This window comes from Apodemus sylvaticus, chromosome 5, assembly GCF_947179515.1.
Source record: "Apodemus sylvaticus chromosome 5, mApoSyl1.1, whole genome shotgun sequence".
NCBI classification, from domain to species: Eukaryota; Metazoa; Chordata; class Mammalia; order Rodentia; family Muridae; genus Apodemus; species Apodemus sylvaticus.
In genome coordinates this window covers 115,455,482-115,599,660 of record NC_067476.1, presented here as the reverse complement: position 1 = coordinate 115,599,660, position 144,179 = coordinate 115,455,482, and the positions used below count along the sequence as shown (strand labels likewise).

General features: G+C 44.2%; 2 protein-coding genes, 1 non-coding gene and 2 pseudogenes across 5 annotated transcripts in view; 1 reads left to right on the top strand and 4 right to left on the bottom strand.

The window, feature by feature from the left end:
• Chgb (chromogranin B) overlaps nucleotides 1–16,475 on the bottom strand; it is a 17,692-nt gene extending 1,217 nt beyond the window's left edge. The window contains exons 1-5 of the mRNA XM_052181692.1: nucleotides 16,361–16,475; nucleotides 11,108–11,747; nucleotides 7,413–7,488; nucleotides 6,885–6,978; nucleotides 1–1,518 (exon numbers count right to left, since the gene is read on the bottom strand). The exon at nucleotides 1–1,518 is cut by the window's left edge and continues 242 nt beyond it. Coding sequence (XP_052037652.1) covers nucleotides 1–1,518; nucleotides 6,885–6,978; nucleotides 7,413–7,488; nucleotides 11,108–11,747; nucleotides 16,361–16,475 — 2,443 coding nt within the window. The remainder of the gene's footprint in view (nucleotides 1,519–6,884; nucleotides 6,979–7,412; nucleotides 7,489–11,107; nucleotides 11,748–16,360) is intronic.
• Nucleotides 16,476–42,766: 26,291 nt separating this feature from the next.
• Shld1 (shieldin complex subunit 1) lies at nucleotides 42,767–104,729 on the bottom strand. 3 transcript variants are annotated; one of them, XM_052183703.1, is made up of 4 exons: nucleotides 104,663–104,698; nucleotides 102,780–102,976; nucleotides 98,200–98,381; nucleotides 42,767–43,637 (listed from the first exon to the last, which is right to left on the bottom strand). In XM_052183703.1, exons 2-4 carry the CDS (start codon nucleotides 102,788–102,790, stop codon nucleotides 43,195–43,197), a joined length of 636 nt encoding a protein of 211 aa, XP_052039663.1. In that variant the 5' UTR covers nucleotides 102,791–102,976; nucleotides 104,663–104,698; the 3' UTR covers nucleotides 42,767–43,194. The 3 variants fall into 3 exon arrangements, with proteins under 3 accessions (XP_052039663.1, XP_052039664.1, XP_052039667.1); XM_052183704.1 differs by lacking the exon at nucleotides 102,780–102,976 and having other exon boundaries at nucleotides 104,663–104,729; XM_052183707.1 differs by lacking the exons at nucleotides 102,780–102,976; nucleotides 104,663–104,698 and adding an exon at nucleotides 99,348–99,505.
• LOC127686493 (U6 spliceosomal RNA) lies at nucleotides 77,188–77,293 on the bottom strand. The gene has a single exon (XR_007978121.1). It is a non-coding gene; the product is annotated as a U6 spliceosomal RNA (small nuclear RNA).
• Nucleotides 104,730–111,782: 7,053 nt separating the features above from the next.
• LOC127684924 (high mobility group protein B2-like) lies at nucleotides 111,783–116,401 on the bottom strand (annotated as a pseudogene).
• A 148-nt stretch (nucleotides 116,402–116,549) lies between these two features.
• Nucleotides 116,550–119,885, top strand: LOC127684923 (ubiquitin-conjugating enzyme E2 S-like; annotated as a pseudogene).
• Nucleotides 119,886–144,179: the final 24,294 nt, after the last annotated feature.

The window sequence follows — 144,179 nt, the reverse complement described above, 5'->3', positions numbered from 1 at the left end:
TTTTCTCCCACCAGTCATAGTTGTACTCTGGGAAGAAATTCTTCTCAGTCAAGGTCACTCCGTTTCCGTCTTCACCTTCATCCTCAAGAAAATTGTCATCTGGGTTGCCTTTTTTCTCAAAGTCACTAGTCTTCCACTGGAGAGGGTCAAAGTACGGGTTGAACAGCGCCCCTAACCTCTTCCTCTTTTCAGCGGTGGGGTAGGGCTCATACTGTGTGTCTGGAAACCCCACTTCCTCCCGGCTTTCTTGTGGGTCTACCTGCTCTTCCTGCTGCCACCATCTCCCTGGGTCCCCTTCCTCGCCATAGTTGAGGTAGTTTTTCTCCTGTTCTTGCCATCTGCTTTGTGGAAACCTTTTTGCCGCATCTATCTGGCTTTCGTGAACAGGGTAGCGCCCTTCATCCAGGAGCCTTTTTTCTTCTCTGGTGTCAAGAGTGGCATAGGCTGCGGGCTCCCGGCCCCTGCCTCTGTGCTGCCGTCCCTTTGCCCCCTCGTAGCTCCTCTCTTTCTCGCTTTCTTCACCGTGTCTGTTTGCTGTGCTTTCCGGTTCAGGGTGGTTTGTCTTGTCCTCCCTGTCCTGGCTCTCCTCACTCCCAGGCCCTGGGGCTCCGTCCTCTTCACTTCCTCTGCCCCGGTACTGTGGTCCCCGAAGGCCCTGGGGAGCCTGGAAGCCCGGATAGCTTCTCAATTCTTCCCCATATTCAGGTTCTTCCTCCGAAGCCCTGTAGTGAGCTAGATGGTGACCCCCTTTCCCCCCTAAACCAGCTGTGGCCACATCTGCCTCCTCGGACTCCTCAGGAGCATGTCTCCTTTCCTCAGATAGAGGATGCCCTTCGTAAGAAGGCTTGTTGGGCCGGCTTCTCCCGTGGTGGTGTCTGGGTCTGCGCTTGGTTACTTCAGAGGCTGCGCCTTCCTCGCCTTCCTCGGATTCCTCCAGGCTCTGGTCGAGGTCGGTAAGCTCCTGGGGTTTCTCCTGCCCCCTTGCCTCCTCTCCACTCTCCTGGCTGCTTTGCTCCCTGCTGTGTGTCTTCTCCTCCAACCCCCAGGAGTGTGCATCTGCTCTGGCCGCCGACTCCTCTTTCTTAGCGGAAGCCTCACTTCTTTTGTTGGAGAGGGTGTTCGACTTCTCTCCAGAATCTTCAATGCGTTTCTTCTCCTCACCAGCGTCTTCCCTATGCGCCCCCTTTGGGTAAATCTTGCCTTCTTCTTCTTCTTCCTCCATCTCTTTTCCGCCCCTCTCTTCCGAATGGCGTATCTTTGCTTCTTTGGACTCTTGTTGGTTGGGGGAATGGAGGCTCTCCTGATCATCCGCTCTCTCCCTGCTGTGTCCTCCGCCTTCTGTCCGCTTCTCGTAGTCTACCTTCCTCTGGCCTTGCGAGTCTTCCACTGGAGCTCCTGTTTCCTCCCTACTGGAGGCCCAGCGGGCTGCTGAGGCATCAGATGGGTCTCTTAGCAACCGTACTTGAAACTTGGAATTCTCATTTTCACCTTTCTCTTCACCTTTGACCTCCTTTCCACCTATAATGAAAATGTAGGAGTAAGCACAACTGCAAAAATGTTTGAGGCTCAAGTACCAGCCTCGGTGGAAAAAATTAAGTAGCCAAAATAGGGAATATTAAGATTCAAAGGAGGATTCAAAATGCAATTATTTATCAGACTTTGTTAGCCAGGGTGGACCCTGTCTAGCAGGAAATGACGGCTTAACTTAGCTCAGATCCTGAGGACCCTGGAAAAGAGGACCGTAACAGAGGATGTATGGAATTCTTTGAAAAGCTGGTGCTATGGGAGCTCTTTGGCTGTGTGTAAGTCTAATGAGCTCTCTACATGTTTAAAAGTTTTAATAATACCTTCCCAGCATTTCTACTTGTGGCCAAACTGAAACCCATATGTAACTTTAGGAAAGGCTGGAATTTAGAACCAGAAGAACTCTTCCAATTCATCTGGTTCAGCCTCCTTGTTTTGCAGGTCTAAAAGACATGGAGACTCGAGTGCTATAATTGAAAACTGTCCTTTCCACATTTGAATAAGGTGGAAAGGTTAGCATTGCATAAATGAATGGCTCTAGCTATAATTTGGAAAAATTAAGTAGCCAAAATAGGGAATATTAAGATTCAAAGGATGATTCGAAATCCAATTATTTATCAGACTTGGTTAGCCAGGGTGGACCCTGTCTAGCAGGAAATGACAGCTTAACTTAGCTCAGTCATGGGCTGTGCATTTTATCCTACAATGGACTGTGAATTTCACACTGTTCCCACATCATTGTATCAAGTGGTGATGCCAGAGCCCCGTTGGTTGAGTACACTTAATGATGTTTGTATAGCAACAAGATAGCCCAATGATGCTCTTCTCAGAATCACTAAACAATGCCTGGCTGCACCTAGTGATAAGAATGGAAAGGGCCTCTCTCTCTCTCTCTCTCTCTCTCTCTCTCTCTCTCTCTCGTCACTCAAGCCCACCCAGTCCACGTGTTCTTTGGTGTTGAGAATTTTCAGTTCGCTGGGCTGCCTCTGTGTTTCCTGAGTCAGGAGCAGACGGCATAATTGTCATTTGCTGCTCTCGTCCATCTTTTCCCAATGACAATAAGTCCTTTACTACATGCCCCCCCCCCCATATACCCTATGAGAAGGGATGTGGAGATCTCGCTGTCTTTGTTGTTAGTTGAAGGGACTTAGGTTTCAACCTCTCTCACCAAGTTCAGATAGGAGACCAGAAGCCAAGGCCACCGAGCACTAAGGGTCAACACCAGCACCACCCACTGTGGGAGCCACCAGCCACTCATGGCTGCGGAACATTTAAGATGTGGCTTGAACAAACTGAGATTTGATAGACACACCAGATACCAAAGACCTCATACAAAAAAAAATTAGAATTGTTAAAATAACACTTTTATAGACAGGATAATAGTAAATATATTGAGTGGGTAAAATACATTAGATAAAATGAGATATACCATTGATATTAATTTCACTTGTATTTTTAACTTTTTAAATATGAACAGCACTGATGGGCCTATTTGTTTGTTTTTAGACAGGAGTTTATTACAAGTTAACAGGTGGGAAGCTTAAGAGAAAGCAAGCAAGCAGAGAGGAACAGATCTCACGAGTCATTTTGAACCGCTGTTTACAAAGGACGAAATTTACCTATTTTATAAAATATTCAAGACATCATAGCTGGCTTGTACCTCTCTATTAAACCACAGCTTGACGTGATTATAATGCTCCCATGTTTACAAGGCTGCAGGGCTGTCCCTGGACTTGTGTACACAGGCATTTGAGCACCCACTGTCTGTCACAGTCCCTGCAGCATGAAGAACCCATGATGATGCTAGGAGGATTATGCATTCTATGCCAGCGTGGGCTACGAAGTGAACCTAAGACTAGCCTGAGTGACAAACCAAAACCCCTATGGTATTACATGAAGCGCTGGGGCAGGGCTAATTAGTGGGGTCCATGCAAGCAAGGAGGCTTTGGTGGTGCCCTTGGCTCTCTGTGCCCCCTTTCCAAACTCCTATGGTGAAATACTATCTGATGCTATGATAGTCTGGGGCAGTAAAGCCTTGGAAGGTTCTTGGCCCCGACTGGAACCCTCACAATAAGAGCAAGGTCCTAATAAGGGGACACATGAGAGTCACAGCTTCTCTTCACACAGGAGGACACAGTGAGAAGAAGGCCATGCAGCCAGACACGGCCTCCTTTAACACATGAGGACATGGTAAGAACATGGCCAGACAGCCAAGATGTGGGACCTTACCGTACCTTGACTGTGTGTGCGAGCTACTCTAGCTGTGAGAAGTTAATGTGCATTGTTTCAGCCTGCGTGACTACGGTTTTGTCTGTAGCGCTCACAGCTGATTCAGCCGTGCAGATGCTGATGTCATTCTCAGAGTTTGCTGAAGGGCAGCAGAGGCCACATGCTCCTCTTCCTACCCGATTTAAGGTGTGAAATGTCTTAAGTGTGAAGAACAGAAGTATTTTTATTTTTATTTTTTATTTTCTGGGTTAAATGTGTACTGCCTATTGCAGCTCCAGACGCAAAGCTTTGCGTCTGGAGCTGCAATAGGCAGCTATTCCTAAATTTAGCTCTGAGCCCAGCAGGTGAGACTGGGGAGGGCTGACTAGCCTTTGAAGTCTTAGTCAATCTGCAACAGCAAAGTGTGACACTCACTCTTGCTCCCAGGTTAAATGGGGAGCATATCTCATCCATCCTGTCCCAAAGTTGACCAGATCAACCTTGGTTAACCCGGGCCAGAAAAATCTTGTACCTGGTTAAAAACTGGACTTCTATGAGCATCTTAAGGCACCCTCCCCAGCAAAAGAAACACTCAACCCAAAACAAACCAACCAAACAAAAACCAAAAACCTACAGTTCATCCCTTCTCCCTAAATATTTGCTCACTGAGTAAAGGGGATGAGGCTTGGGGTGGAATGAAGGCCAGGCAGAGCATTCCCTTCACTCAGCTTGGCATGCAAGTCTGCCTATCAGGTTAGGAGGCAGAGGACTAGGGCCAGGAGACAGAAAACTACAATAGTAGAGGAAGGGTGTGGCCCAGAACTGAGTTTCCATCGACCTCTGTCGGAGAGGCAACAACTAATTATCAGAGGTCACTGTAAACAATCACAATTTTAAGCAGGGTGTGGTGGTGCATACCTTTAATCCCAGCACTTGGGAGACAGGGGCAGGTGGTGGGTCTCTGTGAGGTCAAAGCCAACCTTCTGTTTACATAGTGAATTCCCGGCTGGCCAGAACTATATAAGTAAGATATAGTGAGATCATGTCTCAAAAATAAATATATGAATAAATAAATGGAAAGAAAGGTGATAGATAGATAGATAGATAGATAGATGATAGATAGATAGATAACTAGCTTGATATTTAATCCAGTGGTAAAATGCTTCAAAGCTGGACTTGTTCCTTGCTACCACCAAACAAAAACAAAAATTCAAAGTCTTGACTTTCCTTGAAAGTTTGCAAGGTCTGAATAACAAAGTCTGGTAACAGAGTGTGTGGTTCTTCCTCAGAGGATGAGAGTCAAGGAAGCACAAGCGCCTGAGAAAGCCTCCCCGACCCCTGCCAAGGTTGCTCTGCTGCTGCCGCTGCCCCTGCTGCCGCTGCTGCTGCTGCTGCTGCTGCCGCTGCCCCTGCTGCCGCTGCTACTTCCACTGAGACCAGGCCTCTTTTACCACACTGCTGACCCCGAGAAAAGGGCCCCCACTGTGCTGCTTCTCTTCCGCTCGCTCTTAGTCTCGCTTGCTCCTTCATAGTTTCGAGTCTAACCTGAGTGGGGCTTGAAACTGCAACCCTGAAGGAACACTTCCGTCTCTCAGGCCACTTCTGTCACTGTCTGTGCAGTGTCCTTGTTAGAGATCTGAGCCCGTTATTTTGATCTCTGGAGCAGAATCAATAGACAGATCCCAGGGAACAATTGGCAAGCTTGGAGACAAACAAAGCAAGGAATTCCGTAACTTTCCTCTGAGCAGTCATGGTTATCTTATATGACAGCCCCTTCCTTTTGCACCCCCCATCTGGTAAATGAAGACAGGGAAAAGGTGACAGCAAAATAGGTTGGCCCAGAGAAGTAGCATTTGCTTCCTGTGATGAGTCAGAACCCCCTACTTATTCAAGCAGAAGAGAAATTTGAGAAAGACAGAAGCATCTTGCCTGGAGGGGGATAGGGAAGTATACACTCACTGTTTAATTGGGCTCAGACCACCCCCATACCGGCCATAACTCTGAGGCAGATTGAGTTAACCCAGGTTACTCTGCCAATTGTCGATGCTTTATGCATGGACCCCATGTGTTGCAACCACAAGAGAGTTTGCCTTGTAATGAGAGATCTTTTTTTCTTTTAAAGATTTATTCATTTATTATATGTAAGTACACTGTAGCTGTCTTCAGACACTCCAGAAGAGGGCGTCAGATCTCATTAGAGATGGTTGTGAGCCACCATGTGGTTGCTGGGATTTGAACTCAGGACCTTTGGAAGAGCAGTCGGTGCCCTTAACCTCTGAGCCATCTCTCCAGCCCCCGAGAGATCTTTTTATTTTAATTATTCATTTTATGTATTGAGTACACCATCTCTGTCTTCAGACACACCCAGAAGAGGGCATCAGATATGATTACAGTTGTGAGCTACCACATGGTTGCTGGGATTTGAACTCAGGACCTTTGGAGGAACATTCAGTGCTCTTAACCACTGAACCATCTCTCCAGCCCCCATAGATGTTAAAGGTGAAAAGAAAGCACTCACTGTACCCAGCTTGCCTAAGAACTGCAGAGCAGTGGAAGGCATTCACAGGAGTGGGACTCGTTTGAATCGGCTTACCTTCCTAAGTGACAAGGACCATATGGATTCATTAAAACCTGGTAACAGCAGATACTGCTTACGTCACTGCTTAAACCGTTTCCAACAGCTCTTCAGTACAGAGAAAATACTCTGCTAGCCTCAGAGTTCTTCACCTTTGCTCTCCTCTCACCTCCCAATGCTTCCTCAGTCACCTCCTTATCAACCCCAAGCAAGCATTTTCTACACCTCTTTCCATCCAAATGAAAACAGGTTTTAATTTCAAAAAAAATATGAAATCAAGTAATTTAAGAGCTGATAGACAGCCCAAAGACCACACAGTCAATTTCAATTCCCTTTTCTGAATAATAATAATATAAAAAAATAAGCCTACAGAAAAAAAAGGGATCTTCCCCACCATTAGACAGCTACTAGGGGACCAGAAATCATATCACTGTCTCTCTTGGTACCAAACTAGTCAATCAACACTGTCTGTCAAATGATACATGATACCACAAGGACGCATGTGCAGGTAAGGCGGAGGCTGGAAGAAAAGGATTCACTGCAGGCACAAAGATCTGTCGGAGTATGGGACACTTACTCTTCCTCAGGACTTGCCGGCACTCTGGGGTGATCGTTGGAACACTGGACTTGGATAGGGCATTTGAGAGGACTTCAATAATACAGCGAGTCACCTGTGAGAAGACACGAAAGCAGGCTGGAACTCTGGTGTTGCTAAAACACAGCTTGACCAGGAGCTCCTGTCACTGGAAGCTTGAGCATCTGACTAAAACTGGTGCTCAGGGCAGGGACCCAGACTCACAGGACCCTGAAGAAGCCTCCCAGGCATTACACTACAGAATGAAATAAGGCATTGGGTGTTGATGACCATAAGAAGGGCAGTAGGGACCCACCTCTAAGCAGCTCAGAGGGACATTGCCTCTGTCCTCAGGAAGACTAAACCCCGCCCCCAGGATGGATGTGTATGCGTACTACAGGAGGGTCATCATTTGTCCCAGACTTTAAGGGACAAAACTTTGGCTTTTTGAGATATGAGGGGGGGGAGCTGTCAAAGGAAACGAGACAGTCTAGGGTGTACATGTAAGTCAAGAACAACATTTCAGCTTACCATTTCTTCATTGTGATCCCTGTTTTCCACTGGAGCTGAGCTGACAGCTTTGAAGGAGAAAATGAAAAATGTCTTGAGTTGGTTTTGTTGTTTGGTTTGTTTGTTTGTTTGTTTGTTTGTTTTTGAGGCTGAATGAACCAGACTTGCAAACTCGTCCTGCTTTCCTTCAGAGGGATGCAAAGTGAATACTTAGCAAGAATCCACAGTTGGGATGATGTCAATGACTATCATTTCCTAGTTGCTCATACACATGTGTGCACATGTACATCCACGTGTGCATACATAAAATACACTGATATTTCCCCCAGAAATGCCTTGAACATATTTGGAAACAAATGCTGTCTTAGAGCCGATGAAAATCAAATCAAGACCACAAATGAGGGACTTCTTCTTTTTTCGTGAGGGGGCTTCTTAGGTTTTGGCATTTTACCAAGTACTGTGCTGGTTACACAACCCTCCTATATTTGTGACAAGTGTGTTAAGCTGTGCACTCACAGTTTTCTACATTCTGTGCAATCATAAGGTTTTAGTCAAAGCAGAATCAGGTGCCCTCCGCAATCCTTTCCCTCTGTCTACATTGAGTGGCTACAGATCTTTGATCTCTCTACTAATTCCCAAGAAAATCTCCTTCCTTATACAAAAACACAGGTATCAAAGGTCACAGCACTCAGAAGGCAGAGGCAGGGGTGCGAGTGAATTCGAGGCCAGCTTGGTCTCCCTGACTGCCAGGGCTACATAGAGAGACCCTATCTCAAAAACAAACAAAAAACTCACCACCACCACCAACAACAACAACAACAAACAAACAAAAACAAAACACAAAAATAACAACAGCAACAACAAAACCCTCAACAATGACAACCACCAAATCCATGGATATTAGATCATTATTCACATAATACCTTTGCTTAAATGATCTGCATTCGATGGTACGGTTTTCTGCATTGTATACAATTGCATAAACACCACTAGAAGTATCAAATTCTCCAGCACACTGTTAAGGTTTGGATATCCAAGTTGGCATTTAATAACTGGTGTATGACAATATGTTTTAAAGGAAAAATTAATGCTCAAGATTTTATGAGACTCTGCCTGCCCAAAATCAGCATTAGGAGTGATGGTCAGGCAATAGCCTGGGTGACCAGCATTTACTGGTGCCTTATCTTCCTTCTCCCAAAGATTGCTACTTTTACCTTTCCCTTTCCCTTTGTTTAATCCTTTCTGCTAGAGAAGCTCAAAGCCTTTTCAAACACTCCCTTCTCTACAATCAATCATTATGCTGGAAAAAAAAAAAAACGTAAAGAAGAGCGATTGATTCCCTTGGTCCCCGGAATAGAAGACCTAACTTAGACAAAAGCAAAATTCTCAGACATCAGACACTAAAGCATCAAATGCAGTTTATTTATAGCCAGCACCTTAGCCTTTCTTCCAAACCAAGCTTGTTCAAACACCTACTCACGCCACCTAACCTATGCCTGGCTCTGGAGGCCCTGTTATTTTTTCTTTTCTTTAGTGCTGCAGACTGAGCCCAGGCCCTCACACAGAGCAGGTGATCACTCCCTGACTGAGCCCCAGCCTACGGCCAGTCTTTCATGTTCCAATGACTGCTATTTTGAGAACACACTCCCTTTGGTGCTTCTCTTTTTTTCCACCTCAAATCTGTGAAATTCTCTGGAAAGAATAACTATGGAAGAATTACTCCCCTCATAACTGAGAAGTCACCCTTTCCAAGTTCAACTTTCCAGACCTTTTGTAGCAATGCAGACCCACATATATAGTTCTGTCTGTTGTTTTCCCCAATATAAAGTGGGTACTTTAACCACCCATACTGCCAGACTATTAACCCTTGTCAGAGTTGATGGGCAAGAGATGGCTCACTGTCCTAGACAATTAGCAGTTTACAACTTACTAGTATGGAGCATCCCTGTTTCCCCAAGGGAGACTCCTTAGACTTTTCTTAATAGAAAGGAACTAGGGTTTGCTTATGCAGGTCCACTGTGTTCCTTGGTGAGACTGCTAAGTAACATATATTGCCAACAGAACCTGTGAGAGCAAAGAAATAACTAAAGATATATTGGGTACCCTAAACTGGTTTAACTTATTTCTGTAGCAAATAAGAAATACATTTAATGCTTATGGAAAAGTAAAAAAAAGTCAAATGACAAAAAAAACCCCAACAAATCTGAGGATATCTCCTATAGCATCAGCATAAGACTATGAACATTTGATTCACGTGAAAATTGCAGCATCAAAGTAGGTTAAGCTTGTTCTTCTGCTGGTAAGCCACGGCACCCCCAAATTCCACCAAGCCTTCAAGTCAAACAGGATCTGCATAGCAAAAACCCCTTATCTTTCATGTAATATGGATATGGATTTGGTTTACTAACATTAATTTTTAAGGTGCACAGTACTTACCACAGACAGCTGTGGATCGCCTTCTAGAAGCTCTAAATGGTAGAAAATGAGCTAGATGACTTCTTGGGGTCTCAACCATGATTTTGCTAAATAACAAACTACTGGAAGCCCCTCATTGCCAGATTTGGGAAGGAGGAAATGGGGAGGCAAATGCTAAGAGACATGGTGTGTTTCTGGGGTGATGAGCATGTCCTAAAAATTGGTAGCGGAGATGGTTATAGTCAAAGTGAGTAAGACACTTTGAAGCAGTAGACTGCGTGACGTGTGACTAATAGTCTAAAACAGAAGAGAGTGTCATAGCTCCATTTTTGTTACTATTAAATATGATCTTTTATTAGATTATTTCTTCATAAGAGGTATGAAGTGTTTGACCACCACCAAAAGTTTAATCAACCAGTTAAATAATTTACAAAAATGTTACTGTTTTGTAATCTAGAATACAATGTACAATATATTGTTTCCTGCTCAGCAATACCTTTCTGAAATAATTTGGACCTGAAAAATTCTAAGTTGTTCAGTTTGTTTTCTTTTATCAAATTAAGAATGTGTATCAGTTATTCATAAGAATGATTTTTTTAAATGAGAACATTATGAATGCAATAAAATAATCATTGACTTTCATTTTGTCAAACATTGGATGACAGATTCCTGTCAATCAAAGGCATAGATATATATATATATATGTATATATATTTCATAGAGACATATGGATATCTCAATTCTAGTTAGAAATCTCAGTTTCAGAACAAAACACTTTTCTGAGGATGGAGACTATTGAGTAAATTTAGAGTAGTTTTGAGACTCAGTAACACAATCATCTGCACACAATCGTCATATTAACTACTTCTGTTTTCATTCTTCAAAATTGACTGAAGCATTTATTTTACTACTTCAGAGATACTTTCATGGGTATAACACAGTGTTGTTATTTTTATTTCTAGAGCACAAAAGGAAAGAAATATCTAGCACAGCTTCCATTCATAAATTAAAAACTGATTGGCTTAAATGTGAATTACCTCTCTTTAAAAACGTAAATACACAGTTTAAATATGTTAATCCTGTAAACAGACACACGAAGACTTGCACACGTATATGACATGCTAAGGAAAATGCCTTATATGCACACGATCTAGTTCTAACTCAGTGCCTTTATAATAATAGAGGAAACTCTGCAGGGACCAACTACATGCATTCCCACCCTTCTACGGTCACGGGGCCGTGAAAAGTCACACGGAAAATCAGACTACCAAGGCTCTCTCTAGCTCTGTAGAGAGCCTGACATCTCTGCAGAGAACACAGATAGCCGCTTGGCTTCCCAGGGCTGCACAGCCCCTGCGGGGAAGGCAGGAAAAAGCTGGACAGCTCTAGCATCCTCCAACTCAAAAGCCAAGCAAGTCAAGGGATCCAGGGAAGAGAAGGGTGAAACCCAACGCCTCCAGCCCTGGGAGCTGTCCGGGGTGCTGAAATCCCACTCACCGGCCAGAGCTGCTGCGCCCAGGAGGCAGAGGAGCATGGCCCGCTGCATGGTGCCGCTCCCCAGCTGCGTGTAGGAGGAGCTCGGCGGGTGCGGGCTCCGCAGAGCAGCTGTGGCGCGGTGGGCGCAGGCCTGGCTCTTATGAAGGGCAGGCGGGGTGCAGCGCCCGGGGGCGAGCGGCGGGCGGGGGCGCCCCTCGCTCAGCCCTGACGTCACGGAGCAGGCCCGAGGCGAGGCGGCGCCAGCGGGCGGAAGCTCAGCCAGTGCGTGTGGCCTTGCGTAGGGTCCCAGCAGGCACAGGCAGGGACACGGGACGCCAGGTGCTGTGGATCTCAGGCAAGGAGGCACAAGGGTCCAGCTCGTATTGCCGCGCCTGCGCTCCAGCTCCTCCGCGCACACCTCCAAGCCTGCAGATGCCAGTTTGAAGCTGTAGAATACTTGGGATTCTGAAGTGTGTAAATGACCGGGTCGTTTTTTGTGTTTCCTCTGTCAAGTTGAAGAAGATCCTTGCTTGGAATAAATACATGGGCGGTTCCTTAGACCTTTTACGAGAGAGTAACGGCTGTAAACCTCAGTGTGCGGCCAGGAATGTGGAATCTTCTCTTGGTTCAGATGTTTGGTCTGTGTATCCGTCTTTCCATCTATGGCTCTGTCTTCTGTTTATGGGACCTCCTTCCCCATGTACTTATTCAGATGGACTTAAAAAAGCAGACAGGCCAAAAGGATGCACTGCAAAATTATCTCTCTCTTTTAACCTCAATTTCCAAGTTCAGTTTTCCCTGTAAGCACTTTTTGTGGCTTAGTTTGGAGCATACATAACTGGTGCAATTCCTTTCCCTCTCCCCATCCCCCTCCCTTCCGTCCCCACGTCCCTCCTCCCTTCTCCCTCCCCTTCCCTCTCCACCCCCTTCCTCTCCCCCTCTTTCTCTTGATTGGTCATTTACCCAGCTCTTCTGATAGACATTTATTTAGGCTGTCACCCTTTGGCCTCTGGTTACTCGTTTACAACAGGGGCATAGCTTTGGCAAGGTAAGGAACTCGTACACCCTTGAAAACCTGTTCACCTTTGCTTGTTTTTAAATAGAGATGGAAACACATTTTAAATTATGTGTGCAATGGAGATTATAACATCTTCCCAATTGTTTTTGACATGGATTCTGTTAGCCTATTAAGGAATTGGGAAAAAGCATCAGGCAAGCATCCTGCCCAGAAGAGAAACAATCTGCTCTGATAACAGATTTTGAGGACCAGTGAAACTTGACGTGAGATCTTTTTGGTCAGATGAAATTTCCAGTTCCTTTTCCTGAAAAGAGTGAGGCTCAAATTCTCTTTGCACATGCTGAGAACATAAATAGATGTCTCTCCCTGGAAGATATTTACCAAAACTGCAGCCGCAGAGTAAATGTTTTTAAGTTTTTATTTATGTTTTTCTGCATTGCTGCAGAGAACACAGAGCCACAGGCATGCCAGGAAAGCATTTTACCAGTCTTCTATCTCATCAACCCCAGTCTTAAAAATGTTAGTTCTGAGACAGCTGGTAAAATTTGAAAAGGCATATAGATTACATCCCTCTTTGGGAACTGCACACAGAGGCACACGTGCAGGCAAACCACCCTTCCACATAATGTAAATAAATCTTTTCAGTTTTTTTGAAAGAAAAAACTAAAATATGAAATCGAGAAAAGCCTGTTGGCAGAGAAGGACTGGGAACTCCAGCCCGTGGGCTACGTATAACAAGCAGAGGATGTGTGAGAACGCCAAAGAGGCCAGAGCTTGGCAAATGACCTGCGAAGGCCACTCGCCTTGTGGCCAAGTACTTTTTGACCAGCTGCTTACCGTTGTTCACGACCCTGTTGCCATTTTCAGGAGTGACTCCTTTACAGACGTATTTAATTATGTATTCATTGAGATAGGGTCTCACTGTGTAGACCAGGCTGGCCTGGACTCACAGAAATCCACCTGCCTCTGCCTCCTGAGTTCTAGTTCTGCTTTTAGCCATGCATCACACTTTGATGGGTCACCCTGTGTTTGTTCCCCCGACCCTCACCACTATGATCTGTGCTTATAACCGTGCTGGCATGTCTTTGCTGGTTTCTGGGAGAGTTCCTTGGATAGTCATTGTCTTTAGAAGTACATATTGAGGTTTCTAGTCTCAAAATCTGTGGGAAAGTAAGGAAAGAGAAAATAAAGGAATTATATACACACACACACACACACACACACGTTTGGTTTTTTTTTTTTTGAGACAGGATTTCACTGTGCAGCCCCTAGGTGTCCTGGAACTCTCTCTCTCTCTCTCTCTCTCTCTCTCTCTCTCTCTCTCTCTCTCTCTCTCTCTCTCTCTCTCTCTCTCTCTTCCCCTCTCTCTGTAGACCAATATGGCTACAAACTCACAGAGATCCTTCTGTCTCTGCCTTCTGAGTGCTGGAATCAAAGGCGTGCACCGTCACCACCACCACCACCACCACCACCACCACCACCCGGCTTGATTTTTTTTTTTTAATTTAAAGACAGGATTTTATTGTGTAACTCTGACTAGCCTGCGACTATGTAAACCAGGGTAACCTAAAACCCACAGAGATCCTCCTGCCTCTGCCTCCTGAGTACTGGTGTTAAAAGATGTGTACCACTATGCCTGGCTTAGTAAAGAAAAAAATTTATATATTTGTGTATACACACACACACACACACACACACACACACACACACACATATATATATATATATATATATATATATATATATATAATATTTGGGCAATTATGATGAACTGTATACTAAAATAGCACACATTTTGCATTCTGAAGTCTGAAATTCTTTCAAAAAACCAAAAAAACAAAAATGAATGCTTGAGGTTTAAAAGAAAACCGTGAACACTGGAAATAGGAGATTGCTTTGGGTGATGGCTCACCATAAGTTGAGGCCAGCCTGGACTGCATAGTGAATTCCAGGCTAGCATAAGCTAAAAAGAAAACAGCAAGAGAGTGGGGAAGGTGCAGTCTATGAGAGGTTCTCCCTCTATTGATGACATTACACAGGGTTAATGCTACTCTTTAAATATACCAAGAATTGGTAGTTATTTAAAGTTGCTCTCTCCTTGAAGTATTTACATTCTGGTTTTCCAATACTTCCCCCTCTCTTCTTTTAGAAAACCATGGGATTAAACAGTGTTAAAATCATCTTTTGGCTTCTTAGGTTGGCCTTGGGCTAAGTTGATTGCTCATTAAGACAACCTTTGTGACCTTCATGAAGGAAATTGAGGGCAAAGATGCAGCCCTGACCAGAGCCAGTCTCTACATCACTTAGATTTCTCTGTGCTGGGGCGAAGGATGTTGAGAACGAACTGCCAGGATGCCATTGTTATCTCAGAAGAAAGAAAAAGGATGAACACGGTGATGGTTTATATATGCTCAACCCAAGGAGTGGCACTGTTAGGAGGTGTGGCCTTGTTGAAGTAGGCGTGGCCTTGTTCGAGTAGGTGTGTCACTGTAGGTGTGGGCCTTAAGACCCTCACCCTAGCTGCCTGGAAGCCAGTATTCTGCTGGCAGCCTTCAGATAAAGATGTAGAACTCTCAGCTCCTCCTGCACCATGTCTCCCTAGATGCTGCTACATTACTGCCTTGATGATACTGGACTGAACCTCTGAACTGTAAGCCAGCCCCAACTAAATGATGTCCTTATAAGAGTTGCCTTGGCCATGGTGTCTGTTCACATCAGTAAAACCCTAACTAAGACAAACACTAAAGGGAACCATGGATTAGATTCTGAGGGAGGGTTATAAACACAGCTTTTAATGATATCGTGGCCCAGTATCCTGGGAATCCAGTTTTGAGATGGACCTTTCCAAACTCCCCTATAATTTCACCTTGAAAAATAAACCAGAGTTTGTATGTGTGCAGATGTATCTCTAGAGACTCCCAGGCCCTGATGCTCTGTTTCAGGTTTGTTTACTCACTGACCCGGGGCTCACTCTCTCCGCACTGCATCATTTCAGTGAGTCTTGTTATCTGATGGTAAAGGCCATCTTGGGTTTCTCTTTAAGCTGTCAGCCGTTCTCAGTCTTTATACTCCCATACAACATTTTCAATCCATTGTCAATTTTCACTTAAAAAACCCTGCAGGGATTTTAACCACATCATACCTATATATCAATATAGGAGCAGCTGGCATCTTGACAATATGGGAAAGGCTTAGCTGTTTGATTGTAGATAATATTCTGGATATAATCTTATCTCAAATAGCACAACAATATACCAGGGAAAGAACTCACGGGGAACAGTATTTCCCAGGCGTTCTCTCAAAGAACTAAGGAGGAACAAATGCAGCTCCAGAGACCAAGATTTAAGACAAAGCATGATTTTGCCCATGGCTTCTGAAAGGACTAGCATTGAAAATGAAACCAACAAAAGGAATTTGATACTGAAAATAATACACGAGGATTAGAAATACAGAGAGAACAGGTAATGAACTTGAGAAAACCCAGAGGTTGGCAATTGCAGGTAGCTCCTACCCTCCTGGGGATGGAAGGGTATATCCACCCTGCAGCCCAGAAACTGAGGCCACTTAGGAAGGCACGATCTGGGGTCTGGGGACGACAGGCTTCTGGGCAGCAGCTGGCAAAAGAGAAGCTGCCACTGCCAGAGATGCAATGATTTCCTTTCAAAGAGGGGGAAGGGAAGAAATAGTTAGCTTTTTCTTCCTTTCAAGGCTGGTAGTGCCTCTTAGCAACCGAAGCTACCTGGAAACCAGGGGAAAACAGGAAAATCATTTATGAGGGCCAGTCTTCCCCAGCAAGACAGGTCAGATCAGAGGAATATTGGAAAGCAATTAGACAAACAAATAGCAAATATATCAAACCATCTCGGAGTCTGGGCACTAACTTTGGGTTTTTGTTTCCCAAGTCACTAATCCAATTCATTTGTTTCTATGACTTGCTGACTGCATGTCAAGCACCGTGGCTTTAGTAAACCCTGTGCTCTATCCCAGTGTTAGTGGAGCGAGGCTGGAGCTTGATAGTGAGAGAGGCTGGCCTGCTGAGGGTCGGTGCATCCATGGAAACCGTTGTCCTGCTGGTGCAATTCCCTGTGTTGGTGGCCACCAGATGACTGCTGTTTATCTTTTGTGACTTTGACTTCATCAACCCTCTCCGCCCCATCCCCCAGAATCTGAACCATGTTTGCAAGAACTTTCCCTGGCTAAGTTTGATTCTAGTATCTGGGTTTTCTATCAGATAAGATTCCTGATGCATTTCTCAAATAATTAAAAAAATAACAAGCCAATAAAATCTCAGGAAATAAATGTTTTACTTTTTTTTAAATCCACCAAACTGTGGATAATGTAACACCATACAGCTTTCATGCACATATACATTAATAAAATGTATTTAATTAATAAAATACATTTCCCCAGAAAAGCCAGGAGGCTAAAACCAGACATTGTGCAGCACAGTAGGGCATGTTCCATAGTTGAGCTTTGATGCATAGGATGAGATTTGTCAGACAATTCACTTATTCTTTAATGCAGTTGAGAGAAAGTAACACACTGACAGTAGGCATGGTGGGGCCGGTGAGGTGTCGCAGTGGATAAAAGCCCTTTGCCACCAATCTGACAGCCTGCATCCAATCTCCAGGACCCACTTGGTGGAAAGAGAGAACAGACTCCCATTAAGTTGTCCTCTGGTGTGTATCATGTCCCTACCACAGCTGCCAAATAAATAAATGGACAGGGAAGAAGAAGAGGAGGAAGAGGAAGAAGAGGGGAGGGAGAAGGCAGGAGTGGAGAGATAACTGTGCTTTGAGCTTGATAAATTTGTCGAGACCTTCATGCTTTTGATAAATTACAACTTGTTGTTACTAACCATGCAGTTCATAACAGTAGTGAGTATGTAGAGGGATGTTTTTGCTTTTTATATATCCCTCCCATTATTATACACTCAGTAGGTAGAGTGACTTGGTATACTTTTTATATATGCTATAGTAAGGTTTTTAAATTTATGCTATAAAACTAAATGCATATTTAGCTCTCTAATACTCCATTTACAGATGAAGAAAATGAGATTAAAATTAAAGACACAAAATATCCTATCCACAACTGCATGGCATGATTCAAACTGCTGAGTTGTTGATGGCCATCTTAGTTCCAGGACATGTAGAAGCCAAAGCACATGTCCCTTAATTCTTATATTTACATAAAATTAAGACAAAGGTAATGCCCTCTTGTCCCATACAAGTCAAGAAGATAATAAACCTCATGAGAAGGACATTTATTTCCATTCAAATCATACTCAATTTTCTTAACTTTGGTAATTTTTCCCCCTAGAAATTCTAGCAGAAAGAACAGGTCAGTGTGGCCAAGTGAGAGGGCACTTCAGTTTTTTTTTTGACTTCAAGTTTCAAAGACTTTATACATCTGCACCTATGTGGAGATTTAGGTTAAAATAAGGCCGTTGAATGGTTCACGGTTAATGAGAGGCCCGGGACATTGCCTAACGAAGAAAAGGGAGCAGTTGGCAGAACTTAAGAGTGGGTGCTGTTACTCTTTCTCTTGGGCCCGTGGTGCCAGCAAGATGGGCAAGTGCCGTGGTCTCCGCACTGCCCAGAAGTTCTGCAGTCACCAACAGGACCAGAAGTGGCATGATAAACAGTACAAGAAAGCCCACTTGGGCACAGCCCTGAAGGCCAATCCGTTTGGGGGTGCCTCTCATGCAAAGGGAATTGTGCTGGAAAAAGTAGGAGTTGAAGCCAAACAGCCAAATTCTGCCATCAGGAAGTGTGTCAGGTGCAGCTCATTAAGAACAGCAAGAAGGGACTGGAGAGATGGCTCAGAGGTTAAGAGCACCGACTGCTCTTCCAAAGGTCCTGAGTTCAAATCCCAGCAACCACATGGTGGCTCACAACTATCCGTAATGAGATCAGATGCCCTCTTCTGGTGTATCTGAAGATAGCTACAGTGTACTTACATATAACAATAAATTAAAAATAAAAAAAAAAAAAAGAACAGCAAGAAGGCCGGGCGGTGGTGGCGCACGCCTTTAATCCCAGCACTTGGGAGGCAGAGGCAGGCAGATTTCTGAGTTCAAGGCCAGCCTGGTTTACAGAGTGAGGTCCAGGACAGCCAGGGCCACACAGAGAAACCCTGTCTTGAAAAACCAAAAAACAAAACAAAACAAAACAAAAGAAATGCTCATGTGTTGTATAAAGCAGATACAGCAAAGCAGAAAACAGTTTCAAAGACAGGATTAATGCAGATTGGGTGACTTTGGGGTTCTTCCTGGGCACAAAGTTGAAGAGAGCTGGCAGTAACTAGTTCCAGTTACTCTGCAGTAAGTGACAAGAGATGGCAAGATTAAAAGCTAAACTATACAGTGAGTTCCAGTGCAGCTTGGGCAATTGAATGAGACCTTGACTCAAACTAAAAGTAAAGAAAGATCTGGGGTACATTTCAATGGTTGAGCATTGCCTAGTGTGTGTCAGGCCCTAAATTCAATCCCCAGTCAGATTAAAGGGAAATCTGACTGGGTTTCTAATAGGAGAACATGTTTGTGGAACATACCTCCTCTAACACTCTAACTCCTCTACTGCTGACCAGTGGAAGGAGGAGACCTTTGTCCTGTTCTCTTGGGGGAATCTGTCCATCCATCTCCTATCCTAGTACCACATTCTATGTGTCCCTGGTGCCTGGGAATCACAGCCTCTTTACTCCATTTCTATGAAGAAGCACTGAATACAGAAGTCTTCCTAAGGAGTTTTGATATTCCATATTCTAAAACCACCATTTAAATATGCAGCATTCCCAGCACCTAACAGAATGGATGGCCATTAGATGCCCCAGCAGTCCCGCTCTGATGGTTTTGGAGTCTTCTTTTTCCTCTGCCCACTGAGTTCTGTTGGAGAGTCTCCGCTCTCATCCCAAGGAGCCATGAAATAAGTTGACTCTGCTCTGTAAGTATGAGATTTGATGATTGTGCTCTGTGAGATGGCTCCCTCTGTCCAGTGCTGAAACTAAAAGTATTTTTGGAGACTGTAAACCACAGCAAATCCAGGCAGCTCTCCCCTAACAAAACTGCATTCTGTAGATTTAATGTCCAGGGAAAACTTCACATGGGAGAGTTTCAGCTTTACACACCTATGAATATTTTATTTCCCAGTAATTCATAATGGCCCTTAAGGAGCCATTATCGTTAAGTAAATGTGCATAACCTAAGTTCTGTAATGATATAATTGCCCATGTTTTTGTTCTGGGTAACAAATATGCTGATGTAATTTTTACTAAAGGATTATCCCCGCCCCCTGTTTGTCCCTACCTGCCTTTCCTTTCTTTTATCTTTCCTCATAAACATAAAGTTAAAAAAATAACAATTTTATATTGCATTATAAATGTGATACCGTCTAAAACGGCACATCGCCAATGCACCTGCTCACCTCCACACAATCTATTTGAACTTTAGAAGACATACTATCTTATGAAGCATAAAAATATTAGAACATATACTGAATTTGGCCTTCTCTGTCTCTACTCCATTCCAGAAGCACAGTGGAAGCAAAATTCACAGACTTCACACGACAAAGCATCTTTGTGGGACAGGAAAGGTTGAATGGTGACCCAGCTCTTGATCTAAGTGGAAATATCAAGATTTATCAGACTCAAGTCTGTTCCAGCACGTGCCACCTTCCAGCCCAGAGGCAGAAAAAAAGTAAAGAATTTCAAGGCACCTGTCCTGGGTGGTTTTTATGTCAACTTGACCCCAAGCCAGAGTCACCTGAGAGGAGGAAATTTCAACTGAAAAAACTGCACGCCTTTAATCCCAGCACTTGGGAGGCAGAGGCAAGCAGATTTCGAGTTCCAGGCCAGCCTGGTCTACAGAGTGAGTTCCAGGACAGCCAGGGCTACACGGAGAAACTCTGTCTCAAACAAACAAACAAACAAACAAAAACTGTCTCCATAAGATTACATAAGATTAGCCAGGCGGTGGTGGTGCATGCCTGTAATCCTAGCACTCTGGGAGGCAGAGGCAGGCGGATTTCTGAGTTTGAGGCCAGCCTGGTCTACAAAGTGGATTCCAGGACAGCCAGGGCTATACAGAGAAACCCTGTCTCAAAAAAAAAAAAAAAAGATTACATAAGATTGGACTGTAAATAGGCCTGAGATCATTTTCTTAATTGGTGATTGATGGGAGAGGGCCCAGTCCATTGTTGTAGAAGATCTTTCATTCCCCTGATTTAATTGTCCTCCTGTCTGGTAACCTAGGCATAGTCCTGGAAGCATCTAGCCTCTGCTCAATCTCACCTAGACCTAGAATGTTTTCAGCCTCTGAGCTTTATTGTTGAATAAGCTCACCTTTTCTAGCTCTTTCTGAACTCAGGATGGCTGGCCAACTCAGCTCTTCTGGCTCAAAACTTCTCTCCATGCTGACTGATTCAAACTGGTTTCTTTCAGCTTCTGATGGAATTGCTCTGTTTGGCCTCATTCTACGACAATCTGCTCTAGTCTTCTGGCTCCTTCTCATTCTCTGGCTCATTCTGTCTTCACCTTTGTCTAGCCTGTTCTCTCTCTAACTTGTCCCAGAAAAACTGCGCCCTCTCCTTTTTTTTTTTTATCTCTTTGATGTCTTCTCTTACCTAGCCTCCCTTTTCTCTCTGTTCTCAGTGAGAGTTGGGAATAACCTATTTTATCAAATCTTTCTCTGATTCATCAATTTGTCTGCCTTTCAATTAGACATCACTTCCAACTTGGGTGCTTCCTTATACAAACTAACTTTACCTTCATTGTTTGGAATTAAAGGTGTGTATAGCTGGTCTATATTCTAGCCAAAGGAATTAAAGGTATGTGATAATAAAGGTGTCTCCTGTATTCCAGCCAGGGTACTTGGTTACGTTGCTGGATTAAAATCCCTCTACACATTGTTGTTAGTGGCACTTGTGGCCTGGTAGTCCTGGACTCTCTAAAAAAATCAGTCAGAGCAAGCTATGGGGAGCAAGCCAGTAAGCAGCCCCTCTCCATAGCCTTGGTATCAGCTTCTGCCTCCAGCTTCCTGTCCTGTTTGAGTTCCTGTCTGACTTCCTTTGATGATGAATAAAGATGTAGAAGCATAATCCAAATAAATCTTTTCCTCCTCAAATTGCTTTGACCATGGTGTTTCATGCTGTAGCAATGGTAATCATAGACTTTCAGGAAGTTCTTAGACTTCCTGAAACAGAAAGGCAATATTCCCCAAAAATTTGATTAAGGGTTTGCTTGAAATTCACTGTTTGACCATAATACATTGCAAGAGTTCTGCCTGTGGGAACAAGTAAGAAATGGATACACCTGAGTGTATGCCTTCTACATGAGGTGAACCACACTGCGCCATTTTGGGATTTGTCATCTTCTTGCCTTGAGGGAAAAAAGAATGTCATACAGTTGCTGAAATACTGAGTCATTTGCTGCCCCAAATTCCTCATTTTCATACCCCTTTCACAACTCTCTTTATTAAAGACACCAAGACAAGTTTGAGGGATGAGGAAGAAGTAACTCAAGAGACCATACTATGTCCTGCTTCTTTATTATACTGTTCTAATAGATGCCTATAAATGATCCAACTTACATCATCTACCAGTCTTCAAGACCTTAACACCACACACATACCAAATACAAAACTGAAAAGGGACTTTGCACAAGGTGTGTTATTATAAAGTGTCAGTAAGTGCTAGTAGGCACCAAAGTTAAACTGTTATGCCCAGAACTTGGGGTTCCCACAGACCACCAAAGACCACCAGGAGTTCAACTTGAATGCAAAAGTAAACCTCTCCATCCTCTCCAACACAGTGGGTGGGTATGGAAGGTACTAAGCTGGTGTCAGTCTTGCATTTTATACAGTTTAAGCTAGGTACAGGGCTTTCTAACTTGGTAGTCACATGATTGGTTCGTTTTTTAGAAAGCATAGCTTGCATGAAATTTTAGCTAACATCATAAACTTTGCTATATCTTGTGTCATTTGACCTGGACATAACATTGGGCAGTTCCTCTTATAAAGGGTGGTGTGGCTGTTACTTGGGAGGTACCTTGGTTCCTGGAACAAGATGTGGTTTTTCAGGCTACTAAGTTCAAACTGAGGACAGGCTGGACATAGGATGAAGTTTGAACACAAAGTTGAATTAGCTGGCTTGGTCCTTTAACAATCCTGGAGCTGTTCACAGCAACCTAGTTTCTAAGAAGTCCAAGGCAGAAGGCATTCATGAATATAACAGTGCAGGATCCAATAAGGGATATGGTGTGGTGAACTTTACGATATTCCTCACTTACAACCATTGAGCTATGAAACATTCAGTGAGGTAACTTTTCTGTAGGTCTCCCCCGAGACAATGACTTTCATAATTATATACTTAAGGTACAGGAAGCTGCTGAGAAGGACAACTCTGTAAGTCCTTTAGAATAGGTGGTGGTGTGTGTGTGTATGGGGGGTGCTGGGAAGCCTTTTAGAACTCCTGAGAGAATGATATTTTAATCTTTGTACCTTGACACCTTCTGGTCCGATCTCAGTGAAAAGTCTCTGGACAGGTAGTTTACATCTCATCAGGGCTAAGGAGATGTCATCTTGTCACATCACTTGGTTGCTTTTGCAGTTTTTATCTATCTACCAGGCACTTAAAGGCTCAGTTATGCCTGAGTTTCAAGGCCTCCTGCAGCCTCCATTAGAAGAGATGCAGAGAATTCAGCATCAGACCACATATGCCTAGCCTAGAGTCTGAGTCCTGGTGATCTATCTCCCCAGTCACTTCCACTGTCATCTAAGATTCCGTAGTGTATAGTTTGGGAAATCTCAGATACAATCCCATCAAGGCTGCATGATTTTGAATACAAAGCTGCATGATTTTGAATACAAAGCTTCACTCTGTGAAGCTTTAACCTCCTTATCTCTAAGAGAAGGATAATGAGGGGAGTCTCAGAAGCCACAATGAGGGAGCAAATGAACTTGCTTTTATAAGCCCCTACTCTGTTAATACATGGGAGAATTCAAGATATGGTGGGTTCATTGTCACTGAAATATCATATTTTGAGATGTAGTTTCATATGATAAATCTCAGCCTTTTAAATTCCAAAATTCAATGGGTGTTTAAAATGGTTTTTAAACTCTTGCAGAGTTGTAACACACTGCCACAAATCATCAGCACTCTATATAATGAATGGTGTCTGCCGAGGTCCAGCTCAGCATCCAGGTAATCAAGGAAGGCAGTGAGGTGGCATCAACAGGGGCCAAAACCTGATGACTTTTGGCAATTTAACTCCTGTTGATAGCATCAGAGGAATTAAGAAAAAAAGATTATTGCTTGGGCTCTTTTTGCTTTGACTTATGCATGGGCCTCTCGCTGTCTAGGCAAGAGGATGAGAGTGCCTTAACAACTCTTTGTGAGCCTAAGAGAAAAAGAAAGTTAGGCACACACACAGGTGCACCCATACTGAATGAAGCAGAAAAGGATTGCAATGCCACTGTATTGTTGTTCTTAGTTTTTATACCTTCTCAGGATAATTGATCACATAGTTTTAAAAGAATTTTTACATTTCATAAGTAAGTTTAAGTAAGTTTAGTTCATGTCGTGGGTCGATAAATCTTAAGAAGTTGCAGCAGAATTGTTTACATTTCTTTCCATTAAGACTAGAGATTAAAGACTATTAAGAGATTAAAGATTCGTTATTTTCTAGTTCCACAAGTTCATTATAAGTTTAAAGCAATAGTTTTTATGTTACAAGTTAGCAGTCTTGTCAAGAGATAAATCATCAGCCTTGTGTCCATCATTTATGTCTTTGCACCTACAATAAATCGCTCATTTCTGGTTTATTATCTTTATTTACCAGATAGTGGCCTCATTCCTAACCTAGACTGTAAATTTGTTCCAAGCCTGATTTCTTTTCCTAATGCAGTTAGCCCATGATACATGATGGTTTACAGAGAACTCTATTTGTAGCTTTTATTCTATAGGTGCCTTGAAATTATTTGTATCAATTTAGGAATTCTATAAAATCATTATCAGGAATTATGAAATAATCAATTCATCTACATAGCATTACAGCATGAAAATACATCTTCATAATGTTTCTGCAGGAAAACTGCCCAACAGAGTAGGTAAATACCCAGAAAATCATTAAGCTATGTAATACTGGCAGGGAATGCATTATTAGCATTGAGAAGCAATCCTGAGATAAAGTCTTTGGGGACGTTGCCTCCAGAGAACACCCATAGCAGCCATGGGAACAGTGGACCATCTCTAGAAAACTCGCTTGCTTGCTCACTTTGCCTTTCCTCAATGGCTTCTGACAGGCTTCCTCACTTGTCTCTCTGCTTCTGTCCTTGTCTCCTCACAGTCTATCCTCCACATAGCAGTCAGGCAGAATATACTAAAATAATTGATCAGTTTCCTCTAAGACAAGAAAACAATAACAACAGAAAAATAACCCAAAATAGCTTTAGGAAATCTCAAAATCTGGCAAGATGCACTAGACCCCTTTCTCCCCAAGTATATATAAGCTCGAAGATTGCTGAGACATGCTTTTAGACAAGCTGAGCAGACTAGAAGCTTATACAAACCAAGCTGCATAGAAAGGATATTCTCCAACCTATTTGGCTACCTGCAGGTTGTGTAGTATGTTCCAGGTTTCCAGCTTTTGTGAACTATCACTCATGCTGGGATGGGTTTTGATGATACAGCTATCACCAAAACAGATAAGTCACTTCTGTTCCTGTAAGTAACACCAATAAAATTCATTAACTCACCAATTTTGTACTTTTGATATCCTTACCTTCCTTCTGTTGTTGGTTCCTCAACTGGGGTATAAAAACATTTGTTTGTTTATGTCTCCCCAGGGATAGTGTCACACAAGGTTCTGTCACTCACTCCTGTGCTCAAATTACCCCAAGCCAAAGGCTGACAGTAGTTGCTAGCCCTTCGAGATTTGGTTTCTATCATCCTTCTCATTTCCCATCTCAGTACCCCATTCTTCACTGCCGTCTCCACCATTCCAGACAGTCTTCTGCCACGGGTCTTTTGCACTTAGTATATGCCCTCATGCAGAGCAAGAGGCATGTGGATAGTAGCAAGAAAAGTGAGAGGGTTGATTAAGAAAGGATATAGTTCCAAGGGAGGAAGTGGCCCTAAGGGATTTCAGCAGGCAACTGGCCCTCTCTGCAGAATCGAGACCTTTATGTTCCCTTAGTGCGGGACTCATCGGTAGCATGGGTGTCTCTGCACAGGCTTTGTTCCATGTAGTTGTACATATTTCACACTGCTCACTTAGCAACTTAAACATCCACCCAGAGATGTGAGCTTTAGTATTACAATGGACCAGACCACCTTCAGACTCTAGAGTGCCTCTGTGTCTCTGAGCCAGAGGTGGGTCTCAGTGGGTCTTGGGATGGGTCTAGCCTTCCTCATTCACTTTAAAATTGTTTAATTTAATTCATGATCGATAGTGGTGGTGGTAGTGGTGAAGGGTGTGTGTGTGTGTGTGTGTGTGTAGTCACCTGTGAGGGAACTTTTAGAGGTCAGAGGACAACTTTCAGGAGTTGATTTTCCTCTTTCTCTATGGATTCCAGGGCTCATACTCAGGTTCTCAGGCTGTGTGGTAAGTGCCTTTCCCTGCTAAGTCATTTCACTGATCCTGCCCATGTGTTTTTATTACGTGCTAAGTTTATGAGGCTTTGCATAAAGCCTTCTAAGCTTCACTTTTTGCTCTACTCCTCTGCCTCATCACCATATTATAATGATTTTTTGGGGCCTGGTGTTAATTGGGAGTCATCCCTACAAATAAAGTAAATATTAATAGTTTTTTACTTTATACAATGTAATATACTAGACCCTAAGAGTTCCATCTTTGGAGGCAAAAAAAAGTCCATAAATTGATTATTTAAAAAAATGACTTTTATGTAATGCTGTCAAATTCCTAGGTGTCTTAGTTAGGGTTTTACTGCTATAAACAGACACCATGACCAAGACAACTCCTATAAAGGACAATATTTAATTGGAGCTGGCTTAGAGGTTTAGAGGTTCAGTCCATTATCATCAAAGCGGGAGCATGCCAGCATCTAGGCAGACATGGGGCTGAAGGAGCTGAGAGTTCTACATCTTCATCTAAAGGCAGACAGGAGAAGACTGACTTCCAGGCAGCCTCCACAGTGACACACTTCCTCCAACAAGGCCACACCTACTCCAAAAAGGCCATACCTCTTAATAGCACCACTCCCTGGGCCAAACATATTCAAACCACCACACTATATAAAATAAATATTGGATTATTTAAAATTCCTCATTAACTTTTATTGGCATTTTCAATGTTTGGATGTTTTCTATAGGATATAGTTCTTCACAAATACAACCAGACAGAATATTTATTTAGAATTTTTAAAAATTAAAAACCTATAGCAATGAATAAAAGAATATCTGAGCTGGGCATGGTGGTGTACTCCTTTAATATTCGCACTTGGAAGGCAGAGACAGTCAGATCTCTGAGTTTGGGACTAGTATGGTCTATGTAGTGAGTTCCAGGGGACATCCAAGGCTATGTAGAAAGACCCTATCAAGAAAGAAAGAAACAAAGAAACAAAGAAACAAAGAAAAAAGCAAATGAACAAAGAAAGAACGAAAGAAACAAAGGGAGAGAGAGGAAGAAGAGGAGGAGAAAAGAAAAGGAAAGGAAAGGAAAGGAAAGGAAAGAAAAGTTAACAAAACTAAAAATAAAGAATTGCTGGCAAGAATTGGGAGGCAGAGGCAGGCAGATTTCTGAGTTCAAGGCCAGCCTGGGCTACAGAGTAAGTTCCAGGACAGCCAGGGCTACACAGAGAAACCCTGTCTCGGAAAAACCAAAAAAAAAAAAAAAAAAAAAAAGAATTGCTGGCTTCTTCTGTCCCTAAGGATAGACAAGGATGAATACCGACTGAAATTTTTGGAAAAAAAAAAAAAACCACAATGACATAAAAAGGTTAATCTGCTTTGAAACTGTGCCTGGAGGCAACCCTTGTTTTAGGAGAAAACATAATGGTCTCCAAGAAGCCACATGTTTTGAAGGAAGCTGAGTTACAGCACGCAGCAGCCATCTCCACAGGCTTCCCTGGATTTGCTCCAGTTTCTCTTACTTCCTTGTTCTCTGTTTCACTCACAGGCATCTTTATAGCTCTGTCTTGGCGGATAAGTCAGCTCTCCCAAGGAAAACTGCTTAGGGGAAGGTAGCAGTGCTGGCTGCCATGCTACCCAGAAAATCCCAGCTTTGTAAATTGGTCCGGTTTTGTTAACTTCTCTGAGGCCCCAGGAGCCTTGGTGAAGCAGTGGGGGCTGCAGCTCCCCATACCCCGGTCAATGCTTTCCAGGCAGACCACTTTGGGTAGAACGAGGTGAGACAGTTGTGTCCTCGGCCCTGAGAGGCTGGAAAGCACAAGTATGTAAGATGAACACCTGCACGCTCACAGTTTCCTTCAGTCTCAGATCTGCCCCTCTGCATTGCCTCGAGATTACAGACCTATGCTACCACACTTGGCTTCTATGGATGCTGGCAATCTAAACTCCACTTCTCCTACTTTTGCAGCACCCACTCCACTGACTGAGCCAACTCACCAGCCCTCTAATATGGTTTCTATTAAAAGGATAGCTTATCTTCAAAAATTGTGATGATTTAATACTCCAAATTATAAATAGATGTATGTGAGTTGTCCTGGCTAGTTTCATGTCAACTTGACACAAGCTAGAGTCATTTGAAAAGAGGAAATTCAATTGAGAAAATAACTCTATAAGATCTAGCCTTAGGGCATTTCTTAGTTGGTGATTGATGGGTGAGGGTCCAGCCCATTGTGGGTGGGGCCATCCCTGGGCTGGTGGTCTTAGGTTTTATAAGAAAACAGGATGAGCAAGCCATGAAGAACAAGCCAGGAAGCGGCCCTGCTCCACGGTCACTGCGCAAGCTCTTGTCTCCTTGTTCCTGTCCTGCTTGAGTAGTTCCAATCCTGACTTCCTTCAGTGATGGACTATAATGTGGTAGTGTAAGCCAAATAAATCTTTTCTTCCCCAACCTGCTTTTGGTCATGGTGTTTCATTAAAGCAATAGAAATCCTAATTTAGACATGGGTAGGCCCTTAAAATACCCTGATCAGATACTTCATATATGTTTCCAAAGTTTTATTATAAAAAATTCAAACAGAAAATATTTGAAAGAAATATCTGCATTCACATATATTAAAGTTTACCATTAATAGTTTACTCTGATTGACTCATGTCTGTCCATCTGGGATGGTTAGTGTTGTCAACCTGACAGAATTCAGAATCACCTAGGGAAATGGGACTCTGGACATACTTTTGGGGGGTTATCTTGCAAATGCCTGTCTTTAAAAAAAACAAGAAAGCAAACAAACCAGACTATTCATTAATATAAGATTACATGGAAAACCTCAGATGAGTCTTTAAAATCATCCAGAAAACATCAGGAGGATGTCCATGTTCCAGACTAACTGAAGAACTGTTTCTACATTAACCCACACCCCAGCCTCTCTTGGACATTGCCAAGTTGCCTACTCACAGCCAAAGCTCAGTTTAGGCAAATACTGCCCACAGCCTTAAAGGAAGCCCATCTCTTTCCCCTAGAGTAGAAATTCCATTAAGATGTAACTCAGTGGCAGAGTGACTGCTCAGGTGTTCAAGGCCCCGAGGTGGAGCCTAACACCACAGCAAACAAGCACCTGTGAGTTTCTTCCCATACAAGAGTCTTCATGTTCAGCAAACCATCAGCTGCAAGCACACTGACTGCAGACTGTAGTGTCTTCTGGTAGCCTGCTTTGCTCCGTGGAAGGAGTAAGAGTCGGCCAGTAAGCACTCCTTCAGCGTGTGGCCTGTAAGCACTGTTGAAAGGCTAACCCTGTAAGATGGCAGGCATTACTGAGCAATTTGTGTCAGTGAGAATTTTGGTTTTGGAAGTGGCAGAGCTGTGTTTCTGCCGATTGATTCTGGAGGCTTCCTGCTGGGGTTTGAATGTTCAGGGGAAAGAGAGGATAGCAGACACAGTGAATTCGGGGTCTCAGGTCCTGAGGGTGACTCTCCCCTTGTTCTCTGTTTCACTCACAGGCATCTTTATAGCTCTGTCTTGGCAGATAAGTCAGCTCTCCTTTGAGTCCTCAGATCCTGTGAATTCTAGTCTTGGTTCTAACTAGCAGCATCTGTCTATCAAAGGGCATCATCTAGTAGCTAAGGTCTGCTTTGTTCCTGAACACTGCAGTGTAGTGCTGAAAACAAGTGTCTCCCAGTCGCTGTCTTAACCAGACAAGTTCCCCTCTCACTGTATGTGAAGAATTCTGAGGCTTACTTTCTGCCCTGTTGACCAGGCTCTCCCAGTAGGATTCATCTCTACTTGGCCATTTATTTGGTAACATCATCTTTTTGGTTTCCAAACTCTCCATGAAGAAAAAGGGCTTTCATTTGAATTTGTTCCCTGGGGTCTGTTTCTGAGAGGAACATAAACTAGACTCACAGGCAGAGAAGAGCACCCTAGGGGTCTTCCCAGTTCATTGCAATCCTTCAAGGCAACCAGAAAGCAGAGATGTATATGCCAAACACCCCAACCCAGGAAATTCAAGGGCACCTTTCCCCCTCCCCTCCCTCCCCACAATCGCCTGATGTCATGGTGTCAGCTGGGGCCTCATGTTACTAAACCACACAACACTCTCTGCCTTATGGAATCTGAGAGCCATCAGCAATACCCCAAAGTACAGAGGCACAAATTCAAGTCAGCTCTGAACCCAGTCTGGTGGCTCTCAGCTCGGCATGCTTTCACAAGCCGCTCTCAGTGCTGACAGAGCCTCCAAGAAGAAATCTTAACACTCACTCTGAGGTCTGAGCAAAGCCAAGTAGACACACTGTGCTTGGTTCTCCTTTACGATTGGCCCAGGTGACACCAACATGCAGAAAGAAGCTTTTCTTTTTTTTTTTTAAAAAAAACTCTTCTTTAATGAGGAGCCTTTGCAAACTTGGCATGCAAAATAGTATTGCTGCTTGTCTGGGGATGGGATGCATTAGGGGAGAGAATAAAGGGATGCTTTAACGGGTAACGACTGTAGCCTATGCTAACCAAATCCAAGGACATATAATGTAGCTTATAATTGCACAGAGGAGGGCCAGAGTTAGGGACATCCTATCTGGACTGTCTCCAAAATGTGACTGGTGACTCCTCCTGTCCAATGTCCATACATTTTATACCAGGTTTTAGAAACTTGCCATCTGTCCTTCTGGTCAATTCCCTTAGCAACGCATTGTCCTTTTATTAAAGTCAGGCAGAGTTCATTTCTCCCCATGCAACCCAGAACCTTGACTGACAGAGAAATCAATAACCCATAATAGAGCCTCTTCTGGGCTCTTGTGGAGGGAGGATGTGGGTTGTGATGGGGTCCTCTGCTAAACTGTTTAGTTTATATTCCTGTTGTGAAGTTATGTGATTTTTACATGCTGTGCTGGCCAGCTGAGACTCTCAGCTAACAGAAATTTGCCATGCTTAACGGCGATGGGAGAGGATATGGGAAAACAGCCTTATGAAACCAGAAATTTGGTCCAGACCAAATCTCAGTGTCCTAAATTACTATGTGTGTGCACAAGGTGAAGGAAATGAATGTACCTGGAGAACATTGTTTTGCTGTCAAGGCCATGAAAGGCCGTGGTTCATATTATGTTCACTGGCGACTACGTCATGCTGCTGTGGATAACAGCGATCTAAATAGTTCTGTAACTCATTAACATAAATGGACTACGGGGCTTTGTAGACAGTGAGTCACTTTTCTCCATCCTTCTCATAAGCAAGGGAAAGGTCACACTGTAGCAAAATGCAGGGGGGAAAAGGTTAAAAAATTATGCGTCAGGAAATCTTTCTTGGTTGATGATAAATAAGCCAATGAATTTGGGATGTGGTTTCAAAGGAGCTCTTTTAGATGTAAAACTTTAAAGATTTATTTTGTTATGTATTTATGTGTGTTATGTGTGAATGCATGTGCATGTGAATATCTATGGAGGGCAGAGGGGGTGGAGATCCCTGACAGCTGGATTTACAGGTGGTTGGGTGTCACCAGATATGGGTGCTGGGACCTGAACCTCGGTCCTCTGAAAGAACAGCCAATGCTCTTTACCACCGAGCTACCTCTCTAGCCCTCAGTTCAGTATTAAAAGAAGAGACTACTGCAGTTTGAAAGATGATTCTGGAGTAGTTCAACCACATGTAGCCACAAATCTTTTTTTGGATCCTTATTCCAATAGTGAGAGAACTGAGGAAAATTCAACATGGACCAATGGATATCAAGGAATTGACTATTTCCTTGGGAATATTAGTGGTACTGTGGTTGAACAAAAGAATGAAGCTGGGTATGGTGGTACACACATGGAATCAGAGCACTCCAGGTAGGGCAATCGGAAGCTCAAGGATGTCTTCAGCTACATACCAAGTTTGAGGCTAGCCTGGGCTAGTATATTCCTATCCCCCATCTTCAAAAGCTTTATCCATAGGGTATAACTGCTGAACTTGTTTAGGCAATAGAGCAATGCCTGAGATTTGTTACAAGACACTCTAGTGCAGGGCTGTATTGTATTTTGGCTGCTGGAGCAGCTGCTTCCAGCCCCACATGAACCAGATATACTGAGCAGGCCAGTTATCCCACTGTTTGCAAAGCAGAGGTAGGAGAATCACCTTGAAAATCTGGGGCCAGCCTGGGCTTCATAGTAAGTTCTAGGTCAGCTGTGGCTATACAGAGACTGTTTTCAATAAACAAAACAAGCAAATAGGCTTGGGGGACCCCAATTTGTTAATAAAGATATTTAAAACATATACATTTGAAATGTCCATGTTTACATCTAAACATATATATATACACATAGACATATATGTATAGACAATATGTATAGACACATATGAATGCTACGAGTAAAATAGCATACAAGTGCTACCCAGAGCCCACAGCTCACATAGGAATTTTATGTAATGATTCAAGTTGAGCCTTTTGGTTTTACAAAAGAAGTTTTAGGTAAACAGGCTGTAATTTGCTGGAGTATGAGCTTGAGAAATTTGTATTATGTAACAAACTCTAGTTATGTAACAGAACTGCTTTAGGGCATGGATCCTGTGAGATGCCTGCCCCTTCTGTCTCCATAGCATTCAACCCAGGGCTGCAGAGTAAATGGTGTTTAATAAACGTGGGCTGATGGACTAAACTCAGGAAATGAATTGTTATGAAGAGCAGTTTAATTCTCCGTGCACTTACTCCACACTGCTCAATCAATTTGGAAACCAGGCTCCCAGATCCACCCTCTTTGGGGATTTGTCACAGCGTTTGAGCTTGAGGGGAATTTGGAAATGTACTAATGTCCTCACATGGTGGAGGCAGAGATAAGGGCTTGAGGGGTTACGGGACATCCTGGTTGCTACGGGCATGTTGTTTGTTAGCTCACACCTGCAGTATGACAGTTCTTAGTGGCTTTCAAAGGGCACAAACCTATCTCCTGCTTGTTCTCGGCTTTAAATGTCTGTGGTTTCAGCTAAGGATAGAAAGAAGTCATTGGAATGCTTCACCATGATGCTGAATGAAAGACATAATGATGGAGAAGGAACAGAATGGCTTTGGAGGTTCCTATCCAAACGGCATAGAAAGGCAGAGTAAGCGGCTTGGACCCAGCATGGTCTTAGAGTCATGCTTCATCTTGCTGACGTTCAGGAAAATGGGAGGCCTCTGTGGGGGTGACTTGCAAAGACCTTGTGTGTCTTGGTAGTGTCAAGGAGGGAGAAAGACTGAGAGATCTGTATCAGGGAGAACCTGAAGGGGTCTTAAACAGATAAAAATTCAAATCAGGTGGTGAACATTGGGAAGAAAAGGCAAACACAAGAGTTTGTGAGGTTTATCTTGTTTTGTTTTGAAAAAGTCCTTCCTATCCTTTATGGAAGGTCCTTTCAAGAGTGGCCTCCAATGAATCATGTCTCTGTACATCTTCTCTTGCATAGTCCTTTGTCATAATGTCTCTGAAATTGAACATGTACCTTACTTTGACCCATGAGGCATTGGTAAATATGCTGCAAGTAGAGTCTTAAAAATGCTTTGTGTAGTGGGAGTGGAAAATGCCCTTGGAATTTGCCAATTGTTCTCCACATGATGGTCTGGGCAAAAGCTGGCCCCAGTGGGTAGACTTGCATATAAGGTCGTCTCCAAGTGTCCAGCACAAACAGATCTGCCAGATGGACAAAACTACGGGAGTAGCCACCAAATAGCTGCTTAGCCAACTCTGTCAGAATTTGGGGACCTCCCCCCACTCCTTTTGAAATAGGATCTATGTAGCCTAGGTTGGTTTTGAGCTCTCTACCTTCTTGCTTCCGACTCCTGAGTGCTGCTATTGTTGGCGAGTACTACCTAACGCCTGGCTCTTCACTGCATGTATTTAGTATTATTATTACTTTACATGGACTAGTGTGGGTGGACTCCTGCTATGCCATGTGTAGGGACCATGGGGCCACTTCGGGGAGCAGGTTCCTTCCCCTCTTTCACCTTTATGTGGATTCCAAGGTTCAAACTCAGATAGGCAGACTTGTATGGCATGTACTTTACCTACTGAACCACCTCTCTGGCCATCTTCAGTGTTTTAACATGGAATTTAAATTTTGTTCTAAGTGCATATCATCTGCATCTGTGAGAAATAATAGATATCCTGCATACCCTGCATAGATATCTGCAGTCCTCACAGAACTTCCCTCATCAACTTCGTCCTCCAAAGCATACTATCGCAACTAGGATATTGTGATTTGTAGATGATGTGGTCAGATTTCTCCATTTGATTTGTACTCATTTGTGTACCTTCAGTTGGGTGCAGTTTTCTCATATGTAGGTTCTACATCTTGGGTAGAAGAGGCTGTGGAAGTTTTCAGTGTCACCCACACTTTCATGGTACCCCCGTAGTTTATAAAGAGTTTGGGCACCATTTGCATGCATATACACTGACCACTTATTGATGGAGGTCTCATGAAGCCTGGGACACAGCAATGATTCACTAACTTAAAGACTGGAAAACTTAGGCCCAATGATGCTCCTGCTCATGCATGACCAAATCTCAAACCCAGGCTTTCTTGTCTTTGCATTCCAAAGTCTTATCAGGTTATACCCACTTCCTGGGGTTAGACAATGGAAGCAGGAGGGAAGAGATGGTCAGAGAAAACTACGATTAAGTGAAGGGCTTGGTAGGTTGGCTGTGTACACAGGTATTGATTTGCTTCCTTATTTTAAGATACAGACCTGTAACTCCATGACAGAATATGAAACAGGAAAGAAAGTAGGCTGGGGGTGTTAGATGGGAGAGGGGGGCAGGCACTATAGCATCCTTGCAGTCAGGGATAATGACCTAAATGTTCCTTTAGAGCCTTGCAGCAGGCACTGAACATCTCATGGGAGGGGGATGGGACTTGAAGGCAACTCGAAGATTCTCACAATTTAATATGCAAGAATTACAGTCTCATGAGCTACTGTCATGTCATCTGACAGTAGGCTCCAAGGCTGAAGAAAAGCAGGGAGTGGGCAGGGATGCTAAGTCTTGTGTCTTCTGTGAATGCACCACCCACAGAGACAGCAGGGAGAAAGATTTGCTTGGAATGCTTTGAGGTTTCTTGGTAAAGTACTATCTGTGATGCACAGCTCCTGGGGAATTAAGGATAAAGAGAGAATGAGGCCGACACACTGCCTGCAAGCAGATGGGTCTGCCCTGGTCCACAAGCCTATCTCCTGAGAGAATGGCTTATACCAATGCGACCTTACTCACAAGGTTGAGTTCTCCCATGCATAGGGAAGGTGATTTCCCTCCGGGAGAAAGCAGGGTCATCGAGAGCTGAATGCTATAAGTGACTGAGGAGAACAGAAAACAATAAGCACACTGAACCCAGATGTGCACACTGAGCCCAGATGTGGCAGAAGAGACAGCCTGACATTTATTGGGGTTTACAGAAACCTTCAGCATGCTAATGAGGTTGCTCTGACCTGCTTTATTACACCTCTGCTGAAGTATTTTTAAAGCTTTATTTATTTAATTTTGTGAGTAGACCATTGCTCTCTTCAGACACACCAGAAGACGGCATCAGATCCCATCACAGATGGTTGTGAGCCACCATGTGGTTGCTAGGAACTGAACTCAGGACCTCTGGGAGAGCAATCAGTGCTCTTAACCACTGAGCCATCACTCCAGCTCCTCTGTTGAAGTATTTTAAGGTACTTAGGATTCTGACATTTTACATACAGACCCTTTTCAGACATCTCTGAAGCATGAGGACATGTTTGTACACCTCGTTCAGTAAGTAGAAATCCTGGAGCACTGTGTTTTCTGAACTGGACTGAATAGACTAGGCATGGTGATCCAAACAGGCAGCTCCCAGTCTTTGTTCTTTTGGTGAGGCAGGGAGACATTCAAACCACACGTTGCCTTACATGTCTTTGGTGTGATCAAGTTCATGATGCTGAGGTAGTGAATAAACTCAATGCCTCCTAGTGGTTCGGGGAAGAAAAGAAAGGTATAGAAAGGATGGTCTGGAAAGGTCTCTCTGAGAGAGGGTCCCTCCAAGGGGAAGTAGTTGCATGAAGGGCAATCCAGACCAGGGAGTTAAGTATGGGCTGGGGCCATCTTGTACCTGCTAGCTCCATGCGTCACTTTGCCCATCTTTGAAGCTGACATCTGGGAATACAACCACGCTATCTTAAACCATGCTGGCTAAGGAGGTGACACGTGACAGAGGCCACCACCAACTGCCTTTGTTTTTCACCCATTTGTTTAATTACAAAGGTGATGTACACTTTCCTATTAGAGTTCCTTCCTCTGATTTTTTTTCCTTTTACTGAAAATAGCTTTTTTCTCATGTAATACATCTTGGTTATGGTTTCCCCTTCCTCTGCTTCTCCCTGCTCCTCTCACCTCCCCTCCCATCCAGACCGACCTCCTTTCTGTCTCTCATTAGAACAAAAACAGGTTTCTAATGGATAATAATAATAGAATAAAACAAGATAAAACAAAAACTAGCATGTCAGAACTGAACAAAACACTCAAAAGGAAAAGAGCCCAAGAGAAGGCTCAAGAAACAGCGACCCACTCGTTCACACGCCCAGGAGGCCCATAAAACCACTAAACTGGGAGCCACCAATAGATATGCAAGGGATCTGGAGGGTAAAAAAGAGGAGAAAGTTAATATATAAGTAAAATAAAAATAAAAACAATAAGATACAATTTAAAAAGCCCTGGCACAACATTATGAGACAAGAAAGTTCCAAAGACACCATTTGAGTTTGTTTTCTGTTGGCTGTCTACTGCTGGGCATGGAGTTTGTTTCCCTAGTGAGACAGCCATAGAAGAAATTAAAATTTCAATTGTAAGTGGTTATCAGTTGGAGATTACTTCTGGGTTAGGAATGCAGAGAGTGTCTCTTCAGCTCTAGGGCCTGGTTTTCTTGGTGTCCCCGATGCCCTCTGGCGCTGAAGCTCTTTCTGCCCCCGTCTTTTACTATGTCCCTCAACTTTTATGTGTGTGACTATAACCTCATGGTTTTGCTGTCTTTATAACAAAGTTAGCTTAGAGCTGGATCACTTGACATGTAGCCTCTGTCACCTGCCAGTTCAGGATGCTCACCTCTGCTTCACAGCCAGGTCGCTGGCAGCAGGCTCCACCCACTCCAGCCTCACACTGTCTTCTTTGTGGCTTTAGCCTTTTTGCAGAAACAGGGAATGACTCTGGTTCCTAGCACCACTTTCCTTGGCAGACAACAGGTTCCTGCCCTTCTTGTACTGTGTCTCTTGGTGGGTCTGCGCCTGCCATACTTCCTGAAGAAAGCCTTGTGGGTTTTAGGAATGTTCACTGTGTTTTCAGGAGTAAGGCCATTGGGCATGAAGGGCAATCCAGACCAGGGAGTTAAGTATGGGCTGGGGCCATCTTGTACCTGCTAGCTCCATGGGTCACTGGACACAGAAAGAGAAAAGGGAGGAGGCTAGAAGTGGAAGGCCAGGCCTCAACTTTTATGTTGTCAGGACTGTTAGCCCTGCTCTCTGTTTTAGGAAGAGCTTCTCATGTCAGTTATCAAACATTAACCTATAGTGCCATCCATAATTTTCATAGTGCTGTTTTCTTATTTCAGTAGTTAACCCATAAGGAATTTATTTTTTGCATGCATTTTGAGGTGCAGATCTCACCCCTTATTAGATTCATTTTTAATTTTTCTACATTTAGTTATTGTATTTTATGTATGTGAGTATTGTCTGCATATATCTATATAGATATAGATATGCACCACACACATGACAGGTGCATGTGGAGGTCAGAAGACAGTATCAGAGCCCCTGGTGGTATCTGCAGTTACTAGCAGTTGTGACCCACAGTGTGGATACTGGGAACCAAATTCAGGTCCTCTGCAACAGTAAAAAGGATCATGAAATGTTATGTTTGTTTATTTGTTTGTTTGAGACAGGGTTTCTCTGTGTAGCCCCGACTGTCCTGGAACTAGCTCTGTAGACCAGGCTGGCTGCAAACTTCAGAGATGCACTTCTGCCTCTGCTGGAACTAAAGGTGTGCGTCATCACTGCCCAAAGAAATGCTATCTTTAACAAATTCTTAGTCTCCAAAAGTATTGCAACCTATACTTATTCACTTGTTGAATCCCCAAATCATTTCCTGTTGTCCTGGACTACAAGGCCAGCAAGCTACAGCTTGCTTGTGAAACTCATCTATACTCTGTCCTTTGGGGAATGTCCTGGGGCTACTCAGGACTTCCTCTATCTGGATGCTTCAAGTTCATTCCAGGGTAGTTTCACACTAACTCTGCATACACTTTTCCCTATTCTGGATGTTTGGTCTCTGCCATGCTTTTTTTTTAAACACTTATTTTATTTCATGTATGAGTCCACTGTCTTCAGACATACCATAAGAGGGCATCGGATCCCATTACAGATGTGAGCCACCATGTGGTTGCTGGGAATTGAACTCCAGACCTCTGGAAGAGCAGTCAGTGCTCAACCACTGAGCCATCTCTCCAGCCCCTCTGCCATGCTTTAAAATGTTTTATTGTCATCTATTAGCTGTATATGACAATGGGTTTCATTATGACACTTTCATACATTTATTACATACTGCATTTCGGTCATGTCCCAGCCTCCCTGTTACTGCCCCCATCCGTGCCTGTCCATCTTCCACTGATCCTGTCCTTTTCCTACTACCTCTTATCTACTTTCTCTCTTTGTAGCCCAGGTAGGGTTATTGGGGTTATTTACAGTAACTGTTGCTACAAACACATCAAAGAAGACATATACATCATTTTCCTAACATATTTTTGCTATTTTTCCATCTTGGTTGTATTTCTAATGATTTGCAAGAACTCTCTGTATTAAAACCCCCTCTATTTACATATTCTATGTATTTTTCTTTATTTTGATCTTGTTATAACTTTACAACTTTTCCCACCTGTTGGAACACGGTCAAAAGAATGACCCTCGGTGAACACTACTTTGGGGAATTGTAAGAGAAGCTCCAAGAAAAAAGGCAGAGGGCCTTTTATCGCAGGTGCATTTTGTTCCCTGGATTGACCTTGGATGTGAATTCGGTGACAAACATTTACATTCAATTTACAAGACATGCTTATTCTTGTCTGATGTCAGAACATTGCTATAGAGCCCAATCTGGTGAAAGGGTGTGCAGAGCACTGTCCTCAGTGTGTCCTGGAACTGGACACAGCCTTCTGCCTTGCTTTCGTGCCAGGCAATTGTGTTTAAACTGGTCTGTCTTGAGAAAGTTCTGGGAAATGGCTGCTCTATCAATATTTAGTAGGTGCCTACTAACGTTTATTTACATGTGTTTCTGAACTCAAACAACCTTCCTTGGATCATTGCTTTCTTTGTTACATTTCTGTATAAAAGTGCACTGACAATGAAGTAAGATTGCCTATAGTATTAGATTAGAGTCTGCCTCATTCTTTCGGGTCCAGATCACAGGGACAGCAAAAAGATCTGCATAGGCTGGCTCAAGTTGACACCACCTGAGGTTTATTTATTTTTTTTTAAATGATTGCATGTGTGTGTGTGTGTGTGTGTGTGTCTGTGTGTATGTGTGTCTGTGTGCCCATGCATACACACCAGTACAATTTCATAGGTCAGAGGACAACCCGTAGACTCAGCTCTCTCCTCCTGCTATGAGGCCATGGGGATGAAACCCAGGCAGATCATCACACTTGGGAGCAAGACCCTATTGAGCCATTCTTGCCAGACCATAATAAAGATGTATGCTTTTAGACAAGTTCATGAAATTTTTTTTCAGTGTTTAGGGTTTTACTTTTTTTGAGCAATTCTTAGAAAGATTTCTCCATTCTAAGACATCCCTCTTTCTCCATATGTGTATGTACACTTTTTCTATATATATATACACACATTGCATATATCTCTCTCACATTTTTTATAATTTAAAATTTCACCATGAAATCCATCCAGAGTATATTTTGATATAAGAAGTGAGATAGGGAACCCAGTCTTCTACTTCGACTCCCCCTCCCAAAGCAGGGAGTTCGTCATTCTGAAACCATGGCTGACAGCTCCATCTTCGGCTTATTATTATTTTTCCTTCCTACGCTGGCTATCAATCCAGCACTGTGTGCATGCCTGGGAACTGGTCTACATCCCTAGCCATGCCTAATTTGAACTGCCACCTTTATTACATATTCAATTTGCATATCTGCTTATACATATTTATGGCTCAACTTTTTCCTTCGATGTATCTATTTTTACATTGGAATTGCTTCAGTTACTAGGCAGAAAATGTTCTCCTATTTGAGCAGGCTACTCTTTTATATTGTCTGGCCATTTGTGTATGCTTTTCTTTTTAAAATAACTTTCACTGTAGCAAAGAGAGAAAACGGTAGCTTGAAACACGGATGTATTCTGTACTTTCTAGTCTACCCTGTAATTGCCCACAACCCCTGTCCTAGGATAGTCTATTCTACTGTATCTTAAACTTCAGCAATTGGGGAAGGGGAGGTGTCATCCCATATTTCTAACTTTTGATGGTGTCACCTACTCTATTATTAATTTTTATCAAATCGGCCTTTTACATTTAAGTACTTATATTAAGCTAACCCTACACAGCTATGTAAAAGCATGGATTAGATGTAGCTTTTGTGTTTCCCTAGCATACTGACTAGAATAGATTAGCAATGAAAGAAATTCTATCCATGTGTTTATCCAGTTTGTGTGCTATCAGCACCTTGAGAAAACTGGTCAGTGTCAACTGCTCTCATCAGTGCGACAAATGGAACCATCCACTTAGAAGGCTCAAGGTTTCACAGGTGGGCTCAGACTGTGAGAATTATTAAGACTGCATATAGGATATATGCACCTATGTGTGCAACTGTGATCCAATATAACATTCAAAAAACCTTTACAAGTTTAAAATGAATGGATGTTTTCTATACTGTTTTGAAATCGCTGATAATAGGATCGGTCACATATATCCTAAAAGAAATCATACAGGCCTGGGTATCACTGAGTGCAGGCTGAGCAGGTGCGGACTCCTGGCCCAGTCCTGAGCTGGGTCATCTGAAGAAACAAGCCTGGGTGCAGGGCAGGACCCTTAGATTCTGCTCAAAGATCTCATCTTCAGGATTTGATGTTTCTGGAACAAAGTGGCCCTCACCAGGGCTCTGCAGATCTGGAAAATGTCACTGCCAATATTGTAAGTCCCCCCCAGTGTTCATGAGATGATAAGATGTCGTGACTGTACCCTCAGTGTTGAAACAGGCAATAGACTGCCAAAGGCCTGAGCTGCAGTATCCTTATCTCTTAGTCTTTATTAAAGGTTCACAGAGATAAATGGAAAAATACCACCCTATCCCCACAGAGATCAAATTAACAGGCAGGATCACAGAGAATCAAATATCGTGTCCTGGACTGTCACAAACACTTACTCCTTTTTAAGCAGACACACGCCATACCCTGAGCTGTTCCGAAGCAACCCTGGCTTTCTCTCTCCACATCCGACTGCCAGGCTTCCTCCTGCCGAACGCCTTCGGCACTTATACCCATGATGCTTCGTCATTCTTTGATACTAAAATCTCTCTTCAAAATGGAACCCGCTACTTCCCAACATGAAGATTTGACATAGTTGTTTGTTTGTTTGTTTGTTTTGTCCTTTAAAAACAAGCAGAGAATAACCCAGATTCCCTCTGTTGATAGCCATGGAAATGAACTGTAAGCATTTCTGTGGCTGAATAATTTTCAGTGACACTCTTCAAGGATGAAAATAATAAAACCTGGAACCTTCTTCACATTTAACCTGCAGGTTTGGGTTGGACACTGCCCCAGTCTTGTGATTATTGAATGGACTGTTGAACGGGAGAGAGGGGGAAAACTGAAACCACATTTGGGAGCATCTCTCAAAGTATGATTCACATTTGATTTCCTACCATGTGAGACCCTCCCATAGGTGCCTTGACCTTTTGATGTGGGGTCTCCAGTGACCTTCCCGGGACCAGAAGCTTGCACACAGCCCTGCTTCTCTTTAGGCTTCTTTCCATTCAAGAATGGTCCCCAGGAGACTCTCCAGTGCACCAACTCTTAGTGTGCCGGCTGCCCCATTTGCATAATCCACTTTCTGAAAAGCTTTGGAGTCTTATGCCAATTAAACTTCACCCTGAGTTTCTCAAATTTAACTGCAGAATGTTGCCAGCTTTTGCTATTCCTCCAAAAGAGGGAAATAAGCCTTTCTCTTGATGTAATTTGCTTGAAGAACTCTATGAGGCTTCCAATTACTGTTCCTGGTGCCAGTTGACGTAATTCTCAAACTGAGGTACAGGATACAACCCGCAGAGTAGAGCATCTGCCAGTGTAAGCCTGAACTAGCTACTTAAAGGGCTCCCTGTCAGGCTAAGCACCTGCCCGGAGGGCAGTCACAGGTGACAGCAAAGCCCTGCTCCAGGCAAGCACTGGCACTGAACTCAGGGTACTGGAGACAGAAGCAGGGTGGGCTTGAGGGACAGCCCATTAGAGGATGCTGGCAGTGGACAGTGAAAAAGTAACAAGGACAGGAAAAAGCTGCCTGGTCAAGGGATTCCTTATTCCCACTAAGCACAAATGAGAAAAGTTACATATTAGGTTTGTGCTCCCGCATCCGTATCCTGAGTGGATGGTTCAGCCCTGTCTCCTCCCCTTCCATGGTGCAATCTAGTAGAGATGAAGAAGCCCTTTATGTGTGAATTTTAGCTTTGTAGATGGAATTCTGGCTTTGGAGAGGAGCCAAAGGTATGATTAAGATGTGACACACTGTTGGAAGAGTATTTAAATCTTTACATTGCTTTAGGCCAATCAATTGGTCCTCACCTACAACTCGGTAAAATTGTTACTCTTGATTCAGCACAGAAATGTATATCCTCCAAACACTCATCTCCCAGAATCCTGTTCTCTGAGGCTTGCTCTCCCAGGAACAGACTGAGTCAGGGATACAGATGTAAGAAGTTTATTAAGAAAAGGTCCTAGAGACACCAGTAGGTGAATGAATTCCTTCCCTGGGGGAAGGAATGAAGCCAAGCAGAGAAGTAATTTCCTGCCAAAGTCCCAGCTCTGACCAGGTCTCCAGGACAGCACTCAGGAGCACAGACTAAGGCAAGAAGCTGGGCTAGGACTCAACCCTCAATGAGTCAGTATCAGCCTTGGTACTAAGGTACCAAGGTAAGTAGGAGGTAGCACACCAAGATGCTTACTGGCTCCATCATCAGATTGCTGATGCTAGCCTCTACCCGCAAAGCTTATGGCTAATGGCTGGAAACAGAAAGATGCCAGAGAACCCCTCCCCTGCCATACATCCATAGACTCTAGGGACTAGGTGACAGCACTTCCTCTCCAGCACTGCCTGCTTTCACATACACCAGCTATGAGTCTTTCATTACAGTCTGCTCCAAGAGGAAACGAATGACCTCTCTTGACAGTCCTGGGGAAGGCTCTTCATTACCCATAGGGCTGCCTTCTTGCTTTAGCGGGTAGAAGCGGGTTTCCCTGGAATGCTGCTGTAAAATAGAACAGCCATCCCTGTGGAAGATGGCCCGGGCCATCTGGAAACTCCGGAGAGCATACCTTTGGCTCTCGTGTCCCTCGATCTCAGAGATTGTCTGAGACAGGCACTGACACACAGATGCAGAAAGTGGATCCCCAGAGCCTGGCGGTGGATGGGCAAATGCTTCATAGAATCTATCCAGGGATTTCCGAAGTCCATCCTCCTCTTCGTTGGGCTCCAATTGGCCTTTCGAGGACGGATCAAGCCAGAAGTTCTCAGAGTTCCAGGAGCCTTTTTGCTCAGTATTTAGAGAACTGCTATCTGCAAGACAAAACACATTCCAATACTCAACACAGGCAACCAAAGGTATCAGAAAGTGGGCTGGTGAGGTGGCTGGCTCAGTGGGTAAAAGTGTTTGCTACACAAACCTAAATGACCTGATGTAGATTCCATAACCAAAGACTGGATGTAGAAAGAGAGAACTGACTCCTGCAAGCTGTCTTCTTATTGTCACAGGCACACGTAGCATTTACTCCCTACAATACCATGCATACACATACAAGTAAAATCTTAAGACCAGAAATCAAACCAACAGTACAAATGCCTCTCTTCATCTCAATACACTTACTACTCCCAAGACACTGACTGTAAGCAGGATCTACTGATTCCAGAAGCACTTCCCATTGTCCTTGGGTTATGCTGCATGCTTGCTCTTATGAACAATATTGTCTTAATCGGGGTTTCATTGCTGTGAAGAAACACCATGACTATGGGAACTTTTATTAAGGACAATATTTAATTGGTCCTATTCCTATTCTAACCATCTAACCAATAATAAATTCCTATTCTAACCATCACAAATATCTAGCTTGCATGGATCAAGAAATCATTTGATTTTATCTTATATGTATGGATGCTTTGCCCGCATGTGCATCTCTGCACTATGTATGTAGTCTGTGGTGCCTAATGAGGCCAGAGAAGGATGTCAGATCCCTGGGACTGGATTGTGGTGGTTTGAATGAAAACGGTCCCCACATGCTCATAGGGAGTGTACTATTAGGAGGTGTGGCCTTGTTGGAAGAAATGTGTCACTAGGGGTGGGCTTTGGGATTTCAAGTGGCTAAGCCAGGCCCAGTCTTTCTTTGCTGCTGCCAGCCAGTCCAGATATAGAACTCTTAGCTACCTCTCCAACTCCTGCCTGTGTCCCATGATGTTTCCCATCATGATGATAATGGACTGAATCTCTGAACATGTAAGCCAGCCCCACTTAAATGTTTTCCTTCATAAGTCATGGCATCCCTTCAAAGCAATAAGAACTCTAACTATGACATGGAGTTGTAGACAGTTATCAGCTGCCACGTGGGTACTGAAGCTGAGGCCCCTGGAAAAGCAGCCGATGCTCTTAACATCGAATGCTCTTAACATTGACAAGGACGGCTGAGCTATCTTTTCAGCTTGGATCAGGAGTTCTTAGCCTGGGGTTCCTGAATATAAACTCATAGAGGCTGAAACAGGATCCTTTCAATACTACCTTCCACCTGAAGTTTAGCATTTTCTTCTGCAATGAATGTAATTCCTAAAGAACAGCGTTGGCCATAGTCTCTTTGGACAAGGGAGCTGCTGAAGACTGGACTCTTGGCCTCCAGTATGACTGTTTAATCTACCTAATTATGGCAGTTTATATCAACCTGAATATAGCAAAATACACAGCATTAGCATCACCAGCTATTAGGCCTGATGCTAGATATTGTTTATGCATTTATTTAAAAACATATTTCATTGCACCATTCATTTGTTCATTTAAGAAGCTTCTGGGTGAGCCAGGCGGTGGTGGTGCACGCCTGTAATCCCAGCACTTGGGAGGCAGAGGCAGACAGATTTCTAAGTTCAAGGCCAGCTTGGTCTACAGAGTGAGTTCCAGGACAGCCAGGGCTATACAGAGAAACCCTGTCTCGAAAAAAACAAATCCAAAAACCCAAAAAAACCAAGAGAAGAAGAAGAAGGAGAAGGAGGAGGAGGAGGAGGAGGAGGAGGAAGAGGAAGAGGAGGAAGAAGAAGAAGAAGCAGAAGCAGAAGCAGCAGCTGCTTCTGGGTGGCTAGATACGGAGCGAGGCAGATGCTCGTCTTTCTAGTCCAAATAGATGTCAGAGTAACACGTGGGGAGGACTTTCTAACTTGTATTTTCATAAGTCCACACAAACCAAGAAAAGGCTGATAACAGCAGGAAACAAAAAAGGAGACATGCCAACCCTCAGCAATGGGAGATTTAGAACTGGCTCTGTGAGACATAAAGTACATTAATGGGACAACCGGAGCACTGTGAATGAGGACTGTGGGCTAGATAGTCATAAGGCATGACTGCCAACTTCCTTATAGTGACAGCTTGATTGCATCTTGTAAGAGAATGTTTGTTTGAGGGATAATTGGGAGGAATGGGCATCAGGCTAGAATTTACTCTCAAACAATTCATGAGGGCTAGGGATGTCCCATAGTTGACATAATACTTGCTTAGCATGCCTAAAGCCCTATGTTCTGTCCTCCACTATCCTAGTCAGGTGGTACACCCCCCACTCTACCCCCCTATAATCCCAGCATTTAGAGGTAGAGGCAGGACGACCAGAAAGTCAAGTCATCCTCAGCTTAATAGTGAGTTCAAGGTCAGCCTAGAATATGAGAAATCCTGTCTTAAAAAAATCAAAACAACAACAACAAAATTTAAACCAACAACCCCTCCCAGCATGAATAATTCATCACAAAAGTTCTTTGTATTGTATTTGAAGGCATTGAACTTGAGACTGAGAAAAAACGTTTTAAAGCAAAACTCTAGAGAGAACTGTGAACACTTCCTACTTTAAACAACCAACCATATAAAAGCCCAGATAGGAGCAAGTAACTGTCTTGTAAATGGTGTTGCTATTAAAAACCAGAGAAGGGGGAGACGGGAGCTCACAGTGGTAGACTGAGGTGTCCCTTGTTGCTGTCCCCTACAGATAATCTGGCCCCTCACTGGGAAGACAGGAAGAGGCAGAGACCTGTTGGAGGGAACGATGGCAGAGCAAGGAGATTCCCAGAAGACACTGGGGTAGCTGAGAAATGCCTGATACCTCCCACCTGAGGTTTCACACCCAAGAGGAGCATGGAATGTCCTCTCAATCACTGCCAATGCTCCCAGACATACAGGGCGCACTTCATTTTATTACTTGTTACATGCATTGGTGTTTTGTTTGCATAGACTGTCTGTGTGCTTGGCTGTGCTCGGGGTGCATTCCCCTCAGAAGAGGGAATTGGATCCCCTGGGTCTGGAGTTGCAGAGAATTATGAACCAGCAGATTTTACTCCCAGGCAATGTACCATTCAAACTTTCCATTTCTCACCAGATTCTATCATTCACTGGGTCAGAGTCCTCACGGCCTAACTGTCTCTGGAAATGCTCTCGCAGACACAGCCAGAGGTGCCTCTTATTAAAGAAGTGTGCTTTATTACTGTGGTGGTTTGAATGAGAAATGCCCTCCATAGGCTCATATGTTTAAACCCTTGATCCCCAGTTGGTGGCGCCGTTTGGGGGAGATTATGGAACTTTTAGGGAATATAGCTTTGTTGGAAGATTGGTATGAGAATTATCATTTTTTTTAATCAAAGGTAGTTAGCCTAGCAAGGACTCAAGTTTACTGAGTCTGAACCTTCTCCCCTATGTATCTAGTAGCCAATCACAACAGATTGTAAGGTCAAGTGCCTGCCAGTGGGATGAGGGGCATTCTTTACCTATGTTGTGGGTGTCTCTGTGACCACCACACCCATCACAGTAATTATTTGTGGGAGGCAAGAAGGCAGTTCTGTTTAACACAACTCAGTAGCTGGTATTGGTTCAAACTTCAAGAGTCTGACCTCAACTAATTTGTTTCAGGCTTATTTAAGCACAGCATAATTTGGAAAAAAAAGTTTCCTGATGATAAGTAACTCAAACAAAGCTTAAGATGTGGCTACATTGAGTCAGACAGTGGTGGCACATGCCTTTAATCCCAGCATTTGGGAGGCAGAGGCAGGTGGATTTCTGAATTCGAGGCCAGCCTGATCTACAAAGTGAGTTCCTGGACAACCAGGGGTATACAGAGAAACCCTGTCTCAGAAAAAAAAAAAGGGTGGGGGGTACATCCAACGTCTTTGTAAATTACAAGTTTTATTATCCATAAAGATGGGTTCTGTAAAATGAGAAAACAAGCTCAAGATAAGGGCCTGGGGAGGATCTAGTGTAATCAAAGTGCCACACAGATGGCACAATGGCCACCAGGCAGCTAACCAGACCTGCTTCCAGACATTGGCACTGAAAACAGGTTGCATATCTTTCCCTTTGAAGAAACAACCCCAAGTTTTTAACATTCCTGGTTCCCTTAGTGCTTATCTGTGAGCGTAAGGACCTACATGCCTCCAGCACTTTGTCAGGGATAAGGAGGAGCTATGCTGCACCAGTGGGTTGCTAGGTTTGGGTACCATTTGTCAAGAAGAATCACCTTGCACAGATACTTTCACTTTGCATGTTTCTTTGTGCAGCACGGAGATTATGTATTCTTTGTTTCTAACAAAGTGCTTTGAGTTTATAGACTCCTCCACTTCCAGCTCTTACTCTCAGCTTCCTGCCCAGCCACTCTCCTGCTACCATGTGTCCCGCCATGATGACCTCATCCCTCTGGAACCATAGACTAAGATACACGCTCTGGCCTAAGTCGCTTTTGGTCATGGTGTTTTATCACAGCAACCAAAAAATACCTGATGCAAGTGCTCTCTTCCCTAAGCTTCTTCCAGATGTCAAGATACACTCTTCTCGAACACAACCTGATTTCTTCACATGCATGCAGGTATGCTTGGTTCTAACCCTAGCTTTTCTATATCTCTTTTCAGATATGACTTTCTCAGTGAGTTTTCAGTATCAGCCAGAATGGGTTATAGTTTGCAACACAATAAGTGTTACTGGACTCAGGGCTCACAGCCTGCACTCCAACAAGCCATGTTTAGTCACTCATCCTCAATAAGCCAGTTAAAGGCGCCAAATTAATCGTGAAAAGCAGAAAAGAGACTCAGTCAATGTAGCTCCCTCAAGTCTACCTCTGTGGCCCTGACAAAGGAGGAAGGGTTTAAATAAAAAGCAAGAAGTATGCAGAACTGAGAAGTCCATCCCTGCTATAGTCCCATCCATCACTGCCTATGCCCTGAGTTATGTTCAAGGTCGGTCTTCTTAATTTCTTCAGAAGACATGTTCCTAGACGTCAGCGATTTCTCAGCAGGAGATTCCTAGATAAATTTTTGGGCTTCATTCTTAAAACAGTCAGATAGGCAAAGAAGAGGTTACAAGTGTCCCTCTAAAATATATTCATTCCCGTTGGATGGGCTGTCACATAAGCAAGCACCGAAATTCAGGGGTATAAAACAGCAAAATGTTAGCTCTTGGGTCTGTGGGATGGGTCACATGAGGAGTATATACACATACAAGCAGATCTGTTCATCCAACCCTTACCCCGGGACCCAGTCTGATAGACCAGTTACCTTAACATAACTGGTTGTGATGCCGGTAAGTGCATGATGAAGCACATACCCAGGAGGCCTGTTACTTTAGTTTGTATTTTATTGACCAAGCCTGATGGACATGTGGGAAATATGTGCCTGTAGGGGGGTATTCTCATTTAATCCACCACACATTTACCTTCCTAAGAGGGGCTTTAAGAAGCTAGCAGAACTTACCATGTCTAACTATTTCAGAAGTAAAACTTTAATTCCTTCTATTCCTACACATTCCTATCGTTTCTAGGCAAGGACTATTAATAGGCTATTATAATACAGAGTAGGAATGTGATTTTGTTGTGCATACATAAGGTTTACTAACATGTATGCATGTATGTATTTATGTATATATGTATGTATGTATGTATGCATGCGTGCATGTATGTATGGTGCTCACAGACAGCTTTCTGCTGAAACTTGTTTGGTTGGGCTCTGTCTCACTGAACTCCAGACACTCATCCTTCTTTTCCCCTTTTCACAGAGAACAGCTCTTCTGCTCCTTAGCTGTTCTTCTGGAAAGTGCTGGGAGGGATAACCCCTGGCCACTCTGTCAGCGTCTCGAGTCTTTCTGATTTGTCCCTTTCTTCCTCCCATATAATAGCACCACCTGCACTGGAATTCTAAAGCAACTTATATCCTATTAATATTATTCAAATGAATCATAAAACATGAATAAGCCTGAGCCTCCTTCATACCTAGCAACCCTGCCACCCACGGTCTATGTTTTAGGATTTGCAACAGTTCCTTTAAAAATCAAAATCACAAAGAGGGTGTGTGGATACTGAGATATTGGATCCAAATTAACAAGAGGGATGGCCGGGCGGTGGTGGCGCACGCCTGTAATCCCAGCACTCTGGGAGGCAGAGGCAGGCGGATGTCTGAGTTGGAGGCCAGCCTGGTCTACAGAGTGAGTTCCAGGACAGCCAGGGCTACACAGAGAGACTCTGTCTCAAAAAAAACCAAATTAAAAAACAAAACCAAAAACCAAAAACAGGGAGGATGGCTGCCTCTGGGTCAGGAGCTTTTGAAGCTAGGCAGTCTCTGTGGTCCTTGTTTACATCTGAAAGCCAAAGCTGGATGAATCATGCAGAGGGAAATGGCGTCTGCTGCCACCCCTCATCTTAATGATGAGCAGATGCCCTGCTCAAAGGACAGAGCCCTGTGACAGGCCACTGCTGAGGAGGAAAGGAAGAGCCAGGAAAAGCCAAAGAGATACGGGCGGAGACAAAGCCCCACATGAGGGCCACAGCAACTGAACCCCACCAGTGCTCTGAACTGTAAATTATCTTTAAAAAGTTTGTGTTGATCTTAAGAAATTAAAATGTTCTAGGGCTGGAGCGATGTCTCAGTGTCCAGGAGTGCTTGCTGTATAAACCTGATGGCCTGGTTTTGATCCCATGGTAGAGGAGATAAACTGCTCCTGAAAGCTATCCACTGAACTTCACATTCATGTACATATGTGTAGCCATGAACACACGCACATACACACATTCACATGCATTTTCGTAACTTTGAAATGCGGTGGCACACTGAAACCCTGTCTCAGAAAAACCAAAAGGTTCTCTCAAATAGTTTTTAAACTTTCATGTCAGGGGCAGAAGGGATGCTCAGCAGTTAACAACACAGACTGTTCTTCTAGGGGGCCCTAGTTCAGCTCCCACATGGTCACTCACAACCACGGGTAACTCAGTTCTAGAAAATGTGAAGCCTTCTTCTGGCCTCTGCCAGTACTGCAAGCACATGCAACAGACAGACAGACAGACAGACAGACAGACAGACATGTAGACAGAACAACCATACACATAAAATAAATGAATCTTCAAACTTTCAGTTCGGTGGATTGCTCAAATCCCAGCTTGAGCAGTAAGGTGTCCTTGTGAGAAGAAAGAAAAGCAGGTGATTGGGATCCCAGATTTCTTCTTGTGGGAGATGCGTTCTCTCTCTCCTCTCTCTCTCTCTCTCTCTCTCTCTCTCTCTCTCTCTCTCTCTCTCTCTCTCTCTCTCTCTCTCTCTCTCGGTTTTTTGAGACAGGGTTTCTCTGTGTAGTCCTGGCTGCCCTGGAACTCATTCTGTGGACCAGGCTGGCCTCGAACTCAGAAATCCGCCTGCCTCTGCCTCCCAAGTGCTGAGATTAAAGGCGTGCACCACCGTGCTGGTATGCGCTGTGCTGGGGCTTGATCCTCGGCTTCTCAGATGCTAGGCCAGCACGCTACCTAATGAACTGCATCCGCAGCCTAATGAACTGCGTAGCCCTGACACTGCTACTCTGATTATGACTTTTCTTAAGCAGAATCGGGTTAAAGGTGAGCTGCTAATTAAGATGATGCCTGAGCTTTTACTTTCATTATAAAACAAATATAAGCATCTCAAAAGGATTTGTTTTATTTTTACTCATGTGTATATATGTGCGTCTGTGTGCAGGTATATGCGCATGCGTACAGGTGACTGTGGAAGCCAGAGGGCTTTAGATTCCCTAGAACTGAAGTTATAGGCAGTTTTGAGCCACCTAGTGTGGGTGCTAGGAATTCGATTTGGATTCTCGGAAGAAGCATTATGGGCTCTTAGCTCCTGCTTGAGAACCAGCAAGATTGCTGCAAAGCCTGACACACTGAGTTTGATCTCCAGGGTCCACACAGTGGAAGGAGAGAACAAACGCCCATGAGTCCTGAACTTCATAAGTGCGCCATGACATGCATGTGTGCACACAGCCACAATCAATATATTAAAAATGTCTAAGTCAGAAACAGCTGGCTCCCCTGAGATCTTCAAAAGAAGCAAGTCCCACTCTGCTTCCCAGGTCTGACTTCCCTTAGAGCCTTCAACATGCTGATTATAGTGCCAAGACCAACATCCTCAGACTAAAATTCATGTTGTCTGCCCAGTCTGACTGCTCATGGCTTTAATATATCTTCTAATAAACTGCTTACCCACAAAGACAGTCTGTCTCAGTGGAAGCCCTGGGGCTTGCATCCAAGACCTTTCACTCTCCACTTGAAGTTGATATTTTATACAGATGTTACCATTCTTTTATATATATATATATATACATACATACATACATACATACATACATACATACATACATACATTCTAGGGGGAAATGATACTTGAAGTACAGAGGATACAGTCAGACTGTGGGGAGACTGGTTCTGTGTCCCGAAGAACTGAAATCCAATCCTTAAAGAGGAATGGGGCCCTCCCACGTTTACCCAAATTACAATGTTGAATAACCAGACAAGACTCCTGTGTTGTACCCAGTTACAATGTTGACAGGAGCAAGACCTGTTCAAGAGAATGTGACATCACTGGTCTGTGATATACCATGTTTTTATACTCAGGAGGGGTTTTGCAAGATGCAAGGGCTCCTAACTGGATTTCTATCCACACTTATATGTCAGTATTTGGGGGGAAAGAGGCAGGAGACAGACATCCCACTGCATCAGAAATAGTACCTCAGGGGTTCTCCAGGCTTCTGGGGACTTTCTGCTCCAGCCAAACTGGATTTGTTCTTTGACACGAAAAAGAATTTCAAGGTCAGCCAGTTAATAAGATAGAGTTGGGGTTAAATACGGCTATTTTTTTTCAGCCTTATTTAGCACAGGATTAGGAGAAAGAGAGGCTCTCAGAAGAAAGTAAGACTGACCCAAAAGCATGGGAAAGGCTCCTCAGAGAAGAGCTGTAGACAGTAAGTCACATCCAAGTATGAGATAGGCTCTCCAGGGAGAGTATCAGGTCGCCTTTGTTTACCAATTATTTTTACAATCGTCATATATTGTAGTTTTGTGGGGTTTAAAGTTACAATCTATAAAGGATTACTAAGAAACTTAAACAGGGTCACAGAATGATTCCTGGAGGGCCCTTGACCAAGATCACAGTTGATGAACTGCCCAGAATGCAGGAAGGTAGAACTTCTCTAATGCAAGCAAAGTCAATAGCATTGCTTGGCATTTCCAGAAAATGTCCTGAGAAGGAATAAGGCCCTTTGCGTCACCATATACACTCAGGCCACAGGCCTGGGTCATCGCTACTTCAAATACAAACAGGTATTATCATCTCTGTGTTAGCACCTTGTAGGACATGGTAACTGTGTAGGAAGTCTTGCTTCTCAGCTGTAAGAGGCTCAACCAGACTCCCAGGGTGAGAGGCTCCTTGCCTTTCCCATGTCCCTAGGATTTCCCTGTCTTTCCATATTGCTTCAGATCTATAGGTACAACTTGAACTGTGAACAAATATGCTATAATGCATGTACAGAAGCGCTCAGGGTCCTTCTCAAAGTCAGCACCCAGTGACCAATGCTCTTATTTGTAAGACTCTGACACTGCTCAGAATTGTCAAAAATTGTCTTCAGTCCTAGATTCTTTTGGGTATCCTCACTAGTCACAGTTACAGCCCCACTAGTCACAGTTACAGCCCCACTAGTCACAGTTACAGCCCCACTAGTCACAGTTACAGCCCCAGGGAATGGCACTGCCCTTTTAGACATTATCATAAGGCATCAGTGCTGAGATCTGGTAAATACTGTAGATGATCAGGAAGGTAACATGGCCTGTGGTAAGAATAAGGATTCGCCACAGAAAGGACAAGACTGAATTATGCTTCACAAGCTAATTGAAAAAGCAATCCTCACAAAATCAGCTGTGTACAATGCCAGGCAACAGAATGGACAGATTTCTAAATGGTTACCTGGCAAGGTAGATTTTAGTTTTAGCCTTACAAAAGTTCGTTCATGGTCAAAGATCTGAAACTGGAATGTCTTTGTCCTGACAGTAGAAATGCTTATAAATCTAGGAGAGGAGCCATGTGACCTTGAGCAAATTATGCAACATCTATGATCTCAAGTTTCCACCTATAATGACAGCGTACAATCTAGACAACAAGGCTGCTCGAAGCACCGAGTGAGCTATTAACATAAAGCCTGAGACATACCAAGTGCTCAAGGAATAAAAGAGACCTTGTAATTATTGCTATAGCAACAACAGCAGAACCCACAGCAGATCTGTTACATCCGAAAAGCAGGGAGTTCGTCATTCAACATCTAGGACTTTAAAAGATAAATTGCACATGCCCATGTACGTCTCCTAGGCTGATAGAGGTTATGGTAAGGAAATGCATCCTTGTAGTTGCTGGCCCATGCTGGCAAGGGATGAGTCACAGGGAACATTACCCAGCTCCTGCAGAGGTCCCCAGAGCACCCACTGCAAAACAATCGTGATCCCAGTGTGGGTGGAAACAGCAGGTGCCTGAGTGTGTGGGAGAGTCACACACTGAAGCCCAGGCTGGCAGAGCCCTCCAGCTGTCCCCAAGCCACTTCCCCCACAAGACCCCAGGATGGCACTGGAGTGGGTGAGACTGAAACGGTGACGGGGAGGTATCCTCTGTTTCAACCCCAGCAGCAAACTCTGAACTCTGAATCTGTGCTCCCAAGAATGCATACGGGGTATGGTACAAGCAGACAGGAGTTCATTAGAGCCAGCAAGGAAGCAAGATACACTCTTTAGAAAGGGAGTGGGCTGGGAGGGAGGGGGCTCCGTGGATAAGAGTGCCCACGCTGTTGCAGTTGCTGAGGTCTGTTCCCTACACCCATGTTAGGCAGTCCATAGCAACCTGTAAATCCAGTTCCAGAGGGTCTGCCTCAGAAGGCAGGCAGACAGATGGACACAGACACACAGACAGTAAACACATACATAAATACATAAAAACATAAAGAGGAGAAAAGTGGGTGGAGCTGAGAGACAACTGCCATGTTGGCAGGTGTAAGAGTTAATACTGTCAACTTGACAGGGCCAAGGAGGCAAGTCTCGGGACATGCCGTGAGAGGTTATGAGAGGTTATCCTTATTTTTAAAAAGTTTTAAAGATTAAATTTTATGTGTATAAATGTTTGACTGTATGTATGTATGTATGGGTATGCCTGGTCACATATATACAGAGGTCAGAGGGGGGGCATCAAAGTCCCTAAAACTGGGACTAGAGGTGGCTGTGAGCCAAGTGTGGGTGCTGGGAACTGAACCTGAGTCCTCTGCAGGAGCAGTGGGCAGAGCCATCCCTCCAGCCCTGTGAAGGATTCCGTTGATTAGGAAGCAGCATTTCCTGGGTCAGGGCCCTATACTTTGTAAAAAAAAAAAAAAAAGCTGTCATCTTCCTCAGGACACATGGGAACATGGGAGAAGCTATTTAAAGCTCCCGCTTCCTTGACTTGTGGTGATGGGCTGTACCCCAGACACTTTCCTTCCTCCAGAGTATCATCACAGGAAGTAACCATGATGGTCGGGCTTGTTCGAGCTCCCAGTGGTCCCTTCCCCTCCCCCACGACAAAAACCCTCCAGTGCTGACAGAGGCCCTCTGATGAGTCAGAACTGTGCAGAGTTGACTCTCCTCAGCCCCTTCTCCCCCAACTCACCTGCGAATCTGAGGAAGCTTTGAGGCCTCCTTTCTGCACCACAGAAGCTTTGGGAAAGCCCCAGAATTAAAATTTACATAATTCAACCTAGGAAGAAGGCGTTGTGGGTAACAGCAGATGCAGGCCACAAGGGGACCTACAGGGAGCCTGGGACATATTTGTATTAAAAATGTTTGTGACACTTTTTTTTTTTTTAATGTTGTAGTTTGTTTTAATGAGGTTTTGTTTTGTTTTGGTTTTTGGTTTTTCGAGACAGGGTTTCTCTGTGTAACCCTGGCTGTCCTGGAACTCTGTAGACCAGGCTGGCCTCGAACTCAGAAATTCGCCTGCCTCTGCCTCTGCCTCCCAAGTGCTGGGATTAAAGGCTTGCGCCACCACCACCCAGCTTGTTTTAATGAGGTCTTACTGGTCTCACACTTACTGGCATCCTACCTCAGCCTAAAATAATAGGTGAGAGCCACTTTACTTTTACACCAGTATGGAGTGTGTGTGTGTGTGTGTGTGTGATGTCAAATGTCTTACTCTACCACTCTACACCTTTTTTTTTTTTTTTTTTTTTTTTTTTTTTAGGCAGAGTTGTTCACTGATTATGGAACTCACTGATTTTGCTGGGCTTGTGGGACAATGATCTCAAAGGAGCCCCTTGTCTATTGTCCTCCCCACCCTGAGTGGAGTGACAGTCACCACAGCACCCAGCGTCTTACACGGATGCTGTGGGTCTGAGCTCAGCCCCTCATGCTGGAAGGAGGGAATCAAGTCACTTTCAACACTGTCCTCTACACGTGCATTGTAGCACATGCGTGAGGATGCGCTTGTACTCAGTCAATAAAAATGAGAAAAAAGAAGCAAAAAGAGCAAAGAATGTATCTAATTACAGAAAAATTACAACAAACACCTCAGCAAATGGATAAAACAGAACTGGAAGGAGAATTTAAAAATAGAAATCAGAGCTGAAGATATTCCTACCAGCTCTTAGCTCTACTTTTAAAGGACGACTGTTCCCCTGCCAGCTCTCTCTCTCCCTCTGGTCACTGAATCCGTGTAACAGAGATTCAAATGTCTCTTGGGTATGGATAATATTTGAATATTGCCACATGCTGTTCTACTACATTTAAAAAGCTGGCTCTAGAGCTGGGTTACGGCCCACCCTCTCCAGACCCAAGCATGCTTGTTTAAAAGTTCCCTCCAAGATCTCTGTTCTGGGATGCATAGGCCGCCCAACTCTGACAGGGAGAAAGGCAGACAAGAGCCCAGAGAAGGAGCAAAGGATCCCTGGTGGGGGTTGGTGCTTCTTGTCTCTTCCTCCTCCTCCCCCTTTTCCCTCTCCTTTCCTCCCCCTCCTTTTCCTCTTCCTTTTACCACCACCTCCTCCTCCTCCAGGTTTTATTCAACCCTCTAAACATGCCCCCCCTTATATCTCCAGGACTTTTACTAGGGTATGAACTTTGTCTGTAAGACTATCGAGTAGCCGGGCAGTGGTGGCACACGCCTTTGATCCCAGCACTTGGGAGGCAGAGGCAGGCAGATTTCTGAGTTCGAGGCCAGCCTGGTCTACAGAGTGAGTTCCAGGACAGCCAAGACTACACAGAGAAACCCTGTCTCGAAAAAACCAAATCAAAACAAATAAACAAACAACCCCCCCAAAAAACCCAAAAAACAAAAAACAAAAACAAAAACAAAACAAAAAGACTATCGTGTAAACTTTCTGTGCCTCAGGATCTGTAAGTTCATTGGGTAAAGTTAAAATTTTTATAAAATTTGTAGGAAAAAAAGTTAACTTAAAACTTGAAACAAACCAGGTGGTGGAGGCACACGCCTTTGATCCCAGCACTTGGGAGGCAGAGGCAGGCAGATTTCTGAGTTTGAGGCCAGCCTGGTCTACAAAGTGAGTTCTAAGACAGCCAGGGCTATACAGAGAAACCCTGTCTTGGGGGGGGGGGGAGAAACAAAAAACAAAAAACAAAAAACAAAAACAACAACAACAAAAAAACCCATAAAAACAAAAAAACTTGAAACGAAGGGCTCATAGTTAAAAATCTTATAGGTTAACTTGGATTCAACTCTTGTTTGGGAAAACAGAGTTTATAAAAAGGGGGTGTGCATACCTGAGACAATAGTAATTAAGTGGCTTGTCACTGTCTTGGCTGATGACCTCATCAAGATGAAAGCAACCGTGTGACTGCTGGCCATCTTTACTATGCTTAAAAAGAGGACATACCATGTGATTTCACACCACCATCATAAAATGACCATGTGGCATAAACCATCAAACACCATAGTCCTTCTGAGCCCTCTGATTATCATTATATCTCCTTTTCAGACTAAGAAGGCAACAGCAGGCTCTTGGGATATTTTGGATTGGATGGATCTTTATACGATGATTTTTTTTTTTAATTTTTTTTTTTAATTTTTTTTTTTAATTTTTTTTTTTTTTTGTCCTGAGAGTAAAATTAACAGATGGGGATAAAACCACGAACAAGGTTTTTGAGAAGCAGAATTTGGAAACAGTATATGTCGATGAATAAGTTATTAAAATCGCATCCACATGCATTTACATGCAAGGATTTAAAAAAAACGAAAATGCAGATCTTTGCAGGTGGGGGAATATAGGCAACTTTCTCTTTTACTTTTGTAATGTACTTGGATATAATGCCTGAGCAACCAGGAAAATTTGGGAGCCAACCCTGAAGAGACTGTGTCAGTTAAAGATGGAAATAAAAATGTTTTGTGACTTTTCTTCATCAATCAAGGCAACATAAATGAGGCTTTGCTTACTGTGTTCACTAACTTTTTGCTCTTTTTGAAAAAGGCTGAGTTACTGAAAGAAGCAGAGAAATTAAAAAGTATATGTGTCTTTTAAGGAAGCCAAGGAAATAGTTATGTAAATATTTATGTAATTACAGAAATATTTAGTCAATCTATCTAGGTCAATGAGTGGTTTCCCAGCAGGAAAAATCATTACTGTCCTTTAAGATGCCAGTGTGAATAACAGGTCTTCTGGAGGTCAGCTTTATCTCAGAATAGTGTTTTGGATTGAACCAGAATGTTGTCCTTGAATGTCCTCAAAATGCAGAGTCTGCAAATGTTACTGGTTTGACTATGCAGAGATTCTTCGAGTAATTTTGCCAGTTCTAGTTTTCAATATAAGTAGCGGGTTGTGGCCAGATAAAGCTCTGACCTAAGAGAATGCACCAGCTCCGGACTCAGAGGACTAGGCCTGAGGAATCTATTTAAAAGGTCAAGGTAGTTAATCCCAGCACTTGGGAGGCAGAGGTAGGCAGAGTTCCAGGACAGCCAGGTCTACTGAGTGAGTTCCAAGGTAGCCAGGGCTACACAGAGAAAGCCTTGTCTCAAAAAAAAAAAAAAAAATCAAATCAAATCAAATAAACCAACCAACCAACCAACCAACAACAACAAAAGGGCAGGGCAGGAGGTGCTACCAAAGCGGAACCATGGGAGAAATCATCACAGGTCACCTCCAGGAAAGCAGAGACAGACTGGCTTATCTCATGATTAGAAAGTCACAGGGGTCAGGCTGGGGCATGGAAGGAACCCACAGAGAGCCTGATAGTTTGGAGTTGTGTCCCCAGGGTCCTTGTGTTGGAGGCTGCCACCTCCACACTGTTTAAAACAGAAATTCATTTAACCAGCCAGATTCCTGGTCACTCACTGGTGTCTCTGTGCCCATTAGGAGAACAGAGAGGAGCAGGAAATAGAGATCCTGTAGTTTAACAGCTTCACTTAAAAAAAAAAAAAGAACCCCTCCGCCTTCTTTCCCCAGTGCAAAAGTGTTCCTTCTTCCTTCTTCTGTGCATCAGACAAGAAGGCCTTTCTGGTGGGGACAGGAGGCGCCTTAGATGAGCCAGCAGTTCCACCTCCGGGATGCTTGCCTCTTGCCAGGTTTTGATGCCAAGTTGACAGTTACTAGCAGGGACTGTCACCCTTAGTTGGGTCTTCTGATTAAAAATATGCCTTAGGGAAGACCAGCAGAGGTTTAATTCCGTGGACGAGGATCTGGCCAGGGTTTTGGGTAGACTGAGACAGCAGAGATCAGTATTGCTGAAGAGGAAAGCCAGCAGAGGCTCAAGGAGCAGGGTGTGGCCCAGGATGAGAAGGGACAAAAGAGAGCTAGGAATATGGATGGAGAGGGAGGCGGGAGGCTAAGGAGTGAGGGTCACAGCTCTGAGCATCAGAAACTGACTGTTTCAGTCGAGGGGACACTGCAACTGGAAACACTGATGTGTTCCTAGCTTGTAGTGCAGCAAGACAGTGGCCTGAGCTGTCTGGCAGGAGGCTATAGAGCGGTAGTTCTCAACCTCCCCTTGAATACAGTTCCTCATGTTGTGGCCACTGTCAACCATAACATTTTTTCATTGTTACTTCAGAACTATAAATGTGCTACTGTAATGAATTGCAATGTAAATATCTGATACGCCACCTCTGTGAAAGGGTCATTTGGACCCCAAAGAGGTCCCAACCCAGAGGCTGAGAATCACTGCTATAGATGGGCTCTCCTTATCTAAGGTCTACTCAGGCTAGTAGAAATTGACTTGAAGATGCATGCCTAATCACTTATGTGTTGGCCAACTTTGTTAAGCTTTAGCTATTTAGATTGACTGAGTCATATAGGAAACTGTGGTATTCTGTAAGGGCTCACTCTAAAAGAATCAGAAAAGTAAAGTTCCCAGGCTCTCTGTGGATTGCATTTATTGTTTAAAGTTTTATTTTGGGGCTAAAGGATCTTCAATTCAAAAATTTAAGGCTAAATCTCAACAGGGATAAAACTGCAAAATTCTAGTCATAAAAAAAAAATCTACTAACAGTTTATAAACTGTTAAAGTTAATTAAGACAAGCAAGTTAATCGTCAGTCACCTTATACATGATCAGATTCTTTAATATGTTCAGAACCATGTGTGTAGTCATGAAAATTACAAATGTTAATTCATTTATCTTTCTGTATATGTTTTCAAGGTTAAGCCTAAAGCCAGTAATTAAAATCAAGTAAAAGTTTGTTTTGTTTGTAAATCAGATATACTTAATAGATTTGATGATAGCCCTCAAGCCCTTGGAAGAGATCTGTTGAATACAGAAATTGGGTATTTATTGAAAAAGGCTTCCTTTAATAGACAAAAACATCAGCTTCTGGCAGCAGCAGCTGCGGCTGCCTCCAGGAAGATGAACAAAAAAGACTCCACTTACTTCAAGTGTGGTAACACTGACCACTGGGCAACCAACTGCCCCATGCCTCGCCCATTACCAGGGCCCTGCCCAAAGTCTGGGCACTGTTGGGTGAGTGTCGTACTCTGCCTCACTAAGGTAGGTCAGTTCTCTCAAGTTCCTCCTCTGCAGAAGAAAAATCTCTTATGCCTTCTGGGTCTGGCAGCCAAAGGCTAGAGCTGCCCTGTGTGATGGCCAAAGACTGACAACCTCTGTCCTCATCAAAGCCACTGGGATCACCATGATGGAGCACGGCTGGCTGTCCAGGTAACGGGTGAGTCTCTGTATCATTTTAATTGATACAGAGGCCATTTGGCTTATACTTCCTGATCCAATTCTTCCTTCTTGGATCTCTATGATGGTGTTGCTAACAAACTGTAGCTTTAGGCGGTTAGCAGCAGCAAGCAGATCTCAGCCAGCCCCTCCCTGTGAGGCTGCAGCCGCCTGGTCAGTCCATTTCACCTGTAAAAATCAAGACTTGCCTTCCCTAAAGGCAGACTCACAGACAGGTTTACCATGCTGACAGGCGCTACATTGAAAAAGATAAACCCACAAAATAGGTTTCAGTGTAAAAACAAGCTCAAGCAGTGTTACCCACTGAACATTTGCTTTTTACCACTGTCGTTTAAAAGAACTTGCTTTTCAATGGCTGCTCACAGTAATTAACCAACTACGTTTCATGACGTGACGTGAACGTAACATGAGAACACAAGCGGCTTCATACAAGTATGGACAGAGACACAGATGTATTTCCAGGCCTCTGAATGGAGCAAAGGGCATCCATACTTTTAACCCTTTGGGGTCCTCAAGCTTTTGTCATGGCTCAAAGGTGTGAGTCTACTCCAGCTGTTTACAGACACTTGCTAACAGCTTTTCCTACCATGAGAATTCCATAGCAAATTACATATCATATGCTACATATCTAAAACTTTTATCTCTGTTTGTAAACTTCTAAAAATATGTATGTAAGCTTGAGGAGTCATGACTTAGATCCAAGTGCACAGGTTAAACAGACTCCAGATAAGTCCTCCTGTCAGTCAACAGCTTAGGTTTTCTTCCCTATTGTCTCGAGGGTGGACTCTTTCCTTCCCTTCAGCTCCTAACTTTACCTTCTGTCCCTAGTCTATATCTATCCCAGCAGATTTCCAGTCAGCTGACAGGCATCATTTAGAAATCAACTTTGGCATGCAAATCGCTCAAAAAAGGCCTGTAACACAGCAGCCACCAAGTGCAGAACCAGTGACCCCTGGACCTGCTAAAAGCTGATATAAACCAGTCCAACCTCTTTCTTTCTTTCTTTCTTTCTTTCTTTCTTTCTTTCTTTCTTTCTTTCTTTCTTTCTTTCTTTCTTTCTTTCTTTCTTCCTTCCTTCCTTCCTTCCTTCCTTCCTTCCTTCCTTCCTTCCTTCCTTCCTTCCTTCCTTCCTTCCTTTCTTTCTTTCTTTCTTTCTTTCTTTCTTTCTTTCTTTCTTTTTTGGTTTTTCGTGACAGGGTTTCTCTGTATAGCCCTGGCTGTCCTGGAACTCACTCTGTAGGTGACCAGGCTGGCCTTGAACTCAGAAATCTGCCTGCCTCTGCCTCCCAGGTGCTGTGATCACAGGCGTGTACCACCACTGCCCGGCGTCTTCTTCTTGCTGCTTGGCTGTAGAACTCTCAGCTGCCTCTCTAACACCATGGCTGGCTGCCTGCATGCTACCATGCTCCCCACAGCGATAATGGACTAAACCTCTGAACTATAAGCTGCTCCAATTAAATGCTTTCCTTTATAAGAGTTGCTGTGGCTGTGGTGTCTCTTCACAGTAATGGAAACTCTAAGACTAACTTAGTGGTGGGCCACTTGTTTGCAAGTACTCGGTCTTGGGTTCAACCCCCAAAACCACAAACAAACACTTGTTTGAAGACATGAGGCTTATAAGCCTTACAGCTAGGGTTTAAACTGAAAGGACATCAACAAAGATAACAATATTAGAGAATATAGGCAAGCTCACGGGTCATGTTCTAGCACAACACACAAAGTTCTGCTCGTAGACCTCAACTATATTCATGGCACTCAACACTGATATCACCTCTAGGAATTCAGACTTGCAGTTTCTAATCTTCAAAGTTCAAAAATAATAATTCACTTAATGATTTTTGGTTTGGGTCTAAAAGTGTTTTCAAATGTCTTGGAGGCAGCAGATAGGGGAGTGGGTGGGAGTGCTAAAACACTCATCATATCACACCAAGGCTGTGCTCAGTACAAATTATAATTACCACAGGTTTTTCTTTTCTCTTTTTTTGGAGGGGAGGGGTGCAGGGCAGGAAGTTAGTGCTAGCAATTAAACTCTAGGCCTTCAAAATGCTGAGAGGGTGGTACTTTACCAAGCTACAGCCCCACCCCCTGATTTTAGGTCTTTCTAATGGAGCTTCTTATCCTACATTCATCAGTTAGTTTGGTAAACAGTGCTGGATTCAAGAACAAGATCATTATTTAGATTCTTCTTGGAAAGATAACCACAATGTAGATGTTAGAGATGGGGAAAGCTTCTAAAGGTTTCTAGAGACTAACGCCTGCTGTGTATTCTGTTATCTGAAACACAACCCTACTATAGTTCACTCTTGAGTGTTCTCTCTGTCTCTATCTATCTGCCTACCGCCATTCATCCATCCTTACTATCCACGTCTTTATGACAAAACTACCAGACTAAAACATTAAACTGGGTTTAAATAAACTCATTGACTAAGGCTGTGTTCTGGTGTGAATGAGAAACATCTCCATAGTCTCAGGCATCTGAACCCTGGGTTCCCAGATGCTGGCGTTTTAGGGGAGGTTCTGACTAGAGGAGGTATATCATGGGCTTTGAGATTAAAAGCCTGGGGCTCTCTGCTTCCTGCTTGCCACTGACTGAGTCCTCAGCTTCTTGCTCCCACTGTCGTGTTTCACTTCCCTGGCATGACCAACATGGCATCCCTCAGGAACCACAAGCCAAGGTGAACCCTCTGTGGGTTGCTTTTGGTCATGGTGTTTTTTTATCACAGCCACAGAAAAGTAATCTAAGCAAGTGGTGAGGAACAGTAAGGGTGAGTTTGCATGCAAGGATGCAAATGCCAAGTACTCTGAAGGCGGCGGAACACAGCAACTATTTTAAAAGAAAAGTTTTGAACAGAGACCCTTACTAAGGCACAGAAAGAGAAAATATTTGATTAGACACGAGAAAAGTTATACATTATAAGTCTGCCAGTTGGGGAAGGTAAATGTTTGCTGAAGATTATACACATGGAAAAGACATGTCATCAAATCTAAAGTAATTTAAAAAACCCAATTTAATATAATACAGCTTTACTCAATTTTAATAAACCTACAGCCTCAACAACTTTGAGCCACAGTCCAATTTATCTCCATGGTGCGGAAGGAAAGGACAAGTGACTCTAGTATGACTTCCAGAGAGGCGACGCTGAGTCAATTATCCCCAAAGTAAACAGAAACAGACTCGGTTCAGAAAATGAGCCTGGCTGACAGGTTCATTTCCTCACGCTGGAGAAACCTCCTAGTAACCAAACATGCATCAAACTGTCACAGGGACGTGTGTCCATAAGAAGGGGCGGCAGGAGATAGATTTTAATGAATGACTGATGTTTACCTTTGCTGACATGGTAATTGCTTATAAGTTTTGAAAGAAGAGACTGAGTCTTATTCTGAAAGCAATGGCTCCCTATCCCTTCTGCATCACCCGCCGTCCACCATGTCAACCTACTGCTTTCACTTTCAGATCTTTGGCTCTATCTAACCCATGTTTTCAAGGCAGCACACCAGTTTTAGACATCACATGTTCATCCCCTACCCAGCAGGGAAGAACTTGAGCCTTGGGCAGAGGGGAAGTCTTCCCTCTCCTGTTCTCTATGTATGGTTATATCAATTAGATTAAAGCAATATTCAGTGCTTATATTATTGTAATTGTACAAAAACTAATCATTTGTACATACTTGTTTCTTTTCTGTATCTGTTTGCTGTGATTTTAGACTGGGTCTCACTATGTAGCCCCAGCTAACCTGGAACTCATTGTGGAGGCCTGGAACCCTCATAAATCTACATGCCTCTGCCTCCAAGTGCTGGGCTTAAGGGTGTTTGTGCCAGGTGGCTATGCTGTGCTTATAGCTAACTAAATTTTACCTCAATCCTGTAATGGCATCCAAGTTTTAATGGTTTCCAAGTTTTCTTTTTACTTTTTTTTTTGTATGTGAGTTGTAGCTGTCTTCAGACACACCATTAATTAATCTGTCTTCAGTCAGATCCCATTACAGATGGCTGTGAGCCACCATGTGGTTGCTGGGAATTGAACTCAGGACCTTTTGAAGAGCAGTCGGTGCTCTTAACTGCTGAGCCATCTCTCCAGCTAACCTATAATGGTGTCTTAATACAATTTCCTATGTTGGGTGCCCAGGACAAACCCTCACTTTCCCAGCCCTGCCTCACTCCAGGATCTTCTACCCCCGGTTCCCTCATGCTGGATTCTCTGCACCATTCTGGTTTTGGTGTTTTGTTTTTCAGATTTCTCCGTCTCCTAAGTTGTCTCTGCTTTTGCCTAGTTCATCCTGTCTCACTACTCTTGGTCACCATAGCTCTATATTTTCCAACAGAGGATTTCTTTGAATGGCCGAATCGGTATTTTGGGGGGAGGGTTATCAAAATGCTAAATGGAAGGTCTCATACAAATAAACTCATAAATAGACCCGACCCTCCCTCCCTTCTGGGCAGCCAGACTGGAAAAGTTCAGGGTCCTCTTTCTGGACAGCACTTAACCAGAGACACTACCCAGAGGCTGAGCACAGACATTGTGTTCCCAAGTAGTACTGGAGGGCTCAGGTAGAAGAAACAAGGGAGGGAGCAAAGCAGAGAACAGGTTACAGACAGAGGGACAGCAAAGAACTGTTCCTGAGGTAGGAACCAGTGAGTAAGGCGGGGAAGCAGCCTCTGTAAGCAGAGCGGGGACAGGGATGAGCAGGGGGAGCGAGGCACATCTAGATTATGGAAAGCAGGGTTTTCAAACCTTGTTAGAGACAAGGCAAAATCTTTTATACCATTTATCAAATGAATTTAAATTATTTTTTTACAATATCTTACATCACACATAGAAACCTCACCTCCAGGCCAGGCGGTGGCGGTGGTGGCGCACGCCTGTAATCACAGCACTTGGGAGGCAGAGGCAGGTGGATTTCTGAGTTCGAGGCCAGCCAGAGTGAGTTCCAGGACAGCCAGACTATACAGAGAAACCCAGTGTCGGGGAAAAAAAAAAAAAGAAAGAAAAAGAAAACTCACCTCCTATTCCTTCTGGTTACTCAGACAGAGTAACATTTTCTACAGTGTTCATTCAATCTTATGAAGAGCCTGAAGAAAACGATGCTTTATAAACACACTAGAAACTCCCTGAATAAGCTGTTAAATCTCCACAGGCACGCCTGCCTCAGCTACACACCAAAGAGGCAGTTCCCATTGCTGAGAGAAAAACAAACAAAGCAACTGAGGCAGAGGCAGGCTCAGCTCTGTGAATTTGAGGCCAGCCTGGTCTACACAACAAGCTCCAGACTGGCCAAGGCTATGTAGTAAGACTGTCTCAAAACCAAAACCAAACAACACCCCGCCCCCAAGCCAGCTCGATGTTGGATGAGGAGGGGGCTGGTAGCTCATTTAACCCTCACCTTCGCTTTAGCATATGGGATAAATGCAGAACCACACTGTGGGGTTGGGCCTCTGCTTGTCACAGAGGCCACAGAAGAGAAAAGTGAGTCCTGTGGTTTACCACCTAGGATGTGGGAACTACTTCATTTAGATAAGACGGAGGGGATCCAGAGCACCCTCCCTGAATGTCTGTAATTTCAAGCGTCTTCCAAGCGGCTCTAAGAGGCGTTTGTGCCCCTCCCCCACTGGCTACCCTGCTGAAAGTCCAGACCTGCCAGCCATGTTCCCTACCCAACCTTTCCTTCTTTCCTCTACCTGAGGCCTCTGGTGCTACTTGGGAACACAATGCCTGTGTGCAGCCTCTGGGTCACCATCCTCAACTCGGTGGGGCTAGTGGGTCCCCAGCAAACGCCACCCCCCACTCCCCCCTCCACCCCACCCCCGCCACAGTCAGTGCGCAAATTCTTCGAGTTATTTTGCTTGCATTTCTCTGGCTGACATTTCTTGGAAGCAGGGACCCTGTCCTGTTTCTAGGGGGTGTGGAAGAATGGACGAGGGCCCTTGTTTTTAATGCTAAAGGGTAACCCCAAAATAACCATCACACAAGCAGCAGCGAGGCCCTGGAGGGCTGGTAGTGGGGGAAGCAGATGTCTGGTTCCAGCTCGGTCCCTAGTCAGGGACTTTGGCTTCCGGCGCTGCCTCCTCTCACAAAAGGAACATGCATTCTCTTGCATGCACAAGAAGGGGGATTTGGGTTTCTAAGTTTGACAGTGAAAAGCAGGATGCTTGGGTCTGCAGTGTGTCTCCTCAGATTCACACGCTGAAATCCTACCCCAAGGCGACAGTGCAACAAGTGGAGCCTCTGGGAAGTGGTTAAGTCAGAGGGAGGAGTTTCCATGAGTGACATATTAGTGACTTTATAAAGGACAGCTTAGACAGCCCTTTCCACTACCTAAGGACACAGCTAGTAGGTGCCATCTATGAGCCAGGTACCAGGTCCTCGTCACACACCAACTCAGCTGGTCCCGACCTTGGACTTGCCAGCTCCAGAACTGTAAGCAACAGACTTCTTTTATTTACAAGCTATTTAATCTATGGTATTTTTGTTATGACCATCCGAACAGACTGAGGCATGCTGTGGATTCAGGCCGTTTAGAGCAGACTTCCGCCCACAGGGTTAGAAGAGGGAGTGAGGAAGAGAAAGCTACTAAAGACTGTCTAACAGTGAACTCTAGGGACTTTGCTTTTTGGTTTTTGGTTTTGTTAAGACACAGTTTCATATAGTCCAGGTTAGCCTTGGACATGCTATGTAGTCAAGCCTAGCCTTGAACTCCTGACCTTTCTTCTGTGATTACAGGCATGTCACTCCTGCTCTGATCTATGGTTTTGTTTTGTTTTTATCATCATCATCATCATCATCCTCATCCTCATCATCACTATCCCTACCATGCTCTGCCCTTGGGGCTAGCTCACCCCCTTGCCTTAGGACCTAGGCCTATTGTGCTGCCCAGGCAAGGACTGAACAGAGGCAACAACAGAACCATTGCCTAGTTCTTCAAAGTCAACAGTCAATCACGTGTCAGAAGTTCAGACACCCATAATACCCAGCCTTGGGTGCAGAATGAGACATGGAGTTAGAACTCTTGGGGTTCTCAAAGAGTCACAAGGCCTCTTTTTCTCTAGGCAAAAAGTTTCATCTAGAGACACTGTAACCCCACTGAGTAAATCTTAAATGGCCACTGAGCCGCTGGGACTGGCTTTATCTTGTGACGCAGCACAAAGGACCTGGAGTCAAGCACGGCTCTTCTTTAAATGACTGAGATGTCACATTTTTACACCGATTTTTAAAAATTTTCATTAAACTATGCAATACATATATCCAGTCATCACAGTCTTTACTGGTTCCCATGAACTGAACACATCTAGAACAGTTAGCTCAGAGGCAAGGAACTCCAGAACCCCAGGCCTTCATCCTGCACCCTCCATTTATGATCTTGTTGGCAGTTCCAGCCACTCTGATACCCATCACCTACATCTTTTTCAAAAGCACTCGTATTCTCATTTACTTGTGTGTATTTCTATGCCATGTGAGGGGGGGTGTTGGTAGAGGGAGGTGTCCACAGAGGCCAGAAGAGGTCATCACAGTCCCTGGAGCTGGAGTTACAGGTGGCTGTGAACCTCTTGATGTGGGTGCTTGGGAAGGACCTTGAGTCCTCTGCAAGAGTAGCACGTGCTCTTAACCCAGAGTGATCGCCCCAGACTGCTGTCTTTCTGACTTATAAACAGGAAGTCATACAGAATGTGCTCTTTGGGTTCTGGGTTCTTTCGCCTATCACTGGGTTGTGACAGTCATTCATATGTACTGTGACAACCTGGGCATTTTCAGGGATGAGCCTACCCTGCGAAGAACCACTACTAACGGTCCATTCCAGTTGTGGCAGCTTCCGGTGGTTTCCGGTTATTGTCAGCATTGGTCAGTGGATATGGGCGTGTTCCTTTCAGGGATGTACCTAGTAGTAGAAGTGCTATGCTCTACGGAACACACGTGCTCAGCTTCGGGGAAGATGCTGAGCACAGGAAGGCCTGGCTGCTCTCCTGCCTGCATCCTAACTATGCCAGAACTTGAGCAAATACAACCTTTCATCACATAGGATTGAAAACACCAGAGCATTTACCTTAAAAGTGTCACCCGGGAGGGCTAGTGAGAGACCTGGCTTCATTCTCTGGAGCCTGTGTGAAAGTAGGAGACCTGTGACCCCACAAACCTGTCCTGTGACCTCCACAAGCATGTCACGTGTCACACGTGTGTTTTCCCCGTGCGCCACGCCCCCACACCCACCTCATCTCCATACACACTAAACAATAAATTAATAAATAAATATCTTCAAGCCAGGCCTGGTGGCTCATGCCTGTCATCTCAGCTCATGGGAAGCTGAAGGAAAGAGACCACCAAGAGTCCAGGCCTAGCCTGGACGACTGAGCTTCAGGCCAGCCTGGGCTAGAGCAATATGTTACCTCAAAACAAACAACAACAAAAGTCAGCTTCACAGACTTCCTTAAGCTTGTTTCCTTCCTCCTGAAGAGAGGCCATTTATCAAGAAGGGCAGAAGAGATGATTCTGCAGTTAAAAGCAAATTATATTATGGAGGACACGCTTCTGAGTAAAACACAGCACAATTAAACACAATTAAAACACAAACACAATTAAATCAAAATCAATCAAATGATCCACGTAAACCCAAGCACTAACTGGTAAGCTAATGAAAGAAATTGGGCAGGGTGGTGCCTTTAATAGCGTCTGCTCCAAACGCTGCAGTCCCACTTAGGTGGCCAGGCAGACAAGAGGCAATTAGTTTCATAGATGCAGCAGAGTTAATCTTCCCGGTTCATCAGGACCATCTGCTCACTTTATTTTTCCAGATTTTCACTTTATATAATCCTCCTCAGTCCCTTCAAGCTAATTGCCTGCTGCTTTTATATTTGATCAGTATCTTTTCCTAATATGCTCAGTTTATGAGCCTCACAGGGCTCTGTTATCTTAAAGTGCATGTTCAATTTCCTTCCCAGAAGCTTTTTCCAGAATATTAGACCCAGGGAGGAAATGACAGATGAAAAGATTATTGGACCATGCAGGGCTTAAATAAATTGAGGTTTCAAGGCTATGTTGCTGCTTCCTGTTTCCAAAGGCAATTTTTTTCAGGTTATTAAACATCATTTGTGACCTTTAAAAAGAACTGCCAGTCATTAATAATACAATATGTCACAATAGTAATATAAAATGATGTCAATTCTCAATAAGACTTAAAGTCTATTTGCATATATTCAAAATTACTACATAGGCTTGATGGGGTCCAAATTATAACAGAATATATTTTGCTTAGTATCACAAGTTAAGAAACTACAAATAAAGCTAGGCATGGTGGTGCACGCCTTTAATCCCAGCACTTGGGAGACAGAGACAATTGAATCTCTGAGTTCCAGGCCAGCCTGGAGTGAGTTCTAGGATAGCTAGGGCTATACAGAGAAACCCTGTCTCAAAAAAAAATTTAAAAAAATTAAAAACTTAAAAAAAGAGCACCAACTTCAAAAGTTGTCCTTTGATCTTCACACATGTGTGACACACATGCATGACACACACAGACATATACACACAGACATATACACACAGACACAGATATATACACACACAATAAAGAAAATACTTTTAAAAAAAAAAGATTTATTTATTTAATGCATATGAGAACACCATTGCTGTCTTCAGACACATCAGAAGAGGGCATCAGATCCATCACAGATGGTTGTGAGCCACCATGTGGTTGCTGGGAATTGAACTCAGGACCTCTGGAAGAGCAGTTGGTGCTCTTAACCGCTAAACCATCTCTCCAGCCCAAGAAAAATACTTTTTTAAAAGACAAGAAATATCAATGAAAATACTTATGAATGACTTGTTATGTTCCATATGGTGGTCTAAGACCTGGAGATTCCATGATGGGCAACATGAAAATGGCCCTCTGGAAAGATCAAGAGCAGACATGTAGAAACTAACTGTGGGTGTTCGGGAGAGAAACAAAGAAAAGCCTGTGTACACAGGACATATGATATAGTGATTAAAAAATGTCGGGGTTCCACTGTTCATCGAGATCCTTCTCAGCTAGTGAAGGGTGCCTGCTGTGTGTGACCCTTCTTTACATTTGGGAAGACCACTGCACAGGTGACTTTAGGGCCCCATAAGAGAATGTAGAGGAGTCCGGTTGTCTGTTCACAAGTGGATGATCTAAGGTAGCAGTTCCCAGAAGGACCAGCAAGGTGAGGTCATAAAAAGTCATTCGGCTCTCATGGTTCCTGACCGGAGGCAGGGAAGAACTGCACACTAGGTGCGTGTCCCAGTCAAGGCTTCTATTCCTGCACAAACATCATGACCAAGAAGCAAGTTGGGGAGGAAAGGGTTTATTCAGCTTTGTACACTTCCACATTGTACACTTCCACATTGTACACTTCCACCTTGCTGTTCATAACCAAAGGAAGTCAGGATTGGAACTCAAGCAGATCAGAAAACAGGAGATGATGCAGAGGCCATGGTGGGATGTTCCTTACTGGCTTGCTTCCCCTGGCTTGCTCAGCCTGCTCTCTTATAGAACCCAAGACTACCATCCCAGAGATGGCACCACTCACAAGAGGCCCTCCCCCCTTGATCACTAATTGAGAAAATGCTCCACAGCTGGATCTCATGGAGGCACTTCCCCAACTGAAGTTCTTTTCTCTGTGATAACTCCAGCCTGTGTCAAGTTGGCACACAAAACCAGCCAGTACAGTGGGTTGGCTATTTCCAGCATTTCTCCAGACTAGAAAGGTAAGGAATTCTGGGAAAGGAAACAGCATGAAAGGTGAAGAGATGCAGAGGTCATATTGTGGAGTTCATGGTGCGGTGGGCAAGCAGCCCGTAGAACAGCAGAGTTGTAGAAGAAGAAACACAAGGTTCCCCAAACCAATCTGGCTGCTTGCTATCTGTGTAGACTGTTAAAGTGAAGTCACCTGAGAGAGTCTTGCTATCCTCTACAAACCCCGCCTCAGAGACAAGAAATAACTATACACAGGTAGCTGGGTAGTAGTCATGCTCAACTAACCACAATATCCAAGCAAGCTGCTAGAGACAGGAGGATAGAGGGTTCAGAGTGATCCTTAGCTACACAGAGTTCAAGGCCAGCCTCAGCTGCAGGAAATCCTCCATCCAAACAGACAGATTAGCAAGGGATGGTTAGCTCTGGTTAAGTTCCTAAGGAAATTCACAACATTAAGAAACATTAAAAGGGGCTGGAGAGATGGCTCAGCAGTTAAGAGCACTGCTCTTCCAGAGGTCGTGAGTTCAATTCCCAGCAACCACGGTGGCTCACAACCATCTGTAATGGGATCTGATTCACTCTTCTAGTGTGTGTCTGAAGAAAGCTACAGTTTATTCATATAAATAAAAATAAATAAATAATATTTTAAAAAGGAACTTTAAAAATAGCTATTCAACATAGAAAAGGAGAGCTGAGGCTGTAGATAAAACTGGGTAATTCTTCCTGTAGTAGCTCAACAATGAAGAGTTGAATTTTGTCACTAGCCACAAATAATAAAGGGCTGGACCACAGACCAACAAGAGAATCAAAAGGAATAACCTAGACAGCAAGAAAGCCGGGCGGTGGTGGCGCATGCCTGTAATCCCAGCACTCTGGGAGGCAGAGGCAGGCAGATTTCTGAGTTTGAGGCCAGCCTGGTCTACAGAGTGAGTTCCAGGACAGCCAGGGCTACACAGAGAAACCCTGTCTCAAAAAACCCAAATCCAAAAAAAAAAAAAAAAAAAAAAAAAAAACCCCAAATAAATAAATAGATAGATAGATAGCAAGAAAAAGTAACCTGCAGCCAGTTCACAGCCACAAACAGCATAGAAAATCCTCTTTGCTGCCGGTGGGCCTCTGGCCTCCTTCCCCACCCTCCTAGGTGTGCCCAGGCCACGAGTAGCCTTCCTTCCTCTAGTTCTGGGCTCGCTCTGGGGGCCTCTTCAAGTCCTAAGGGTGAAGAAAGCTTCCACTCAATAACAGCCAGTGCTCTCTATGCAAATTTCTGAAAGGCTAATTAGCAATTTGTTTAAGGTCTCCTGCAGCAGATAAGATCATGAAAACAGCACTCTGCTAAATGAAGACCGCTTGTGATGTAACAGCCCCATGGCATATCCCACTACTTGTTTTAAATGGCATCGTGCCATCTTAACCCAGGCAGTCCTTCAGCCCGGCCAATATGCCTATTAATATCAGAAATAACTTCCCCAGCAAGCTCTTCCTCCCCTTAAGGAGAAAGACAGGAAGGGAAAATGCTCCCGGGTCAGACCTATATCGGTCTCATTTGCACCATGGGCTGCCAAATATGCCAGCTCAACCTACACTGTAATGAGGAATCTAGTGATGAGCTCTTCGAAGCATCGTCAGGGGCCTTTGCCTCCGAGAGGGCGTGAGATAACAGTGCTGGCTGTACCAGTTGCCTGACCTCATGGCGCTCTCTCCTGAAGGCCCTCGTGCTGTGTCTCAGGCACAGCAGACAGCACTGCAGGGAATGGTCTATTTCTGCATTGATCAGTCACTAGCAAAGGCAGGTTACCATGACTACCAGACCACTCAGCCTTTCTGTGTAAGAGGGCAGCTGGCAGGTTACACTTGTCAGTCAGTGACGACCCTCACGAGCACTTTAACAGGAGCCAAGAAGAACAGGTGCATACTTTTCATTTGTTTCAAAGGAAATATGCCCTGTTTAGGTCAAAACAAGGAGGAAATTCAATGTATTTTCCAAGGCAATGATTTAGGCAAACCATCTTGTGATTTGCAAGGAAAGCTAAGGTCTCCAGTGACTACAGCGCCATCTACACAATCTACAAGAATCAAATCGCTGCAGATCTGGAAAAAAAAAAAAAAAAAAAAAAAAAAAACAATAGCAATGCAAGGATCTAGAAAGGCCAGCGAAATTTTAGGATCCCAAAATAAGCCAGAGAAAGCAAAGCTCAATGCCTATGGTTGAAAACTGGGTGTGTGCGGCTCAGGAGAGAGGCTCGGCGGTTATGAGGAGAGGCTCGGTGGTTATGAGGAGAGAGGCTCGGCGGTTATGAGTGCTTCCTGCTCGGCTCTGAGGCTGGAGGTCACACCCAGCACCATGTGGCAGCTCACAGAAAACTCACAGACATTTTGCTGCTACACTGTTCCTGAAAGTCTCCCTTTAAAATGCAACCTCGGCTAGGGTGGTGGCTCGTGCTTTAATCCCGGCATTGAGTGGCAGAGACAGGCTGATCTCTGTGAGTTCTGAGCCAGCCTGATCTACATAGTGAGTTCCAGGACAGCCAAGCTGTATAGTGAAACCCTGCCTAAAAAGAACAAGTGAGTAAACAAACAAACAAATAAAACAAAAGAGAGCTCTGTCTTCTGATGGCAAGGCGGGCATCCAGGAAGTCTGCTTTTCAGTCTGTCGCTCCATCCTGACTGTACCAGGCAGCGCAGGCTGGCGTGTGTGTGTGTGTGTGTGTGTGTGTGTGTGTCTCCTGGAGTCTTCAGTTATAGCTGGTGGAGAGGTCAGGAGATATTTATATCTTGCTCTGTCTACCACAAGCACTAGTTCTGAGATAGTTTCCCTAGACACTCCACTGTGTGTCCTTTAACAAACAGCTAGACAACATTCCCAGCCAAGGATGTCCCCTCACCATGTCTTCTCTGGAACGTGGTCAGAAATGACATGTGCTCATGAAAGCCGTGGCCCATTGAAATTATCTTGTCCACTTCTCCGTAGTCTTTGTTTTTTGTTTTGTTTTGTTTTGATTCCTTGAGTAATGACAAGGCCCGAGAGCCGTGTGATGGAAGGAATCTGGGGTCCCAAGGGGCTGCTTGGAGGGAAGCCCCTTGCTGACCTCACCACCTGCCTAGGAGGTTTACATGGTCAAGGAAAAACATTCTCTGCTTTAAAAGAAACAAAAAAACAAAAAAGTGGGATATGGTGTGCTAGAGAGATGGCTCAGTGGTTAAGAACACTTGTTGCTCTTCAGTAGGCCAGAGACCTGTTCCAAGCATCCATATAGGGCAGTTCACAATTGCTTGTAACTCTAGCTCCAGGGAAGGGGACACCCTCTTCTGGCCTCTGTGAATACTTTCATATACATCACACACACACACACACACACACACACACAAACACACACACACACAATGAAGTATGATATTTAGATTCTATTCCTAGAAAATGTATTGTCATGGTTACTGTTCCATTGCTGCAAAAAAGCACCATGACCAAGGTAGCTTATAGAAGAAAGTATTTCCCAGGGAGCTTGGGAACCCACAGCTTCAGAGGGTTAGTTCATGATCAACATGCAGGGAACATGGACAAGCATGGTACTGAAGAATTAGCTGAGAGTTCACATCTGATCACAAGTCGCAGACAGACTTAGTGTGAGATCAGACCGGCCTGGCATGGGCTTTTGAAACCTCAAAACCCACCCCACCCCCTCCAACAAGAACAACCCCCCAATCCCTTCCAACAGTTCTGCTGACTGGGGAGCAAGCACTTGAGCATAGGAGCCCATGGGGGCCATTCTCATCCAAACCACATATTTCTCAAGGAACGACGGATAAAACACGTCATCCAAAAAAGCTTGCAATCGACAGCTCAGAATCTACTAACAGGGCTGGGGAGACAGTTCAGTCAGTACTGGATTGCCTTGTAGTCATGAGGACCTGATTGTAATCCACTGAACTCATTCAAAGATGCTGGGCACAAGTACACACTTGTGATGCCAGTGCTGGGAAGTCGGAGACAGGAGGATTGCTGGGGCTCACTAGCCAGCCAGCCTAGCCTAAATAGTGAGCTCCAGGCCAATGAGACCCTGTCTCAGAGGACGCAGACGACATTTCTAAGAAGCTCAGTCCAAGGCTAATGTGTCCACATATTTGTGCACACAGGTATATACATACTCAGCCACATATATCAGTATACACATTCATTTTTTTAATCTACTATTTCTCTGAGTGTACATTCTAGAAAAAGACAAACTGTGGAAACAGTAAAAAGAAGTGGTTGCTAGAGGCTGAAGTTGAGGGAGAGGACAGGAAGGGTGAATAGGCAGAGGAAAGATTTTTGAGGCAATAAAGCTATTCTATGTGACCTGGCTGTGCTCTGACGTGAAATACCCCCTACAGGCCCCCTTGTCTAAATGCCTGGTCTTCCACTGGTAGCAAGGGCTGCCCAGGATGATTGTGGGTACTTAGGGTGAGACTTAGTTGGGAGAAACAGCTCGTAGGGGGAGTCAGTGGCTTGGAAGGTTGTCTTGCCCCTGGCTCTCCTCTCTCTGTCCCGCCCTGATTCTGTGTCCTGCTTTCTGAGAATCTAGCCAAGCCCATGGGTCCAAGAAATCATGACAGAAACTCCATAAATCATGAGTCACAATAAACCCTTCTTCTATTTTTTTAAAATGAATATTTGGTCACAGTAATGAGAAAGCTAATCAACATAACACAGTGGTCAGTAGAAATAACTTTACATGTGTCCAAGTCCAGAGGTTGTACCACACCTAGTGAATACACCTGTGACCTATGCACTGTGCTGACAGACACAACCATGTCACTGAAGTGGGGAGAACTGTGCATGTGTGAGAGTGTATAAGGGAAATCTCTGTGCTTCCAATTGTGTTATGAACTTAAAAATGCTCTTAAAAGGACGTGCTTTTATTTTTACATTTTATATTTGCCGAATAAGGAGAATAGACTAATAATAGGCTCATAAAAGCGGTTAGGCTGTTAGAAAAGTTCATTTCTGATTCCTTTATTTAAAACAGGACTTTCCATGATGGGAATGTTCTTCATGAGTCACCTAATATAGTGGTCATGCTTGAAATCCAGTCGCCATGACTTAGGACCCTGTATTTTAGAGTTACGTGGCCTTATATAACTGGTGGTACCATACTGGATAGACTGCTTCAGAACCTCATGGTTCTGCTCAGAATGGAAACTGCATGACCCAGTTCTATTTCTGAGACCTGGCATGCAGCATATCATCTACGTTTCCAATCTCTCAAATTCCGGAAAGAGGCACCATTTGGTACTTCAGCAACTTTTGGCCCAAATAAGCAAGTTTCCAGTGAACTCAGAGGAAATGTTCCTACTTGCACATGATTAGAAATCTCCCCGTGCAAACTGATGTTGGGGTAAGGTAAAATAATTATGCATATGGCTATTTAGATATGTATGCATTTCAGAGAAAATTTCTTTAAATGCCACCCTAATAACTTTACTGTTGACTGGCACCACAGAAAACATGCTCCTGACATGGAAACACACAGAAGGGCCGATGTCACTTTAACTACCAGGGGGTCATGGCAGGCAGTGGCAATACTGCGCTTGACAAAGGCCTCTGTGCTGACAACATCTGTACTGCAGAATGCTTATTGTTTTACCAGATGAGATATTTTTGAAATGAAAAGTTTAAAAAGTTAAAAAAATTAATACAGCACTAAAGTGAAGCAATAACTTTCACATTATTTAAGACATGGACTGTTTCATTACTTTGCACGTCATCCTTGCACAGGGCCATCCTAATCTTCCCTGTAGCACTCCAATTATAGTATATGTGCTGCCGAAGCCAACGCTGACTTAGTTAGGGAGTCAGCCTGATGACCTGGGATCAGTCCCTGAAACGCACACACGGTGGGCAGTGAGAAGAGACTTTCCTAAGCTGTCTTTAGAACACACAAACACATCATTATGTACGATAATGTCAAAAAATTAGATTGCAGGTTTTTGGTAAGAAGTCAAACTATGATAACACACAAATGTGAAAACTCGGGGCTGGAGAGATGGCTCAGCACTTAGGAGCACAGACTGCTCTTCCAGAGGACCTGTGTTTACAAAACCTGGATGGGGTGGCTTACAACTGTCTACATAACATCAGTTGTGGGGAATCCAGAGCCTCTTCTGGCCTCTGTGGGCATAGCAGCACACTTGGGAAAACATCCATGTACAGAAAAGTAAACATTAAAAAGAAGGATTTCAAGGCCAGCCAGGGGTATCTGAGACTCAAAAGCAAAACAAACCCAAAACAATCTCAAACCTTGAGGGGGCTGAGGAGGGAACTGAGGGGTGATGTTGGTGACAAGGAGGCTGGGAAGAGGCCTGTGTGACAAGAGCAGAGACCACTCACTGTGGGGGCTGAAGGTGGACTGGCGGGGTGGCAGAGAGCTCCGGGAGGAGAAAGCTGTTGCTTTTTCCTCAGTAAACTGAGGAGGAAGCAGAACCCTAGGAGGCAGCTAACATGACTTCCTAAACCGACCACAGCAAGCCTCAGAGTTGGACAGGAGGGGGCGCCAAAGCCCAGCGGGCGGCCCAGCCCACAGCCTGGGGCCTGGTCGGGTCAGCAGCTTAGAGAAAGAGAGGACATATCTACAGGTTGGTAGCAGTGGAGTCAGGCAGCTCCGCTTGCACGCCTCTGGCTAGCCAGGCTGCAGGACTCTGAGGTCCCCATGTTCTGTTGTTGCTGTTCGTGCCCTGGGAATGTCTCCTCTATGGTGCACTGTCAGTGCTGGTCTCCAGGGCTTGCACAATATGGCAGAAGTGATGCCCAGGTCCACACACTCATATTCTCTCCCTCTCTGTCTTATTTTGAGGACACTCTGATACCCAAGAAAGAAGTTTCTGGAGAAGAAGCAGCGATCTGAGCTTCTCAGAAGCAGGCTCTCCACCTCTGCCCAGGCTTCTGCCTCACCGCTGAGGCAGAAGCACCTGGCTAGGCTAAGCCCTACTGGGTTTCTGGCCTCCAAAACTGGGAAACGATTAACACACATCATTTTTTGTCCATTTGGTTTGGGGCAATTTCTTATTATTCTCCCTCATCCTCCACACTTGAGTACACTACAAAAATCTTCACCAAACCACACCTTACAGGCCAAATAACAATGCCAGTCATAGACTTCATACAGTTTTTAAAAACCTCGTGATTAGTATGTATACAATGCGTAGATCCATAATCAATTTTCTCAGCCGATGAAACTCAGATGGTGAAAGATTTTTCAAAAGACTATAAATAGCTATGACATCATCCAACCCCTCAGCGCTCTGCCAGGCTGACTTTACCCTTGCTGGGCTCTTTGTCCAAATTACCCCTGGAGATGGAAGGAAGACTAGGCTAAAGCTGACTGGAGTAAACGCTTCTCCTGTGGGAAGGTAGAGCCTGCAGGCTACGCCGCCAGACCAAAGGTGACAGAAGTCAACACCTGTGCTAAGGTGCAGCCGGCAGGTTACTGCCACATACGATTTCCCACGCTTCATTTTATAAACTTGCCCATGCTTTTCATTTTGCTATTAAAATTCTTTTCAAGTAAAAACATCTTCTATTGTGAATATTTTATAATCTGTTTTCATGGTTATTCATCTCCCATACAGGAAAGACTGACTTTAGGTTACCGTTCATCATCCCCAGGCGACAGCATGGGCCTGGCAGAAGTGCTCACTAGCATCTGCTTAATGAAGACACCAAGCTTGTACAGCGGCCTAGCCAAAGGACGCCTGTTGTGTGCCTATGCACAGCAAAAGCTGCCACGTCTGTAAACTCAACACGATCTATACTTACATGTGTTCACACGGACTCACCCCAACACCTTTGCTTTGTGGCTTTCCGGTGTTTTCATTAAGTTTGAGTTTTTAAAAAATATTTTAAGATAGGGCTTCTCTAAGTCGACCCTGCTGGCCTTGAATTTATACAGAGACCCACCTGCTTCCGCCTCCTGAGAACTGGGATTAAAGGCATGTGCCACCAAACCCAGCCTAAATTCTGACTTTAAAAAGTCACAGCGCCTGTGTAAATGCTTTACAAAGAGAGCATCGCTAGCTTCATCTACACAAATACTCACAAGCCCTCATCTCATGTTTGCTACTTTCTGTCATTTTCCAGGCATAACCACCAAGGTTTAAACAGAGCTTGTAGTTCCTGAGGCATCTGAGGTCAAGAAGGGTTCCCTGGATGATAACCATACTCCGGAGGTCAAAGTGATTACCAAGATGGACACTGTGGTTAAGCAAAACGGGGTTTGGAAAGAATCATCTTCAACATCGTCAGCTTCTTCTATAATAATCAGAATGTTTGCTTTAAAATTGGTGTGTATAGATTTTAAAATTGGAAGAAAATAATGGAGTTCCTGTCAGGGAGGAGCGCTGCTTAAGGAAGGAAAGCCTGGAGGGTCAAGTCAGGAACAAGGAGCGCAGGAACTGGCGCGCAGCCGCAGTTACGCAGGCGCACAGCTGTGCTCTGCAGCCAGGCTCAAAGGCTGCTCTGTCGCGCTTTGTCTGGGTCTCCGCACATAAAGTTTTGCCTCTGAACCCTCTGTTTCCTGATCTGTAAAATACTGACTTGGGGGTCTTATTTTGGAAGAGGAAGAAGATTACCTGAGACAATACATTGTCCTTAGGCTATCAAGCAAGTTTAAGGTCAGGCTTGGCTACGTAACACCTTTCCAGGACAGCCAGGGCTACACAGAGAAACCCTGTCTCGAAAAAACAAACAAACAAAAAAAGATACACATTCCCAGGGCTGGAGGGTGGGTGGCTCAGCGCTTATGAGCTTGCTGCTCCAGCTGAGGACCCGGGTTCAGTTTCCAGCGCCCACAGCACAAGCATCTCTAACTCCAGTTCCAGGAGGCCAGCGTCCACGTGCACTTACTTTCTCCTGTTACACAGAAAACTGGCATTTTAGTCACAGAAATCACTTGATAAGCAAAAGAAAATATACCAATTGGCTTTCTCGTCTTCTTAACATTTATCTATTTTGAGGTCTTAGGACAATGTTGTGAAGTGGATTTTCTTCTCCTATGTCAGTTTTGGAGATCAAACTCCAATTGTGACAAGCACCTTCGCCTGTCCGAGCCCTCTCCATGGTTCTTTCCTAATACCAGACAGATGTGTCCAGATTCTACAAGCATAGCACATCATCAGAGGCCTTTGTTGGTCATTGAATATGAATTGACTGTTGCCCAATCTCTAATACTGTTTATGAACTGGCCCCCTCCCCATCTCTAATCTGAAAATGAATCCTATCTCTAATTCTGCTTTTCTTTTCCTCATAACACATCTGATACACATCTTTGTTTAATTATCTATCTCCCTCTTCCATGAAGAATCTGAAAAGCTTCTGCTTGGAATGGTTTGAATTCTTATTTTATCCACTGTCTCGCCTGTGCCGTGTATAGAGCCTGAAGCCTCACTGATGCTCAATAGCATTTCTTAACAACTGGACGAACAACATATACTATACTGTAAGAAACCCAGTTATGGGCTGGAGAGATGGCTCAGCGGTTAAGAGCACCGACTGCTCTTCCAGAGGTCCTGAGTTCAAATCCCAGCAACCACATGGTGGCTCACAACCATCTATAATGGGATCTGATGCCCTCTTCTGGAATGTCTGAGAACAGCTACAGAGTACTCATTTATAAAATAAATGAATCTTAAAAAAAGAAAAAGAAATAGAAAAAGAAAAAGAAAAGAAACCCAGTCATCAGGGGGTCATCAGGGGTCAGGTACACGCCCCAATATAATATGAAAAGAACTCAGTACATTAGCAAGAAATACTATTCAGTGATAGTAATTCACACAGCAAAGCCAAAGCTCACTAGTGCAGTAGCCGGTTTTATAAAGCAGGACAGGGAGACCATGTTCCTGAGGATTTCAGATCTAACAAACATGACCCATAAAACTTTACAGAAAACCCTCACGGGTGGAAGGGAGGGACAACCTTGGTTGTCTTCCAGAGTCCATTCAACATTGACTGTTCAAAGACTTTAGACTCGCCTGTATGCATGGACTCTGAGCAACAGTTATTAATATTTTTTATATCCTCCGCCTTTGCTAACAAGCATCCAGCTCAAGAAGCAGCCCACTGTGCTAGCTCCCTCACAATCCCCGCAGGCGCTGGCCTGCAGACAGGTGCTCGCCAGCCAGCACCGAGGGAGGAAAGCAAGCCACAGAAGGCAGATTTTTATTTTGGGATTTTTTAATTTTAGATATGCAAATATCAATTCTTCCAGAAATAGTGATAGGTTTGTGAGGTTTGTGAGGAGAGTGATGTTTCCTTAGAAAATAAAAATATTACAACAATCTATATCGATCTTCAAATTAAAAAAAAAAGAGGTTAGATGTGCATTGCCTCACTTAATCCTCATAGCAACTATGTAAGTGCCAGTACCATTCTACAGATGAGAATAGTATGGATGAGAATTGTCTACCATGGGTCACAGGCAATGAGAGACATGAGAATTTAATGCAAGCTCTCAGACATAATCCATTTGCATTTATTCTCTTGTTATCAAATATTGAGATCTCAGCTCAGCAGCAGTACCCCCAATATCAGAGATAACAGCTTAGCATCAGTATCCTCAGTGTCAGAAATAACAGCTCAGCAATAGTACCCTCAGTATCAGAGATAACAGCTCAGCATCAGTACCCTCAGTGTCAGAGATAACAGCTCAGCATCAGTACCCTCAGTGTCAGAGATAACAGCTCAGCATCAGTACCCTCAGTGTCAGAGATAACAGCTCAGCATCAGTACCCTCAGTGTCAGAGATAACAGCTCAGCAACAGTACCCTCAGTGTCAGAGATAACAGCTCAGTATCAGTACCCTCAGTGTCAGAGATAACAGCTCAACAACAGTACCCCCAATATCAGAGATAACACCTTAGCATCGGTACCCTCAGTGTCAGAGATAACACCTCAGCAACAGTACCCTCAGTGTCAGAGATAACACCTTAGCAACAGTACCCTCAGTGTCAGAGATAACACCTTAGCATCAGTACCCTCAGTGTCAGAGATAACACCTCAGCAACAGTACCCTCAATATCAGAGTTAACACCTCAGCATCAGTACCCTCAATATCAGAGATAACAGCTCAGCATCAGTACCCTCAGTGTCAGAGATAACAGCTCAGCATCAGTACCCTCAATATCAGAGATAACAGCTCAGCATCAGTACCCTCAGTGTCAGAGATAACACCTCAGCATCAGTACCCTCAGTGTCAGAGATAACACCTTAGCATCAGTACCCTCAGTGTCAGAGATAACAGCTCAGCAACAGTACCCTCAGTGTCAGAGATAACAGCTTAGCATCAGTACCCTCAATATCAGAGATAACACCTCAGCATCAGTACCCTCAGTGTCAGAGATAACAGCATCAGTACAATCAGAAAGGATTGTTTGAAGGAGGAATTTACAGTGGCTTTTGTCCAGTTTGTGACAAGAAGCCTTGTAAAAAGTGTTCTAGTTAGTTTGTGTCAACTGGACACATGCCAGGATCGTCCGGGAAGAGGTAAATTCAATGAGATTCCATCAGATAGGCCTGTAGGCAAGCCTGTGAGACATTTTCTTGATTTATGATTATGTGGCAGTTCTTGTTTAGTGATTAATGTGGGATGGTCTCAACCATTATGTGCAGTGCCACCCCTTGGCAAGTAGTTCTGGAAGGTATAAGAAAGCGGGCTGAGCCTGGTCCACAGAGTGAGTTCCAGGACAGCCAGGGCTACACAGAGAAACCCTGTCTCGAAAACCCCAAAAAACAAAAAAGAAAGAAAGAAAGAAAGAAAGAAAGAAAGAAAGAAAGAAAGAAAGAAAGGAAGGAAGGAAGGAAGGAAGGAAGGAAGGAAGGAAGGAAGGAAGGAAGGAAGGAGGGAAGGAGGGAAGGAAGGAAGGAGAGAGGGAGGGAAAGAAGGAGAGAAGGAGGGAAAGAAGGAGAGAAGGAGGGAAAGAAGGAGGGAGGGAGGGAGAGAGGGAGGGGGAGGGAGAGAGGGAGGAAGGGAGAGAGAGGGGGAGGGAGAGAGAGAGGGAGGGGGAGGGAGGGAGGGAGGGAGGGAGGGAGGGAGGGAGGGAGGGAGGGGAAGCAGGCTGAGCAAGCCTGAGGAACAAGCCAGTGAGCAGCGCTCCTCCGTGGCCTCTGCTTCTGCCCTTGCCTTCAGCTCCTACCCTGACTCCCTCAGAGGTGCAGCGTGACCTGGAAGTTGTAACAAGCCCAGGAGATGAAACAACCCCTTTCCTCTAAAGGCTGTTTTCAGTCATGGTGCTTATCACAGCAACAGAGGCAGTAACTAGGACAGAGAGCACATGATTTCTATGTGGTTAGGTCAGGCCTCTACTCCCTTGTCCTGCTGAGATCACAGGAGGAACATACTCTGAGAAGAAGAACTATGAAGACCTCTGACCCTAAACTGTCACAGAGACCATGGCTGGGGCATTCCTCTAAGCTCTGATCTCTGTGTCCTTAATTAGAGAACAGGCCCTTTCCAGCTCTCTGCCTGCTTTGAGCTCAGTAAGTGTCTATCTAGGTTACATGTACAAATGAAATGATGCTGACTGAGCCCTGCTGAAGTGGCAGTGGCGGCTGGGGCAATCTTATCATGAAGTTGGAACTGCTTGGAATTGGATGTCCAGATTCAAAGTATAAGATGGTCTTAAGTGACATCTGCAGAGCCGGCCAAGCATTTGATGATAGCTAAAGGGTATGTGTCTGGTGCTCCAAAAGCACAAGTTGCACAGAACATCTGTATGTGCCTACTGCCAACCTCTCCTGACCCCCAGAGCACATCTGCAGTGACAGTGATGCAGCAGTTTAAGACTTAGAGTTGCCACAGATTTGCAGGCAAATGCCCTCATTCAGATGCACAGGCAAAATAATGCAAAATAATTCTGTAGCTCCCCAGAGGTCTTGCAGCTCCTTAGAACACCTATCTGCTAACGGCCATCCAGCCCAGTGTCACATCCTCCACCACAGCATCGGTTCCCTTAGTTACTCTACATCTAGGGCAGCCTCTTACTGAATAAGACTTTTTTGACAAAAGCACAGTTCAGACAAAAATAGGCAACAAACACACAAGCCACAAACAAACAACAAAACAAACAAAACCAAAACTAGACAGTGAGGCCTCAGTTGAACAGCACACTGTGAACAGTACAGTGTGAACTCTTTGGTGAGAAAGCCACCCTGAATACTGCAGACCCTCTCTCTACCCACCAGATGTCAGCAGGACACTCCAGGTTCTAATAATCCTAAGTACTGAGTCCTGCTGTGTCTGCTGGGAGGTGAGAGTGCCCCTAGTTGAGTTACCCTCACAGTCCACAAGGCTGTAGTAAATTGTAGGGTCACAGAGGAAACCATCTCTCTCAGCTGCTGAGGCTGCACTGGTCCATTCCCTGCAGCAGAACAGCAGTGCAGTCAGGGGCAAGTTGGACTCTGGTATTGGAGGCCATCGTAACCTTATGACCTCTATTTCTTACCTGATGCTGCTACTTGGCTATCTAGCTGTAGAACTGTGATATAAAGGAAAATAGGGAACTTAGCTGTGAGCTCAGGGTAAGTTCAATTCTAAGGATTTCCTTAATGACACCATATAGCTGGGATGCTCTCAGGAATGACTCTAAATTGTGGGTCTCAGGTTTCCTAATGCTGTGACCTTTAATACAGGTCCTCATGTTTTGGCAACCCCCAACCATAACACTATTACCTAACTGTAATTTTGCTACTGCTCTGAATGGTAATGTAGATGTCTGAAACACAGGACATCTGATATGTGACACCCAGGGCTGGAGAAACACAGGTTGAGAACTGCTGCACTAAAACTCCAGTTCATGTTCATTTCAAGGAACGGCGTGGGTTTCCTACTTACCTACAAACACGTACAACCAGATCCTTTCTATTTAGCTACATTACTCAGTAACTTTCAAAAGCTGTCACCACGTATAAATCACTTATAACTGCAATTTGGGGACGAGAAGACTGCCAATACTTCTCACCTCCTCCTCCTAGGGGAAGTTACTCTTGCACCCCCACCTCTGTGAGTATCACCGAGTGTGACACAGCTTTGTCCCTATCCCACAGCAACCACAAAACAAAACAAAACAAAACAAAACAAAACAAAACACACCCCTTAAGTTCCTGTGTGGGGTGTTAATTTGATGTTCTAAAACAAAATTCTCACCAAGATTAGCTTCTAACAAAACTGAATTCTAAATACACACACATGCGAGATATGTATGTGTTCATGTGGGTGTACATGAATGTGCATGTGGGTACGTGTACACATGTGCATGCGTGTAAAAGCCAGAGACCAGCACTGGATGTTTTCTTCCATTGTTCCCCAGCCTACTTTATCTTTATTATTTTTAGGTGTGTGTGTGTGTGTGTGTGTGTGTCTGTCTGTCTGTCTGTCTGTCTGTCTGTCTAGGGGCATGGGGCTGAGTGTACAGGTGCCCATGGGGCCAGAATGGGCATCCTATTTGGAGCTGGAGTTCCAGGTTCTGACTGAACAACAAGGGGCTCCTGGGAAGTCACTCCAGTTCTCTGCAAGGGCAGCAAGTGTTCTTAAATGCTAAGCCCCCTCTCCTGCCTCACAGCTTAGGCTTTGCGACACCGGCTCTAACCAAACGTGGAGCTAGACAATTCTGCTAAGCTAGCTGGCTAATGAGCACCCAGGGTCCACCTGTGAGCCCCACCTCAGCACTAGATGACAACCGTGTCCAACTACAGCTGGCTTTTATCTGGGTACTGGGGATCAGAGCCTGGGCTCTCTCACCTTGCAGGTGCCTTACTGAGTGAGCCATCTCCTAGGACTACCCCTCCCCCTCTTTGAGATAACTGATTCTATAGTCTAGGCAGACTGAGAACTCGTAGCAATCCTCCTGTTTTAGCCTTTCAAGTGCTTTTACAAAAAAAAAAAAGGATGTTTATAGTACATTTTTAAGATCTTTCGTTAGTTATTGGGCTTCATATTTTTTGGATAAAATCTGCTAAACTGGTAATACTTGACATAACAACAGAGCTTTCAGGTTTGACTATCAAAGGAAACATTAATTCACCGAATGCATCGTGTGCGAAACATGTATGAAGAGACCCAAGACTGTCAGTGACGATGAAAAACTGGGCAGCCAAACACCCATCCCATGTCACTCACCACATCAGCTAAATCACACACACACTGCAATGCTGTGCAGCCATGACAACAGGAGCCCTCTACATGCGCTAGTGTGACAAGGTGCCCTGAGGAGAACGTGGTGGTATCACGCGGCTCTTCCTGGCAGTACCCAGACCCAGGACCTCACGCGTGCTAGCTGGGCGCTCCCGCACTGAGCATATCCCAGCGCTAACCCCACACTTGAAAACCTGATGTGCTGTTCGTGCATCTGAACACTCAGGTACCTGTATATATTGTGTCTGTATGGATACACTTACAGGTGCAAGGAAGCAGCTAAAGGACTTACAAAGTCGTTTACAGACACGATGTGTAGGAGACGCTTTGTGTAAACCCTAATTATTTCAAACATTTCACACAGAACTTGCTATGTATATATAGACCAGTGGCTACTAGTGCTGGCATTATATGCACTGCCACCATATCTGGCCTTATGTTTGATTTTATATTTTGCTATAATATTTACTTTTATTTTTATTTTTTAAAAGAAAGAAGTAAAACTTTATTATTAAAAACTGCTGTGGGGGGCTGGAGAGATGGCTCAGCGGTTAAGAGCTCTGACTGCTCTTCCGAAGGTCCTGAGTTCAAATCCCAGCAACTACATGGTGGCTTACAACTATCCATAATGAGATCTGACGCTCTCTTCTGGAGTGTCTGAAGACGGCTACAGTGTACTTACATACAATAATAAATAAATCTTTGGGCCAGAGCGAGCAGGGCCGGAGCAAGCAGAGGTCCTGAGTTCAATTCCCAGCAATCCCATGATGGCTCACAACCATCTGTACAGCTACAGTGTACTCATATACATAAAATAAATAAATCTTAAAAAAAGATTAAAAAAAAAAACAAAACAAAGGGACTGTGGGACTAGAGCTGGCTCAGTGCTTAAGAGCACTGGCTGCTCGTGCAGAGGCCTAGGTTTGGTTTCCAGGACTCAGAGAATAGCTCACAACCATCTCTAACTCCAGCTATAGGGAATCCAATGCCCTTTTCTGCCCTCTGAGGGTACTAGGCATGCACATAGTGTATACTCATACATGCAGAAAAAATTCATATATACATATAAACACGTATACGCATATATGCATATACATGTATATACACACATATATGCATATGTATGTATGTATACACACACACACACACATATAATAAAATAAAATAAACCTAAAACACACGCACACACAAAGCTGCCAGGCGCAGTGGCTCCTACCTGTAATCCCAGTACTTGAGGGTGGGGCTGAAGCAGGGAGATGGCAGTGGATTTAGGGCCAGCTTGAACTATCTAGTGAGATCCCATCTAAACACAAACAGAACTGTTGAGATAGCCCAGTAGGTAAATAAAGCCTGGTGACCTGTGTTTGATCCCTGGGACCCACATGTTGGAAAGAGAGAAATGACTCCTATAACTCGTCTCTGATCTCTACATGCACACCTCGCCCCACACATTAAACAAACAAACCAACCATGAATTTGAAAAGCAAACAAGATAAACTAACTTGGGCTGGCACCATAACTCAGTGGCTCAGTGTTCACCTAGCATATGCAAGGCCTTGGGCTTGACTCCAAGCAAACACACACACACACACACACACACCAACAACAAACTTTGTAACTATCATGCATATGCCTAAATCAAGGCTGCCTCTCTCCCAAATCTAGCAGAAGTAATTCTATAATAGAAAGTCTCTAGATATGTTCTTATACAGCTTATTGTCTGAACTCATTTCTATGAACTCTTTATGAAGCATAAAGCCTCCCCTCTCTTTCTCTCTCCCTTCCAAGCACAAGTTCCTCCTCCCCCTTGTCCTCTTCCTCTTCCTCCTTTTTCTCCTCTTCCTCTTCTTTTCCTTTCTGTCTGTTGTTTTTGTGGTGCTAGGAATCAAAGACAGGGACCCAACACACATGCTAGGCAAGTGCTGTACTGCTGAGCTGCACCCCAGCAGCCATGGAAACATGAGGTCTGAAGCTTGGGCTACACCCCCTAAGGGAACTTGAAGGGGCATCCTTCCAACAAACACTGTTAAAATAATCCCTGGAGCCACAACTTGGGACAATCAGGAGCATCCTACAGAAACAACATGGAAGAACTGGAGTACAGAATATTTTCAGAAGTCAGGAATGTCTATTAGACTTCCAAATTTAATTTTAATGTTGTTGTTTTTCAAGACAGTGTTTCACTACGTAGGTTTGACTCTTCTGAACCAAATGTAATTAAACACAAAACAAAGCGACATCACTGTGCCAACTTAAAATCGTAATTCAATATAACCAATGCGGCCAAGAGTTGTTCACAGCCCAACACAGGAGGGTGCACAAAGCCAAGGCCAGGAAGAGGCTCCGTCCTGCAGAGCTCCAGGGCACAGTGGTGAGTGCCGTCCTGGCACCAGACCACCAGCCAACTAATCTTCTGCTTGATGAAATCATGACTAAATCAACACAAGGAAGAAAAAGGTAAAGGGGTAAAGACCAGTCATTTACTATTAAGTACAAACCTCAAGTCTTTAAAGACACCATGTCATCTTACTGGAGAGGGCAGAGACAAAGGCTGGCAGCCATCACGGCTACCACCTGTAATTTCCCTAGCCCTGGATTTCCCAGTTCAAACCCACTGGAGATACAGAAACAAAAACTCATACATAAGTAGGAAATATTGGTGTCTTAGCTGATCTGCACACCATAATTAGGCAAGATGGCTGAAGTCAACTTTCCTGTCACTGCAATGACGCAGTAATGCTGTATCCATGACCAGAAGCAAGTTCAGAGTACCTGGGATCCAGCATGGTGGCTCATGCCTATATCTTAGCACTCGGCAGACACAGGCAGAGGGATTACAGCAAATTCAAGGCCAGCTTCCACTACAAAGTAGAATGTTTAACTCATTCAAATTCAACGTCCACCCTCAGAAATCTGTGGTCAGCAGCCACAAGAGGGCAGTAGAGGCAAACACGGCACTTGATATTACCTTACTGTATAAAAACCAGACAGTAATTATAGCCAATCCACCCCAAACTAGTCTCCTAAAGCAGCTATGGCATTACTCATACATGACTTCTTCGACTTCGTATTCTATACCAGGATTAACTTAAATTATATAGTCACTTTCCGAATCTCTGTGAAAGCCGGGCTCGGTGGCAGAGGCAAGGGGGATCATGAGTTTGAAGCCATCTTGAGCTACGCAGAAAGATTTTATCTCAGAAACTAAAATTTTAGAAAAAGATGAGAAAGCAAGGTTTTGGAAACACCAACTTATACAACATGCTTGGAAGAAAATACCTGTCACTCAATGTTATCATTTTATTAGTAGGAAAAGACCCTAAGAGCTGGTATGGGATAGAGGCGGTTATGTTAGGGAAAACATCTGCAGGCAGATGAGAGTGACCAGCCACGCAACTGCTAGTCATGAAAACCTGGCAAACTGACTTTGATCCTTGGGTCTCACACAGAAGCGAGGACTTAGTTATTTGTGACGCAGTCTTAACAATGTATATCAGGCTGGCCTTGAGACCAGAGCTCTCTCTGCCTTTGACTCCCACGTGCTCACACATGGCTACCCCGAGGCTTCTCAGCAGACCAAAGGCTGGAAAGCACAGCTGCGGAGGCAGGAGTTGGGAAGGACAGCAACAAAGTCAAGAGCTTGTCCGTATTTGGCCACCTGACAGACAAAATAGTAGGGTGGTCACACCCTGGGGTGAACAAGATGACTGATGCTGGTAGAGAGGCTATATCCAGGCCTTGAAGGAAGAGGCATGTTTGTGTATATGTGAGTTTGTGTGTGTTTCTGCCTGTGTTTATGTATGTGTCTGATTGTGTGTGCCTGTCTGATTGTGTGTGTGTGTGTGTGTGTGTGTGTGTGTGTGTGTGTGTGTGTGTGTGACAAATACCAGAGGATAACCTTGGGTGCTGCTCTTGAGAAGCCATTTGTCTTAGAGTTTCTATGACTGAGAAGAGACATCAATGCCCTCAGACACCCCACCGCTCCCTTTTTCTTTTCCACTTTTGGGCTTTTTTCAAGACAGGGTTTCTCTGTGTAACAGAGAATTTGCTTTTGTAGACCAGGATGGCCTCAAACTCACAAGAGATCTGCCTGCCTCTAACTCTTGAGTGCTGGGATTAAAAGTGTGCACCACCATACCTGGCACCCACAGTAACTCTTAATAAGGAAAACACTTAATTAGGGCTGGCTCTCTTAGGAGCTAGAGGCAGGCAAATCTCTGTGAGTTCAATGCCAGTCTGGTCTATATTGTGAGTTTCAGGACAGCCAAAGCTACATAGTAAGATCTTGTATTAAAAGAAAAGAAAGAAAAAAAAAACAATTTTTAAAAATTATCTTTAGGGATATCCTTAAATCTATAACTTTATGTACGCTTATTAAGAAATATTTGCTGAATTAAGAAACAGTTCCTGGGGTGGAAAGATGGTTCAGTGATTAGCGCTCCTTGCAGAGCCAGGCAGCTCACAACCACCTGTAACTTCAGACCCAGGGGGGTCTGACAGCTCTGCAGGCACCTACACTCACATATCATACACATGCTTAGACAAGCTCACATAAAGATTGAAACAATTCCCCCAGGCATGGTGGCACAAATCTATAATCACATGGCTTGCAACTTTGAGATGCAGCTATCTCAAAGAAGCAGCCCAGCAAGGCATGAGTCCTTAACCCAAGCCCTAAGAAGACGTCTCTGTGTGTTCAAGGTCAGTCCTGTTTATACAGTCAGTTCCCAGACCGCCAGGGATATACAATGAGACCTTGTCTCAAATAAGTAAGTAAATTCTCTTAGGAACGTATACAGATCAGTACAGTCTACTCAGTAACATGATACATCTTCAAAGCTGTTCCATTTCCTACCCTGCTCTTCCTGTTTTGATATTTCCTTTTGTTTATACATTAATTACATTTATGTATGGAGTTGGCTCTCTCTTTACACTGTGTGGGCTCCTGGGATCAGACCAAACTGCAAGGACCTGACCTTGGAGGCTTTTCCCAAGCCCAGGCTGGCCTTGAACTCACCAAGCAGTTCAGGCTAGTCTCAAAACCTCCTCCTCCCCTTCCTCTTCCTCCCCTCCAGCCTCAGCTTCCCAGGGGCACACCTTGTGTTCACTGGAGTATACCACCATTCAAACCTCAAGTGTTCCCTTTTCAAGGGAAAAAGTGAGGGGGGGGGGTGCAGAGAGAGAAGTGTGGACTAGTGCCTCTTTGCAGGGCCTGTGTAAATGTGTACACTTTATCATTCACCCTCACAGGTAAGATCAAACATAGATTGAATATGTCAAAAAAATCACAAATTCATGAGAAAGGCACTCATGACCATTTTGTACCCTTAAATCCTTTTACAATTTTTTAAAATGTATTTATTTTATTTATATGAGTATGCTCTAGCTGTCTTCAGACACACCAGAAGAGGGCATCAGATCCCATCACAGATGGTTGTGAGCCACCATGGGGTTACTGGGAATTGAACTTAGGACCTCTGGAAGAGCAGTTGGTGATCTTAACTGCTGAACCATCTCTCCAGCCTCCTTAAATCTTAAAAAATAAAATAAATTATCATTTTATGTGTATGATTGTTTTGCCTACATACTATGCACCAAGTACATACAGTGCCCACGGAGGACAGAAGAGGGTGTGGGATCCCCTGGACCTGGAGTTAGAGTCAACTGCCAGCTGCCACGTGGATGCTGGGAATCAAACCCAACGCCTCAGACAAGCAACCAGTGCTCCTAACCACTGAGTCACCTCTCTAGCCCCTCTTTCTTTTAAATCTTACCAGGTTTCATTTATTCAGTCTATTAGCCTTAACTGACCACCTACTACACACCAGGTGCTACCCTGAGAATCTACTCACAGGTCAAGGCCTAAGTTAGCAGACAGCAGCTGTGGGGCACCAGGCAGTCAGGCACAGGGAAGTCAAAGTGAATACAAAAGCATCTACCCTTAAAGGCTGCACTCCAGGAAGCTGGACTCCAGCACGCCAGCAGCAGCAGTAGCTTTCCAAAGCTCCAGGGAGGACTCCGTCTGCACAGCTCAGTGGCGACATGTGTCTAAAATACAAAGGCCTTGGCTGGAACCCAGGCTCCACTTCAAAGGACAAAGCCAACAGACCATCCTAGGGGCAGGTGAGAAAATGTCTTCTATTCATTCCAGCAAACAGCTAGAATCCAAGTCTCTGTTTCTTTCCTGGTTCCCACCTAAGAGGGTGGCTCTGATGTCTTTTCCACTGTTGCTCTGCAGGTAGCTGACAGGGGCTTCTTCCACAACGTAGGGTTAGGAAGGGTAGTGTTGTGTGTGTGTGTGTCTGTCTGTCTGTCTGTCTGTGTCTCTGTCTGTGTGTCTGTGTATGTCTGTCTGTGTGCGTGTTTGAGTATTTGTGTGTGTGTCTGTGTGTCTGTGTATGTGTGTCTCTCTGTGTGTGAATATCTGTCTGTATGTGTTTGTGAGTCTGTGAGTGTGTATCTGTGTCTCAGGTGAGCCAGGAGGCATGGTTAGTCCTTGAGAGGTGTTGATATTGGGGTGCCATTGGCAGAAAGGAACTGGGAAGAGGTAACTGCAAGTGCTTTAGGCTTAGCACTTTACAGTCCTTAGAGACCGCATGTTTGTGTGCCTTTAAAGTCCTGCCTTTGAAGTCAACCTGACCCAAAGTTGAGTCTCGGCTTTCTAGCACTCTTTAGACCAAATCTGAACACCAGCTTCTCTACGGTTGTTTCCTCAGGGGTCACACAGAGGTCAGAACAGTATTTCCTTTTTGGGGGGTGGCTCTAAGAATCAAAAGGCACAACATGCTGGGGGTGCACAGTGCTACGGCTCTTACCCGGTACACTGGGAGCCCTGCGGTTGCTGTCTGGCAACAACAGCAGCACACACACATACATACACACCCACGCACACACACACAGAGACAACACAGATACACACACAGACATAGCACAGACATACAGACACACACAGACAGAGCAGACACACACACACACACATGTGTATAAATGCCTATGGCACAGCACCTACACAGTAGGTGGACCATAACTCATCCTCCCTTACTGTCCCTTGTGAGTTAGGTGCGGGTATCTGTTGGACCACACCAGTCAAGGCTTTTCCTTGCACTGTAGGAGGACACAGATGAACGAGTCCTGGATGTCAGCTCACTCAGAAGCCTGTGAGGACAGCTGTTCTAGGCGTTGACCACCACGCCCAGTTTTCACACGGGTGCCGTGTACCTGAGAGCCCAGGTCCCCATGCTTATTTAGCAAGTGCTACACCCACTGAGCCATCTCTACAGCCCCAAACCTAGAATTTTACAGTTATGCAACTCCCAGTCTGAAGTGCCAACTGTAAGAGTTTATAATTGTTTCACTATGAGAACAGAGTTTTATAGAATTACAAAGAGATACCCATGTGAATTATAAACAGGATAAAGCATATTTACCTATTCTTAAATATTACATTATCTGGATACCTTTGAAGACTGGGATGTTGACAGACTCAAAAAAAAAAAAAAACTCATAAGAGACATTAAAACACTGTTAAAGTTTACAGCCACCCGCCAACAGGGCCCTTTAATCATCAAAGAGTTATTGTGCTTAACTCTCAAGTCTGCTATCCACATTCCAGTTCCCAGCACTGTTCTCAGACAAAAGTTCTAGTCTGAGGAAAGCGCCAAGATTTCCTCCACCCATACTGCCATGCCTAAACAACTGCAGAGAGAACTCTGTTCTGGGTCAGAATGCTCTGTGGGTATCTGCAGGACAAAGGTTCTGTGGGCCCTGGGAAGGTAGGTGACAGGGCCTACTTTATCAAGCCACCCAGACCACGGAAGACCATGCCCTAAGGAACCTGTGACCTTGCCTTTGAGGTCTTTCGTGGAGACCATGCATTGCTCAATAAGGCTCTTTGATTCTGCTTATCTGTGCTTCTCCTCAGTCCTGGAGCCAGGCGGTGAGCAGCTAACAGGCACGAAGTTCAAGGCCATTGCCAAATCTGAAGCTGGCAGTGATGGATGGATCCTACTCAACAGCCCATGGGTCGGAGTTGATCAAGGAGGGAAATCATCCAAAGAGGGAGGGAATCAGGCAGCTCAGGCATTAAGAGTTGGCTCAGCTTAAAACAGGAGTCCAGGCTTATACAGTGGGTGGTCCCAGGGGCTGGGTCCAGCTGCCATGGACCTGCACAGCCTCGCACCACTGCTGTATTGGTTGTTTTGAACAAATAAGATGGCTACCAGATTACAGAGTCCTGAAAATGAGGCAAAAGAGCTGAGTGAGGGCTGCCAAAGAGGAAGCCCAGTCTCAGAGAGACTCACACGCGGGGATGGAAGTCGCCCCAGGAAGACCTCTTGGCAGCAGTGTGTCTTTGCCCTTATCTGCGGGGACAGGCGTGGGGAGGAGTCTCCTGACTATGCCCGCGTGAGGCGATGGTTGTTTATTTCAACAGTACTTCCTGAGAAGTGCCGGCCTGGTAACCTCAGGACAGACACACAGCTATAAGGCAGACAGGAGCCCAGCCTCTCCTGCCTTTGTGTACCAGACATGAAATGAAAGAAACTTCCAAGGTTTTCCTAACTTATTCCTTGGATCCTTATAACTCTTTAATTTCTTAGAAAGTGATCTAAAAACTCATTCCTCTTGACACTAGTAGCCTCCTCCGGGGCACGGGGAGTGATATGGGGTTAGACATGTCCCGTAAGGGTAGGAAGTACCCATCAGCTTGGTTCCTAAACATGAGCATAGGCCTCTGTGCCAGGGCAGACCTCATCCGGTGGGTAGATGGGATGGAGGCCGTGTGTCTGGGGAAGAATAATCAAGGGGCGAAGAAGTAAAAATGGCCAGCGTCTTGGCTCTGTGGGCCCCTGTGTCAGGTGGGTTTGAAGAAGCCTCAGCTTGGGATCGCTGTGCCCAATGGTCCATCTTCCACTGTAGGCAGGCTCAGGACACCTGGGACTCTGGGGAAATTGAAGATTTTATTCATGTACATGGCATAGATGATGAGTTCTTCCTTCTCCACCCCAAATGAAGACCCTGATGCACCACAGACAGTCTACCAGCTTGGGACTTAGCAGCAGACTCAGCGCATACAAGAGCTGTGGTCCGGGATCCAGGATGTGCACCTGACCTTGCTCTATGCGTGGATCATCGCGACCCCCATCAGCCACCGGCTTTGTAAACTGTGCCAACAGAGAAAGGGTGGGAGGAAGCTGGGATTACACCGCCAGCGGAAACACCGCTTGTAGCCTCTGAAATGCACGACACTTGAGTCCTCCAATAGAGCTGATGGTGAGCTCTCAGGACATTAATTCATGTTAATGGAAGGTGCAGATTTCCTGGAACTATATACAAACCCGTCCAAACAGTGGTTTTGCACATAGATGGTTCTGGTGCTACGTCTCGGAGATCTTTATATAAGGAGGCTTTGCTTAAAACTTAAAATGCTATTAGCTTTACTTTTCCAATGGCTGCTCAGAGATGCCCAGCGCCAACCATCTAGGTTTGAAAGCAGAAAGCTTTACCATTAACCAAGGTCATGACGGCTCGACAGGTTGTAAAATCTGAAGTTGGGGAGAGGTGCCAGTCCCCATTCCAAGACAGTCCCTTAAAGTCACAGGCTAGCCTGTGCTGTGACTGAGACCTTGTCTCAAGTGAACAAACAAACAAAAGAGAACAGAAACGCTGAAGCCAGTCTTCTCCCCCCGCAGATAAGCCTCCTGCACTCTGCATCTCATGCATCTGGGCTTTGGTGCATGCTGCTGGCTTACCTGCTGCAGTTGCACATCACTGTCTGGAGGCTGCCCCACTCCATCACTCAACACTCCACTGTTTGCCAACTCATGCCTGGATTTCATGGAGATGGTGACAAAGGGCTAATGTGATTGAATTCTACTATATCTTTCTTAATTTTCTGGTGTTGGGATTGAACTTGGGACCTTGAGCATGCCAGGCAAGCTGTACAGTTGAGCCCTCAGCCCATGACTGGACTCTCATAGTCAGCTCCTGGTTCCTATCTAACTTAATAACTAAGGAGGCCACCGTCAGGCCTCCGTGCAGAGGCCCCGGCACACTCTGCTGTCTCTTCATAGCTGACTATATTTGGAGCCAAGCGCAAGCCACATGAGCACTGCCAAGGCTCCTGAGTGCATACTGGAGTTACAGAACACTGCAGAGCGACCCCAAATGACCTTCCAGTTGGAAGAGTCCTCAGAAGATGAACTTCCTAACAATACAGAACAGGAGACACAAAATCTAACATCCAGTTGGCTTGGGAAGAGGAGGTGTTAAGAGTCTGGGCTTGAACAGCAGTTGTGGGGATGGATACCCCTGGAAGTCAAAGTAAAGGCAAGCCTGGATCCGAGCACACAGCTGGTCCAGAACCGTCAGAACAAGAGGAAACTGTTGGCAGGAATCTGCTGATAGGCTATGGGGAGAAAATCCACAGCTCCAACCTCTTACAAACATGCGTTGATAGGAGAGTAAATGGACTCAACATAGAAATAAAAAACAAAAATCAAACCAACAACAACAAAAACAGTTCTTGCATGGACAGTACAGGTGGCTAGGTGTGGGAGCATGTGCCTGTATTGCCAGCACTGGGAAGGCAGAGTGAAGGGGACCAGGAGTTCAAGCCTAGCCTCATCCCACAGAAAGCTCAAGGCTAGCCCAAGTGAGTCTCCTTGGAGCCAGGGGTGGTGGCACAACACCTCTAATCCCAGTACTCTGATGGAAGAGGCAAGTAGATGGGGCTCTGAGTTCAAGGTTCGTCTGGGCCAGCCTGGGTCTACAAAGCAAGCTCTAGGCTAGCAAGGGGCACATTTACATTTGAATCCAGGTTTGTGAATTATAGACTGGATAATTAATGGGAAAGAGACTGGCGTTCTGCTTGCTAATTATCATTAGCCTTAAGCTATCAACTGCAATCCGTCAGGAAATTTTACAGAAAGGTTCTTCTGTAAATCCAGAGCACAGGACTGGGAAGGTGGCTCAAACCTGATGAGCTGAACTGAATCCCTGAGACTCACACAGTGGAAGGCGAGAGCTACTGATTCCTACAAGTTGTCCTTACCTACACACACACACACACACACAAACCATGGAGTGTACACACTCATACCCTGCATCCGTCCAGAGCCTCCTTCCCAAGAGAAGCACTTTAACCTCCCCATTCCCCAGCACACAGTAGGGCACACTGCTGTTTTCTGAAGTCTTAAAAGAACAAAATAGACTTCCATTCTTTTTATCAAATTGAGTGTCCTCCTATGGTGAGTGTCCTATGGACAGACATCAAAAACCGGACGACAAAACCTGCCTCCCTTCCCGCTCCCCTTTGTCTAGACACACTGTGTTTGGATCACCCCAAACTCTGAGCTCCGTGAGAGAAAGACCTGGGCGTTCACCCCCTCATCCCCAGTTCTGGAGCACCATCCTGATACTCAGGGAGGCTTTGAAATCCTTCCCCACAGCTTGGCTGGGTGAACTGCTTTCCTATGTAAGGTAACTTACATAATAACAACGACCACATGCCTGTGTCCCTACTAGTTGTTTTCTTAAAGTCGGCTGATTCACACAGTGTTTGTTACCTGGATCAGAAGTCAAGGAAGAAGGGAGAGGATGGGCTTCCAGAGAACTCAGAGAGCTGCTGGCGCCTCCCTGGCTGGCTCTCTGGGATGCTTCATAACCTCCAGGGTCACACACTGGGAGATCCAAGGTACAGCTCTCTCCGGACAGGCTGCTGGGTGTGGCTGCATGGGATTCCATAGGCCTATGAGGGGAGGAAAAACAGCTCCACGTCACCGGGTCTGTGCAGTAGGAGCTACCCAACGCACAGCACCAGGAGGCCAAGAGAACAGTTATTCTCTTCCCCTAAGTCATAGTTTCTCTTCTCTTCTCCTTTGAGCCAGTGTTTGGGTACCAAGTTCCCTTCACTGTGACACAGATATACTCCCACTTGAGAAAAATCAATCCTAATTTCATCTAGGAGCCAGGCATAATGACAAACACCTGTAATCTCAGTACTCAACAGGCTGACTGACTGAGGAGGATTCCAAGTTTGAGGCCAGCCTGGGCTACAGAGCAAGACTATCTCAAGACAAACAAACAAACAATAACAACCACAGTAACATATATTAGAAATATTAATTTCAAGCTGAGCGGTGGTGGGTGCACACCTTTAATCCCAGCACTTGGGAGGCAGAGGCAGGAGGATTTCTGAGTTTTAAGGCCAGCCTGGTCTACAGAGTGAGTTCCAGGACAGCCAAGGCTATACAGAGAAACCCTGTCTCAAAAAACCAAATCCAAAAAAAAAAAAAAAAAAAAAAAAAAAACCCAAAAAGAAATATAATTTCACTGGAAAAAGGGGCTGTTGTTAGAAAACCAGGAAGTACAGGAAGGGCACTCTTCTCCTATGAGGCATGGTGTAGAACTAGAATCAATGCTAATGGGAATGTCTGGGGTTTGGTTTTAGGGGGGTTGGGAGCAGACTACCTGGGAGTTTTTTTGTTATTGTTTCTTCCTTTTTTTCCCCCTTGAGACGGAATCTCACACTGCAGCCCAGCCTTTCTTAGCACTCGCTATGCAGGCCTGCAAACAGTCCTCGGGCCTCAGCCTCCCAAGGGCTAGGACGGTGGGTCTGAACTACACCACCTGAAAGGAAAATGTCTAGGCTACAGCAGAGGTGAACAAGTTTGAGATAATGAAAGCTGGACCAAGATTTTATAAAATGACATACTATACATGCCGGAGATACCGAGGCAAGCTGGGAGCAAGGACACACCCCAGGTTATCTGGTTATCCATCTGGCAGTGACAGGCAGGTGACATTCGTGCCCTCGGTGGCCTGGGACAGAGAGGTGAATATTCACCATAGGTCCTTCGTGGAGCTCAGAGTCTGGGGAGATCCAAGCAGAATCCCACTGTGTTGACTCTGAATTTAGACAAGTTAGACCAGAAGGGCAGGTGGGCTCTAGGAAGCCATTACCCCACCCCAGGGCTGCTGCTGGGAAGGCATAGCTAGGGCTAAAGGAAAGCATGGACGGGGAGAGTGGAGAGCCAGGTTAGTGGGAGAGGAGGGAGCGACAGGAACAAGGTTCTTGTATGAAGAGGCAGGGGTGAAATATGTTACTTTGTATGCTAATGCAAAAAAATAAGGAAAATACTAACAGCCACAGGCCTTGTGGTACAGATATATAACCAAAACTACTTAGGATTCTGAAGCAGGACAGCCAGTCTGGACCCTTAGAGGAGCCCCTGCCTCAGAATAATAAAATAAAATAAAATAAAATAAAATAAAATAAAATAAAATAAAATAAAATAAAACCAAGGACTGAGAGGAAGAAGAGGAAGAACCACGTTAGACCCACAATCATCACAGAGCACTGGGAATTTAAAATGAACAACAAAGATCACTTCTGCTAGGTATAGCTGCTCATGTCTGTAATCCCAGCATTCAGGAGACAGAGGACTGCTGCCAGTTTGAGTCAGCCTCTACTATAATCTGAGACCCTATCTGAAAAATCAGACAGAGAGACAAACTACCAACAACAAAGGATAATTTGAACACTGACTAACAAGCTGTTGGTCTTAGTTAGATGGCCTTGGAGCCTCCTACTCTGTTGTCATCTCTGGAAAGGACAGGAAGGGCCGGCCTGGCTTCTGTCAGCATCTTGCATACAGAAAGTCTCCAGGTGAGCTCTGAAGTCCTCCAAGGTGGCTTGCTCGATGAAGCACTGGAAAAGTTCGTGTTTAAAACTAGGAATTAGGACTGGAGAGATGGCTCAGTAGCAAGATCACTGGCCATATTTCCAGAGGACCTGGGTTCAATTCCCAGCACCCACATGGCGGCTTACAACTGAAACCATTTGTAACCCCAGTTCCAGGGGATCCAACACCTTCTTCTGCACTCTAAGGTCACTGCATGGACATGGTACACAGACACACATGAAGCACTCATGAAAACAAACTCAAACATGCATGTGCAATAAAAATAAAAATTAAAAAAAATTACAAAAACAAAACCAGCCAACCAACAAACAAGAAAACCCTGGCGTTTCCCTTCCTGGGTCTTGAATCTGTGGGGTACTGGATTTTACTGGAGAAGTCCCTTGCAGTACACCCACTGCTGCCCACGGGTCTCCTGAGTTGCTGACAGCAATCAGTTTTCTGATAGCCAGTACCCAATGCCACAAGCCACCTTGTACCATCCAGAGGTGTAGATGCACAGTTGCGCTTACACACTTGGTAGCTGGAAAGCAGGTAGGCTGACAGGACTGGAGCCTGCTCAATACTGGCCGCAGGCAGTCCCATGAGCGACAGACCCTCACTCCCTGCAGCAGTCTAGGTAACAGAGAATGCCTCTATGTCATAGGCCAAGGTCCTGTGAATCAAGAGTAAGGGGGAGATTGGGAACACAGATAAGGACGAAAAGGAGATCAGAACTTAATAAGTAGATGGATAGAGAGAGGAGTTAAGGAGGAAGCCAGCTAGAAGAGACAGTTTGGATGCCATGGCTGTGTCATCAATGGACTCAGAGAAGATGAGGAATGGATTTGGAAGAAAGCATTATTTCAAGTCAAGGAATACTATACAGCTGTTAAAAATGATAGAACACATGGAAAAGAATAAAAGGACTTGAAAGATCTCAAAGACATATGTTTAACGAATGAGGCAATTTCAGAATAATATGAGCAGTGTAATAAGGCTAGTTCCCATTTGTCAACAGTAGAATAGATTTGACCCCTACACCAAGTGCTTCACCTGCAATATCCCTGAGCGTGGAGCAGAGAATCCCATCATTACACTTTAAAAGCTGCTCCCAATGAATGAGCTCAGCTTGAAGCCCCTCGATCTCCAGTGTCTGGGCAGCCTCAGTGCTGTATAGCCTTGATCAGGCAAAGACAGCAAGTGAAGAAGACAAATCAACACTGACCCTGGCCAGGTCACCTTGTGGGAGGACACCCAGTCACACGCTGCAGACACTTGCTCAGGCAGAGGATCAGCCAAGAGATCAGCTGAGCACTTCTAAAAGGAGTGGGAAGATAAGGTTTCCAGACAAACCAGAACACTCCGTCTCTAACAGCTAAGCAAGCTCGAAGCTTCTGCAGGGGCCTCTGCGTGGCACCTCTGGCCTCTGCTTCCATTATGTAACCCTGCACAGGAGGCCTGTGGAAGCGAGTGAAGAGGTCAGAGATGAGCCTTCTGCTTGCCTTCAAAGGAGCCTTGGAAGAACATCAAACTGAGTGTCATTAATGAAAAGAATTCCCGATGTGATATTCTCGGTTTGCATTTTGAATCACTTAAATGCCCAAAATTCCAAGCTGGGCACTGTGCCAAAAGGAAACAAAAAGTCGTGCTGAAAAGGAGAATCCTTTGCACCATAAAATAAGCAGCAGCAATGTCCTCCTAAACACAGTGTCTGAGAGTCAGCAAATGTGCACAGGAGAAAACAATGAGACAGAGGGAACTGGGGGATTGAACCTTTGTCCTCAGGCAGACCAACTAAGGGTCTTCCTCTCCACGAAACTACACTGCTAGGCCTGCATAATGAACTCACATAGTTTCTCTTCTGAAAGCAAAAGTAAGAAGGACAAGGGGAAAGGGCAGCCAAAAAATATCCAGTCACCTCACAAGAAACACACAGTCCTGTATCTATCGCAGACACACATACAGAACATATAGCAGTGTGCACGAAGGAGACGGCCCCAGAGGCTGGAGGTATAGCTTGGTTACACTCAGCGGGCTTGTGCACCTTCCCACAGCCCCTCCCCCCAAACACACCAAAAAGACTGACTCTATGTCAGGACTAGATGGAACTAAGTCTCCCCCCAAATTCAAATCTGTTTTATTTTAAAAACATGTTATTCATTCTTGTTGGTTTGGTTTGCTTTAGACAGAGTCCCATGTAGCTCAGGCTGACCTTGAACTTGCTGTGTAGCTGGGTGAGAAACTGAACTTCTGACCCTCCTATTTTCAGCTCCCACTGAGTTGGGGTTATGAGTGTGTGCCTGGTTTATATAGCACTGGGGAGCAAATTCAGGGCTTCGTTGATGACAGACGAGTGCTCTACTAATTCTACTGGACACATCCTCAGCACTCAGTCATTCTAACCCCTGCCATGCCATCTGTGTATCCCAGCACATTCCTGATAGAGTAAAGGGTAAACCCACCACAGACACATGCAGAGTCTTGACAAATATCGTTTCTTGATTACTCAACAAGCTAGGAAAAGTCTTCTTCAACCACATAAAGAGTGGTTTTGAAAACCCATTGTACAGATGCTCAGTGAGGCCAGCTAAATGCTTTCATCTTGAACTCGGGAGCAAAATGGGAATGTCTCCACTTTCCATGGCCAGTCAGTGTTGTGCTAGAAGTGTTAGATAGCACAGTTAGACAAGAAAAGGAAACAAAAGGTATTCAGATTGGAAAGAGAGCTGTAAAATTATCCCCCTTAGCAGGACGCAGGGGCAGGGGATGTAGCTTGGTGGTAAAGTGCTTGCCTAGCATGTACCAGGCTCTGGGTTCAATCCTCAGGGCAAAAATCAAACAAAAATCAGATATGATCTTGTATAGAAAACCTCATGGAAGCCACAAAATGCATTTAAAACTAAACAACTTACACATGTTTGCAAGACATAAGACCATCGCATACACAGGTCACTTGTATCTTTAGACAAGTGATACGACCGCAAAAGAAAAAGTAAGAATCCATTTCCTTCATAAAGGCACAGAAAAAAAAAACAGGGCTGCATTAAACACGCACAAGATGTTAAATATGCACTAAAGAAATGGAAGGCATTCCGTGTTCATGGGTCAGAAGCCAGTATCTTAAGATGATGCTATTCACAGGGGTGGTGGCACATTCGTTTAGTTCTAGCAGATGCGAGCCTATCTCTGTAGATTTGGAGCCCAGTGAACTACACAGTGAGCTCCTGGCCAGCCAAGGCTACATAGTGAGACTCTGTCCTAAAATAAAACGAAATAAAATATGTTACTAGTGTCCAAACTGATCTACAAAACAAAACAAATAGTGCAAGCCAGATGTGATAGATAGCACATTCTTAAGATCCAGCGTTTAGGAACACACAAGCAGGAGGACCTTGAGTTTGGGGCCTGCCTGGACTGTGTAGAGACACTGTCTCAAAAGCCAAACAAGCAAACAAAATCTCTATAGGGATGAAGACAATAATCCTGACACAAAGACATATAAGTGAAAGAAAAGCAAGCCCCAAAGTAAAATCCCATCTGTCGGGCAGTTGGTGGAGTACTTCAGAAAAGTTAGGAAGGTCTTTATCAACATAAAAATAAGAATATACAGTTAAGCACTGTTAGTCATTAATGGAATGCGATTGTATCAAATCCCCAACACAAGCTTTGCAAATCCCTAGCCCAAGAAGCCAGTCACATACTTTTTTGATTCCGTTTATATACAATGCAAATTAGACAACCATAGAGACAGACAGCACTCTCATAGCCCAGGGCTTGGGCAGGGGCAAGTGGTGGGCGGAGCGAAGCTCTCGGATCCAGGACTATGCTCCTCAGAACACTTTTTATTTGACATGATGAGAACAGTCCAAGGTTATTACAAGTGCACAATTCCGCTACAAAACAGACTGTAGTTTACACTTTTGGTTTTATGGAAACGCCAAGTTACTAATACTGATGTTTAAAATTATAATAGACCCCTGGTATACCACGCTAATCCCAGCAGAGGCAGGGGGATATATCTGTAAATTCGAGGCCAGTTTGATCGAAATAGTGAATTCCAAGACAAACATGGCTATTTAAAGAGACCCTATCTCAATAAATAAATAAATAAATAAATAACTTAAAATATTAAAATAGATAATTAACTGGATCTCTACTAATTCCAGAGCCCCGTAGAGAGCGCAGTGGGCGGAGCTTGGAGCGGAGGGGCGGGGCAGGTGCCAGGGAAACCCGTGGAATAAACTTTCCGCTCCTCCCCTCCCTCCACGCTGCCCGGCTCCCTTCCCACTGCCCTCCTGGAAGGAAGAAAAATCGCAGAGGTTCCTCAGAACCCCGAGTCACTCACCCGCTGTCCGCACGAGCCCGGAACCGGAAGCGTCGGCTCCATCTTTGTTATGGAAAAAGCGAAGTTTAAAAGGAAGTTGTAGGTCTTTGCGGAGGTCAGAAAAGGGCAAAGCAAGTCGGCTGCGGCCATCTTAACTGAGGGCATTTGCCTGTGCCTCTGCCCGCACGAAGGCCATTTGGTATATTTAGTTGCTGTAAGTGCTCTTGTCGGACTCCAGAAAACCCTGGGAAACTGTTAACATGCCAAATCTCTTAAGAAGGACATAAGACGAAAACTGGCCTTGGCAGTACACTCTGAACCCAAGGCCTGGGGAGGACTTTGAGTGAGGCAGGACGATCAAGAGCTTTAGGCTAACAAAATTCTCTCAAACAGCATTAAAAATATTTTAATATTGTTATATGGATACTATTTGGGCTAAAAATTCAGGACTACACAAAAGGACAAAAGAGGAACCGACTGTTGAAAGACAAAATTCGAGGGGCTGGGGATATGGCGTAGCATGTGAATTGGTGTCTGGATAGGTGAGGTCCCAAATATCCGCCCCTCTCAAGAAAGGACACAGTCAGAACAAACTCAGCCTAAAGGTAGAGGAGAGTTCTAGAGCAGCATGGGCCTGCTTATGGGGAGACATGACTGAAAGAAATGGAAACGGAATGAAAAGCCCAAGTTCTAGATTATTGTCTTTATAGGTTTAAACAAAGGAGATTATATTGACCAGAACTATGGAGAAAACAAGCTTGTTTCCACGTTCACTTAAGTGGCACTTAGCACAAAAGATTCCATCCCTGTTTGGTGCTGTCCACTGGGCCTACTACTGTGAAAAAAAAAAAAAAGCTGGTCTAAAACAATTCTATTTAAACAGACTGAGGACTGTTTTCCTCCCACCATAGTCTTGAAGGGGTCCTGTATAGTCATGGGCCCTTCTAGATACTTACCTTTGGATGAGATCCCACACATTAGGAGTCCAGCAAGTTAGAGGAATGTTTTAAAAAATAGTTCTTGAGGGGTTGGACAGATGGTTTAACAGTTAAGAGCATGCTTCCAGAGGTCCTGGGTTGAGTTCACAGCATTTACATGACAGCTAACAACCTTTTCTAAATCTAATTTCAGAAAATCCAGTGTCCTTTTCTAACCACCAAAGGCACTAGGTATACACGGTACAAAACACTCATACACATAAAGTTTAAAATGTAATTTTAAAAATATTTAGCTAGGCAGTAGTGGCACACGCCTGTAATCCCAGCACTCTGGGAGGCAGAGACAGATTTCTGAGTTCAAGGCCAGCCTAGTCTACAGAGTGAGTTCCAGGACAGCCAGGGCGATACAGAGAAACCCTGTCTCGAAAAAAAAAAAAAAAAACCAAATCCAAAAATTCAAACAAATAAATAAATAAATAAAAATAAAAATTTAAACATAGTGCTTGAGCCAGTTGTGGTGATAAATGTCTTTCCATTGCTAACGTACCTGAAGCAGGCTGTTCTGTGAATTCAAGATCATTCTAGTCTAATTATCTGTTTCAGGCCAGCCAGATGTAGAGATAGTGAGACAGTCTATCTCAAAACAACAACAACAACAACAACAACAACAAAAAGCAAATATTGCTTGAGGTCTGGCCATTCAAAGACTACATACTGTGAAAATGAATACACAGGTGTCTTAGGGTTTTCATTGCTGTGAAGAGACACCATGACCAAGGCAACTCTTCTATGAGACAACATTTAATTGGGGCAGGCTTACAGTGTCAGAGGTTCAGTCATGGTAGTTTGCAGGCAGTCATGGTGCTGGAGAAGGAGCTGAGAGTTCTACATCTTGATCTAAAGGCTGCCAGAAAAAGAGTAACTTCCACGCAGCTAGGAGGAGGGCTTAAAAGTCCACCCCAACAGTAACCCACACCTAACAATGTTCTTCCCTGGGCCAAGCATATTCAAATCACCACAACACGTAAAGACCGTCGATCTCCAGCACTTCACCTACATATGATTATCTGTTTCTTTTAAATACCCCATGCTTGTTCTTTCTCACCCTGAGTTTTTCTTCACCACAGCTTCATTCCTTAGGAACATTCTTTTCTACTTTCTGGTCCTTGTAAGCTTTTCTACTTTCTGGTCCTCTCTCAGCTTTAGAGAGTTCTCCCTCCAGGAACCTTCCCTGACTTGTTAAATAGAAGTTGGCTATTCCTCCCAGGAGAACTCGATTTATACTTATCTCTTTAAATCCTTTTGCTTTTCCTTCTTTTCCCACAGAATAGTAGCTGTCTGAAGAGCAAGGACCAGGTCTATATTTTGCATACTTCCATCCAGATCCCAGTTCAGTGACCCAGGTTGAAGTGCTCCCATAGTCAGGAATGGGTGAGTCCCTCCCCGAAGTATCTCTCATTCACCACCCACACCTGACTCAACAATTACACCCAAACATGGCTTTACTACCTGTTATCAGTGAAGCAAAACTTGGAGCCTTTGCCTTTTGCCGTTATCTCATTTGTTTGGTAAACAATTTATGTGTCTACCTCTCACATGCTTTGGTGTAGTTTTTCCATGATGAAGGTTGTTTTTCCCATGGAGCTTCCTGGAGCAAAGTTCTGAGATCTCAGTAACTTTGCTTAGCCTGTGTCTGTGTCTGACCATTCTCTTTCATCACTTTCTGAGCACGAGAAATTAAAACTGACTGAAACAGCCTTCAAAGCAGAATCTTAAGTTGGGTACAGTGCATGGCCAAGCTCTGAAGTAGGAGAATGACTTGAGTCTGCCCCGGAACATCCCATCTCCAAACAGAAAAGGGAAAACAACAAATCTTAATCAGCAAAACACAGCACGACTCATTAAGCATGGTGGTGTGTGCCTATAATGCCAAGTTTAGAAGGTTGAAGCAGGAGGATTGTGAGTTCCAGGACAGTCTGGGCCACATCGTGAGAGTTATGTAGTTGTAAGACAAGATACCATGTGGGTGCTGGGAATCAAATTTAGGCACCCAGTGCTCTTAAAAGTCAAACCACCTCTCTAGCCCTGATTCTCTGTTCTTTTACCATCGATTATATAAAGGCTACGTAAACTGACTTACATCACAATTTTGTATTTATATAACTTACAGTTTTCTTTTTCTTTCTTTCTTTCTTTTTTTTTTTTTTTAAGATTTTATTATATGTCATGAGTACACTGTAGCTGTCTTCAGACACACCAGAAGAGGGCATCGGATCCCATTATAGATGGTTGTGAGCCACCATGTAGTTTCTGGGAATTGAACTCAGGACCTCTGGAAGAATAGTCAGTGCTCTTAGCCACTGAGCCATCTCCCCAGACCTTAAAGTTTTATTTTTTAACTGTTTTTAATTTATTATGTGTATGTAAGTATGGGTTTGTACACTTGAGTGTATGTTCTTCTATATACCTTCTACCTGAGGTCAGAAGACAGCATCAGGTGCTCTGGAACTGGAGTGACAGGCAGTTAGTTATGAGCTGTCTGATGTGGGGAAGGGGACTGAGGTTCTCCAATACAGCAATACATGGTCTTGACCATTGAATCATCTCTCCAGCTTCTATATTTGTATTTTATGAATAAATTTCTGTGTAAGATAAGCCATCTGCTTCAGCCGTCTTTCAGCAAGAGGAAAAGAATCATTTAGTTGAAAGACCAAAATAGCTATTTTCAAAACAGGTTGAGGGCCTTTGAAATTATTTTATCTCTGTGTCATTTTGAACCTTGACCTACCAACTACTGCCATTTGGGAAATTATCCTTATGAAAGAGGAAAGAAAACATCACAAAAGTTCAAGGGTTAAGTAATAATGAATCTGAAAACATATTATTACTGTTTCAATGATACTATAAAGATACAATTAGATATTTAGTTGGCACTTAAGCTTCTATCAAAGAGACTATGAAGTTCCCAACTAGACCCATAGATCTACAAGCATAGTTCAAGTGCAATTTCCCAGTGACTTCTCAGTACCTAGTATCTAAGTCCCTCAGTCAGCAGCACTTCAGTATTTACAAATAACAGAAGGTCAGACTGTAAAAATGAAAAATATTGGGTTGGAGAGATGGCTCAGTGGTTAAGAGCACTGACTGCTCTTCCAAAGGTCCTGAGTTCAATTCCCAGCAACCACATGGTGGCTCACAAACATCTGTAAAAGGATCTGATGCTATAGCTGTACTTATATACAGTGTACTCATATAAATAAAATAAATCTTTAAAAAAAAAAAGAAAAGCATTACTAACACAAGGCTACTCAAGCAATAAGCACTCTGAAAACATCGCACAATGGCAGAATCTACAGTTCATTTCCTGGCTCTCAGGGTTGTGAAAAAAAGAGTAAATAGCAAGCCTGCTGCAGATTCTGATGGTCAATAACTGATTGTCAACTTGACAGGATGTAGAATCATCACGGAGACAAGCCTCGGGGTGTATCTGGGAGGAATTTCTCTCCTGATTAGTTGAGGTGGGAAGACCCATCGTAACTGTGGCATTCCATGGGCCGGAGTCATAGGCTGAACATAGACACTGAGCTAGCAGCCATCACTCTCTGCTTCCTGCTTAGATGCATCCTGTACCTGCTGCCACACTTTCCCAACTGTGCTGAACTGAATTCTTGGAAACTGTCAGTCAAAATAAAGCTTTCCTCCTTAATTTGGGTCTTGTCAAATATGTTGCCACAGAAACAAAAGGTAATTGATACAATGCTAGAGGCAGACATATCTAATCCATGGCCTAGAGCCACCTTCAATTATATATCCCTGGCTGTCTTGGACCTCACTGAGTTGACCAGACTAGGCTCTCCTCGAACTCAAAGAGATCTGCCTGCCTCTGTAACCTGCGTGCTGAGATTAAAGCTATGTCCCATTACGCTCAGCTCATTTTTTATGTCTATAGATAATTTCATTTTGTGTATATGCAACATTTGCCTTATCTGTTCTTCCGCTGGTGGATATCTAGGCTGCCTCTTTAAAGCAGGGTCTTTAGGGGTAGCTCAGCCTGATCAGGAAGTTACTGCATACCCTAGGCTTCTTTGAAACTTTGGATTCTGCAACCTCATCCTCCCAAGTACTGGGATCAAAGGCTCTTGGCACCCATAACAAATGCCTTTTGAGTAATGTACTCAAGATAGACCTCGCTGTATAGACTAAGCTAGTACACAGAGAACCAGAGAGGCCTTGCCAAGAACATCTGACTTCAGCTGCCCTTATCAGTAAGGTTTGAGCCCTGTGTGATTTTGCCATCATTGCCTTTAACACTGATCTCAGAGATGAGAAAAGATAGCACTCCACGATGGTCAATGCCCAGGCTCATCTACTCCAAAATGACTGGCCACAAATGTTTAACAACCCCCTTCCTATTGTACCTCCTCCTTCTCTTCCTCCTCTTCCTTTCCCCTCTCCTTCTCTCTCCTTCCCTCTGTCCTTTTACTCTCCTCCTTTGCCACCCCCTCTCTCCCCTCTTATAGCTTCCCTTCTGGTGCTGTGAGGGTATCTGTGCAGGGTGCACAATGGCCTCACTGTGCCCTTCTTATCCTTAGCTAAAGGTAGCATATCTGGGAACCCTAAGGAGGACAGAGTAATGAGTTACAAAATGTATCATGTGTTCAGAGTTCTCTTGAGTTGTGTCCTTTTTTGTTTTCTAATCCTGGTACCCGGGAGCTCTTTGGAATTACTGTATAAAACCTGACAGGGAGGGAGGGGGATGAAAACTTGATGACGTAGGCCTTGAACTTGCAACCCTCCCCCCTTCAGCCTCGTAAACAGCTGGGATTCTAGGCCAATGCCACCAGGCTCTGTTCTCAATTGTTTTCTTTAATTAAAACTTCCCTGTAGTTTATTTTTGAGTCGGACATGGTGGTTTGTGCCTATAGTTTCAGAATTTAGGAGGTGGGGCCGGGACAAAGAGTTCAGTGCGATCTCCAGTGACATCGTGAGTGGGCTTGAGGCCAGCCTGGGCTACATAAGACCCTGACTCAAAAAATTAAATATAAGAGCTCGGTATAGTAACTGAATCATCTTTCTGTGACTGAGACAAAACAGATCGTCAGCTTAAAGGAGGAAAGGTTCATTTTGGCTGCTGATTTCAGAGGCTCCAGTTTACAGCTACTTGGTTCTGTGGCTTCTGGGCCACCTGGTCATGACATAGCTAAGGAGGTCTGTTCACTTAGTAGGAGCAAAGGGACAGGGCTAGCTTCCCCTCAAATGCAAATCTACAATGACTGAACCTCCTTCTTCTAGGTCTGAAGGCCCCACCTTCTTCTAAAGGTGACCAAGTCTTTAGCATACAGGTCTTCAGTGACATTCAAAAGCTAAACTACAAATGAGATGTAATAGTGCACCCTTCCTGCAATCCCAACACTCATGAGAGTAAGGAGAGTGAGACCAGCCTGGGCTACACAGCAAGAATCCGTCCCAGGAATAAAATAAGCAGTCAAGCCAAACAAGAGATCTCAACTATAACACTTTGATTCTTCAGAGGGTACTAACATTCCTTGAAGTTTATATATTTTATTTGTTTAAGTTGAGCCTCCTGTATATCAGAATGGCCTTCAATTATCTCTGTGGCCAAGATCAACCCTGAATTTCTGATTCTCCTACTTCTACTTCCTAAGCACTGGGATTGTATGTTTGTATCACTGTACCTAGGCAACTTTATTTTCATTTTGCAAGTATCTTATTACAAATTTAAATTTTTTTACTGGTAATACAAGTTCCCATGAAGTTTTTTTGCTACCATAAAAAATTAAAGAAACCATTAAATATTTAAAATCATTCAACATCAAAAGCTTTAAATCTAACTGTACATCGTATCCCCTGAAAAAGCCACAAAGTCTTTTTCAAAAGTATTTTCTCTGCCAAGTATCTCATCAGCTATACAAAAATCTGTTCAGCTTTTATACTGAAGCTAATGTCAAACTGCACTTGAATTTCACATTCTTAACAAAATAGTTGCCTAAGCACATACATTTTAGGGCAGCCATTATTCTACATCTTCCTCCTCTTCCTCCTTCCCCTCCCCCTTCCTCGTCCTCCTCGTCCTCGTCCTCCTCCTCCTCCTCGTCCTCCTCCTCGTCCTCCTCCTCCTCCTCCTCCTCCTCCTCCTCCTCCTCCTCTTCCTCCTCTTCTTCTTCTTCTTCTTCTTCTTCTTCTTCTTCTTCTTCTTCTTCTTCTTCTTCTTCTTCTTCTTCTTCTTCTTCTTCTTCTTCTTCTTCTGGTTCATTCATCTTCTTTGAACCTGTTGGTCTATCAGAACCCTTCTTTCCTGCTTCACCTTTGCCCTTGGTGTGGTATACAGAAATATCCTTTTCATAGTTCTCCTTTAGTTTAGCTGCTTTCTACTCATTTAGCTGTTTATCAGACAACATTTCACCCAATTTCTTTGCAGTATCTCCAATAGACAGGACTGGTGTTTACTGTTGATTTTTGGGCAATGTTAAGAGCAAATCAGGAAGAAGGCAGATGCTGGTAGGTTTTGGAGCTATAGAATCTTCTTTCTTTCCTTTCTTATCACCTTTGGGAGGAATATAGTTCTCCCCTTCCTTGTCATAACACGCTTTGTTGCTCTTGGCCAAATCTTTACACTTGGACTTTTCCATTACACACATGGTCTTCCATCTCTCAGAGCATTTCTTCAAGCATTCAGCGAAGGTGACCAAGGAGTCAGTGTGCTCCTTGTGCTCCTCCTGGCAGGTCTACACAAAGAAGAAGACACACAGAATGTTTTGCCCCACAGCTTGCCAGGATCTCCCCTGTAGATGGCAAGGGGTCTACCTTGCCTGACCTCTTTCCTCAGTGCTCAACAGAGATGCTTCCTCCCTCAAGTTCCAGCAAGAACTGGTTTATCACTACTAGCACAATCCCCAGCCTCTTGTTTTGCCATACCTAGGCAGCTTAATGAAGACTTCTCACAATATAAAATGCTGGAGCGATGACTCAGAGGGTAAAGGCAAGCCTAATGATCTGAGTTCAATCTCTGGGACCCACATGGTGGAGTATCTCAGTCAGTGTTCCATTGCTGTGAAAAGATACCATGACCAAGGCAACTCTGCTCAGAATAAAAGGAAGCATTTAGCTGAGGCTTGCTTACAGTTGCAATGGTTCAGTCTATTGTCATCTTGACAGGGAGAATGTTGGGCAGACATGATCCTGGAGAAGTAACTGAGAATTCAGCATTCAGATCCACAGGCAGCAGAACAGAGAGCCTCTGGGCTTGGAGTAAGGTTTCTGAAACCTCAAAGCCTACCCCAAGTGACAGACTTCCTCTAACAAGGCCACGCCTCCTAATCCTTTTCGAACAGTGCTGCTCCCTGGTGCTAAGCTTTCAAATACATGAGTCTATGGCAGCACTTCTTATTCAAACCACCGCCCAGAGGGGAAGGTGGGCTGTGTCAAAGTGAAACCATTTGGTCCTTGAAAACTGCCAAGAAATAGCCACTCATGGAGTAAATGTCTTTGCTGTAAATATGTCCTCACCAATTGCCCACACTCAACAGAGTTTGTGATGGCCCAGGTCCTGTTCATATCCCTGATATCACACATACAGTAAAAACCACCATAATTCAGAACATACAGTAGATTCGAATGAGCTGTGGAGTCTCAGTCAGCTTTCCTTGGCAGCACAGAACCCGCACTGCAGAGGAATGGCTGTGTCCACAACCAAAGCTGCTTTGAACCCACCGGGGCTTTCTAATGAGATCTAAGGCCAACCTTTGCCATGTCATCTTTGGCCAATTCATTGGTGTTCTTGAGATTGCTCCAGGGCAACCTTACCTTTTTCTGAGAGCTTCCAGTTTCCCTTATTTGCTAATAACTTACTAATCTCGACCAGTAGATCAGAGACTTTGGTGGATCTCACTGGCACTGACTACTGTGATGGCAGTTATCTGCTGGTTCATCTGGGGCTCGGTGTCTATATTTGTTTTTCTGTTTGTCTTTGTTTTTCTGTTTTGTAAGACAGGGTTTCACTGTATAGACCATGCTGGTCTCGAGCTCACAGATCCACCTGCCTCTGAGCTAGTAAAATTCCTTCCCACTGGGGAGAGACATAAACAGTGTCTCTCTTTCCTCTTCCTCTTCCTCTTCCTCTTCCTCTTCCTCCTCCTCCTCCTAAGGTCCCAAGGCAAACTGAGGTATGACTCCACCCAAGTTGATCTGGATGAGTTTATTAGGCTTATCACAGAGCAATGGTGAGTGGAGCATAGGTAATCTAACCTTAAAGTAGGAATGATGCCTTCCCCATGGGTTCATAGTTGGCACTTCTTCTCATTTTTCCCCACCCGTGTACTCTAACCTCTCCCAGAGCCCCTGAGGCCACATGCAAGTAGGGAAGAATTGCATTGAACTGCTTAGGAGGGAGGCATGATCTTTGATGAGCAGGCCCAGATGGACTCCTGTCGATGGTGGCAGTTCGGGTCAGAAAATAGTCCTCCAGGGTGCTGAGGTTAAAAGCAAGTGCCACCAGGCCTGGCTATCATTGGTTTTTGAGACAGGTCTTTGAGTAGCCCAAGATGGTCCTGCACTCACTGTGTAGCTGAAGCTATAGTGAGCTGCTCCCTGGCCTTCCCAGAGTGGAAGAGTCCTGAAGGCAGTGACTGTTCCCCATCTTCTCCCTGTAGTAGCACAATTGTGTTGCAGTCATGATAGTTTATAAATAACATACTCAGCCCGGCAGTGGTGGTACAGACCTTTAATCCCAGCACTTGGGAGGCAGAGGCAGGCAGATTTCTGAGTTCAAGGCCAGCCTGGTCTACAGAATTGAGTTCCAGGGCAGCCAGGACTACACAGAGAAACCCTGTCTCGAAAAACCAAAATAAATAGATAGATAGATAGATAGATAGATAGATAGATAGATAGATAGATAGATAAACAAACAAACAACATACTATCAAACCAAGCTCTCAGGTTACAAGTTTAAGAACTTGAATGGGTAAGCTATATGCATATGAAAATGGGTGTCTGGAGATCAGATGCAATGGGTTCGTGGAGCTAAAGTTATAGACAATTATAAGATGCCTGATGTGGATGCTGGGAACTGAATTTAGGTCCTCTAAAAGATCACTACATACTTTTAACCTCTAAGCCATCTCTCCAAACCCCCAGAAATTGTATTTGTAATAAACTTCCAGAGGCTACTGATTATTGACAAATTGGTTTTAAGAACCATTTTAAGAACTTTTTAAAATTAATTTATGTGGTCTGGAGAGATGGCTCAGCGGTTAAGAGCACTAATGCTCTTCCAAAGGTCTCGAGTTCAAATCCCAGCAACCAGATGGTGGCTCACAACCATCTGCCATGAGATTTGATGCCCTCTTCTGGAGTGTCTGAAGACAGCTACAGTATAATAAATAAATAAATCTTTAAAAAAATAAATTTATGTGCATTAGTGTTTCATGTGTCTGTGTAAGGGTGTCATATTCCCCTGGAACTGGAGTTACAGACAGTTGTGAGCTGCCATGTAGGTGTTAGGAATTGACCCTGGGGCCCCAGGAAGAGTGACTGGTGCTCTTAATCACTGAGGCATCTCTCCAGGCTCCCATTTTTAAGAACTTTTTTTTTGTTTGTTTGTTTTGTTTTTTTGGAGTTTTTGGTTTTTTTTTTTTTTGTTTTTGTTTTTGTTTTTGTTTTTGTTTTTGTTTTGAGACAGGGTTTCTCTGTATAGCCCTGGCTGTCCTGGAACTCACTCTGTAGACCAGGCTGGCCTCAAACTCAGAAATCTGCCTGCCTCTGCCTCCCAGAGTGCTGGGATTACAGGCGTGGGCCATCATTGCCCAGCAAGAACTTTTAAGTATAGAGTTTTCTAAGTATTTTTCTTAGCTTATTTTAATTTACTTTTATCTATTTATTTTTGCTTTCTGAGACAGGGTTTCTGGAACTCTCTATGTAGACACTAATTTTCTTAGTTTATGTGGACAGCTGCTTTCCCTTCCTTAAAAGTGGCTCTTAAACATTAGCATATGAGCCCCTGGAGAGCTGATTAAATTATAGATCTTTAGGCAAGGATAGTGTGCAGTGCCTGTTATCTCTGCTGTTGGGAGGTGGAAGCATGGCAGTCAGTAGTTCAAAGCCAACCTTGGCTACACAACAAGTTCAAGGCCAACCTGGTGTTCTGTTTGATGCTTTGTCAACTTGACAAACTCAGGTCAGCTGGGAAGAGGAAACCTCAAAGTGAGAAAATGCCTCCATCACCTCTGCTCTTTAGAGAAAATTTCCTGGCATTTCCTTGATTAATGGGCTGTGGGAAGGACAGCCCACTAAGGCTACCCACCCCCGGGATGGTGGTCCTTGGTTATTTTTTAAAAAGGCAAACTAGGAGAGCCAAGGAGCCAGAAGCAGCACTCCTCTATGGCCTCCAATTCAGATCACATGCCAGGTTCCAGCCTTGAGTTCCTGGCCCACCTTCCCTCAGTGATGGAGTGTGACCCGAGAGCTGTAAGCTAAAATGAACCCTTTCCACCTCAACTTACTTTTAATCATGTGCTTATCACAGCAATAGAGAGCAAACCAGAACACTGAAGAACACTGAGCTATGTGAGGTCCCATCTCCAAACCAAGCCACCACCAACTAAACCACACCCAGACATAAAGTAACTCTCACCCCCTTATCTCTGGCTCTCACCCCCAGAGGCTCTGATTCCGTGGTTAGAGAATATGTTTGTAACAAACTCCCAGAGACACTGATGTGGCCTGATTGACCATACTTTGGGAATCGCCACCTAAGCGCAGGCTCATGTGGCCTTACCGCTGTTGACATTAAGCCACCTTTCATCATGGAGCAAGTCTGGGATCTGTGGGTTAGGCAGTGGTATCACTCTGCTCACTAGATGCCAGAGGGAACAAAAACCTTTCAGATCCTCCCGGGTATCTTCTGGGAAATGAAGCTCCCTAATTTAGAACCACCTCTGTGACACAAGCGCATAATGCTAATTGTCTTTACCCTCCCCATTCCATCAAAGCAGGACCCTGTTTCCATATCCCAAGTGTCAAGTATAGGCCTACCAGATACCTGTACAGAGAATGAGAGGTGTAACTGAGTTGAAGACCTTTGATGATTTCCCCTGATCTCTTTCTTATCATTTTTTTTGGTTTGTTTGTTTGTTTGTTTTTGTCTCTCCACTATAAAGCACTAGACGTTTTTCACCTATTATCTTTTGTAGAGCTGGGTTTGTGGAAAAATATTGTGTAAATTTGGTTTTATCATGGAATATCTTGGTTTCTCCATCTATGGTGATTGAGAGTTTTGCTGGATATAGACCCTTGAGGACATGGGCACAGGGAAAAAGCTCCTGAACAGAACACCAATAGCTTATGCTCTAAGATCAAGAATTGACAAATGGGACCTCATAAAATTACAAAGTTTCTGTAAGGCAAAGGACACTGTCAAGTAGACAAAATGGCAACCAACAAATTGGGAAAAGATCTTCACCAAATGTACATCCGACAGAGGGCTAATATCCAATATATACAAAGCACTCAAGCACTCCAGAGAGCCAAATATCCCTATTAAAAATGGGGTACAGAGTTAAACAAAGAATTTTCACCTGAAGAACTTCGAATGGCTGAGAAGTACTTTAAAAAATGTTCAGCATCACTAGTCATTAGGGAAATGCAAATCAAAACAACCTTGAGATTTTACCTTACACCAGTCAGAATGGCTAAAGTTAAAAACTCAGGAGACAGCAGGTGTTGGTGAGGATGTGGAGAAAAAGGACTACTCCTCCACTGCTGGTGGGAATGCAAGATGGTACAACCACTCTGGAAATCAGTCTGCCGGTTCCTCAGAAAACTCAGCATAACACTTCCGGAGGACCCTGCAATACCACTCCTGGGCATATACCCAGAAGATTCCCTGGCATGCAGTAAGGACACATGCTCCACTATGATCATAGCAGCTCTTTTTTATAATAGCCAGAAGCTGGAAAAAACCCAGATGCCCCTCAAAGGAGGAATGGATACAGAAAATGTGGTATATTTACACAATGGAATACTATTCAGCTATTAAAAACACTGAATTCATGAAATTTTTAGGCAAATGGTTGTTGGATCTGGAAAATACCATCCTAAGTGAGGTAACCCAATCACAAAAGAACACACATGGAATGCAGTCACTGATAAGTGGATATTAGCTCAGAAGCTCTGAATACCCAAGACACAATTCACATATCAAATGACTCCCAAGAAGGAAGGAGAGTTCCCTGGTCCTGGAAAAGCTTAATCCAGCATTGTAGGGGAGTACTAGGACAGAGAAGTAGGAGGGGGTAGATCAGAGAACGGGCAGAGGGAAGAGGGCTTATGGGACTTTTGGGGAGGGAGGAACTGAGAAAGGGAAAATTATTTGGAATGCAAACAAAGAATATAGGAAATAAAAATAATAATAAAAAATAAATAAAGTTGACCTAGTTAAAAAAAAAAAAAAGCACTAGACAGAATCTTCCTGCTGCAACCAACTATAACCAAGAAAGACGGGGGCTGGTTCCCGGAGGGGAATTACATCAATGATACCATACAGGGAAAAGAAAAGTGTCTTACTTTTCCAGGAGCATGGAGTGATATTAGATTCCCCACCCAAGCCACACCCATGCCACCCTACCCAGGAGAAGAAGAGCAGATGGGTCCAGCATCTGCCTCTACCAGTGCTTATTGGCCCCTGGCATGGCCACACCTGGGACAGTCTGTGGAGATTGAGTGGTAGTGCATCTCAGTGAGCTAGTGTGAGTCCCTGAGCTTACGGCCCACCCAGGCTGCAGAACCATGCAGACAGTGCCCCTACTTCCAGGCTTCTCTGAGCCTCTACAGTGACACGGCCGAGCCTTTAGCCACAATACTCCTTAGGCAACACAACCAAAATACTGCAAGGTGTCAATTTCAGAGCCTGGGAAATTATGGAAAGAAGATAGGTTTGGCCAAGGTGCTGATGCCTCCTCATCAATAGCATCATGCTGACAGTTGGCTCCCCCAAGCCGTGCATCCTAGAGACCCAATAGCAAAGTCCAGGAGCTAAGGATTTGAGGACGCCTGCAGACAGGAAGTCAGAAAGTTTGCAGGATTGCCTGACAATCCATTATCCCTGCTTATGTTCATTTGACTGCCTTGAACTCCTACTGCCACTTAGCTCTAAATCTAGAGTGACTGATGAGGCTTCACTGTCTATCTAAGGTAACTGAAGAATAAACTGCCGCCTTTTAGATTGTTGTCCTAGACCAAACTTAAGTATGTTGCAATTTGTACCAACCAGGCCCTCAGGCCAGGTTTTATGGATGGCCATCTGGTAGGTGATGTCTTGCTCACTGACCTGTGGTGATTAGTAGTCATTATACTCTCAGGGCTGTGAGAAGGAGATTCTTAAAAGTTTTAGCACAGTAAGACTTTCCAGCTCACTGACAGTGTGGGTGTATTTTTACGATGTTTTCCTGGATTAGTTGTTTCTTTGAAAGAATGGGATAAAATCTGACAGACCTTGCCAGTGCAGCCAAGCGGGTATAAACTTTTGGACATTTTGTGGCCAGAGTACAAGTTAGTGTGGCATGGAGCTAGGCTGGAGGACCTCACTTGGGCCACAGCAGCCAGCTGTTGGAACCCCATCCCTGACGGAGCTCAGAGAAGTGCAGAAACTCCAACTAAAGAATCTACCTCTTTATACCATACATCTGGTGTACAAGAGGAGGTGATACTGATTTTGAAGCCACTTGGTGACATTAAGGTCTTCCCCAAAGAGGAGGTCCTCACTGACCTGCAGGTCACCATCTAGGGCCCTGAGGGGAATCCCTAGACCAGAGGTCTGTTCAGCACGAAGCTCCTACTAGGCAAGGATTTCCCTCCTCCCCACCCAAGGCCCATTTCCTGACTAAGACTTTCCACCCAGGTGTGGGTGCCAGTGGTAAGATCTGTGCCAACCTGTTCAAGAGGGACTGGACAGCTGAGCTGGGCATCTGACATGTGCTGCCCACTGAGTGCCCACTGATGCACCCTAAGCCAGAGCCTGCCCTCAAGGATGAGGGCTCCTGCTTTTGGAGAATTCTGAAGACTGTGCTGCCTGTGTCCTATCTGCTTACAGATCCATCTGGTGCGCAAGTAGCATCAGCAGGGCTGAAGCTACTGGGACCTCACCGTGGTGCTGTAGCCCCCTACACTGAGCCTATGACCCCAGGGGTCTAGGAGGGGCCAAAGATCCCATGATGAAAAAGCATTCAGGATAGCAAGGTAAGTTAGCAGCCAAGAAAATGTTGGACAGGATGCCAGCACTGAGGAGACTGTAGTGGGCTCCTCTTCTTTTTCCTTCCTTCCTATCTTCCTTTCTTCCCTCCTTCTTAACTTCCTTCCTTCCATCCCCCATTCCGCACCCACACACTTTGTGTCTAAGCTATTTAATTTATGGCTGGGTTGGGAGCAGAGACGCATCTAAACCTGGATTTGTTTTTCTAAGTAAATCTGGAAAAGAAAATAAATCAAGAGGCTGACAGAGCTAGCTTGTAAGACAGAGGAAAGCAGTGAGGGAAGAGAGCTTCAGCATGGAGGCAGCTGAGAATGCTCTGATCAGCCTGTCTCTCCCCGCAGAGGGGCTTTCTCTGCTCTCGCTCATGTGGTCCTTATGACCCCGCCCCTCCTGCAGATACCACCCAGTGTCTCATCTGTCTGATACAAGACTTTAGGCAAAAAGGAACTGAAAAGCTCCGCTTGGGTCAGCCAGTTCTGAGGACAGGCAAGGCTTGTGTATCCCGGAGGAGGAAGAAACAAGGAAACATTGCACTGACTATGATAGTTCCCCCAGTGGCAGATCTGAATCAGGGATTCGAGTGTTTGTTTGATAGAATTTAGAATCGGTATGGAAACAAGTCTCTGAGCATCTGTCTGGAGAGAGCATCTAAATCAGGGTACCTGAGGTGAGAAGATGCATTCTGTGGGCTGGAGTCTCAGACAGAATAAAATGGAGAAGATGAGCGAAGCACAAGCTTGTATCCCTTTCTGTCCAGATACAATGTGACCCGCTCTCTGCCGTGATGGACCGCATCCTTCAACTGTGATGGATCGCATCCATCAACTGTGAGCCAAAGTAAATCTTCCCTGGGAAAGTCGCCTTTGTCAGGTGTTTTTACCACAACAGTGAGACAAACAGCTAAGACAACAGGATCCAGCCTTACCTTCCTCCTTCCCCTTGAATACTGGTTGGGACTCTTTTTGTGCCAAGTCTCACACAAAAGGCAAAGAAGCCTACGGGATCTCTCTGTCCGTGCTGGCCATCCTCCAAGTAGCAAATGGATCCCAAGGGCAAATAGAAAGAAGGCTTTTCTTGAATCTTGAATAGAAGGAAGCAACAATGTAAGGACCCACAGTCGCCAGCAACTGCAAATGCAAGGAGATGGACATTCAGAACCTCCGGAGCATGGCGGCTTTGCCGACACACTGGCTTCAGCCCAACAGGAATGATGTTGAACTTCAGGTCTCCAAGTGTATTGGAATATAAGGCAAGCAGTTCCTGACTCAAAACACTCCAGTTAAAGTGTCTGACTGGCAGCCAGCATGTTATAACTGCTTCGGGTGTGAGGGAGACTTCACGCATGTGTATCCAGAGTGGGATGCTCTAAGAGATACTGATGTATTTACCTTCCTTCCACAGCTGTGTTTTGGCCGACTTGATGTTTCTTTTTGAGTCTGGAGTATGAAGTGTGAGTATATTTGTCAGTACCAGAAATTCACATTCGTGCAACCTAGGAGTTAGGACAGTAAAGCATCATTTTGAAGAGCTGAAGAAAAGTCTCGAGTATTCAGAAGCACCCGTGAACTTACCCAGCATCTCCATCATCTTTCATGCACACGTGCACAGCAAATAAGGAACCTTGGAAAGTTATTTGTACTTGTCCGTTCTAGTTCACATGAAGGAATGATGCCCACACACATACAGATAAATAGTTGTTCAAGAAAGAAACTACTTAGCACAAGCTAGACCTTCATTGGGTTTTCAAGCATAAGCTGTTAACTCACGATGAAGCTTCCCAGCTGAATTTGTAATTTTCCTTGGCTGCCTTTAGTGGAAAGATGATATTCAACAACAATCATGAGATTCTTCAAAAGCATATCATATGAACCATGACACGTGGTATGATTTATACGAGCAACTGTAGAGGCTAAAAAGATGACTCAGGGTTAGGAGCACTGGCTACTCTTCCAAAGGACCTGGGTTCGATTACCAGTACCATCATGGTGCCTCACAATTGTCTGTAATTCTAGTCCAGGGGATCCATTGGCCTCTTCTGTCCTCCCTGTATAATGCAGGCATGTGGCACACAGACATACATTTAGGCAAGCAATCATACAGTTAAAAATAATAGTAACTATGTAATAACATTACCAATTATTTGACTTAATTTTCTAGATGATGTTGATGGACAGTTGGTTTTTATGTACTACACGTTACTGGAAATTATTTCTAAGCAATCTAGAAGTAAATCTTATTTTAAGTATTCCACAAGAAGGGCTGGAGCGATGGCTCAAGGGTTAAGAGCACTAATTGCTCTTCTGGAGGTCCTCAGTTCAAAGCCCAGCAACCACATGATGACTCACAACCATCTGTAATGAGATCTGAAGCACTCTTCGGTATCTGAAGACAGCTACAGTATACTTACATATAATAAATAAATAAATCTTTAAAAAAAGCATTCCACAAGAATCTTATTATTAGGGCTGGAGTTAAGCTTAGCAGTTAAGAGTACTAACTGCTCTTCCAGAGGACCTGGGTTCAATTCCCAGCACATGTATGGGATTTCACAACTGCCTGTAACTCTAGGATCCAACACCCTCACACACTGTAGGCAAAAGACAATGCACGTAAAATAAAAATAAGTTTAAAAATAGTGTTATTATTAGAAATCTTGTAATAAGCTGGGCATGGTGGCACACATCTTTAACACTAACACTCAGAAGGCAGAAGTAGGTAGATTGTTTTAAGTTTGAAGTCAGTCTGGTCTACACAGTGAGTTCAAGGACAGCCGGAGCTATGTATAGACCCTGTCCCAAAAACAAACAAAACAAACAAGCAAAAACAAGAAAACGCATTATAATAAGTATGTTTTAAGTGAAAGAAAAGGAGATCTTTTTTGCATTCTTTTCTTTCTTTCTTTCTTTTGAGAATTATTTATTTATTTTATGTATGTGAGTACACTGTAGCAGTCTGCAGACACACCAGAAGAGGGCACCAGATCCCATTACAGATGGTTGTGAGCCACCATGTGGTTGCTAGGAATTGAACTCAGGGCCTCTGGAAGGGTAGTTGGTGCTCTTAACCACTGAGCCATCTCTCTAGCCCCTTATTTACATTCCTAACAGCAGTTTGAAAGATTAATTCATTCCATTAAATATTTTTATTAATTATTTGAGAAACTTACACAATGTATTTTGAAATATATAGATATACAAAGGAGCTTTTAAATACCTCTAAACATCAAGAAAAATAAAAATGGGACAGGGAACTAAACAGAAACTTCTTAAAATATGAATTACAAATGGCTGAGAAACTTGTTTCGGTATGTTCAACACCTTTAGCAATTAGGGAAATGCAAAGTAAACCTGCTGTGGGATTTCCCCAGTCAGAACAGATAAAAAAAAAAAAGGTGACAAGGGCTGGGGAGAAAGTGGAGAAAGAGGACCGCTTTTTTCACTGTTGATGGGAGTGGAAACTGGTGCGACCACTATGGAAATTGACGTGGGGGTTCCTCAGAAAGGTATAAGTGGATCTAGCCATGATCCAGTCAAACCACTCTAGGGCACATACCCAAAGGACTCTATATCCTACTACAGAGAAACTTGTTCATTCGTGTTTATAGATGCTCTATTCAGAACAGCCAGGAAATGGAAACAGCGTAGATATCCATCAACTGATGAATGGATACTGAAAATGTGGAGCATTTGCACAATACGCTATTATTTCACCGTTAAGAAGTACAAAATTTGTAGGTATACAGAGGGAGCTAGAAACAATACTACTGTCTGTAGTTCCAGTTCCCTAGAAGTCAAAAATGTCAGGTCTTTTCTCTAACCCAAAGGTAGAGTGGAGATGCCCAAGTGTGTGACCTCGCCTGTCTAGCCGGAAGTTGGTTTGTTTGGAGTCAAGCCAGTTCCTCCTTGCTCAGGCTTTCTCACTTTATCTTGCCTGGAGGGTTCAAGGGTAGCTGGCGGCACAAAGCTGCCATCTTTGCATTTTCAGCTTTTGGTTTTGTTATTTATTGTCTTTTGAGACAGTCTCACATTGTAGCCCAGGCTGATCTTGAGTACACTATATAATACTTCAGGCTAGCTTTGAACTTGTGACAATTCTCCTTCTCTAGCTCCCAATTTGTGAGACTGCAGGCAGGAGCCATGACGCTTGGCTCTTCCTCCCTCTCATGCTCTCCTGTGTAACATTGCTTTGATCCCACCAAGAGAATCTAGATTCATCTGTGAGTCTTTCACTCCCTTATCACCCCTGCCAAGACTCTTGTCACACAGAGGACATAAGTTCCAGAGGTGTGGGTGTGGTGTGTGTGTGAGGGCCGACTTCTGCCTGCCCTATCATTATTGGGATCATTTTCTTGACTCATTCACAGGTGGAGTAAAGGAACACCTTACATCATCCGAGGGAGACTCTGAGTCTGCTGATCGTTTTGCAGGAGGCACAAGCAGAGGAAGAGTGTTTGAGCAATTTACCAGCAGTACTTGGTCTTTTGAAGTCTGAACTTAGATATGGATGGTGGGTGTTGCCAAAAGCAGAAGAAAGGGGAGAACAATATAGTGATGGAAAAGGTCTTTGGGCTACATGCAAAGCTTGTTTTCAAAAACCCTTTTAAACTGAAAGCTTGGTTCTGGGAGTGGGGAGGCATGTGGACATTAGGGCCATGTGATTAGGGCCACATCAGATCCAGGGCTTATTCTCCAAGTACTTACTGCTTCATTGGCTTTCTCCTGTGCCTTGCTGCTGTTAACCTGAGGAGCAAGGCTCCTCTCCCATTCCTTGTAACTCCATTTTCCTTGCATTTAACATGTTCTTGAGGTTCAAGGAGGGTACATGGTTATCAAGGCATGGCTCTTTATCAGCAATCCTTACATTCTCTGTGCCAGTTCTGTATTAACAAAGGACTGCTTTACACTCTACGGTATACCGAGAGAAAGGACCTGCTTTAATCTTATTCAAGCTGTACAAACAGATTCAAAGGCTAGAAACATTTTTATTCTTATAGTACTTGTACTGGCTAGTTTTGTGTGCCAACTTGACACAAGCTGGAGTTAGCACAGAGAAAGGAGCCTCCCCTGAGGAAATGTCTTCAGGAGATCCAGCTGTAAGACATTTTCTCAATCAGTGATCAAGGGGGGGAGGGCCCATTGTGGGTGGTGCCATCCCTGGGCTGGTGGTCTTGGTCTATAAGAAATCAAGCTGAGCAAGCGAGTGGAAGCAAGTCAGTAAGAAATTTCCCTCCATGGCATCTGCATCAGCTCCTGCTTCCTGACCTGCTTGAGTTCCAGTCCTGACTTCTTTTAAATGAACAGCAATGTGGAAGTGTAAGCTGAATAATCCTTTCCTCTCCAACTTGCTTCTTGGTCATGATATTGTTTCAGGAATAGACATGCTGACTAAGACAGTACTTGAGAAAAAATTAAATGCATTTTATACCCAATGTTGCTCCTCACCTTGTATTTCCCAAGGTGGGCACAGTAACACCTGTCTTCTTTATCTTAGAAGTAACTGAGATTTCTCCTATCCAGAGGTGTCAAAGGCCCCACCCCCCCAGCCTTCTTGATGCTCACTGAACCTTATGGGGAGTAGCAGACATGTATTGTTTAGAGATGAACCTCAACCATCACTTACTGTGCTGGGCAGCCACAGTTTTTCATTCACTTCTGTTTACTGCAAAGAGAGATTTTTTTTTTTCCAATTAAGGCCAAGAGTAGCATTTGTCTAGCTTATATTGCTTTAATTTTGGTATTACGTTTTTATATATGTGGGCATGGGTGAGCCGTGGTATGCTTTCAAAAGTCATTACAACTTCTAAAATGAACTCCGGTATGATACTTACACCAGGAATGGGTGACAGGTGATGCTTTTTACAAACATCTGGAGTGAAGAGTAAGGTTTTCATTCATGACCTAGATACCGTCCATCCCTCCCTCTCTCCATATCTCTGTTTCTCACGCTGCAGGTCATCATCTTTGGTGGCTATGCATTTATTGCTGAATCTAAGTGAGAGTTTTCATTCTGTCCATTCATATTTATTGTTGGTATGTTGATAGCATTTGCCTAAGCATCTCCATCATTCCTTCACATCACCCTCCCACCTAGAAATGGAGTTTAGTTTTCAATTTGGGCTGAGTTACATAAATGGTTTTGTCTAATGGAACAAATAGGATGTAAAGCAAGGCTTGGAAAAATGTGTATGTATTTGATTATCTGTTGCTGGAAATTTTCTGCCATCTTGGGAACAAGCCCCTATTCTATACCCTCCATCTCCTTCATGGGTTCCCCCTGTCCATCCTGTCCTAGAATCAAACTAATTATCCTGAGTTGATGCAGATGATGAATTGGATTTTCTTCTCTCTCTCTCTCTCCCTCTCTCCTCTCTCTCTCTCTCTCTCTCTCTCTCTCTCTCTCTCTCTCTCCCCCTCTCCTCCTCCTCTCTCTCTCTCCTCCTCCTCTCTCTCTCCTCTTCCTCCCTCCCTCTCTCTCCCCCCTCCCTCCCTCTTTCCTTATCTCTCCCCCTCTCCCTCTCCTTCTCCCCCCTCCTGTCTCTCCTTCTCTCTTGTTTTTGTTTGTTTGGTTTGGTTTGGTTTGGTTTGGTTTTTGAGTCATAGTCTTACTCTGTAGTCCAGGCTAGCTTTGAACAAACTGCTAGGATGGCAGATGTGAGCTAACACATCTGAAATTGTTCCTCTTAAATTTGTCCTTCCAGATCCAATCTTTTCCTTTCTCCGTTCTATTCTGGGTCCTAGATGCTGTGCTCTGAGGTCTACTTTGATGGGCCTTATCTTCTGGCTTCCATTTTAGATTCAGTCAAAAAATGGTTCTGGTGGCTGGGCAGTGGTGGCGAATGCCTTTAATCCCAGCACTTGGGAGGTAGAGGTGGTGGATTTCTGAGTTTGAGGCCAGCCTCGTAAACAGAGTGAGTTCCAGGACAGCCAGGGCTTGGAAAAAACCCAAACAAACAAAAACAAAAACCAAAACAAACAAAAACGGTTCTGGTTGAGAGGAGGAGTAAGACTATAGAATTAGTCTTCTGAGTTTCTCCCTACAGATTTCTATAGCTTGGCTGTCTGTGTCCTGCTGGAAGCAGGACAACATAGAGGTCACTGCTTTCTTTATCTGTAACTGTGGCTTCCCAGTATGCCTTTAGGTTTAAGGGTATAAATAGTTCCCTGCTCTTGCTAGCCCCATTGCACTGAACTATCCAAACTGCTTTCCCCTAATCATCACACACCATTGTAAAAGATCGACGAAATTCTCAACCACCTCATTTTTGTGTGACACATCCAGGATACTAATTAACACTTGTATTATTTAAAGGAGTCCCTGCCATCTCTAAAAGACAAGCAGCTTTAGGATGACCACTGGATCAACAACTTTAGGCATCAGAGCATACCATGTACCTTTTGATAAGGGGTCATCTATGGACTATTCTATTTTGAATGGACCATGTAATCCCAATTCCTTCCCAAACTATCAACTACCACCTCTCAAGAGGTCAAGCATCAAGAACACTTGGTTCTCTTTTCTTCAAAAACATCATGTTGTCAAGGCTGACAAACTCCAGGAGCCCTGCTGAATTGCTACATGATGGACTTAGATGACCCGTTCTTTCCTGACCTTTCTCCCAGATCGGCACTCTGGGTACCTGCCTCTTGGCATGAAATATGCTGTGGCTTGGCCAGAGGTGACTATCTATCTGGCTTCTGTCCCATGTTTCCCACTCCCCTGTGGAATTTAGATAACATAATACTTAACACCTTTAGATTTCCTTCTCTAGACCCCTAGTATTACCACATACTTTCCCTGGCATCTGAAGGCAGTTGGGGTTCTTAGAAAAAGAAAAGAGGAAAGAGAACTAATTTTAACATCTATGTGTTAGGCCTTTCCTATGAATTATTTCAGTTACTAGTGTTGCATTAAAAGGTACCACCAAGGAAAGATAACCACTTAATTCTTCTGGAATATGTTGTGCATCAAGGTTTCAGACAGGAAGGAGTAAGAATGATTTGTCTCTGCTACTTGATGTCTGGACCTCAGCTAGAAAGACTTGAAGCTGGAAGGGACTTTATAGGTGCAGAGAGGTTGTGGTGCACTTCAGTTTTTTTTTTTTTTTTTTTTGTCTTTAAGGATTTATTTTATTTATAGAGTACACTGTCGTTGTCTTTAGACACTCCAGAACAGGGCATCACATCTCATTACAGATGGTTGTGAGCCACCATGTAGTTGCTGGGAATTGAACTCAGGTCCTCTGGAAGAGCAGTCAGTGCTCTTAACCACTGAGCCATCTCTCTAGCCCTGTGCTACACTTCTTTAATCTCTGCATGTGGAAGGTAGAGGCAGTTAGAGGCCAGCCTGATCTACTGAGTGACTTCCTGGACAACCAGAGTTACACAGAGAAACCCAGCCTCAATAAACAAAACCAAATTAAGACATGGATCAGTGGTTAAAAGCATTTACTGTTCTTGTAGAGGTCCTGAGTTCAGTTCCCAGAACCAACATGATGACTTAACAACCATTTGAACTTCAGTTCCAGGAGCTTCAGATCCTCTTTTGACCTCTATGGGCACTGGGAATGCACAGGATGCACGTACACACATGCATACAAACCACTCATATACATACAATAAAATAATCTGAAAAATGGGTGTGGTGGCATATACCTATAATCCAATATATAAGAAGAGGTAGAATCAGGTGATCAGAAGTGCAAGGTCATCCTCAGTTACATAGTGACTTCGAAGTCAGCTTGAGATACACAAGTTGCTGACTCTATCCATAAGAAAGGAAAAAAAGAGGTATTTTCATTTTACAGATGAAAAAATAAGAAAAAGTAAATAAATGAGTTTTTTTTCCCCAAAGAGAACATGGCATGTATAAGAGTAGATTCTGACCACAGGAACCTATTTACCGTGTCAAGGATATAGATGTTACATGTGGATTTATGTTCAAATCAGACTGTTTCTACTTAAAAGCAAAGCATATAAGTAATTAAAAAATTAACCTTTTTTTTCTTTTATGTGTATTGGTGTTCTGCCTGCTTATTTTTTCTGTGTACTTTGTACATGCAGTGACAACAGATGCCAGATGGGAGTATTGGGTCCCTTGGAACTGGACTTAGAGATGGTTGTAAGCCTCCCTTTGTGTGCCAGGAATTGGTCTGGGTCCTCTGCAAAAACAACTAATGCTTTTAACTGATGAGCCATCTCTCCAGTCCCAAAAGTATGTAATCTCAAAAGCAAGTTTATGCCTTAACTCTACTGTCAATAAATCTACATCTCAGTTCTCCCCTGGTTTCTTCAGGGTAGAAATTTAGACTATCCAAATTTATATTATCCATATACCTTCCTTTGGAACTTGCAACTCTGACTTCAAGAGAGAGATTCTGAGGCTGGAGAGATGGTTCAGCAGTTAAGAGTGTGCTCAGCAATTTGAAAGGACCTGAGTTCAGTTCCTAGTACCCACATCAGGCACTCATAGCCACCCATAACTCCAGCTGATATCTTGAGATCTTCTGGTGCCTCTGGCCTCTGAAGACATCTGTACTCAGGCGCGCGCGCGCGCGCGCGCGCGCACACACACACACACACACACACACACACACACTATTCTTTGAAATAAAGATAAGTTCTGTGTCCCTACTCCATGAACTATTGGGCTTCTAGCCACAACTACAAAATGAATACAGGGAAAGGATGCTCTGGGGTCTCCAAAGTTAGTTCATAAAAACCCACTACCTGGCTTTCAGTCAGCTGGCTGGAGTCCTCTTACTCTGTCCAGATAAGAATGATGGGTAGGTGAAACATTGCCAATGCTGGCCGTCCTGGGCCCTTGAGAGCCTAGGGCCTAGGAGAAGTTCAGGCAGACCCAGAGGCATATAGCTCTAATCTAAAAGTTAGGGGACTATTGCTCCAGGCTTTAGAAACTTGGCTTCCCAGCACTCAGCTTGGAAGGTTATTGTTCTTTGTTTTAACTACAGTAGACCTGGCACCTGGCAAATCTCTTATAATCCTCAGCTTTCAGGAGCAGTAGTGCATGGCATCAGAGAGCAGGAAGTAGAAACAGACACCATTAACTGTCTGTTTTTCTTTCTCTCCTTTTTCCCTCTTCCTCCTCCTTTTTTTTTTTTTTTTTTTTTTTTTTTTTTTTTTTAAGACAGCGTCTCACTCTGTAACTTTGGCTGGCTTGCAACTTTCTCTATAGACGAGGCTGGCTCCAAACTCACAGAGGTCTATTTTGTTTCCTGAGTGTTTGGATCAAAGGTGTGTGTGCCCCACGCCCACACCTAAAAAGGTAGGGTCCTATCGGGTAGCTTTTGCTACTTGCCTCAGGTCTTGGGACGCTCAGCTTTCCAGCGACACATGTGTTAGGTCTAAAATGGGATCTCCACCCCTTAACCACAACAAGCTCTTGGGCCTGGCATATTTGAAAATTTGGACTTTAAGACCTGGAAGTTCCCTGGAAGTCCCAAGGCAAACACTTCCTTGTCTTTAAAACACTCTACTCTGCTCTTCCTCATTCCTGGGATGGCTGATCAATCTCTCATCACTATGGCTACCACTATGTGATTGCCGCTATAGTGCTGTTCTCTGTGTTGGCTACTTTCTAGTCACTATTGTTACTATTGACACTGCAGTGCTCTGGGGGGTTTATTGTTAACATTAATAGTTTTTTTAAAGATTTGTTTATTTATTATATGTAAGTATGCTGTAGCTGTCTTCAGACACCCCAGAAGAAGCTGTCAGATCTTGTTAGGGATGGTTGTGAGTCACCATGTGGTTTCTGGGATTTGAACTCAGGACATTCAGAAAAGCAGTCAGAGCTCTCAACCACTGAGCCATCTCATCAGCCCCAACAGTAACAGTTTTTAACAATACTCTAATAGCACTAAACTCCTGCACTAGTCCCTGGCAAAAGGTGAGTCTCTCTGATCAATTTCACATGCTTTGGGGAACTGTACTGTGAAGGAGCCTAAACTAACTTATGCAGAAAGAACACACCAAGAAGCTCATGAGGAAGAAACCTAGTTCTGGAAGCTATGAGGCCCTAAATCAAAGCACTGGAAGATTTGGAGTCTAACGAGGGCTTGCCCTCTGGCTTATAGAGAACACCCACTATCAGAATCTTCTTTTTTTTGTTTTGTTTTGTTTTTGTTTTTATTTGTTTGTTTGTTTGTTTGTTTTTTGAAATGGGTTTTCTCTGTGTAGTCCTGGCTGTCCTGGAACTCACTCTGTAGACCAGGCTGTCCTGGAACTCAGAAATCTGCCTGCCTCTGCCTCCCAAGTGTTGGGATTACAGGCGTGCTGTTGGGATTACAGGCCTGGGCCACCAACGCCCAGCTCAGGATCTTCTCTTAAGACTCACACTAGCTCTCTGAGGCCACATTTAAAAGGAAACTAATTCCACCCATGAGGGTGAAGTCCTCCATCATCTCCCCAAAGCCTCATTTAACAATGTCATCACATCAGTCAAGTTTCTATAGAGGAACTGGGGGTGTGGGGGAGGGGGATGCACAATATATGCATAAGCCTAACTTAAGGTTCAAATTATTTAAAACATTGTTTCAGTTCAAGTTCTCTCAAAAGCAGACCCTGAAAGTTTTAGGTGTATATGCTTTGCACAGGTGGTGATTTCTGAATGCTTGGATAAGCAAGGATTTATCCCTGAATGCAGGGATAAAGCAAGTATGTCTGCAACTGTCTCTCAGATTCTTGGGAGACAGTTGAAATGAGGAAAAAATTATTTTGGTTTTAGAGGTTTCCATTGTGGGCAGGTAGTGAGGCAGATCTAGGAGGAGGAACCTGTGGCAGGGGAGACTAATGGCCTGTGTCAGCCAAGAGATGGGGAGACACAGGGGAGGACACAGGACAAAGCATCCCTTTCCAGACCGTGCCTCTTTGACCTACTTCCTCCAACAGGTCCCGCCCCCACACTCCCACTTCCTCCAATAAGTCCCGCCCCTCCCTCTGAATAATAACAGCTCATTACGTCTGGATCCAATCACTTCCCAAAGCTCATTAGCTGTCAACAAAGCATTCAGGGGACACTGAAGATTCAAACCATAAAATAAGTCACAGCTAAAGGTAGCCTGGGTTCATTTCCCTAGGGACCCTCTGAACAACTGGATGGAACATGACTCAGGACCACCATATTGAAGAGGGGGGTAGTGGGGTTTATACACTGGATTGATTGATTCAATGCCTATGAAGTACTAATCCTCGATGTGGCTAAGTACTAAGCCTCGAGTGGCCCTTAAAGGAAGTAATTAGGTCAAGTTAGGTCATAGGGTGGAGGGTAGGATTAGTGCTCTTGTGGTGAGCTCTTGGTGCCGCCTTCTAGGAATTTGGCAGGAATTTGACTTTGGGCTAGAACAAGAAAAGTAGGCTCAGAACGAATAAAAGAGGAATGTGTTCTCTGTATCTTGGTGAATCTTGTTAAGATTCTGAAAACAGTAATCATGGGACCTTTGTTTATGTTTCGGTTGTTCCTTAACTACTCTGTTTATGTTTTGTTTGTTCCTTGACTACATTGTTTATGCCTTAGGACTGACCATATTCTTTGTATATACATAGAATGGCATAAAAGCAGAGTAGGAAAAAAATAAACTGGCTTCAGCCTCAGCACTGGCCGAAGTCATGTTGTCTAATTTTCTTTTGTAGGACCTCCTTTTGGGGAGACCCCCCACTCCATTCTCGGGATAGCATACACCCAAGGAAATGCGAGAGACCGACTTGATGCAAACGCAAAGAGCTCTGGGCCGACACGTATCTCACACAGGAGACAGAGGAGTCGGCCCTGAGGATCAAAAGTTAGGGGTTTATATAGAAAAAGTCAGGGAGGTTGTCGGGGGGGGGGGGGTATGGCGTGGTTTCACATGATTTGCTGATTCAAACATTGGCGGGGGATTCTGGCTCGCAGGGTGGGTTTTTTGGGCATACACGCAGATTGGGCTGTTAGCAATGTAGGAGTACGGTTTATTTTTGTTAGCAGGAAGGTCACTTTGACATTAGTAAACTGCATCCAAGGGACAGGAGACAGGAGACTCCAGTCCAGATAGTGTATGACCCATAGGAGTTTTCCTAGGCAAGCCCCTTATCTTTTATGGCCCGTCTGTTTGTGGAATGGCTCAACCATAACCTTGCTTCAAGCTTGTCTGGCGTGCCCAGGCTCTAAGTCTGGTTGCTGCCTCAACTATGGATTCTGAAAAGTCCCAACACCCTTCACTTTTTCTTTTCAATCCTCCCTACCTCCCCTCAAGACCCTGTTGACTGACTGAGCTGGCTTGGTCATGTTCGTATAAGAGACAATAGAGTTTATTCCCCGTTGGTCTCCGTCCACCTCTCTCCCTTTCCCCTTCTCCTTATCCCTCCTCTCCCTCCATGCATTAAAAAAAAGGCCATGTGTGGACACAGTCAGAAATCAGTCATCAGTGCAAGCCAAGAGAGAAAGTTCCATCACCAGATACCACATCAATCAAGATGTTAACCTTGGACTTCGACATTCCAGAAGTGTGAGAGAGTAAGTTTATTAGCTAACAGTCTATGGCACTTTGTCAAAGCAGCCCAAGGAACCCAACACAGCCACCCCTCTGGAACTGAGGGGAAAGTTTGAAAATATTAGTGAAATACTGATGTATCTTTAAGTCATTAGTGAGTCACCAGCAGACTAAAGAAGTATTTCCCAAAATTTTAGACTGAGGCAGCCCTTCAAACTGAATATGTGCTTGGACCTGTTTTCCCCTTGGAGCTGTCCTTAGATGGGAAGTAACAGCTGTAGAACTGAGCTGTGGTTTTGTGGTAATCTCAAAGAGTAAGGGACACTGTATCAGCACTGAAAAAGGAAAAGAGGAAGGAAGGAAGGAAGGAAGGAAGGAAGGAAGGAAGGAAGGAAGGAAGGAAGGAAGGAAGGAAGGAAGGAAGAAAGGAAGGAAGGAGAGGGAGAGAAGGAGAGAGAGAGAGAGAGAGAGAGAGAGAGAGAGAGAGAGAGAGAGAGAGAGAGAGAGAGAGAGAGAATGTCACTGCCCCGGGTGATGATTCTGATCTTCCGTTTGGCTGGGACCAAGCTACCTTTTCAGAGTGAACAGTGAGTGAAGCCAAGTTCTTGAAGGATTAAAGCTGGTCCACATCACTGGAGTAATTTAAGGAAATGCTTTTTGTTTTTTAATTTAATGTTTATATAACATCTTATTATGTTTCCCTGGTTATTTCTTACAATCCTGTTTTGGCCCCACAAGTGCTGGAATCATAGACAAGTGTAGCCACATAGTCTAAAAAAGCTAAAGATCTAATTTGGACTACAATTAAAGTGGTTTGTGTTACCTTCAGATGACAGTGGAAAGGAACAGAAACCTTCTGTGGGAAAAGATGCCTTCATCAGGGTCTCAAATGATTCCCATGTATGAATTCCATGTCAGCACACAAAAATAATGTCACACAGAGGAACTAAAGTGTATGAACAGAAGCAGACCTATAAATATTTGCAATATACATTATCAATCATAAGAAAGAAAACAATTTGTTTTCTATGTTTAAAGACACACACACCTTGAAAATGCTACTACAAAAGCCTAGTATGGTGCCATGCACCTTTAATCCCAGCACTTAGGAAGCAGAGGCAAGTGGCTCTGGAGGAGACTGAAGCCAGCCTGACCATGCACAGCATCCCACACCAGGCAGGGATGCATTATGAGTTCCTATTGTAGGGTATAATATCATGACAAGAAACAGAACCCTGATAGCACATGTGGGAAAGGTCTAAACAAAGTCTTAAGTGGAGGATATGTTATTATTCTGCTTGATCTGTCATAACAAAATACCACAGGTCATATGCCCTAAAGGATGCAGATTTAGGGCTGAGGGTGTAGTGTGGTTTGGACAGTACTTTGCTACGGTGCACAAAGCCCTGGCTTGTTGTCTAGTACCTCTTAAAACTGGCCCATGCTTGTGATCTGAACACTTAGGAGTTGAAAGTGGGGAAAGCCTGAAATTCAAGGACATCCTCAGCTACATAAGCAACCTGGTGCACAGGTTCTCTAGTGGAGCAGAATGAATATATATCAAAAAGAGATGCATTACATCGGCTAACACAAAACAACCAGAGTACTCCAGCAATGTTTGTCTTACACCAGAGAGACCAAGAGTTCAGCAGTTGCCCAGTCTACAGGCTGGATCTCCCAGCAGCTGTCAAGGCATAGAAGGTCTTGTCCCAGTAGAGCCACCGGAACAGGATAGACTCGACAAGCAGCTTCTCTCCTAGTTTATTCTAATCCAGTCAGGTTGACAGCCAAGATAAACATATGTGTGCAGAGGAAGTAAGTTGCTGGGGGTGGGCTTTGGGCATTTATAGCTTTTTCCCACTTCCTGGTTCTTTCTCTCTGCTTCTTGTGTTTAGATGAAAATGTCAGCAGTCAGCTTCCTGATTCTCCCACCATGCCTTCCCTTCCTGGCCATTTTGGACTTTCCCCCTGGAACGGTAAGTCAAAATCAATCTTCTATAAGTTGCTTTTAGTCAAGGTATTTTATCACAGCAATAGAGAAGCAACTAATACCACATACATACACAACCACACACACACACTCACACATACCACATATACTCACACACACTACATGGAACAAATCAGGTTCCATGATGAGATAAAATGTGGTATTTGTCTTTCTGGTTCTAGCTCACTTATGATCACCTCCAGGTCTACCCATTTTTCTTGAAATGACATAACTCATTTTATTTATGGCCAAATAAAACTCCACTGTGCTCCCAGGGGTGATATTGGGAATAATAGCTTTTGTTGTTGTTTTGTTTTGTTTTAACATGTGTGGGTGTGACTCTTTTGCCTGCATGTGTGTATGTCTCTGTGCCACTGGTGCCTGAGGGGGTCAGAAGAAGGTGTCAGCTTTTCTGGAACTATAGTTAGAGACAGCTGCAAGCTGTCTTGTGAGTGCTGGGAACTGAACCCAGGTCTTAACTGCTTAGCAATCTCCAGTCCCAGGAATTTTTTAGTATTTTGAAGAACTTCCATACTAGTTTTCATGGTGGCTGTAGCAGTTTACCTGCCTCTCAGGACAATAAGATCCACCCCTCCACCCCACCCTACCCCCCCACAACCCATCTTTGTCAGCATTTGCTATTGTTTATTTGTTCGGTTTGTTTTTTGTGAGATGAGGTCTCTGTGGTCTAGGCTGGCCTCGAACTCTCAGCTGTCTTTTGGCCTTTGTTTAATACACATCATATTGATTAATTTTCATGTGCTGTTTGAGCTTGCCGAGAGCAGACTCTGGGAACATGAGATCGACCACCTCTCAGATTTGAACACGTTCTTGAATGTCCTCCAAATCTCGTTGTTCCTGGGCCAGGCTGGCCTCTTACCTTTGGGGCAGGGAGAGAGGACAACAGCCAGAGGATATGGATGTTTAAACTATTGCAACCTTGCAAATGGCTGGAAGGTAAATGTTTCCTGTGGAAGTTCCCGTTGTTTACCACATGCTTGAGAAAGCCAACAGTAGGAACGGGATGGCAGAAGTTCATCCACGGAGAAACTGCTCTGCTTTGCCTGGACTCTCCTAGTCGCTCTGCTAGATGTTGCAAGGACCAGAATTGAAGGTCTTACCTTTGCTTGTTCTCCTAGCCAGCATACTGCAGTTGTTCCTGCTGGATGTTGTAAATTCCCAACTTTATGGGCTATTACTGTGTGTCTGCTGCTACCACCTATCTCCGATGTATTCTTTTGCTTGCTACATGTTTACTACCCTACCACCTATCTCTGATGTATTCTTTTGCTTGCTACATGTTTACTCCCCTGACTCACCTGAAACCCCAAGTGTAACTGTTGTCAATCAATCTCCATATGGAGCCCAGGTGTGAGTCACCACACTCAGCTAGCTCTTGTGTGTGAGCACGCAGCTGTCACAGCACACGTGTAAAGGGCAGAGCTCAACCTTTGGGTGTCTGTTCTCTAAGTAAGTACTGGATTACAAGGGACTCTTGTCACAAACATGCAAACAAAACCTGACAATAATAACAAAGAGAGGTTTTTTTTTTTTTTAAACAAAGTAGAAGTATTCCTGTAGCTGTAAGGTTTATTATGTCTGAAAATCAAGATGCAAATTCAATGTTTGATCACACACACACACACACACACACACACACACACACACACACACACACTGAGGGAGCCTGAGGGGTTTCCCAGTCCCACACCCTCCCTACAGCTTCCCCCTTCCCACCTGGGGTCAAGGCTAGGCTCAGTTCCTTTCTTCACCCACAGGAACATTCATGAGTAAAAAATTCTCAGAATGTGCTGACTGATAGTTCTTACCTGACCCTCTGGAAAGTCCCAGGTAGAGTTCAAATGCATGTCATGCTTGCTGGCCAATAGACTTAAAGGTCAATATGCTTAGCCAGTAAGTTTGAACTGTAACCTTGCTGATGTAACCTGCGCCCCTAAAAAGTATAAAAACTGTTTATAATAGCCATTCAGGGTCGCTTTCTTAGTAACTTGCCTTGAGGAACTAATTGAAGGTCTGTCCACCCCTATGTGCGGGAAATTAAAACTCTTGCTTTTGCATCGATCTACATCTGGTGTCTGAGTGGGGGGGGGGGGCATCTGGAAGTAAGTACCACTAATAGGGGGTCAGGGTCTTACAACACACACACCACAGAGACCAGGTCTCACTGTGTAGCCCTGACTGGCCTCAAACTTACAGAGATCCTCCTCCTTCAACCCTCTGAGTTCTAGAATTAGTTGTGTGTGGTGGGATTATACACATAAGTGTGGTGCCCATGGATGCCAGAAGAGGGCATCAGATCCCCTGTTGTTGGAGTTAAAGATGGCTGTAAGCTCTCTGACATGGGTGCTGGGAACTGAACCTGGATCCTCTGGAAAATCAAACAAGCTCCCTTTACCAAGAGCCACCTCTCTAGCCTCAGGTTTCTTCTTTTCTGGAAATGGGGTTAGTGTTTTTGTAACAGATTTATTAGCTGGATATGGTAATGCACACCTTTAATCCTAGTACTCGGGAGGCAGGTGAATCTGAGTTTGAGGTCCTCTGTGACACCCTTTCTCAAAAAAATGAAAACAAAAAAGAAAAAGAAAGGAAGCACACACACACTTTTCAATTTTAATAGCCCTTGTTAATAAAAAGCTAAAACACATGTAAGACATTTGAGAAAAAGCCTGGATCAGAGTAAGTTAAATCTCTTTGCACATCAATGACAAGCAAAACAGCAAAATAACAGCTTTTAAGGGCTGGAGAGATGGCTCAGCAGTTAAGAGTGGTTGCTGTTTGTTTGTTTGTTTGTTTGTTTGTTTTTGAGTCAGGGTTTCTCTGTGTAGCCCTGGCTATCCTGGAACTCACTCTGTAGACCAGGCTGGCCTCCAACTCAGAAATCTACCTGCCTCTGCCTCCCAAGGCTGCTTGCTGCTCCTCCAGAGGACCCTGGATCAGTTCCCAGAATCTACTCCGTGGTTCACAACCATCTGTAACTCCAGTTCAAGTGGATTTGATGACCTTCATGGGCACTAGGACATACAAGATGCACATATATACATGTACATACGGTACAATAAAGCAAATATTTTAAAAAGCAAACAAGTAAGTAAGCAGCCCTCCCTGACGGGCCTGTTATCAACCATGGCTGGCTCGTCACATTTTCTTTTGTCTAGATTTCAATTTAAAATTTTTTAAATTATTTTTATTTTTATGGCTATGATACTTTTGTTTATGGGCTTGTATGTGCACCTCGAGTGTGCCTAGTGGCTGAGGAAGCCCGCAGAAGGCAGCAGATCCTCTGGAACTGGAGTCACAGGTGATCTTTGAGCCATTGTGGGGGGTTCTGGGAACTGAACCTAGGTCCCCTGAAGAACAGCCAGTTCTCTAAACTGCAACGCCATTCTCCAGCCCCTAGATCCCAGTTCTTCATTAAGTTCATATTCTATAGATTAAAATCTATGTCCTCTAGCTAATTAGATTATATACTAAACTTCGAGTCAGAAATGTGTACTATATAAAGTTAGGTTTGGTGAGGCAAGAAAGTCATGCAGAACCAGGCAACTGAGGAGAGCTGACACATTAGACACAGCATTACCTGCTCACTCCTGGAAGGTTCCTCGGGGTAGAGGGCCAGCAGTATCACTTTCTGTCTGTTCCCTCTGTGAGGTGGAGTTCTGGTTCTGTGCTGATCACATTACTGGGGTGTTCTATTTTAGGCTAACCTTAAACAACTTGGTAGATTGAAAAGGAAACTTGACTTTAAAACCAGGGTCATGTACAGCCCAGGATGGCTCACTCTCACTCACTCTGTGGTCTGAGCTGGCCTAGTACCTGTGAACGTCCTATGTTCTGGGATGGCACCTGGGCATCACTACATCTAGCTGCTTGCATTTTCCTTGTTTTTATATTGTCACTGTGTAGACAAACCCAAAGCCTCAAGCTGGGCAAATGCCTTTAGGCTGAACTTGGATCCATGTGTTAATTAAATGTTAATTTTGCAAGCCTACACACTTAGCTGACCCACCAAGGGGGTGGACTGTCAAAAGGACTCTGTATACGATGGGCGAGCCATAAACCTGTCTATTCCCTGGGTGAGGGGTAACATCAGCCCGTACACAGTGAATCTCTGTACCCTCCGCAACTGTGCAGTTAAAGACACTCCCTTTTTTTTTTTTCTTAAGATTGAATTTTATTTGATGTGAGTACATTGTAGCTGTCTTCAGACACACCAGAAGAGGGCATCAGATGCTATTACAGATGGTTGTGAGCCACGGTGTGGTTACTGGGAATTGCAGTCAGGACCTCTGGAAGAGCAGTCGGTGCTTTTAAACCTCTGAGCCATCTCTACTCTGTTGAAGTAGCCCCAGCTGGCCTTGAACTCATAAACCTCATTCTGTTTACGAAGTGCAGAAATTAAAGTCACATGCCACCACTCCAGACTTTACTTTGTGATTACTTTTTAAGGACCCTTGAGTCGGTAACTCAAACAGCAATTTTTAAAATCAAGCACTTGACACAATATAATCCAAACGTATACTAATTCAATGCTAAGGAATATCAGTAGGAAAACATCAAGTGTTTTTGTTTTCTGTAATTAACCACCCTCTTTCTTTAACAGTGAAAACCAGAAGTACAGCATTTCCTAACACTAAGGGCCTGGAGTCTGAGCGGTCTCTTCAGGTAGTTCTCCTTGGCTTTGCATCGCGGGCCAATGGTGCTCACACACTGCATTCAGAACCAAGGCTAGGATAAAACTTCACAGTGCAGCAAAAGCGAGTGCTGGCAGAAACCTCTTAGATTAGTGATGCATTTGACTTTGCATTAATTTTTAATTCTAGGGGTTCAGTAACCCTTAACTGCTTCCAGATTTTCTGTGCCCTCTCACATTCAGTAGCATAACCCGATATAGGGAGGTGACCCACAGTTTAAGAAGCGGGGGTTCTAGACAGCCCTAGGGCCGCTGTGCTCCCCCACCCCCCATTCTTCTTTTTGAGGCTGATCTGATGCGATGCACTCACCGTCTACAGTCTTCTAACATCTTCTGCCACCTATTTTTCTTTTACAAATTCTAACACAGATTTAGGAGCGCCAGAGAAACTACAGGCTGCAAGGAGGCCAGGAGGCCGTTTGTTCAGCAAAAAGCCCCTCGCTCAGCCTCTTCTCTCCACCCTCCCTCCCTTCCTGTCTTGTCATACTCAAGCATTCTACCACTGAGTGAGATTTTTTTGGTTCCCTTTCCTGTATAAATTCTTTAATTTTTTTTAATACTGAAAAAAAATCTAAACTGTTTAGTCAAGGTTAAGTCAATTCTTTTTCAGTTAGTTTACAGAGACCCATCAACTTCTGCCTCCCGAGTGCTGGAATTGAAGTCCAGTACCAACCACCACACCAAATGCAAAACAAATTTTTAGGTTTGAAAAAAAATTTTTTTTAGTTACAGTAAATTTATTCTCTCTCTCTCTCTCTCTCTTTGGTTTTTCAAGACAGGGTTTCTCTGTGTAGCTCAGAAATCCACCTTCCTCTGCCTCCCAAGTGCTGGGATTAAAGGTGTGCGTCACCACCATTTTTTAAAACATCAAGGAAGTTAGAAAGTTGTCAAGTATTTCTAAGCCATTAGCTATGGCAATAGTTGGGTTATGTTCTTAGATTTTTAATTTTTTTAAACTTATTCTCTCATCTATTACATCCTGACAGCAGTTTTTCCTCCTTCCACTCCTGCCCGTCCCCCTCACCCCATCCTCCTCTGTTTCCCTTCAGAAAAAGGGCTGGGGGCTCCCGTGGATCTCAACCAAATTGGCATGCCAAGTCCTCCTCTCATATTAAGGCTGGATGAGGCAACCCAGTGGAAGGAAAAAGTTCCCAAAGGCAGGTGGAGAGGTCAGAGACAGCCCCACCCCCACTGTTAGCAGTCTCTCAAGAAGACCAAGCTACGCGACCATGACTACTACACAGAGGGCCTAGATCACACCCTCGCAGGCTCCCTGATAGTCGGGTCAGTCTTTGTGAGCCCCTGTGAACTCAGGTAGTTGATTCTGTCAGTTTTTCTGTAGTGTCCTTGACACTTCTGTCTTCTACTGTTTCTCCTCTTGCAAGATTCACCCAGCTCTCACAATGTTTGGCTGTGGGTCTCTACATCTGTTTCCATCAGTTACTGGATAGAACCTCTAATGGCAATTATGCCAGGCTTCTATCTATGAGTATAGCAGAATATTACTAGGAACCATCCCTCCCCCCCTTCCTTCTTCCTTTTTTTTCTTGCCAGCCATGTTTGGTTTTACCCTCGGTTTCTGGGCCATCCAGCCTCTGGGGCCTGGCCCTTCAGACTCCAGGTGGTGCCAGGGGTGGGGTCCCTCTCCTGGCATGGGTCTCAAGCCGGATCAGTCATTGGTTGGCCACTCCCACAATTTCTGTGCTACTTTTATCCCAGCACATCTTGCAGGCAGGACAAATTGTAGGGCAAAGGCTTTGTGGCTGCGTTTATGTCATAATCCCTTCACAGAAAGTCTTGCCTGGTTATAGATGGCTGGTTCAGACTTGTATTCCTCCGTTCCTAGGAGTCACCACACCAAGCTCAAAACAATTTTTTTAAGTTAGAAAAAAAATTAAACTTAGTTTAGGAGAAAATTAGATTTGTTCTTTTTTGTTATTGTTTTATCCTTTTAGAACAAATGTATTGATTTAATTACAGCAAATAGCCTTGGGATTAAAAAAGTAAGGAGTTGGATTGACTGTACCATTTATTTATTTTTTTTGAGATGTATTTTTTACTATGTGTAATTACATGGACGTGTTTCTATCTTCATGTGAGTGTGTGCACTTGAGTGCAGGTACCTCCAGAGGCCTCAGGTCCCCAGAGCTGGAGTTACAGATGGTTGCGTGCCATTTGATATGAGTACTGAGCCACCTCTCTGCTTGTTTTGTTTTTGGTTTTGTTTTTAATTTATTCATGTATACGAGTACACTGTAGCTGTCTTCAGACACCCCTAGAAGAGGGTATCAGATCTCATTACAGATGGTTGTGAGCCACCACATGGTTGATAGGATTTGAACTCAGGACCTTCAGAAGAGTAGTCAGTGCTCTTAACCACTGAGCTGTCTTTCCAGCCCCCTCTTCTTGTTTGTTTGTTTGTTTGTTTGTTTGTTTGTTTGTTTTTGAGACAGGGTCTCATATAGCCTTGGCTGGCCTGGACTCCTGATCCTTCTGCTTCTACCTCCCCTTATTGCTTTTTTAAAAAATCTTCTTTGCTACTGATTAGGTCTGGAATAACCAACTCGTCCATGACAACACAGCACATCCATTCAATCGAAGTCTGGTTTTGGTTTGGTTTGGTTTGGTTTTGGTTTGGTTTGGTTTTGGTTTTGGTTTTGGTTTTGGTTTTGGTTTTGGTTTTGGTTTTTCGAGACAGGGTTTCTCTGTGTAGCCCTGGCTGTCCTGGAACTCACTCTGTAGACCAGGCTGGCCTCAAACTCAGAAATCCACCTGCCTCTACCTCCCAGAGTGCTGGGATTAAAGGCATGTGCCACCACTGCCCTGAATAAAGCTTTCTCAAATCAGAATTGTATAATCACACCTGCACAAGTGTATGTGGGTTTGGTACTTTGAAAAGTTATTGAGATAGCTAGTACATAATTTAATTTCAGACACTGTGTTAGATTTGGAGCCCACAAACTGTAAAAACCCAATTTAGGGATGACAAGAAGCCAGGGGAAGAAGTGCCCAGGGTACAGTAGGCAAGCTGGACCTCAAAGCGGCAGGCACCTAGGCAAGCCCAGCCTCTATAGGTTTCAGCTTTCTGAGATACTTCACTTCTGGAAGGAGATCAGTGCACTGAGGAGTCCCCAGCGTGGGGCAGCTTTCCAGCACAGATGCAGCCAGCACTGTAATTCCATCTGTTTTAAGATAAGGTAACTGATAAAGAAGGGTAACAAGATGATCCAAAGCATTACACCAGGATCACACCACGATCAAGTCAGAATCAAAACCAGGATTTGTAGCAAGTGGCACCCAACGCTCAGAGGGAAGTGCCGGGTGTGTCTTCTGTGACTGGCAGCCCTGCTGCTGCCTGGACAGGACTTTGCTCTTCTCCTTTCTGAATGCTAATGGAACACTTTGTTTTCCATGAGTTTCTTCTCCAGAGACTGAAGGGTTTGTCTTTGTTGTTTTTGTTTTGTTTTGTTTTGATGTACATTGGTGTTTGGCCCACATTTGCTTGTGTGAGGGTGTCGAATCCCTAAGAACTCAAGCTACAAGACAAGGGGCCATTTGGCTGCTGGGAACTGAACCCAGGCCCTCTGGAAGAGAAGCTAGCACTCTTAATCACTAAGCCATCTCTCCATTCCCAAGACGGAAGGTTTTTTGGTTTTTCGAGACAGGGTTTCTCTGTGTAGCCCTGGCTGTCCTGGAACTCATTCTGTAGACCAGGCTGGCCTCGAACTCAGAAATACACCTGCCTCTGCCTCCCAAGTGCTGGGATTACAGGCGTGCACCACCACTGCCCAGCCGGAAGGGTTTTAATTGAGAATTAAACACATAAATCCCACAAGGCAAGGGTTTTGCTGAAAACCTCTAAAAGATAAAAAGGCCAGAGAAACCAGCTGCCTCTCCCATGAGGTTTTGTCTTGGGGAAGCTGATATAAACTTATGCTTTTATCATTGCTGAATTGTAAAAAAGGTTACAAACAAACTGAAAAACCTATTTTGGGATAGTTCAACTGTTTTTTCCTCAATAGTGCAGACAGTTCATGGTCAAAAATTCACCTTGCAGAAGAACTGCATGCTGAAATAATTATATTGTGTAGAAACTGCTTTCTCTCACCTAGATTTTGGGTCTCTGTCTTACTTATAGTGCCCTATACATATA

Excerpts from the sequence above, each read along its gene's own strand:
- Shld1 (XM_052183703.1), bottom strand. Across the intron at positions 43,638-98,199 it reads TTCCTTGACTTCTGATCCAG|ATAGCAGTTCTCTAAATACT; the intron begins GTAACAAACACT and ends TTTGTCTTGCAG.